Source organism: Simochromis diagramma, unplaced genomic scaffold (assembly GCF_900408965.1).
Source record: "Simochromis diagramma unplaced genomic scaffold, fSimDia1.1 OVJJ01000705.1, whole genome shotgun sequence".
Classification (NCBI taxonomy): domain Eukaryota; kingdom Metazoa; phylum Chordata; class Actinopteri; order Cichliformes; family Cichlidae; genus Simochromis; species Simochromis diagramma.
The window spans coordinates 5376733-5487007 of NW_024387448.1; the positions used below are offsets into that span (position 1 = coordinate 5376733).

A 110275-nucleotide genomic window follows, 5' to 3' on the forward strand; every position below is an offset into this window, starting at 1 on the left:
TGGGAAACAACAAACTAAAACTCACAGTGAGACACAGGGAGATCCACACAGCATGAGGGACAACGCGACACTGACTCAGAGAAACACAGGGTTTAAATACAATGGGAAGTAACGAGGGGAATGAGACACAGAAGGAGAGCACAGCTGGGAGAAATCAGAACTGCCGAGACAAGGGAGTAGTAAACTGAGCACACTCACATAAGACACAGACCTTCACAATAAAACAGGAAACTCAGACACAGGGAACCAGACAAGACGCTGAACTGAACAGACAGATTCACAAACAGACGGGGTGACACCATAGACAGACAGAGATACAGACGCAGACTCAGAGGCAGACCGAAGAGAACTCAAACAATAATAATCATCATAATAATAAACTAGAAAATGATAATAATAAACTTAAAGCGCTGGGTCACCGACCCAGGACCATGACAGTATGTAATTATACCTGACGTAATTACATTTGAATAGGTCAGAAAAGAATCACTCTGAGGCTAAGAAAGATTTGAATGGGTGAATTAAGCTGAGGATCAGGAATGTACAACAGCGACTAAACAGCAGAATATTAATAATGACTAACCTCATGCTGGGGATGGATCATCTCAAGTGATCTCTTGACTGAAGTTTGGATGGTTTTCAGATTTTTTTTTCCTGCCATCCAGTTGCATTTGTCTCTGCCCATTGGGAACTCTCATGCTGACTTTTATTGTGGGGATAAAAGTTCAGCTTCACTGTGCTAATGTGTTTATATTATCCTAACCATAGCTCTGTATCTAGCCACCACATAGCACACCATTAAATACCAGCTAGCCCAACTTCAGTTATCATACAAACATCTGCTTTTTAGTTTTCACTTCACTTGTGTCCGAAGTGATAGCAGAGTTGTACGTTTTAGTTTTTCAGAATTCCCTCACTCAGACATTGCATATCATCTTTAGATGGAAACTAGCAAGCTAACTCCCTGCTAACTTCTAACTCCATTAAACTTCAGAAATTATGTTTTTCATGGATGCTTGGAAGTTAAACTTAATTCTTACACCTGGTAGAGCTAGCCCTACTGATCATTTTATTAAAGATGAAAGAATTTAGACAGTTTTGAGAGTTTTTTAACTCTCAATATTGCTGCTGAAACTGCTAACACTGCTAGACTTAAGAGAACTAGGGTTAGTCACTGTGGCATCATTCATTGTTTGTGAAGTCCCTTGCTGAAGACTTGAGCTGAATGTTTTCACCACTTTGCTTTTTTGAAACCAGATGTGACAAGTGAGGGGTGGATCTGACTGTCACACTGCACTCTTAGTAAATAAAGCAGTAAGGACATATTGGATGACTTTTTATTTATTTTTATTATTTTTTTTATACTTAGAATAAACAAATTTTTCAAATTAATGGCAATTTCTGTTCAGGATTGGTTAAAACATATGTTATCGGTATCATCATTCCCATTCCCCATCTTCGGCATGGTCAGACATGACTAAAATTATATTTTTGTGTTCTATTTAACTGATACAATATTATTCACAGTAAGTAAATGTATATTGCAAGAGTATGTTACATCATCAAGTAACCATCGAGTAGCTTCTGTACTCTATTTGCAAGTGGTAGGGGTCTAGTAAGAGCAATATTTTTGCAATATTTCTTCCTCCCCCTACCCCAAACCTCTCATCACCACAGAGTGACAACCTGTAACCTGCAGCCATCCTGAGTGCACATGTGTGGGTACAAAATGGGTTTGAATAAATTGAAACTATTGTTTAATGTTATTTCAAAACACATGTAAAAATAACCAGCATAAGGAGGAAATCTATAAAGATCAAAGAACAGGGAAATTACAATTATGCAAAATGGAATGGGAATGAAGAACTGTGTTATAACAAGAAGAGAACATCTGCAGGGACTCCGAAACTGGTCACAGAAAATATACATGGTTAAAATAAATCGATCCATTCAATTTGTGAAATATACAATGCTGTGCAAAAGACTAGAGGCACACTTTATTTCTTTATGTTTTGCTATGATAGGAGGAAATAGGTGCAGCCATTTATTGAAATATGTGTAAGGACATGTGAAAATACAGTATATGAGGCAATTTACAATTATAATTAGCTTGAAAGTTAACATTTGCTCTGATCACCTCTTTTAGGCAAGCTGTCTTGTAATTTCTTTAAGTAGTCTGCGTGAATAGTTCTCCAGTCTTTGTGAAGAACATTTCAAAGCTCTTCAGTGGACACTGTATTTTGTTCTGTTCTCTCTCAAGACGATACCTCACAGTTTCAATAATATTGAAATCGTGCTCTATCGGGAGCCCCATCCATTTTTCATAATGTTCTATTGTGTGTTTTTCTATTATCCCAATGGAGCATTTTTCTCTTAGGGTTCAGGATTACTTGTGGTTCCCAGTTTCCAACTATAGAATGGGAGACAGAGCCTTCAACTATCAGAAGACTCTCCTGTGGAACCAATTCCCACTTTGGGTTTAGGACTCTACTTTTAATTTTAGGCTTCAAACTTTCCTTTTTAGTAAGCTTTATACTTGGGGCTCAAGTACTGCTGCCCAGCACCTGCATGTAGGGAATCCACTGATTCGTTTTCTTAATTCTTTATCCAACTTAGTGTCCCAAGAGTAGGCAAAGCACAGCCTGGACAGGCCTCAAAATATGTCTTGATATTTATATTTTATAATTATATATTTATTTTTTATATTTATTGAGTATTTATATTAAAATATAAAATATAAAAATATAAAAATATAAAAATATAAAAATATAATATAATATAATATAATATAATATAATATAATATAAATACTTTGACGTGACTTTTGTTTCAATAAATAAATACACAGAATTGAATGAAATGAATTCATGCTAGGCCACCAAAATTTCGATGCAATCAGAAAAATGAGCAATGACAAGTAAAAGGTTTCGCAAAGATAAGAAGTTGTCGATTGAAATTTGGTTGTGGTAGTAGTCATTTCTGCCTAAAGGGTTCATTTGGATCTATCAGGGTGTGCAAGCTTGGTGTTATTAGATAAAGCTCACTCTGGCTTATTTTGTTGTTGTTGTTGTTTTTTCCTTATGGAAAGGCCCAATAAAGATATTAAAACTCCACAACACTTTAACAAATTACCCATCAGTTTACTCTGACTGTGTCTGGGTTAATAATTTAACATTGGCTTTTCACAGGCTAAATGAGGAACTTTTCTCACTGAAGTTAATGAGAGTCACAAAGTGAAGCCTGTACCTTAGAATAGAAAAGGCTCACTACATCTGCAGTCACAAAGTCAGGTCATCCGCAGCTGCCTCTTTAATCCTTCATCCCTGTTTTTATCTAGGATCATCTTCATTCGATCCTAAGCCCCGATTGTACCTTTCTCTGTTTATTTTACTAATGTTATCCCTTTTATTCTTATCCTGATTCCCCTCCTCCACCTCCCGTCTCTGCTCGGGAGGTGGAGAGACAGAGGGAACTTCGTTTCTAATCTAATCCTGACTCTTGGTTAAGGATTATAGCTGGGAGCGTTCTCTCATGTGTTAATGCTGAGCCGCTGCTGTTACCCCGGGGCTGAACCGCCTACCCCTCCTCCCTCTGCTGCCTGGCCTGCCTCCAGCCCCAGAACGACCTGCTGAGCACGATAGCTGTCAAACTACTATTTGAATACCTGTTCGAGCCATCCCGCACATCATGCAAATGTTCCTCTCGCATCTGTGAACCAATCCATCCACTCTTCCCTGTGCACAGCCACCCTTTTCCATCTGACCTGGATTAGGTTTTTAATCCAAATATGGCAAAAATGCAGGAGATGTTATCAAGTATGTAAACTGAACTGGAAATACAAACTCTCAGTAGTTAAGAAACTTGATGCAACTTCCTGCGTTTGGTAGCTCTCTGCTCTGGAGTCCATCAAAGTATCAAAGGCACCAGCGGCTGTTTCAGCCAGTGAAACCAAGAGCACGATTGGTGTGCGCTTGTTCCTCTTTTCCCCACCTCAGATGCGTACAGCTTAAACTTCCTCCTGCAAGTCCAGTGCGCTGCGCTCCGCCGCCCTGTCAACGTGTCCGGAATGACCCACACGAGTTAGGAAGGGATGGAACTCACTTAAAAGAAATGAGGAATATTCGACACCCGCTCATCCGAATTTAGAAGATCATTTATAACCAAAGAGATACTAGTCGAAGCGACTGACTAAAGCGCGGTAAGTGTCCTGTTATGTGTTCGCTTGTGTTGTGAGTGAGAGGGTATAATGTACAAATTTTAACAAAAACACACAAAAAAGATAACGGTAGGAAGTAAAACGGTTACAATAAAATATTTTTTAAGACTTGGAAAGTGGGTGTTTGATCATCGACAAGTTTTTAGTTTTATAAAGGCGATGCTCACTTCCAAAAAGAGGAAGTTCACGGTGCTTGACAGCCACCGCCTGCAGAAGTCACGGTGCATAAACTGCGATGATGAGCCGGTGGGCCGTGTTACCGGGATGTACAGCAGTAAAGCACCTTTATCAGAGTGTCCCGCGTCACTTTCTAAATGTGAAAATCTTTTAAAACGAGGGTCTGAAGTCCTTTACTGTGTTTGTGACAAGTGCGTGTGAGTGGGTGCATGGGAGTTATTTTTAGAATGTCCATCTAGACTAAACCAGAAACAAGACTAGTTTCACTTCTGTTCTCTATTTATACACCAGCTTTCAATTTAAACGTTGAATGGGTTTAGAATCAGAGCCCCTAAAGGAAGACGACGGATATGATTGCAGTGTGGGGAAGACAATTATTTGTATTTTCCTGCTCTTACCCCACAGACTTGCACTAAAAGAAAGTCCGGAGGTGTTAGACAAACCGCAGAAATGCCGATATTACATCACAGTACTTAGTAGAGCTGAATACCCCGTCTTGTCTTGCATTAATAGGCCTGAAGTCACTTCAGCGTCATTTTTCGAAAATGTCCTAAACGGAAAATTAAAGGGTTATTGCAACCCAGTTGTTTTAATTACATTACAAAACATGAAACAATAATTTTTTCTTGTGTAGTTAATTTGTATTCAAATTTATGTATTACACAGTCGAAGTGGAATTGATCTGTTACGTATGTTATGTATATAGCATACTGAGTTTTACATCTTTTCCAAACACGTCATTTCACATAATCACGATTTATCCTGACATGACATTTATATGAGTTAGTTTGTTAGTTTAGTTTGGAAGGAAACACAATTCTGAGACTGACTAATGACTAAACCCTCATGATGGAAAGCTGGTGTATATGCTTTAAATGTGTTAACGTTAATATATTTTAAGTCTTCGTTGTTTGTTGGTTGATAAAGATGAAAACTGAAAATCAGTCAGTACCCTATAAAGTCGCTGGGTGCAGAATTATCGGGTACAAAATGTCCCCAGAAGCCACTGCTGTAAATGAAGAAGTGACTCCGTGAAGTGGAAAAAAATGCAAATTTTTTATTGTTTTTTTCAACTGAACTTAATGTGTTACATTTATTGAACATGGTTACAATATTCTGCTAACTGATTTTAGTTTCTCAAATAAGATGACTAACCGGTTTATATAATTATCATCATTTAAGTGAGAGTACCTCCCCTTGCTCATCTTTGTGATTCACGGTTCAGCTTTTTTAAGTATTTGAAGCAGTCTGAAGCCTGAGCGGTGGGGTCTTTTTATGAAACTTTGGACTTCTGTAAAATAAACATCGACCAGTAGAATTGTACAGCATGACAGTCAATAAGAAAAGGTCCTCTTAAAATGCTGTACACTTGACTACAGTCATTTGATCTATGAAAGATCAGTTATTAGAAGACAATCCTCTCTTACTTCAAGATTTACTGGACGACAGGTCATAAAAGCAATAAAACACAAATATTTTAGAAATCTGTTGAACTTGTTTAATACTGTACAAACAAACAGAAAACATCTCTCTAGTTATCTATTTGGCGAATGAAAAATTATTTTTTTTTTAATGTTCAAATTTGAGCAGACACATTGGACTTCTCTGAGAACTCAGAAATTAATGACGGATAACATTAAACCACCTAAACTAGATATTATTTTCAAGCGTGCAAGTTAATAAGTGCAACCTTACACTGATTATAACTTTGTTACCCAAACCTGTCATACTTGTGTGACATAATAATAAAATAAGAATCAAACCATAAATAAAATTGTTTGTTCATATAGAAAGTATCTGTTTTTATTTTGTTTTATCACATTTCAATTGCCATGTGTCTATCAGCCAAATTTATTAGGTGTTATTGAGTGCCAGCAGTATACACAGATGCACAGGAGTAACCCACCAGGCTGACACGATGTCAACTTTCTTTCTTTCTTTCTTTCTTTCTTTCTTTCTTTCTTTCTTTCTTTCTTTCTTTCTTTCTTTCTTTCTTTCTCTCTGTTGGTCCCTTGCCAGGCTGGCAGGTGATGTTGTTATGGCCTGAGGCAGTCCTAAACAGCTACAAACACAGCTTGGCAGCTTTTTCATAAAAAAGAAAGGCCGCCCAACAAGGCACGCATGAATAATTCCACTCCTCTGTCTCTTGAGAGAGTTTTTGCTCATGTTTGTTGCTGTAGCAGACTAGTTTAAATGTAGGATAATAAATGAGATACTTCCTTAAAGCCATGAGCATTAAAGCAGCCTGATACCTGCTCACCTGTTTACCTGTCACCTCACAGACAGGTAAAGGAAGCAGATATCCTCCAACTACAAGTCTGCAATAGGGTCTATAAAACGGATACGTATATTTATGAATACACAGCCTAGTGTTAGGAGTGGTACTCATTTGCATAGTATATCAGTTGCTAATTCTGAGCTGGGCCTTTACACTGCCAGCCATAGAGATTGAGTCGGTTAGAAGACACAGTGGTGTTATACTGTCAACATCCATATATGATATTACTGAATAAGTATCTTAGTTTAATTGTTCATTACAAATTCTTTAAAGTTGCAATCAGAGCTCGTAATCATAAGGTTAACCCTCACTTATATGCTTTCAGAAGTTGGTATTATCAAAGTAAATCACTTGCTAGGGAGTCTATATGTTTTCTTATCTCAGATCAAAAATGCATAATTTGAAAGGCAGCATTTCTCTTCTGAAAGACACAGTGCATGTTTTCCAAAAGTGATGTCATATTATAGACGTTGCTATTGAAAAACAAAGTGCTTATTATAGAGTTTTACCGCATCATTTATGAAAGAAGAAATTATAAGTTCCTCCTTCTAATAAAAAAAGTGAATTCATAAGCAAAAAGACAAAAAGAAATCCTACCATTGGTTAAGTCAGTACAGGGTTTTTGCCATGGCAGCCTTACTTGGTCTGGTCAAAAATGCTGACAGTCAGTGGTGTCTTTAAAGTAGATGAGCCAAGCTGATCTCAGATAATGAAGTCAGATTCATCATGCTATCATGCGTCGTCTTCAAGTCTCCTTTAGCACATGTGCAGTCTGCCTTTAAAGTTTTTTAATGACTGTTTATTAGGGCCGCCGTGGTGTTTAAATTAAATACATGATGAAGAAAAGTCTCTTCTGTCAAACCATCAGTGCCCATTAAAAAAATTTTTATGCAGCAAAAAACACACAGAAAAAACTTTTTTTTTTAAATACAGTTAATTTATTTAAAAGAAAAGATAATGAAAAAAATACTGGCTGTCATTACAGTGGGGCATTTACATGAGTTCATAAAGTCACGATAGTTTTACCACAGCGCACCAATTTGTGATGTTTTGAACTGAAATGTAACGTACAACATACGGTGATTCAGTCATCACTGGCTGTTTATCTTTATCTTAATGTAACATATATTTATGTATATTTATGTATATATACATGACGACTCAGAGTTATGCTATTTGTTTAAGCCAATTTCCAGTTGTGATGCTAAGGTTACAGGTTCCTCGCCATAGCCTCTTTTTAACTTGAGCACATAGGAGTGGTAAAACTCCCTGCTAACTCTTTACAAGAAAGTAAGTTTACTTCCCAAAAAGTATTTTGGGACATAACCTTGTGTCAAACTCCACACTTTATCTTTTGTTGCTGTGATTAAAATCATGTTTTTCATGGGTGGAGATTGATAACTAGATATAGATTTGGGATTTCTATCATTAGACGCCATGTGTTTTTTAAGATTTTACTGTTAAAGAAACAAGGTGACTTTACAGGTTTAACAAAGCCATTGTTCCAGATGGTGCTTTTTTGAAGGTTGATGTGGTCTCGGCCACAAGCTGAGGAGAAAAAACAATAAGAGAACAGCATAGGCACAGAACTGAAACTGATGGCGTAGTCAAAGCATAAGAATTTTCCCATGAATTTGTCTTTCGTATCCCCAATAAAAGGTGAAAACAAAATTGCCATAAAAGCATTTTTTTAACCAAGTTTTTTTATTTTTTACACAACAGAAACTGATACACGTTCACATTTACACAGGATCCATGTTCATTTACCACTTATTTTTGTATACTTTGATGAGATGAATCACTAATTAGGGGCTTCATTCCTTGTCTGCTGCAGAAGTAGATGAATTATTAGTGGTGACTGGTGAGCCATTCACAACTACTACAGATGTAGTTATGCTTCCATTCTGGTCTGTGCTTCACATTTAGTGTAAACATTTGTAGGTGTGAGAATCATAACAGACGAGACGGTTGTGGTTTTGTTTTGCTAGCCTACTTTATATACACAATTTTTTATTTTATTTTTTTTTACTTAGACTGTATTGCTACCTTGTTGTTATGAAGACCATTCTTACAATCTAAAATAAATAGTTTAACATTTAGTGGATTAATAGAGCAATATTGATTAAAGACTTGTGCAGACATGACTTGTGCAATGACTATCAGTTGCCTCAGCATGAAAGTGTTAAATCTGGGGAAGCCCATATATATATATATATATATATATATATATATATATATATATATATAGAGAGAGAGAGAGAGAGAGAGAGAGAGAGAGAGAGAGAGAGAGAGAGATATCTTTGGCCTCTACTATTTATAAGAACAGTATCTCAGTATACTTGCCATATTGTTTAGGGGAGTGGCACCACATGTCTGTGGTTAGAGGTCTTTCAAGATCGTCAGGACACAATGAAATTACATTGTTGTAAAGTGGTTTGATCATTTCTTTATGTATAGTTTATTTTGGACTAGTCAACATCTTTCTCTTAATTTAGTTAGAAAATATATTATTATTTCACTTAGCATAGCACTAAAGATGGTAACATAACATTAAGTTCTTATTAGGTAGAGATGGGTTAGAAGCCCAAGTCAACAGCCCCTTAGCAAAATGGATCCAGATCCAGAAATGGCAACTATTTATAAATGTATGTGGGAGGCCTAACAGCATATCTGAAGTTCATCAGTTCAGACTTTTGTGTTTTGTTTTTTTCAATGACTTCACGCACTTTGGTTGTGCTATCGTTTACCGTTATATTTGTATTTCCTAAGTACTGTCAAAGCAAGATATGTTAATTAGTAGTCTTTAGAAATACTTTCTTTTTGCTGGTTCAACTCAGTTGGCTTCATGTTAAGAAAAAATGACAATGACTGCATTGTCATTTTTTCTTTTATACTCTTCAAAGAAACAAGTGTGTTCTAATCAGTATGTTTAATATTTATGTTAATTTTCAGAATTCTCAGAAAACACATGAAAAAAAGAGAAATTCTCTGATGTGAGGAGTCGTCATCCCCTCTAATCCATAATGATGGAGTGGATGAGCACGCAATGTTTACCGCAGTTACATTCAACAACCTCGTTATTTGAGACGGGTTAGCTTTTTTGGGAAATTTATTTTTCTTTCTAACAAAATACAACATCCAGGCCCTTAAGAATCCAAGGTCTTTCTATTGCAGAACTGATAATCCTCACACTCCCAGCTTTCATAACCTGGAGGCACAGTCCATTAGGATTAACACAGTTTTTGCTGTTGTTCATTGACAGAAAGCTCCAAATAGAAGCTACAGTAAAGTCATTAGTGGATTTGTTTTCCAAGGTGTTCCAGTGAAGAGTAGCATCCATGTATCTGTAATGTACGGGCAGAATATAAGCACTGGGATTAACAGCAAGTTGAATCATCTACTAACACAAAGAGTATTTATGAGATAAATCGGGTTTAGAAAGCTGCCTTTAAGTTTGTTTAGATCTAAAAATGTTGCGCACAGCTGTAAAGTGGCCCCATTGTGAGGCCCTAGCAGGGCATTTTAACTGTCACCATCTTGCCGTTTTGAAACCAGACATGACAAGCGAAGGGCTAGATCTGAATGAGAAACCCTGGAACACTGCGGTAGCTATGTGTCACAAAATAAGGCCCGCTCTAAACAATGCACAGCTTTATCTGTCTTTCTGACTCTAATAGGACCTTACTTCATGAAAAAAAATTTAAAAGCATCAAGGGTTTGTTTTTTTAGGCAGACTTTAAATTATCCAAATAAGTCACCCCTCGTGAAAGTGTTTACAGAGATCTGCTTTCCCATATACTTCTGCACAATCTGACTTTTTGTATTCTAAAGGCCATTAGACCAAATTCATGCATTTATGCTTCACATTTAATCTTTTATTTTTTTTAGTGAAAAAAAATCCTGTAAACCATTCACTATATCTGCAATAAGCTACTCTTAGCAAATTGATCAGTTTGAATTATCTGCAAAACAGATCTTGTCTTTAACTTTAGAGCTTAATTGCAGTAGATAACTCTTGGAGAAAAATGTTTTGCTGTTCTTTTTATTGCATATTGAGTGTTACAGAGATGTAATTGAAAAAGTCGTTTCTGTGTTCATAATACTTTGAATAGGATAAGCAGCTTTTAAAGTTAAAGTCACTGTGATGCTTGTCAGCTCTCACCTACTGGTAGCAAGGGCACAGCAACAACTGGGCACCCACACAATCAGACTGATATTATACTCTTGTAAAGATTCTGCACGTACTGGCAATGAGACATATTTAGGATATTATCACTGGATACAGTGATATTAAAATTATGCTGCAATGTGAAGCGCTGTCAGGACTTCATGCACCAACATCCCAGCCTGAGGACTGAGGGTTTTTTCCACTTTTGCTGGCACTTTTGATTCAGGCTGTGTGGACGAGTTGGTTTGTCTTTGAAGTGTCTTGTAGGTGCGTCACATGTGGGCAAGACACTGACAGTTGCATTTTCACAGAGTAAAAAGCTCTCTTTTACTGTTTTGCTAATTTTAATTTTGCATTAGTAAAACTGCGGCACCATGACTGTTCATTATCTAGAGGTATTGTACTGAGAGTTTTATATAGAAGTCAAAGAGGCCTCAAGTAGACATCTGAAGAGGAACAAGGTTTGGAGCAGAGAAAAGGGGAAGTAAATATGTTAACGCCACCAATTTTGACCTCAGTAACACCACTTCCTGTGTCTAAACATTTTCCATTGCTCGCCACTGTGCATAATTGACAGTATGGTAATTATTGCTGGCCATAATAATCTGCAGCTTCCAGAACAGATCAACAGCCAGTTGGAGAAAACATGAAAAATTCTGTAACCGCTGGTGTTTTTTGCTGCTTTGTGGCTTTTCTGTTTAGGCTTCCTTTGCTCAGGGCGATAATCTGCCTCTCTGAGGTGGCGGGAGATCAGACATGAACAGCTGTCTCTCTTGTGTCCTCTCTATCTGTGCATGTGCTATCAAACACAGTGTCCATCTCCTATCACAGACTCTCTCTTTGTTCTTGTTCCTGTAAAACTTTGTTCCATTTATCTGCATGCACATTTACATATACAGACATAAATGCGCTGAAACAGTGTGATACAAGGATGCATTCCCTAGATGTTACAGATGAATAACAGAGACTTGTGTGGAAATTATTTTGTTGGCACATGACACAGAAAGACTTACTTGCCAAAACTGCAAACATCATCAAGTGAGTCACGAACATGTGTGAGAACATATGAATTATTCAGAATAAACAGCAGTAGTGTGGAGTTCGCAGAAGCCTGCAGTATATCAAAAACATTTACTCATGGTCATCTGAGTTTTAAGGCATCTTTCTCTTCTCAGTCTACCGTCTGTGGCGACACATATATCTTCACATGCTGTTTTCCCACGTTACACACCCAAAATGAGAGAATTTTCTCAGTACATTTACAGTAAGAGCAGTTGGGTTGAGATAATGTCTAATGCTGAGTTTTGGTTTGGAGTCCAGCCTCCCGTGTTCAAAGTAACATTGGCCCATCCATTCACCTCAGCCACCCCCCTGAGTTACTTCTCTTTTCTTTTATCCACATAGCAAAAACATGATACATGAAGTTTAATTGTGAGCTGTGATGAGGTATTGGTTGATTTTAGTTGTTTCCTGTGTGGACAATCCTATCAAAAACCAAAAATTAACGATTGTAATCAAATTAATATTCGGCTTATATTTACAAGGAAGGATCTGGATTTACTTTAACTAAGCGAAGAATCCTCTGTAGTTCTTTCAAAGGTCATTTGAGAAATAATTTATTAAGCTTATATGTGTAAGAGAAGCTAGCTAACTCTTTACACCAGACCTTCCCAAAGTGTGGGGCCCGCCCCCTAGGGGGGGGGGCACAGAGCCATTGCAGGGGGGGCGCAGCATGAAAAGGGAAAAAAAAATTTTTAAAAAACCAAGGCTTGGACACTGCTAGCACGGGGAGCCTACACAAACGCAAAGCAGGAGATGAAGCATTGCTGAATATGTTTCCAAACCAACTTCATTTTAAGCCAAAGACTAGAAAATATGGAGAAGCATATCTGCCCTTTGGTTTCACTTGCACAAGTGCCAAGATAGGTCTCCCCTGCAGAATTGGTCTTTCCTTCGTCGGGAGCACACCTGGGCTCTTCAAATCATGGACAAACAGTATTCCACATTCTTGATTTTTAGTTCACAAACACTTGTTGTAATGACTAACTACTCCTGACATTTTGGAGATGTTTGCTCTTTATACAGTAACGTTACAGTGGGATATAAATAACATCAGGCTGATCCTGCCACGATATGTTCCCCCTGTCTAAATCAGGACAAACAGTATCCCACAGCTGTTTATGTTTTTAAACCCATTTTGCACAGAGAGGCATTTTTTTGAAAAAATGTATTGATAGCAATGTTGAACATTATTACACAGGAAAAAAACAACTACATGTAAAATAATCAAACCGTAATGCCTCTGCCTTTCTAAATGGAGGGACAGAAACTGTGTGTTTATATGTAAGCGTGTAAAACCTGAAGATAGAGACAAAATACTGTTAATCTGACTATCTGCCATTCTGCATTTCCTCTCATGTAAACAATAACGTGGCGCACAGCGTGAGGTGAAAAAAGGCACATACCTTTAACGTTGCATGATGAACTCTGTATTCCTCATCTACACGTAAACGCAAAAAATGAGTTTTCAAAAATCTCCGTTTTCAGTGATTCGAAACGCCGTTTACGTGTGGACGAAACAGCTGCGTTTTCAAAAATACCCGTGTAGGTGTGGACGTAGCGTAAAAGAGTTAGTAGTTAATTTTCTTACTACCTGCAGTTTACTTGTATTTGCTTAATTGTTTACTAAATGTTTGAGGTGTGAAATTAACCGCAATTGAGCAAAATATGGATGTGTGTGGTTGGAGGATGTGTTAGTGCGTGCGTGTGTGCGCGCGCGCGCGAAGGGGGGGGGGGGGGGGGACGACATTTTTCTGTAAAACAAAGGGGGGCCAGCGAAAAAGTTTGGGAACCACTGCTTTACACATTTATTATGAATCTTGTGCTTTTTAAACATCCTAACTCCTGTGTACGAAAAGCTAGAATCATATTGTTTGTTGCAGTTTTTGATACTATGTTTACATTAAAATTCCACAATTCTTAAACTATATTAATTTATTTTGTACACTCCACTCTCCTCTGAATAAAACCAATACAATGCTGTGTAAAAGTAACTGTCCCTAAACTGGCCATTCATGCTCAAAAACCCTCCAATGTGGTTAAATTAAAACAATTCTGCAAAGAAGAACTGGCCAAAAGTCCTCCACAGTTATCACAAATGCTTGATTGCTGTTTTTTTCTGCCAAAGGTTGCACAACTAGTTATTAGGTTTAGGGGGCAAATACCCTGAAAAATGCTGCTGATGTCCACGCTTTCACATCTTGCTGTTTCTCCTCTTGTTGTTATCTTGCAGAAGGCACCATGGGTTGTGTGGGCTCAAAAAAGGAGCAGGAGCCTCACAGCAAAGGAACGGGTAATGATGATCTGCAGAACCGAGCACAGACCGCCCACTATGTCAAAGACCCAACCACAGGAAACTCTGGGAATAAAGCTGTAAGTAGTCAATTTATGTCACAGCATAAAGTGTTTCATATTGTTAGCCTGCAATTAGCCTCTATTGCCTCCACTGGCTATATGTTAGGTTCTACTAGATGACACACTTAAATAATGTTAAATGTACTGTAAAAGTATTTACTGGTCTAACTCGCAACAGTATTAGCAATATAATTTTACCATAATTGTTGACTGAACTTGGGCTGGAGTCTATCCCAGCTCTCATAGGACAAGGTACAGGGTACACCTCTGACAGGTGGCCAGTCCATCACAGAGACAGAGACAGACAGCCATTTATGTTCACATTCACTCATACCACCAATTTTTGATCATTATTTACCTTAGTCTTAGGTTAGACCCCAGTCACACAGGCCTTTTTCAAAGGGCCTTTTCCAACCAATATGCAAGTGGTTGAAGGCAGTCATTATGAAAGCATCAATACAGCTCAGTAACCCTATCGTAACCACCATTAAAAAAAGCTGACAAGCGATTGATTGGTGTGCTGCACCAAAAAAGAATCCTGCTTTGGTCACCAGGCAATCGCCTTAGTCACCCAAAGGTTAACAATAGCAGGTTGTCTGCATGCACGCTGTAGCACCCTCTTTGTGACCAGTGAGAGGCAGCAGCCACTCACCAACCAGTCAAGGAATACGCAACTTCCCCTAGCGAGTGACTGTTGTAGCTACTTAATGCTACTGGACACTTTAACCCAGTGGCTTTTAACTTAATGGTTGGCCACAAATGGAAAATGATAACATACCATTATTTTTCATATGTACATTCCGTTTTCCACGTTAGTTATTCTAAATTGGCCATGGATGGATGCATGGATGGAAAACCTTCTCAACAACTGTCACCTTTATGTCTTAATTTTGCTGAATCTATTTAAAACATACACAGCAACAAATGACCAAACAACAACAAAAGACAATGTGGATAGTAAATTGTATCACCTTCAGTATAAGGCTCCATACTAATCACTACGCCATACTTTCTCTTTTTTTCAAAGGTTTCTTAGAAATAGCTCTCCAGAGATCTAACAGGGATGTTTCACTAGAGTACACTTTGGTCAGAGTAGGGCGAACAGATCCTGCTGTCTAAGGGATTGCAGATCATTTATGTCTCTTTTTTCTGGTATTTTAGCTCTGTAGTTCTGAAAAGTCAATACTGAATTGACAGTTCAGTTTTCTAAAATCTAAATCAAATCTGACTCAGTGTCTGTGAAAAAAGCAGGGAAGGCTGTTTCCCTAGATGCACCATTTAAGTGAGTTAAACTATACGCACTTGGATTCAAGCACAAGTTAACCAGTTACAGAGTGTGCCGATGCGTCATCATACCTGAAAAATCAGGAATAAAGCCAAACCACAAATGTTATGCGGGTTTTGATGAGATGTGATGAAAACTGTCACAAAGAAAAAGAGACACTACTACGGCATAGAGTGGAAAACTTTATACTTTGGTCAGCTTGGTACAAAGCGATGGTCCAAGAGTTGGTCTTTATAATTGTGCAGACATACTCAGACAAATATGGTAGTAGTGGCTGAAATAAGTGTTTACTGCACTATGCAGCCTGTTTAATCAAAAAGATCAACAGACTGTGGTAGTAAGCTACCATTTTATCACTTTCCAGCAGAGAGTACAACTTCTGCTTTAGTCGTTACCTGGCATAGCCCCAACCCCAGCTCTTAAGCTTAACCCTATGTTTCAAACAAAAAATGTACTTTTTTTGTAAAAAACATAGAAAAAGTACTTTTCTGAAAAAAATGTAGATAGTTTTTAATCCATGTGTCACGGTACTAGGTCGTGTGACCCAGTGTTTGAGTTTTATGTATTTTTGTATTCATTTTCAATCTAGTTAATTTCTAGGTTGCTGTTCAGACCTTATTTCTTAGTTATTTCTGTCATCTCCCCTTGTACCCAGTCTTCCTGGTTCCTGCGTCTATGTTTCATGTCTATGTGGTTATGTTAAGTTCATGTCGTGTTTTATCTCCATGTCTATGTCTCAGTGTTTCCTGTTTTATTTTGTAAGGGTCTGGTGTTCTTTGTTCATTGTAGTAAGTGTTACTCTCCCCTGTATTGTCATTATGTTTCATTCGAGTCAGCTGTGTTCTCATGTGTCTCCACTTCCCCTGATCACCTCATGTGTGTATTTAAGTCCTCTGTTTTCTGAATGTTGTGGTCAGGTTGTCTGTTATTGCCACCATTGTCTTAGTCATAGAACTTAATAGTATTTGTTTCTTAGTGTTTTTTAGTTTGTTTAGGATTCCATGTTTAACTCCTGCTATCATCCAAATAAAGGATCGCTTTCTGTTTAAACCTGCAACTCCTCGTCCACATCTGCTTTTGGGTCCTGTTTCAAAAAACACACCGGCGCACCCCGCTGTGACACCATGTCAGTTAGAATGATTACTTTCTTTGTCTCTCGCCCTGTTGGAGTATGGCATAAATACAACCAGTTGTTTCACATTCATGTCTCAATTGCACTTGTGTCTGACAAACAGATTTTTTCCAACATATCCAGATTGTTTTTTTGATGATTTAGGATCCGACCTCTCTTTAAGTTAAAAACCATATACCTATCTCATGAACTACTACTTTCTGTTGAGTTCTAATTCTGTTATTTGTCGTTCACCACAAAAAAACCACTCTGAAATGCTTTCTTGTTTTGTTCCCCCCAGACAACCATCGGGAGAGGAATCTCAAAATCACAAATGAGATCAGAGGAAAAGCCCTAGATAAGAGGATGTCACACTGACTTGGGTAAATTTTTGTAGAACTCTTCATTAACCATTTCAGAGTAAAAAGTACCAACAAGCCAGTACAGGTATATTTACAGAGGGGAGAAACAGAGTGCAACCAGCATCAAGCCAATCGATTCTGAGTCTAGCCGGATAGTTTTTGATTTAGCTCTGGTTCTCCACATAATTTGCTAAGGGAAATATCTGACTCTTTAGCTGCTAAAACTCTCTGTTACTTTCACAGACAGCTTTCTGCGTGGTAAGGAAGTACATTTTGGGTATAGATCTTCAGTTTCCTTAGAACAGCTCTCTGCTGTGGCTAAATATTAAACTGATAAGAATGGCAAATCAAAACTGTATTTTTCAAGGCAGTTTGTGAGCCGTAAATGAATATTTTACTTGCTAATTCTAACAAAAACTCCAGATTGCTACAGTAACAGAATCTACACCATCGGGTTATTATTATCTGCAGTAAGCAACTGTTTTCATCCAAGTAGTCATGTGATCCAGTCGTCAAAGACTATTTGGTAATGAGCTTCTGCTGATTAAACTGAATTTTTCTGCCAAAATTTTTTTGTTTTGTTTTGTTTTTAATCAGCTGTAAATTAAAGTTTTGTCCACTTGGGGGCAGCAACTGCCCCTAAGGAAACATAGCATTGTGAACAGCCAGCAGACACAGTAAAACTTCTGTCAAAGGGAATTCATTCAGTAGTTTCCAGAGAGTGGGTGTAACTAAGCATGACACAAAAGCCCTGAACTTGACAGTGAGGATGCAGCATATGCCAACTTCCATAGGACACTGGCTAATGTTAAGATTGGGTCAAGCAAGCTAAAGTGGCACCTGGTACCAAACATCCTTTCTGACAGAAGGTGTGCTTTTCAAAAGAGCTACACACTGTAGCAGTCTTTTGTATTTGCAACTTTCTCACCCAAAACTCCACCATTTTCTGCTGCGTTATATTTTTAACATCCCTGTGGTCATAACTAGTTCAGGTTTTTCAGGCCATGTTTCCTTCTTAGAGCAGTGGGCTGTAAAGCTCTACAACTTCCCTTTTCACCAGCTGTTAGATATGAAGTTAATGTTTATCAGAGTATTATATAAGAGTGGCTGTTGGTTTTGGTTAGTAAACCACAAAGGTTCATTTTCATCAGGGCATTAAGTCTAAAATGATGAAAAAGATTTGTGCACAAAGAATAAATACAAATAACACAAACATGTGACATTCTTTATCAAATAAAGTCTTTTCCACATGTCACCATGGAGCTAAAATCTTCATATTTGCTGTGGTCTGAGTGGAAATTTTAATGTAAGCACAGGGTATATCGCAGCTATTAGCAACTGGTGGGAAACTGTCCAGCCTGACAGTCAGGCTTAGAAAGTCAACCATTTTCTAACATTTTCTAACACCTTACCAACCCATTTTTCACAGTGCCAAGAACACCCTCCTGTATGACCAGCTGAAGAGACTAAAATCTGCAGAATTCTCTTTTGTTCCTCATCTTCGAGCGAAACAAAACACGGTCTGCGCTGCTAATGCTTAAAGAACTTCAGTCTAAATGTTCTGGCATGGCCCGTCACTGCTTGGCTAAAAAAAAAACCACATAAATCCTCTTACGTGTCTAACTTAGAAGAATATAAGAAAGAAAGTCCGAAGAGTAAAAGAAGTTCCTCTTCCTCTTTTCTCATTTTCAGACAGCACATATTTTTGCAAGTATGAAATTTCCACTAACAGCTTTGACAACAACCTTTGCTTAGCTGGTGATAGATGGGAAGTGTTAAAAGCAGGGAGACAGCTAAAGAACTCTTGTGATAAAGCACTGTGAAGCTACTGAGTCCATTTTGTATTGAGATAAAAATGGATGGACTGGCAGAGTCAACTAATCTCAAATCTACTTATTTTTCCTTCATTTCATTTTTTAGATGTCCCTGTGTATGAACCCAGATTTGGCAGTCCTAATGCTGTCATATTGATTTCTCCTGTTTCTGTTATGCGTGTCTGATGCCAGTATAGTCCATTAAGTATGGTATTGTATCAATGGTCAGTGGTCTTTCCCTGCCATTTGCATCTCTTGGTTAAAAAAAATGTGATTGAACTATCCTAACTGTAAGTGTCCTGCTATGTTCTGACTTTTAAACTGTCAAGCTAGACGATGTGCTGTTGAGAGTATTTTTTACAATACTACAACTGTTAGAAACCTTTTAATGAATGTACTGTTACTGATGTTGAAAATAAATTTCCATTCTTAAATGTTGGTCCGGTTTGATTAATTATATTTTAGCACCATAATAAATGTAGTAATCACCTGCCACACACACAAGGACAGAAAGTCCTCTGCAAATAACAGGAAATAGAATATGTAATAGAAGTCAAAATAGAGCATTACATCTAATGTTTGGTTTTCTCTTAGGGACGTTATGCAAAAGGGCTGTGCTCCATTGATCGACCTCATTGATGAACCTTAACTTACTGTCAGATAGTAGTTATGGTATCGTGTAAACTCATCTAAACAAGAAAGAAGTGCAATACAGCTGATCATTTCAAGACTGCTCAAGAAATTTTTAGATTTGTTCTAGCTGCTCAGGCGAAACTGGTTTAATGGTCACATTTCCCCAACAGGAAGTGATGGATGGAAATTTACACTATTTCAGTGTGAGATTAATGCTTCCCTTTTCTTTTTGCAGTAACCCTCATTTTAATGTGAACTGAGACGTTGTATTTTAAGACCAGAAACAAACAGTAAATGCTGAAGTTTTAGTTTCACTGCTCAGGCTAATTCTGGTTTCAACACAGAAACATCATTTGAACAAAGAGAGCCCAGGAGCTAACTACTAATTTAAAAAAAAAAAACAAGTTCCAATAAAAATAAAGCTCCAATTAAAGAATAACTATTTAGCATAGGAAAGTCCTACATTAAAAATAGATACTTAGTGTAAAGAACCTGAGACCCACAGCAAGGGGCTGTACTACAAAACGAATTCAAGATACCCAGAATATGTTTTGATTTTCTGGCTTCACTATCTTAACCTTGACTAATGAATAATGTATAACATATTACACATTAACACAACACTTTTGGAAGCACAACCCCAACACTGTCTGACAGAGTCACAACAGATTAGTCGTTCCTTAGCCTGTGAGCTTCCTAGTTCAAAGCCCTGACTGCACTCCGTGAGCTGAGCTTGGGTCCTCTACCAGAGGCCTGGGAGCTTGAGGGTCCTGCGCAGCATCTTTGCTGTTCCTAGGACTTGCGCTCTTCTGGACAGAGATCTCCAATGTTGTTCCTGAGATCTGCTGGAGCCACTCGCCTAGCTTGGGAGTCACTGCAACCATTACCACTGGGGCCACTGTTACCTTCAACCCTCGACATCTTCTCTTCTCTGAGCCCTTGGAACTTCTGCAGCTTCTTCTGTTTCTTCTTCCTGATGTTGCGTCATTCTGCAACACTACATCTATCACAACGGCTATCTTCTTCTGCTTGTCTACAACTACCATGTCCGTTTGGTTAGCCACCGCTATTCTGTATTTCTATATCTAGAAAGTCCCACAGAATTTTAGCTCGGTCATTCTCAACCACCCTAGAAGGTGTCTCCCATTTTGACTTCAAGGACTTCCAGGCCATATTCAGGACAGATGTTCCTGTCTACTATGCCGGCCACTTGGTTATGGCGTTCCATGTATGCCCTGCCCGCCAGCATCTTGCACCCTGCTGTTATGTGCTGGAATGTCTCAGGGGCATCTTTATGCAGCCCGCACCTGGGGTCTTGTCTGGTGTGATAGAGCTCAACCTCTATGGATCTTGTGCTGCCATGATTAGTGCCTCTGAGCTGTCTTTCAGTCCAGCTTTGTCCAGCCACTGGTAGGATTTCTGGATGTCAGCCACTTCCATCTGCTGGTGGTGCATACCGTCCAGGGGGGCCTCTTTCTTGGGTTTCTGCTGCCTGAGGTATTCACTGAGCATGCGGTCGCCCATGTCCAACACCCTGAGGGGGTACGCTAAGCAGAAAGAAGGAGGCCGGGGACTAGTGAGTGTCAGTACCATGGTCCAGGATGAGACAACGAACATCCACAAGTACATCAAGAAGATGGCCACAACCGATGGCATGCCAGGAACTTCCTGGTCTTGATGTCAGTGGCTTCTATCTCCTCCTTTGGCCAGCTTATTATCCCAGCAGAGTACCTGATCACGGGCTGGGCGTAGGTGTTGATAGCTAAGATGTTGTTCTTACCATTCAGCTGACTCCTCGGGACTTTGCCTGACCCTTTGCAGGTACTTGGTGGTTGCAGCTTTCCTAGCGGCCTCTTCATGGTTCCCATTTGCCTGTGGGATCCCCAGGTACTTGTAGCTGTCCTCTGTGTCTGCAATGTTGCCTTCTGGTAGTTCGATCCCCTCAGTTCTGACTAACTACCTTCCCTCTCTTGTTATCATCCGACTACACTTCTCCTGTCAGAATAACAGCCGTTGCTGTATATCCAGGTTGTGTGGATCAGTGAAATGATATGTCATTCACTCATGGCATCTCTCTCTCCATAGATACATAGATACATGCAAACCTGATTCTCCTGAAATTCTTTGTTCACAACCATCAGGTGTCAAGTTATGACATATAAAAGCCTGCTTCCAGGTCCAAACTACACTGTGTTAAGGTCATTAAGGTTGTCTTTTTAATGTGTGTTAATGCTTTGTATCTTGTTCTATTTAATCTGAACAAGGTACTAAAATACTCAATGATCACAATTGGCCTGTCTGGGTTTTTGATCTGAATAATTACAATAATTACACCTGTATGTGTCATGAACCGCTGTGTGCCAGGCAGGAGATGTGGACCCAAAATGCAGGCGCTCAGACTCAAGGTGTTAACTCAAAGTCACAGCTTTATTGGCTGGCAGGAAAACATACAAACTAAACTAAACTGGGAAACAAACAAACTAAAACTCACAGTGAGACACAGGGAGATCCACACAGCATGAGGGACAAACGCGACACTGACTCAGAGAAACACAGGGTTTAAATACAATGGGAAGTAACGAGGGAATGAGACACAGAAGGAGAGCACAGCTGGGAGAAATCAGAACTGCCGAGACAAGGGAGTAGTAAACTGAGCACACTCACATAAGACACAGACCTTCACAATAAAACAGGAAACTCAGACACAGGGAACCAGACAAGACGCTGAACTGAACAGACAGATTCACAAACAGACGGGGTGACACCATAGACAGACAGAGATACAGACGCAGACTCAGAGGCAGACCGAAGAGAACTCAAACAATAATAATCATCATAATAATAAACTAGAAAATGATAATAATAAACTTAAAGCGCTGGGGTCACCGACCCAGGACCATGACAGTATGTAATTATACCTGACGTATTACATTTGAATAGGTCAGAAAAGAATCACTCTGAGGCTAAGAAAGATTTGAATGGGTGAATTAAGCTGAGGATCAGGAATGTACAACAGCGACTAAACAGCAGAATATTAATAATGACTAACCTCATGCTGGGGATGGATCATCTCAAGTGATCTCTTGACTGAAGTTTGGATGGTTTTCAGATTTTTTTTTCCTGCCATCCAGTTGCATTTGTCTCTGCCCATTGGGAACTCTCATGCTGACTTTTATTGTGGGGATAAAAGTTCAGCTTCACTGTGCTAATGTGTTTATATTATCCTAACCATAGCTCTGTATCTAGCCACCACATAGCACACCATTAAATACCAGCTAGCCCAACTTCAGTTATCATACAAACATCTGCTTTTTAGTTTTCACTTCACTTGTGTCCGAAGTGATAGCAGAGTTGTACGTTTTAGTTTTTCAGAATTCCCTCACTCAGACATTGCATATCATCTTTAGATGGAAACTAGCAAGCTAACTCCTGCTAACTTCTAACTCCATTAAACTTCAGAAATTATGTTTTTCATGGATGCTTGGAAGTTAAAACTTAATTCTTACACCTGGTAGAGCTAGCCCTACTGATCATTTTATTAAAGATGAAAGAATTTAGAACAGTTTTGAGAGTTTTTTAACTCTCAATATTGCTGCTGAAACTGCTAACACTGCTAGACTTAAGAGAACTAGGGTTAGTCACTGTGGCAATCATTCATTGTTTGTGAAGTCCTTGCTGAAGACTTGAGCTGAATGTTTTCACCACTTTGCTTTTTTGAAACCAGATGTGACAAGTGAGGGGTGGATCTGACTGTCACACTGCACTCTTAGTAAATAAAGCAGTAAGGACATATTGGATGACTTTTTATTTATTTTTATTATTTTTTTTATACTTAGAATAAACAAATTTTTCAAATTAATGGCAATTTCTGTTCAGGATTGGTTAAAACATATGTTATCGGTATCATCATTCCCATTCCCCATCTTCGGCATGGTCAGACATGACTAAAATTATATTTTTGTGTTCTATTTAACTGATACAATATTATTCACAGTAAGTAAATGTATATTGCAAGAGTATGTTACATCATCAAGTAACCATCGAGTAGCTTCTGTACTCTATTTGCAAGTGGTAGGGGTCTAGTAAGAGCAATATTTTTGCAATATTTCTTCCTCCCCCTACCCCAAACCTCTCATCACCACAGAGTGACAACCTGTAACCTGCAGCCATCCTGAGTGCACATGTGTGGGTACAAAATGGGTTTGAATAAATTGAAACTATTGTTTAATGTTATTTCAAAACACATGTAAAAATAACCAGCATAAGGAGGAAATCTATAAGATCAAAGAACAGGGAAATTACAATTATGCAAAATGGAATGGGAATGAAGAAACTGTGTTATAACAAGAAGAGAACATCTGCAGGGGACTCCGAAACTGGTCACAGAAAATATACATGGTTAAAATAAATCGATCCATTCAATTTGTGAAATATACAATGCTGTGCAAAAGACTAGAGGCACACTTTATTTCTTTATGTTTTGCTATGATAGGAGGAAATAGGTGCAGCCATTTATTGAAATATGTGTAAGGACATGTGAAAATACAGTATATGAGGCAATTTACAATTATAATTAGCTTGAAAGTTAACATTTGCTCTGATCACCTCTTTTAGGCAAGCTGTCTTGTAATTTCTTTAAGTAGTCTGCGTGAATAGTTCTCCAGTCTTTGTGAAGAACATTTCAAAGCTCTTCAGTGGACACTGTATTTTGTTCTGTTCTCTCTCAAGACGATACCTCACAGTTTCAATAATATTGAAATCGTGCTCTATCGGGAGCCCCATCCATTTTTCATAATGTTCTATTGTGTGTTTTTCTATTATCCCAATGGAGCATTTTTCTCTTAGGGTTCAGGATTACTTGTGGTTCCCAGTTTCCAACTATAGAATGGGAGACAGAGCCTTCAACTATCAGAAGACTCTCCTGTGGAACCAATTCCACTTTGGGTTTAGGACTCTACTTTTAATTTTAGGCTTCAAACTTTCCTTTTTAGTAAGCTTTATACTTGGGGCTCAAGTACTGCTGCCCAGCACCTGCATGTAGGGAATCCACTGATTCGTTTTCTTAATTCTTTATCCAACTTAGTGTCCCAAGAGTAGGCAAAGCACAGCCTGGACAGGCCTCAAAATATGTCTTGATATTTATATTTTATAATTATATATTATTTTTATATTTATTGAGTATTTATATTAAAATATAAAATATAAAAATATAAAAATATAAAAATATAAAAATATAATATAATATAATATAATATAATATAATATAAATACTTTGACGTGACTTTTGTTTCAATAAATAAATACACAGAATTGAATGAAATGAATTCATGCTAGGCCACCAAAATTTCGATGCAATCAGAAAAATGAGCAATGACAAGTAAAAGGTTTCGCAAAGCTAAGAAGTTGTCGATTGAAATTTGGTTGTGGTAGTAGTCATTTCTGCCTAAAGGGTTCATTTGGATCTATCAGGGTGTGCAAGCTTGGTGTTATTAGATAAAGCTCACTCTGGCTTATTTTGTTGTTGTTGTTGTTTTTTCCTTATGGAAAGGCCCAATAAAGATATTAAAACTCCACAACACTTTAACAAATTACCCATCAGTTTACTCTGACTGTGTCTGGGTTAATAATTTAACATTGGCTTTTCACAGGCTAAATGAGGAACTTTTCTCACTGAAGTTAATGAGAGTCACAAAGTGAAGCCTGTACCTTAGAATAGAAAAGGCTCACTACATCTGCAGTCACAAAGTCAGGTCATCCGCAGCTGCCTCTTTAATCCTTCATCCCTGTTTTTATCTAGGATCATCTTCATTCGATCCTAAGCCCCGATTGTACCTTTCTCTGTTTATTTTACTAATGTTATCCCTTTTATTCTTATCCTGATTCCCCTCCTCCACCTCCCGTCTCTGCTCGGGAGGTGGAGAGACAGAGGGAACTTCGTTTCTAATCTAATCCTGACTCTTGGTTAAGGATTATAGCTGGGAGCGTTCTCTCATGTGTTAATGCTGAGCCGCTGCTGTTACCCCGGGGCTGAACCGCCTACCCCTCCTCCCTCTGCTGCCTGGCCTGCCTCCAGCCCCAGAACGACCTGCTGAGCACGATAGCTGTCAAACTACTATTTGAATACCTGTTCGAGCCATCCCGCACATCATGCAAATGTTCCTCTCGCATCTGTGAACCAATCCATCCACTCTTCCCTGTGCACAGCCACCCTTTTCCATCTGACCTGGATTAGGTTTTTAATCCAAATATGGCAAAAATGCAGGAGATGTTATCAAGTATGTAAACTGAACTGGAAATACAAACTCTCAGTAGTTAAGAAAACTTGATGCAACTTCCTGCGTTTGGTAGCTCTCTGCTCTGGAGTCCATCAAAGTATCAAAGGCACCAGCGGCTGTTTCAGCCAGTGAAACCAAGAGCACGATTGGTGTGCGCTTGTTCCTCTTTTCCCCACCTCAGATGCGTACAGCTTAAACTTCCTCCTGCAAGTCCAGTGCGCTGCGCTCCGCCGCCCTGTCAACGTGTCCGGAATGACCCACACGAGTTAGGAAGGGATGGAACTCACTTAAAAGAAATGAGGGATATTCGACACCCGCTCATCCGAATTTAGAAGATCATTTATAACCAAAGAGATACTAGTCGAAGCGACTGACTAAAGCGCGGTAAGTGTCCTGTTATGTGTTCGCTTGTGTTGTGAGTGAGAGGGTATAATGTACAAATTTTAACAAAAACACACAAAAAAGATAACGGTAGGAAGTAAAACGGTTACAATAAAATATTTTTTAAGACTTGGAAAGTGGGTGTTTGATCATCGACAAGTTTTTAGTTTTATAAATGCGATGCTCACTTCCAAAAAGAGGAAGTTCACGGTGCTTGACAGCCACCGCCTGCAGAAGTCACGGTGCATAAACTGCGATGATGAGCCGGTGGGCCGTGTTACCGGGATGTACAGCAGTAAAGCACCTTTATCAGAGTGTCCCGCGTCACTTTCTAAATGTGAAAATCTTTTAAAACGAGGGTCTGAAGTCCTTTACTGTGTTTGTGACAAGTGCGTGTGAGTGGGTGCATGGGAGTTATTTTTAGAATGTCCATCTAGACTAAACCAGAAACAAGACTAGTTTCACTTCTGTTCTCTATTTATACACCAGCTTTCAATTTAAACGTTGAATGGTTTAGAATCAGAGCCCCTAAAGGAAGACGACGGATATGATTGCAGTGTGGGGAAGACAATTATTTGTATTTTCCTGCTCTTACCCCACAGACTTGCACTAAAAGAAAGTCCGGAGGTGTTAGACAAACCGCAGAAATGCCGATATTACATCACAGTACTTAGTAGAGCTGAATACCCCGTCTTGTCTTGCATTAATAGGCCTGAAGTCACTTCAGCGTCATTTTTCGAAAATGTCCTAAACGGAAAATTAAAGGGTTATTGCAACCCAGTTGTTTTAATTACATTACAAACATGAAACAATAATTTTTTCTTGTGTAGTTAATTTGTATTCAAATTTATGTATTACACAGTCGAAGTGGAATTGATCTGTTACGTATGTTATGTATATAGCATACTGAGTTTTACATCTTTTCCAAACACGTCATTTCACATAATCACGATTTATCCTGACATGACATTTATATGAGTTAGTTTGTTAGTTTAGTTTGGAAGGAAACACAATTCTGAGACTGACTAATGACTAAACCCTCATGATGGAAAGCTGGTGTATATGCTTTAAAATGTGTTAACGTTAATATATTTTAAGTCTTCGTTGTTTGTTGGTTGATAAAGATGAAAACTGAAAATCAGTCAGTACCCTATAAAGTCGCTGGGTGCAGAATTATCGGGTACAAAATGTCCCCAGAAGCCACTGCTGTAAATGAAGAAGTGACTCCGTGAAGTGGAAAAAAATGCAAATTTTTTATTGTTTTTTTCAACTGAACTTAATGTGTTACATTTATTGAACATGGTTTACAATATTCTGCTAACTGATTTTAGTTTCTCAAATAAGATGACTAACCGGTTTATATAATTATCATCATTTAAGTGAGAGTACCTCCCCTTGCTCATCTTTGTGATTCACGGTTCAGCTTTTTTAAGTATTTGAAGCAGTCTGAAGCCTGAGCGGTGGGGTCTTTTTATGAAACTTTGGACTTCTGTAAAATAAACATCGACCAGTAGAATTGTACAGCATTACAGTCAATAAGAAAAGGTCCTCTTAAAATGCTGTACACTTGACTACAGTCATTTGATCTATGAAAGATCAGTTATTAGAAGACAATCCTCTCTTACTTCAAGATTTACTGGACGACAGGTCATAAAAGCAATAAAACACAAATATTTTAGAAATCTGTTGAACTTGTTTAATACTGTACAAACAAACAGAAAACATCTCTCTAGTTATCTATTTGGCGAATGAAAAATTTTTTTTTTTTAATGTTCAAATTTGAGCAGACACATTGGACTTCTCTGAGAACTCAGAAATTAATGACGGATAACATTAAACCACCTAAACTAGATATTATTTTCAAGCGTGCAAGTTAATAAGTGCAACCTTACACTGATTATAACTTTGTTACCCAAACCTGTCATACTTGTGTGACATAATAATAAAATAAGAATCAAACCATAAATAAAATTGTTTGTTCATATAGAAAGTATCTGTTTTTATTTTGTTTTATCACATTTCAATTGCCATGTGTCTATCAGCCAAATTTATTAGGTGTTATTGAGTGCCAGCAGTATACACAGATGCACAGGAGTAACCCACCAGGCTGACACGATGTCAACTTTCTTTCTTTCTTTCTTTCTTTCTTTCTTTCTTTCTTTCTTTCTTTCTTTCTTTCTTTCTTTCTTTCTTTCTTTCTTTCTTTCTTTCTCTCTGTTGGTCCCTTGCCAGGCTGGCAGGTGATGTTGTTAAGGCCTGAGGCAGTCCTAAACAGCTACAAACACAGCTTGGCAGCTTTTTCATAAAAAAGAAAGGCCGCCCAACAAGGCACGCATGAATAATTCCACTCCTCTGTCTCTTGAGAGAGTTTTTGCTCATGTTTGTTGCTGTAGCAGACTAGTTTAAATGTAGGATAATAAATGAGATACTTCCTTAAAGCCATGAGCATTAAAGCAGCCTGATACCTGCTCACCTGTTTACCTGTCACCTCACAGACAGGTAAAGGAAGCAGATATCCTCCAACTACAAGTCTGCAATAGGGTCTATAAAACGGATACGTATATTTATGAATACACAGCCTAGTGTTAGGAGTGGTACTCATTTGCATAGTATATCAGTTGCTAATTCTGAGCTGGGCCTTTACACTGCCAGCCATAGAGATTGAGTCGGTTAGAAGACACAGTGGTGTTATACTGTCAACATCCATATATGATATTACTGAATAAGTATCTTAGTTTAATTGTTCATTACAAATTCTTTAAAGTTGCAATCAGAGCTCGTAATCATAAGGTTAACCCTCACTTATATGCTTTCAGAAGTTGGTATTATCAAAGTAAATCACTTGCTAGGGAGTCTATATGTTTTCTTATCTCAGATCAAAAATGCATAATTTGAAAGGCAGCATTTCTCTTCTGAAAGACACAGTGCATGTTTTCCAAAAGTGATGTCATATTATAGACGTTGCTATTGAAAAACAAAGTGCTTATTATAGAGTTTTACCGCATCATTTATGAAAGAAGAAATTATAAGTTCCTCCTTCTAATAAAAAAAGTGAATTCATAAGCAAAAAGACAAAAAGAAATCCTACCATTGGTTAAGTCAGTACAGGGTTTTTGCCATGGCAGCCTTACTTGGTCTGGTCAAAAATGCTGACAGTCAGTGGTGTCTTTAAAGTAGATGAGCCAAGCTGATCTCAGATAATGAAGTCAGATTCATCATGCTATCATGCGTCGTCTTCAAGTCTCCTTTAGCACATGTGCAGTCTGCCTTTAAAGTTTTTTAATGACTGTTTATTAGGGCCGCCGTGGTGTTTAAATTAAATACATGATGAAGAAAAGTCTCTTCTGTCAAACCATCAGTGCCCATTAAAAAAATTTTTATGCAGCAAAAAACACACAGAAAAAACTTTTTTTTTTAAATACAGTTAATTTATTTAAAAGAAAAGATAATGAAAAAAATACTGGCTGTCATTACAGTGGGGCATTTACATGAGTTCATAAAGTCACGATAGTTTTACCACAGCGCACCAATTTGTGATGTTTTGAACTGAAATGTAACGTACAACATACGGTGATTCAGTCATCACTGGCTGTTTATCTTTATCTTAATGTAACATATATTTATGTATATTTATGTATATATACATGACGACTCAGAGTTATGCTATTTGTTTAAGCCAATTTCCAGTTGTGATGCTAAGGTTACAGGTTCCTCGCCATAGCCTCTTTTTAACTTGAGCACATAGGAGTGGTAAAACTCCCTGCTAACTCTTTACAAGAAAGTAAGTTTACTTCCCAAAAAGTATTTTGGGACATAACCTTGTGTCAAACTCCACACTTTATCTTTTGTTGCTGTGATTAAAATCATGTTTTTCATGGGTGGAGATTGATAACTAGATATAGATTTGGGATTTCTATCATTAGACGCCATGTGTTTTTTAAGATTTTACTGTTAAAGAAACAAGGTGACTTTACAGGTTTAACAAAGCCATTGTTCCAGATGGTGCTTTTTTGAAGGTTGATGTGGTCTCGGCCACAAGCTGAGGAGAAAAAACAATAAGAGAACAGCATAGGCACAGAACTGAAACTGATGGCGTAGTCAAAGCATAAGAATTTCCCATGAATTTGTCTTTCGTATCCCCAATAAAAGGTGAAAACAAAATTGCCATAAAAGCATTTTTTTAACCAAGTTTTTTTATTTTTTACACAACAGAAACTGATACACGTTCACATTTACACAGGATCCATGTTCATTTACCACTTATTTTTGTATACTTTGATGAGATGAATCACTAATTAGGGGCTTCATTCCTTGTCTGCTGCAGAAGTAGATGAATTATTAGTGGTGACTGGTGAGCCATTCACAACTACTACAGATGTAGTTATGCTTCCATTCTGGTCTGTGCTTCACATTTAGTGTAAACATTTGTAGGTGTGAGATCATAACAGACGAGACGGTTGTGGGTTTTGTTTTGCTAGCCTACTTATATACACAATTTTTTATTTTATTTTTTTTTACTTAGACTGTATTGCTACCTTGTTGTTATGAAGACCATTCTTACAATCTAAAATAAATAGTTTAACATTTAGTGGATTAATAGAGCAATATTGATTAAAGACTTGTGCAGACATGACTTGTGCAATGACTATCAGTTGCCTCAGCATGAAAGTGTTAAATCTGGGGAAGCCCATATATATATATATATATATATATATATATATATATATATATATATATATATATATATATATATAGAGAGAGAGAGAGAGAGAGAGAGAGATATCTTTGGCCTCTACTATTTATAAGAACAGTATCTCAGTATACTTGCCATATTGTTTAGGGGAGTGGCACCACATGTCTGTGGTTAGAGGTCTTTCAAGATCGTCAGGACACAATGAAATTACATTGTTGTAAAGTGGTTTGATCATTTCTTTATGTATAGTTTATTTTGGACTAGTCAACATCTTTCTCTTAATTTAGTTAGAAAATATATTATTATTTCACTTAGCATAGCACTAAAGATGGTAACATAACATTAAGTTCTTATTAGGTAGAGATGGGTTAGAAGCCCAAGTCAACAGCCCCTTAGCAAAATGGATCCAGATCCAGAAATGGCAACTATTTATAAATGTATGTGGGAGGCCTAACAGCATATCTGAAGTTCATCAGTTCAGACTTTTGTGTTTTGTTTTTTTCAATGACTTCACGCACTTTGGTTGTGCTATCGTTTACCGTTATATTTGTATTTCCTAAGTACTGTCAAAGCAAGATATGTTAATTAGTAGTCTTTAGAAATACTTTCTTTTTGCTGGTTCAACTCAGTTGGCTTCATGTTAAGAAAAAATGACAATGCAGTCATTGTCATTTTTTCTTTTATACTCTTCAAAGAAACAAGTGTGTTCTAATCAGTATGTTTAATATTTATGTTAATTTTCAGAATTCTCAGAAAACACATGAAAAAAAGAGAAATTCTCTGATGTGAGGAGTCGTCATCCCCTCTAATCCATAATGATGGAGTGGATGAGCACGCAATGTTTACCGCAGTTACATTCAACAACCTCGTTATTTGAGACGGGTTAGCTTTTTTGGGAAATTTATTTTTCTTTCTAACAAAATACAACATCCAGGCCCTTAAGAATCCAAGGTCTTTCTATTGCAGAACTGATAATCCTCACACTCCCAGCTTTCATAACCTGGAGGCACAGTCCATTAGGATTAACACAGTTTTGCTGTTGTTCATTGACAGAAAGCTCCAAATAGAAGCTACAGTAAAGTCATTAGTGGATTTGTTTTCCAAGGTGTTCCAGTGAAGAGTAGCATCCATGTATCTGTAATGTACGGGCAGAATATAAGCACTGGGATTAACAGCAAGTTGAATCATCTACTAACACAAAGAGTATTTATGAGATAAATCGGGTTTAGAAAGCTGCCTTTAAGTTTGTTTAGATCTAAAAATGTTGCGCACAGCTGTAAAGTGGCCCCATTGTGAGGCCCTAGCAGGGCATTTTAACTGTCACCATCTTGCCGTTTTGAAACCAGACATGACAAGCGAAGGGCTAGATCTGAATGAGAAACCCTGGAACACTGCGGTAGCTATGTGTCACAAAATAAGGCCCGCTCTAAACAATGCACAGCTTTATCTGTCTTTCTGACTCTAATAGGACCTTACTTCATGAAAAAAAATTTAAAAGCATCAAGGGTTTGTTTTTTTAGGCAGACTTTAAATTATCCAAATAAGTCACCCCTCGTGAAAGTGTTTACAGAGATCTGCTTTCCCATATACTTCTGCACAATCTGACTTTTTGTATTCTAAAGGCCATTAGACCAAATTCATGCATTTATGCTTCACATTTAATCTTTTATTTTTTTTAGTGAAAAAAAATCCTGTAAACCATTCACTATATCTGCAATAAGCTACTCTTAGCAAATTGATCAGTTTGAATTATCTGCAAAACAGATCTTGTCTTTAACTTTAGAGCTTAATTGCAGTAGATAACTCTTGGAGAAAAATGTTTTGCTGTTCTTTTTATTGCATATTGAGTGTTACAGAGATGTAATTGAAAAAGTCGTTTCTGTGTTCATAATACTTTGAATAGGATAAGCAGCTTTTAAAGTTAAAGTCACTGTGATGCTTGTCAGCTCTCACCTACTGGTAGCAAGGGCACAGCAACAACTGGGCACCCACACAATCAGACTGATATTATACTCTTGTAAAGATTCTGCACGTACTGGCAATGAGACATATTTAGGATATTATCACTGGATACAGTGATATTAAAATTATGCTGCAATGTGAAGCGCTGTCAGGACTTCATGCACCAACATCCCAGCCTGAGGACTGAGGGTTTTTTCCACTTTTGCTGGCACTTTTGATTCAGGCTGTGTGGACGAGTTGGTTTGTCTTTGAAGTGTCTTGTAGGTGCGTCACATGTGGGCAAGACACTGACAGTTGCATTTTCACAGAGTAAAAAGCTCTCTTTTACTGTTTTGCTAATTTTAATTTTGCATTAGTAAAACTGCGGCACCATGACTGTTCATTATCTAGAGGTATTGTACTGAGAGTTTTATATAGAAGTCAAAGAGGCCTCAAGTAGACATCTGAAGAGGAACAAGGTTTGGAGCAGAGAAAAGGGGAAGTAAATATGTTAACGCCACCAATTTTGACCTCAGTAACACCACTTCCTGTGTCTAAACATTTTCCATTGCTCGCCACTGTGCATAATTGACAGTATGGTAATTATTGCTGGCCATAATAATCTGCAGCTTCCAGAACAGATCAACAGCCAGTTGGAGAAAACATGAAAAATTCTGTAACCGCTGGTGTTTTTTGCTGCTTTGTGGCTTTTCTGTTTAGGCTTCCTTTGCTCAGGGCGATAATCTGCCTCTCTGAGGTGGCGGGAGATCAGACATGAACAGCTGTCTCTCTTGTGTCCTCTCTATCTGTGCATGTGCTATCAAACACAGTGTCCATCTCCTATCACAGACTCTCTCTTTGTTCTTGTTCCTGTAAAACTTTGTTCCATTTATCTGCATGCACATTTACATATACAGACATAAATGCGCTGAAACAGTGTGATACAAGGATGCATTCCCTAGATGTTACAGATGAATAACAGAGACTTGTGTGGAAATTATTTTGTTGGCACATGACACAGAAAGACTTACTTGCCAAAACTGCAAACATCATCAAGTGAGTCACGAACATGTGTGAGAACATATGAATTATTCAGAATAAACAGCAGTAGTGTGGAGTTCGCAGAAGCCTGCAGTATATCAAAACATTTACTCATGGTCATCTGAGTTTTAAGGCATCTTTCTCTTCTCAGTCTACCGTCTGTGGCGACACATATATCTTCACATGCTGTTTTCCCACGTTACACACCCAAAATGAGAGAATTTTCTCAGTACATTTACAGTAAGAGCAGTTGGGTTGAGATAATGTCTAATGCTGAGTTTTGGTTTGGAGTCCAGCCTCCCGTGTTCAAAGTAACATTGGCCCATCCATTCACCTCAGCCACCCCCCTGAGTTACTTCTCTTTTCTTTTATCCACATAGCAAAAACATGATACATGAAGTTTAATTGTGAGCTGTGATGAGGTATTGGTTGATTTTAGTTGTTTCCTGTGTGGACAATCCTATCAAAAACCAAAAATTAACGATTGTAATCAAATTAATATTCGGCTTATATTTACAAGGAAGGATCTGGATTTACTTTAACTAAGCGAAGAATCCTCTGTAGTTCTTTCAAAGGTCATTTGAGAAATAATTTATTAAGCTTATATGTGTAAGAGAAGCTAGCTAACTCTTTACACCAGACCTTCCCAAAGTGTGGGGCCCGCCCCCTAGGGGGGGGGGGGGGCGCAGAGCCATTGCAGGGGGGGCGCGGCATGAAAAGGGAAAAAAAATTTTTTAAAAAACCAAGGCTTGGACACTGCTAGCACGGGGAGCCTACACAAACGCAAAGCAGGAGATGAAGCATTGCTGAATATGTTTCCAAACCAACTTCATTTTAAGCCAAAGACTAGAAAATATGGAGAAGCATATCTGCCCTTTGGTTTCACTTGCACAAGTGCCAAGATAGGTCTCCCCTGCAGAATTGGTCTTTCCTTCGTCGGGAGCACACCTGGGCTCTTCAAATCATGGACAAACAGTATTCCACATTCTTGATTTTTAGTTCACAAACACTTGTTGTAATGACTAACTACTCCTGACATTTTGGAGATGTTTGCTCTTTATACAGTAACGTTACAGTGGGATATAAATAACATCAGGCTGATCCTGCCACGATATGTTCCCCCTGTCTAAATCAGGACAAACAGTATCCCACAGCTGTTTATGTTTTTAAACCCATTTTGCACAGAGAGGCATTTTTTTGAAAAAATGTATTGATAGCAATGTTGAACATTATTACACAGGAAAAAAACAACTACATGTAAAATAATCAAACCGTAATGCCTCTGCCTTTCTAAATGGAGGGACAGAAACTGTGTGTTTATATGTAAGCGTGTAAAACCTGAAGATAGAGACAAAATACTGTTAATCTGACTATCTGCCATTCTGCATTTCCTCTCATGTAAACAATAACGTGGCGCACAGCGTGAGGTGAAAAAAGGCACATACCTTTAACGTTGCATGATGAACTCTGTATTCCTCATCTACACGTAAACGCAAAAAATGAGTTTTCAAAAATCTCCGTTTTCAGTGATTCGAAACGCCGTTTACGTGTGGACGAAACAGCTGCGTTTTCAAAAATACCCGTGTAGGTGTGGACGTAGCGTAAAAGAGTTAGTAGTTAATTTTCTTACTACCTGCAGTTTACTTGTATTTGCTTAATTGTTTACTAAATGTTTGAGGTGTGAAATTAACCGCAATTGAGCAAAATATGGATGTGTGTGGTTGGAGGATGTGTTAGTGCGTGCGTGTGTGCGCGCGCGCGCGAAGGGGGGGGGGGGGGGGGGACATTTTTCTGTAAAACAAAGGGGGGCCAGCGAAAAAAGTTTGGGAACCACTGCTTTACACATTTATTATGAATCTTGTGCTTTTTAAACATCCTAACTCCTGTGTACGAAAAGCTAGAATCATATTGTTTGTTGCAGTTTTTGATACTATGTTTACATTAAAATTCCACAATTCTTAAACTATATTAATTTATTTTGTACACTCCACTCTCCTCTGAATAAAACCAATACAATGCTGTGTAAAAGTAACTGTCCCTAAACTGGCCATTCATGCTCAAAAACCCTCCAATGTGGTTAAATTAAAACAATTCTGCAAAGAAGAACTGGCCAAAAGTCCTCCACAGTTATCACAAATGCTTGATTGCTGTTTTTTCTGCCAAAGGTTGCACAACTAGTTATTAGGTTTAGGGGGCAAATACCCTGAAAAATGCTGCTGATGTCCACGCTTTCACATCTTGCTGTTTCTCCTCTTGTTGTTATCTTGCAGAAGGCACCATGGGTTGTGTGGGCTCAAAAAAGGAGCAGGAGCCTCACAGCAAAGGAACGGGTAATGATGATCTGCAGAACCGAGCACAGACCGCCCACTATGTCAAAGACCCAACCACAGGAAACTCTGGGAATAAAGCTGTAAGTAGTCAATTTATGTCACAGCATAAAGTGTTTCATATTGTTAGCCTGCAATTAGCCTCTATTGCCTCCACTGGCTATATGTTAGGTTCTACTAGATGACACACTTAAATAATGTTAAATGTACTGTAAAAGTATTTACTGGTCTAACTCGCAACAGTATTAGCAATATAATTTTACCATAATTGTTGACTGAACTTGGGCTGGAGTCTATCCCAGCTCTCATAGGACAAGGTACAGGGTACACCTCTGACAGGTGGCCAGTCCATCACAGAGACAGAGACAGACAGCCATTTATGTTCACATTCACTCATACCACCAATTTTTGATCATTATTTACCTTAGTCTTAGGTTAGACCCCAGTCACACAGGCCTTTTTCAAAGGGCCTTTTCCAACCAATATGCAAGTGGTTGAAGGCAGTCATTATGAAAGCATCAATACAGCTCAGTAACCCTATCGTAACCACCATTAAAAAAAGCTGACAAGCGATTGATTGGTGTGCTGCACCAAAAAAGAATCCTGCTTTGGTCACCAGGCAATCGCCTTAGTCACCCAAAGGTTAACAATAGCAGGTTGTCTGCATGCACGCTGTAGCACCCTCTTTGTGACCAGTGAGAGGCAGCAGCCACTCACCAACCAGTCAAGGAATACGCAACTTCCCCTAGCGAGTGACTGTTGTAGCTACTTAATGCTACTGGACACTTTAACCCAGTGGCTTTTAACTTAATGGTTGGCCACAAATGGAAAATGATAACATACCATTATTTTTCATATGTACATTCCGTTTTCCACGTAATGTAATTTTTTTTAGAGAAGCGCTTGATAAATGTACCTCTTTTTCTTTAATGTTTGACGTCTTAAAATAAACAACAGCTGGCAAATAAGTGCAGTAGCTTGGAAGTAGAATCAAACTGAAATATATTTGTAGTAAATAAACAGAAAGTACTTTCCATTTTTTGTTTTGGTCCAAATAAAAGGGGCAGACAGATTTTTGGCTTTAAAAGACAAATAATTATTATTCATAACATATTACAAGTACTACTTTACTGTAGTGATACAGAAGAGTAAGAACACATTTCACTGATTCAGAAGTGATAGGAGTCACTTCTCTTGTGCTACTCAAAAAGGATATATGCGTGACAACACACACTCTTAACTAGCCTGTGACTTGTTGTGAGTTTGCATACCGGCCAGACTTTGATCTGTGGCACGGGTAAGCAGCAGTGCTGCGGTCGGTAAGTGCGGTTCTTCCGGCTACTGTTTCCTGTGTACTGACTATAACATCTCTTTCACCCTTAGTCAAGAAAGAGGAAGTAACAGAAGAAGAAGCAGAGCACAGCAGTCAGCTAGGAGATGTAGAATGAAAAGGGATAAGACAGCTCTCGACTTGCACATAGTATTCTTTTACAGATGTCTAAATATACAGATGTTACATCTACATGCCTGGTTTCTACATAACTCTGTTTATTTTTATCATTGTAAAAAAAATAAACACTTTGTGTCAAAAACTGTGTGACACGAAGAGCCGACTTACATGTCAGAAACCTCAAACAAAATTTACTCTATACCACATTTAGATTTCTAGATTTGATATGATAAAGTCCTTCCTTCCTTCGAAATGTGTGTTTTCAGTAACATGCCTCCAGCATGGAGTTTAAAAAAAACCATGTAGAATAAGAACCAGTTATTTTATTGAAGCACATTAATGTGCTCAAACCTAATGGCCATGAGGCATGTGACAGCACTTAAGCTATGTCATCACACACATTCAATTCATAACCCAATTTTTTGGATTTCAGATAACTTTGATTTCATTCAAATTGTACAGTAGTTTATTATTATTGAATTTGAAGAGAATAACTACCATGATGTGACACCATAATACCACCAGGAAGTGGGTGGACAACAAGTCCAATTTTTAACTAAAAATTGGACTTGTCCAATCCTGCACTAGTGTTTTGTGCAGGATTTCTAATAATTACTACAGCTTTAAACAATTTTCTTTTAGATTTGAAATGATTATTTGAAAGAACTTACTTTTTTTTCTATCTGTCTTTCCACAGGCCAAAATGCCTTCCAATGCAAACATTGCAGATGGTGAGTCTCACTCTATAAGTACAGCAACACTAACATGTCGGGACTTCATTCCACATCTTTTATTACAGTAGCACGTTTAGCCAGTTACAGGTGTTTTCCTTGCCATCACAAATACATGTCACAGATATATGAGAACAGATATGTCACATTTAAAAAACCAAGATGTAGGTCAGTGTTGGTTAGATGCAGAAAGCTATGTCTTTTATGCCAGAAAGAGGAAGAAGACTCAGCGTGTGTGTGCAGAGTGATAACCCCTCACACTGCCTCACCACGCAGGCCTTCAAAACTAACCCTATTGCTATTATTATCAAGCATACAAAGAAGTCAGTCTTGTAGCCAGAAAACGGTGAACCTAGTGCTGAAACAAACAGAACAATCAGTCGCTCTCACATATTAGCAGTACTGGCCAAAAACCTCATGCACATAGATTTAAGGTGACAATGAAAAAGTGAAATGAAAAAAAGTTTTAGTCTGCACATGACAGCAACAGTGCATGAGGCCTTCCTCTGCTTTCTTTTTTCTGCTTTAGGGGAGAGTATTGCCATGGCACTGTATGACTATGAGGCCATTCATGAGGGAGACCTTGGCTTCAAGAAGGGAGATAAGCTGAAAATCTTAGAGGAGTAAGTTCAACCACAAAAAAGATGGTTTATATTATTTGCAGTTTGAAGAGTTATCAGGTTGTTCCATGTTCCAAATTTAGTTTGGGGACTTGTGACACTTCTGACTTGCCATGTTTCTGTTAAGTCTTCACAGATGCTGTCTTTCACTCTCTCTGCAGATCAGGCGAGTGGTGGAGAGCTATGTTAATCAGTACAAGTCAGGAAGGCTACATCCCCAGTAACTATGTAGCCAAAGATACTCTGGAGGCAGAGGAGTAAGCAGACTCACTCTGAACACAAAAACACACATGCACACACACTTGTGTACCATACTAGTAAAACGAATAATATGACATAGTGTTATTACTGATAATAGGGAAATGAGCATTATGTAAGCTAAACATATTTAAACATATTTAGATGTCACGTTTTTAAACTGAAAATGAACTTGGTAACACAGAAAACAATATGAAGGTAAAATGAGGGCATATACAAAATAGCCGCTACAAGGTTTCAGTACTGACTTATCTGTTTCCTACTGTTAAGGTGGTTCTTTAAGGGCGTAAGCAGGAAAGATGCTGAGAGGCAGTTGCTGGCCCCTGGGAACAAAATTGGATCCTTCATGATCCGAGACAGTGAGACTACCAAAGGTAAGTGATGTATATTTGAGAAAGACACTCGTTGTTCTTTTGTTGGCTAAGAGAAGAAAGTTGAAACATGGACCAAATCGTACATTAAAATAATAATATTAATATTTCTTTGTAACAAAGGACAGTATATACATGGGCTAATTACTTGTTAATGTTAATAGTTAGTTTTAGTTAGTTTTAATGTTAGCATTTAGAGTCATAACTATAGAAGCAATAAAAGGATACTTTAGCAGACTTATATTTCATTTGAAAATGAATGCTATGTTTCCAAAGTGTCTCAAAACTAGACATATGACTTCCTCTTAACACTAGCGTGAATAAATTAAAATTGTGATGGAATGTCCATGTGATGCTCACAGCTTTTTCTGTTTCCTTAAATGAAGCAAAAACAAGAGAAAAGACACTCCAGTTCAAGCTAGATCTCTTGTGTGTTGCTTTAATTTTCTTTGAAAATTCCCTGTGGATAAGATGCTGTTTCTCCTTTTCCACAGGCAGCTACTCTCTGTCTGTCAGGGACAGTGATCCTCAGTCCAGTGACACAGTGAAGCATTATAAGATTCGTACACTGGATAATGGAGGATTTTACATCTCTCCCCGCATCACTTTCAGCACCCTGCAGGAACTGGTCAGCCATTACAAGAGTGAGTTCTAGCTATCAACAAATCTCACGCTCTAGTCCAGTGCTGACTCATTCAAACTTTTCACAGCTGTGCTCACGGTGTTTTAATAGCACAGTTAGGTTATCTTCTGTTTGCATTGAATTGCTGACGTTGGGACTTCTTGGGGGCGGCCAAGCAGCTCCAGCTTAGTTTGCATTCCACTGAACATTATTCTTATAGTAGTGCAGAGCACACTCTGCTGGCCAACTTTAATATGGCAGCCTTTGTGGAACATTGCATTGCTCTGTGACGAGTACTACTATCATGATTTCTCAATAGCATTATTTCTTATTTTATACTTTTCTACCACAGAGGTACAAAATCAAATTGCTAAATATTCATTCTGCTACATACAGAGCAAGGAGATGGTCTCTGCCAGTCCCTGACTAACCCATGCCTGAGTCCAAAACCTGAAAAGCCGTGGGAGAAGGATGCATGGGAAATCCCAAGATCTTCACTCAAACTGGACAAGAGGCTCGGTGCTGGCCAGTTTGGAGAAGTGTGGATGGGTGAGATAGATCTTCATCATTGTAGAATCCATTTGTTTATTGTGATGTTAGATAGAAATCCATTTCCTAAACGTAATTTTTTGTTTGTTTGTTTGTTTTAAGCCACATACAACAAACACACAAAGGTAGCAGTGAAGACCATGAAGCCTGGCAGCATGTCAGTGGAAGCGTTCATGATGGAGGCCAACCTCATGAAGACTCTACAACATGACAAACTGGTTCGACTTCATGCTGTCGTCAGCAAAGAGGAGCCAATCTATATTATCACTGAGTTCATGGAGAAAGGTGTGTGTGTGTGCCTGAGTGTGTATTTGTACATGTCCACATGGGCTATTGATGTCAGCGATTGCTGCAACATCTTTGAAAAGTGTTTTCCCATGACATTTACGTTCAAAATGTTTACACTATGTTACACTAAAAATGAAGGGAGATGCTCTTTGCTGTGAGGTAAAAGAACATTTGAAAAAGATGAACTGATCATAGCTAATACAAGCAGTGGCTATAGTTAAAATGGGTGATAATAATAATTATCAGTTTAATAACTAATGCCATCTGTTTGTTAATACTTTTGCATTTGTGTGCCTACAGGTAGTTTATTAGACTTCTTAAAGAGTGATGAGGGCAACCGAGTCCAGCTTCCAAAGCTCATTGACTTCTCTGCTCAGGTGAGAATATATTGGTCACATTCAGTACTGGTGCTTTTGCAAGCTTTTCCCACCTGTTTCCCTGGTTTTCTGGCTGTAAATGAAACTTGCGTTTGTATGCAGTGCAAAGCACACGTCCCAATATTAAAATCATTTTCAAAGTTCAGCTCTTGTGTTGATGTTCTCTGTGAGAAATTCTAACTGTAAAATTGAGCAAAGTAAAATGATTAAAACTCCCTGAAGGATAATGTAATGGTGCTGGCCTACCAGTAACACCGAACAAAATGTTCCAACCATGTTTAGTCAATGAAAAAAAGGAAATATTAACTACAAAGAGGAACAATGAAAGAAGAACTACAGGTTACATTGTGCTATTGTGCTGAATATTTTAAGAATGAATGTAAATCTTCAAAAACAGACATTTTCTGTTACACCTCAACAGGCTAAATTCAAATTTTCAAGCAGCTCTTTGAAGCTAGTGTGCCTTGAGAATATGTGCTTATTTTACCCTAACTGGCTAGTTTACTGCAATTACCATTCCACTTAAATCCTATTTAGTTTTACCTACATATCACCAGTTTGTGCTAACAGTCTTTCGCAATAAACACAAAACAAACACACTCACCAGCAGCTTCTTTAGTTACGCCTTGCTAGTACTTGCATTCAGAGCTGCCTTAATTATTTGTGGCATAGATTCAACAAGGTACTGGACACATTCCTCACAGATTTAGATCTATATTGACATGACAGCTTCATGCAGTTAAGCAGTGGATCTATGATCAAAATCTCCAGTTTCCCCACATGCCAGAGGTGCTCTATTTGATTAAGTTCTGATCACTTTGAGGCCTTTTGAGTAGCCTAGAGTGAACTGATATTGTAAAAAGCAGTTTGAGATTATCTGCAAGCAGATATGAGAAGATACACACACTATAGTCATAAAGGCATGGTCATGAGTGTATGAATTTTTGTGTGAATGGGTGGATGACTGGATGTGTAAAGCGCTTTGGGGTCCTTAGGGAGTAAGCGTTATACAAATACAGGCCATTTACCATGCTTAGCAACAACATTTTAATTAGATAAGCAGTGGTGGTTAAACAGTGCTTAGTTAGTACTAAAACACTCCTGCATGACCTGCAGCCTGTTTCCTGTTTTTAGCTGACAGCTGTGGCATATAGTATGAAGTGGTTTTTGCTACAGTAGCCCATCTAGTTCAATATCTGTGTGTTCAGAGATGTTCTTCTGCTTACCATTTTGTAAACAGTGGTTAAAGTTGTTAAACTTCATATCAGTTCAGAGCAGTCTGGCCATCCTTATCTGACTTCTAACTTGACATAGGCAAGCCATTTTTGCTCAGGGAACTGATATTTTCTCTTCTGCACTAGAGAGGGTAATGTGGGAAACCCCCAGGAGATCAGCAGTTTCTGAAATACTAGCCCATCTAACAACTATACCACCTTCAAAGAGAGTGAGACATCCAAGTTTTTGCAGTTAATCCGTGGGGGTGCATGCATATTTGTTGCTGTTACTGTTGAGGTGGTTCCTATTAAATACAAAGAACAGAGAGAGAAGGGGAAGGGAAAAAGGTCACCTACTTTGATTAAATCATACCATGACTGATTTTTTCATGTTTATTGATCAGATAGCAAGAGAGGCTGATCTTATCAAGCAGTAACACAAAGGTGCTAAAGGGAAAGAGTACCCATGTGAATCCTCATGCATATTATAGCAAAATATCTGTTGCTATTATTAGCAGCAGTAAAATGAACTGAAAGAAAAAGGGAACAGTGTTTCCTTGCCAGTGATATTAATTTTTGGCAACAACTTTTTGTCCTCTGTCATTTTTGTTTCTAGATTGCCGAGGGGATGGCCTACATTGAGCAGAGGAACTACATCCACAGAGACTTGAGAGCTGCCAACATCCTGGTCAATAAGGCTTTGGTGTGCAAGATTGCCGACTTTGGCCTGGCTCGTATCATTGAAGACAACGAGTACACAGCCAGGGAAGGTACAGCGCAATGTTTCCTATTACAAAAGATCCGGGCAAGTATCGTCCCAGAACAGATGGAATAGCAGCAGTCACAGTTTCATCAATCAAAGGGAAATGACTTTGTGTCAGTGAAATATCAGATTACGACCCAAATGACAAAACAAGCAGAGAATGACGATAAGAGCGACTTACCTCATGGTTTGTACATTGTAAACATGTCACCAGGAGATCCGTATCATTAGGTGACAAGTGATGTCTCACTGTCAACATTAGTTCCTATTCTAACTGGGTTTTCAATTATTTCCAACCAGGTGCTAAGTTCCCCATTAAATGGACAGCCCCTGAGGCCATAAACTACGGTTCTTTCACAATCAAATCTGATGTCTGGTCCTTTGGCATCTTGCTGACTGAGATTATCAGCTATGGGCGTACACCATACCCTGGTAAGTGGAAAACACAAGAGTTTGACACAAATCCCATGAAAAGCAGGACATTTGCACAAATAGTTGGTAAACAGGAGAAGCTTACTTGGTTAAAAGTGGCCTACTAAGACAATAAATCTAACAAGCTAGCATGGGATTTTTTGAATATATAAACATGGCTGTATAAAAAGTTAGAATGTTACTAGAGATATTCAACACATGACTTTATACTTAAGAAGGACACTAAAGAATCTAAAGAATGTTTAAAAAAAAACAGACATATTGTATTAAAGAAGATGAACAATAGTAGTGTTCTTGCTCTGATAAACACAAAGTTGAGGTAGACAACAGTCAGGTGGAGCAGCAATTTCAGAGGCATGCTTTGAATAACAAATCCTGTCTTACTGTATGTATAGTCTGTGAACGAGGAAGTGCTCTAATGCTCTAAAATCAGATATTGCTAGCACTTGCTTGGTAGCTTCACTGGCAGATTGCATTCTTGCTATACTGTAATAACAAGTAGGATGCTAGTTTACGTTAGCAAGTGACTTCTTTAAGTTCCTCTTAGTACAACTAAGAGTAAATAACAGTTCATTCGCTGCAGCCACGTTACCTTGAGTGGAAAATTATAACATAGCTGCCTTAGTTTGGAATGTTATTATCATGAAGGGAGAAGCTATCCATAGGCGATAGATGAACCTATCCATTAACAAAGACAGAGATTTTCCATAAGTATTTTTCTTGAGTCCATCCTGTAGTTTTTAGTCTGAATCAAAGTTGTTCATCGACCAACTAGTCAAATGAACCATCACCTTCACCAAAGCACTCTAAATTGTCTTACTCCTACATTAGTCCTCTTCTTTTTACTTTTATTTGTTCCATTATTTTCAGGTATGACCAATCCAGAAGTGATCCGCCACTTGGAGAAGGGCTATCGAATGCAACGTATGGATAGCTGTCCCAAGGAACTATATGACATCATGATGGAGTGCTGGAAGAACAAGCCTGAGGACCGCCCCACCTTTGATTACCTGCAGAGCGTCCTGGAGGATTTCTACACAGCCACAGAGAGCCAGTATCAGCAGCAGCCATGAGGCTAATGTTTCAGAGCACATCCATTCACACCTACTGTAACTTCTACAGGAAGCAATGCAGCTCAGGTCACACACACATATATACAATCTCTACAGTTCTGTCTATCTGCGTCTCAATCTTTTTCTAATTTATAAACATATAATTCTTAGTAATAAGGGACTGTACAGCAATTATAGATGCATGAAAGTTTTCTTTAAGGAAGCAGTCACAATGTAAGATTCTTAATTTTGTTAATAGTCCCACAGGTTTGTTATATCTGCAGCCCCCGATATAATAAGTGATGCACAAACACATCCATCATTTGTACCTGTAGTCATTTTTTGTAGTCATTTTATTACAGACTGGACGTATCATGGATTACTGTAAGGAGGTTGAATGTTACGCACAGGACACATTGTCTGACATTTTGGGAGGGGTGAGTTGTATTACTTCACTTTGCAGGCGAGGCATGGGTTAGAAGGACCAGAAAGAGTCTCCTGAAAAGCGTATTTCCAGGAACTCTGGAGGAATTGCACAAACCAGACAAACCTCCCCCCTCAAAGTCCAGGAACTCTAGATTCCAGGAACTTTAGAGGTGGAGCTTTCTGTTTTTCAACCTTTCTGTTTTCTAGAATAACACCAACTTGTCTGGACTGGAGAAGTTTGTGGTATAGCTCTATATGGTGGTACAGCTCTTCAAAATGTTTCCATGTGCAAGCAGACTAGTTTGCCTAACCAAAAGGAGATCTAGAGTGCACCAATGCATGACGTAACCTTTTAGTTCCTTGAAAAAAAGATTCCTGGGTAATATGTATATGCACTGCACGTGAAGAGCGCCTGCAGAGTTCAGAAGAGCAAGGACAAAAGAGTGAATTTGCAAGAGGCAGAAAACTATTTTACTAAACAAAAACAAACTATAAATAGCCCTGCGTGTTTTTGTTCTTATCAGCACTGTAATTTGTGTACAGTCCCTAACATCGAATGCCTTTGAAGGGTTTTTTTAAGCTCACATTAAACCATACTCTCTCACTCACAAAATATTATGGTAGCACAAACATGGCCCCATTCACAAACACCTGGAGATTGCTGTTATGCTCTAGCGCACATTGTCCAGCCATCAACCACAACACAGATGTTCACAGGAAAATGTGTTCAGCTCTAATAAAACTATAATGAAACAAGCAATCCTGCCACTGCCCCCCTCCTCCCATAAAACTGTGGTGTTTCACAGGAAAGCGGGTATTGTCTGGCTGATTCTGCTTAAAAGTACTATTTATACTTTTCATTATGCTGTGGATTTAGCATTACTTCTTTATAGTGCCTTTTGCAGTGGATCTTTCTTGCAGACTTAATGTGTACGATATATTCTGTATAGACATTGATATATATGAAGAGATGCAAACATTCAGGCTCTTTAGCTAATGATGCTTGTTGATTCCTAAATGTTTCTCTTTTATTACTTAAATTATTGAGAAAGCAGTGCATAGGTACATTTCACATTGGACTTTTTTGCTAATTTTATGATCTGAACGCCATTGTATCTTCAATGGAAGTGTCTTCCTAACAGCAAATGCCTTTTATTTTCGTTTTTGTGAAGGAACGATGACTGCTCTATTTTATTTACATTATGTGTCTCATCTTGAAAATAGTAGATTTCTTGCACAATACAACAAGCATTTCTTCTGTAGTTGATCAGCAATAGTAAATCATATACTAAAAGCAATGCTAAGTTTACTACTTGAGTGGTTCTAATGCATTTCAGGGGCCCCAGATGTCAGAAGAGCTTTTTTGGGGGGGAGTTAGATTTAATGATTTCATGCTGTGACAAATTTAATGCCATTCATAGAGTGGGGACTGTGAGGAAAACATATGAGAGCTTTTTTTTCTTATATAAACAGGTATGATTCATTTACAATGATGACTAAATCATTGCCAGCACTGTATATAGTTATATTCACAAAGTTGAGTATATTTTAGTGTTTTTCTTAATTCTTCAATATAAGGCCCTTGTGATATTTGTGAGATGCTTGATTCTGTCAATGCAACTGTCATGAAATGGAATAAACTACTTTAAAAACTATAAGTGTGTATTGGTGTAACAGCAAGCAACATATTTTAAATGTGACTCTAGCAATGATTCCACTACCTGTAGGATACCTCACCATAAACCCAGACATATGCCTAATTAAATGTGTCTAGAGAGAGTCTGCTGGGGCCTAAGACAAAAGTTCATAGAAGGGTCTCCAACCAGATTTGATCATCATTGTGTTATAAATAATAAATTAAATAATTGTTTATTTAAGTGAATATTTCATTGACTGGACAGAGATGGTAACAAAATGATATATGGTTTAACAAGGAATTTAGAATGAGCTACACATGCAATATAATTAGCATTATCAGCATTTTGATTGTTGTTCTCTTTTGCTGCTTGTCCCAAAAACTGAAAGGTACAGTGTGTAAAATCTCATCGTTAGATATCAGTCAACTGCAATCAACTGAATTATGTTTTATACCCCTCCTAATTCAATTGCATAATCCTAACTACTTGGCCACTGTAGGACAACCAACTCTGGCTGTAATTTATGGCAGTAAGTTTAGGCTATCAGTTCGCGGCTTACCTCAGCTGTCAATATGTTTTCACATCTACTACTATGAAGGAGGCTGCAAAACTTTGTGAAAGGAGTCCAATACAAGGAGTCAGTGAAGCTCACTTCTGTCTGATCACATTGATAATGAGATGAGTTGTTGAGGATACCCTGAACTTTTCACTTGGTAAGTGTTGCTGTTTTTGATGCTGTTAGCTGCTCTTAGCTGGCATTAGTTAAACTTTCCTTGAAGTGGATCTAACATTGTTTGGCTCTTAGAAAATAAACTCTTAAAAAATGTGAAAATGTAACCAGCCTTTAATCAGAGGAAAACATTAGCTGGTATAATGTTAGCTTTTAACAGGGGCAATTCTAGGATCAGAGCTTTGGGGGTGCTGAGCACCCAGAGAGCTGCCCAGCCAGGCAACATAAACTACTCGTCATGATGAGACTTCTTCCCTGTCTCTGTCAGTCCCTGCATCCTTAATTGTCTCCAGTTGTCCCGAGTTCTCTCTGACTGTCTCCTTGGTGCATTTAAACCCCTGTTCCTCCCCGTCCTCGTCATCTGTTGTCTTCATCTCCGAATCAGTCATTATAATTTTACCATCTCTGTGCAAGTCTGCAAATTTCTTTATTAAATCATAAGATTTTGACGGTCTAAAAGTTGGCCTACCTATTATTGGCTGAGGTTTTAGTAGAGTTGTGGCTGAACCACATAAAAATATATCATTAATTTTAATCTCCCCAATCAATGATAATGTTATGTTGGATGTTGTTAAAGAGGGTCAAAAAAAATTTCAACCCAGTTTGTTTTGCAGATTCTGTATAGCAGCTTTAATATAGGGAGAACACAACTTCCAGATTGTATGAGTAAAATTTGTGTTTTTTTCTTTGTCAGCTTAACGGTTTCTGTTGTGCCTGTCACTATTCCCTGTCTGTTTTCTTACCTGGTTCTTCCTGACCTTGTACTTTCTCCTCACGTTCCCCTCTTTCCTCTCTCCCTCTTTGGACTGACAATCATACACAAATAGATTGTATTCAATTAGATGCAAAAATTACATTAATATGAAAAAAACCTACTATTAAGATCACTAATAAAAAAGTCCGCTCTCAGTGTACTTTCAACCAAAAGGCAAATAACCAAACCACATGTACATCTAATAAAAGATAGAAATATTGAAACCCTGATCCAACATTATTCTTGATTGACGGATCATTTGATCTTAGACTTTTACCTGAATGTTGCTCCTTTTTTGAAAAAACTTCCTTATATCCATTATGAACCTGGCTGTCCCTCTGTACACAAAAACAAACAAACAGACACACACACACACACACACACAACAGGAGTTATATGCAGGGCTGCACATAAGTGGTCCACAGGTGCACATTTGCTGTCAAAATAAAAGACGCACACCAGATAAGAAGTTGGAATGCACGTTTGCGTACATAAGATGTTCTGGAGGAGGACAGACATTTGTTCAGGACTCTTAAATATGTTGAAGAAGCAAGCTCCGTAAGCAATTACTTTGGTGTTCCTCCACCCCAAAAGAAGCGTGTATTCTCGGAATTTCTTGGAATTTCCAGGAATACGCGCTTCTTTTGCGGTGGACGATATATATATATATATATATATATATATATATATATATATATATATAATATATATATATATATATAGTTTACAGTGGTTTTCTTCTGTGATATGCTGCAAAGACTGAAATTAAGCCAAGAGAAACAAGAACTTACAAAAAAGATGTATACATAAAAACATCTCTTGATGAATGAGTTACAGGCAAGGATATGCCCAAAAGTTCAGTTCCTCTGGATGTTTCCATGGAAAATAGTTTCATCACTCATCCAAGTGACTTCTCAAGTGTCACGGATGAGTGATGAAACGTCTCTCCCACTGAAAACCATTGTGTCCAGTTGAATTCAATCAGTTTTTTCAGGTGAGTTGCTAGATGCTGTGCTCATGAGGACAGTGGGTTTCAACTTGCAGCACAACACAAAGTTGCCATATTTGATGAAAGATCAAAACACTTAATTGGGCAGAATTAAGTCAAAATGTAACACCTCATATGATGACACATCACACATGACCCAGCATTGTTCTAAGAATGCAAACTTTCTTATTAGAAGTTTCCACAGCTGCCAGAAAGGGACACATTTCCGAATGATCTTAATCAGTGGTCACTGCTCTCAGTCTTGCTGCACGGATGATGTAACGTCTATGATAAGCACCAAGGTTTGTGTCCTAGTCAGAAGTAAGCCATCCTTTGCTTCCAGGTTAGGAAAAGTGGAACAGGAGATATTCAAATACAGCTGCTGGTGAGTTCTACAAAAACAAAATACAGTTTATAAAAACACTTGCAGGTGAATCACCACTGATTTATCAGTGACATCCATTTACTCAAAAATTACTGATAAGTGGATAACTGGAATTTATAGTTTATTTCCGAGAGAGATTAGTGTGTTATTACAGTCTAAATTAGGAAACGTTAGTCAAAACTTTTATACTTTTCACTTTACGTAAATAATGATAAATGATGATCAAGCAGGACAGAGTTCATAGAGCCTGAAACAAAACTCATTTTAGCAGATGTATTATTTTTGTGCTTTTTTAAAATTACTAAGATTAAATTTACATTTACAATTACATTTAAGTAACCAATTATTAGCATGTCAAAATACTTAAAAGTAGAGAAATGTATTGCACTGAAAAAAAGTAGAGATGTTATTTGGTAATCTTTCGTATAATTTGAAGTTAAAGATCTCATTGTCCATAGTACTATGAGATCTTATAGTAACAGTGGCGTAATTTCCAGGGGGGGTTAATCAGACCCAACCAATATAGCCCCCCCCCCCCCCAATAAAATTATGAATTTCCTTGCTGTTGATAGGCTGTTGATTTTCTTTACTCATTTCAGGTATTACCAGCAAAATATTTGCATGTTTAATCATCTGGGAATTTACCCAGATGTATTTATTTATTTAGACAGAGATCATGACAGAGATCAGCACAAAGTTACGCCGATGTATAGTAATATGTACATCTACAATAGACTAGAGCATGAAGCGGAACATATAATTAACACAGTTTGAGTTTTGTTCAGATCAGTGACTGTTGGCAGTACACAGCAAAATGCAAACAAATACAACCTAAAAACATGGCTCAGTACATATGCTGTACAAAGACTTCCTGTTTCAGTTGAAAATTCACGTTTTTAGTCAACATGACATTGTTCAAAATATTTTGAAAACTCTATGAGCAGCCTGATCATTTTAGATCAAGATGAAATGACCATATTAACACCAACATACAGATCTACTTTGGAAACCAGTACAAAAATGGAAACAATGGATAGGTAGGTCTGTTAGGCTATGCTTTGTCTTTAGCCATTTTCAAGTCCTGTTTGCACATTACCCACAAATGTACCATCACTAAACCCCATCCTACTATCACTAAACGTAAGTGACACTGAAAAACAGTTAAATATGTGATTATTCACACACAAGTTCTCTACACATATTTATGGATGTTAAATCATATTTGTTTCTGCAGCTTGTCCTGCTGAATGTGTAGGTCTGTTACAGACCAGATCCTGGAACTTTGTAACATTCCTGTGTGGAATGATGATGGAATGATTTTAATAGTATTTTAATAGCTATCTCACTTTATCACACTTTATCAGTATAATATCTTATTTTCACTTGACTAACTGCCTGTATTATTATTAGAATTATTTTTATTATTGGTTCACTTCTTGGCACAAATGAGCTTCCGTACAAATCAGGTGGTAAGATAGGCATGAAATCTGAATTTTAACAGCTACAAGTAAGCCCTCACCACATGTCCAGTTTGCTTAAAATATCTAAAAAGAAACAATTATTCTTTTCAGGGGCTTGAAACTGAGTTTAGTAACATTAATTTAAATCCATTTTTGAGAGTCAACTTCACTGCTGCTCACAAAGTTGTTCCTTTTGGCAGAGACAATCAGTCCTGTGACCACAATGGTAAGCTTTAAAATCTATGTTGTGGGGTCGCTCTGGACTTTACTTTTGTTTGGTTACATGGTCTAAAAATGGCAGGTCTCTTACAACAGGCTTTCAGTGGCAGGCTGTGGTTGGTTTGTGGTTGTTGTCTTCAAACACTTGGCTGTAGAGTTTGATTAAAAATCACGTGAGAGAAGGCAAAGCTGGTAACCCAAAACGAACAAAAAAGTAAAAAGGGCAGAGGTCTTTTATGTAGAAGGATATTAGTGAAAGGTATATCAAAAATACTGTTATCCTTTTGGAAAAGAGAAATACACAAGTTGATAAAGTCTACACATCAAACTAATGGCACATACATATACAGGATCAATACAAAATTAAAAACATATGAACACATAAGCTGAAAATCTTAAAGAAAAAAATACTCTTTTTTTTTTTAAAAGGTTGAAAGTGCTAGAATTCAGATTAGCTCACAGAAACCCAGGGAGGACAAACTAAAAGCATGCCAAAAGCTTTTTCAAGACTAAATGACTATTTGTTACAAAAATATATAAATGCTCAATTTGATTGCTACAAGTTTGGCGTAACCCAAAAGGGTTCTTATAAAACCACCTTTTTTTGAGATCATAATAAAGACCAGTTTTACCTTTTCTTTAATATGATAAATTCTAAGAAAGATGCTGACAGCTAATGAATTTAGGATCAGACGTCTGATCATTTTGCAAGAGCCATCATCATCATTATCAAAAAATGACTTTCCAATGGGATTCTAATTAAGTGTAAAACCTGCTCCAATTTAGTTTGAAATTTGGATTATACAAAGACAATTTTTAGGGATGAAGTTAAACAGTCAGACTGTGCGGGGACGCTTTTCTACACATTGCAGTGATTCCAAATTTTTCAGCTTCTTATACCTTCTGAAAGGAGGGGTCAGGGTTAACCTGTGTAAATGGAAACTACAGAGTAGAGGTTTCTGGCACAATTTTACCTACTTACCAAGGTGCACAGAGAAGAGCAAAAGTCTAAAGAGGTTGAAGCAATAATGTACGCAACTTTAACGCCTGACCAATGTGTTTCCACCCAAAGGCAGTAAAGTTGCTGGACCTTGAACCCCTCCACCTGTGTAAATAACAGGGTCCATCAGCTGCTCATTGTCGGGCTTTTATATCCTACAGTATTAAACGAAAAGCACTTGTAGCATTCTTCAACAAGCAATTGTGCAAAAACATAGTTTCTTCTCCCGAGGTTTTGGTAAAACAAAAAAAACAAAAACATAAAAATGAGGTGATGTGTTGTGTTGTTTTTTTTCGAGGTCCTGTTTTATACAAACAGAAAATAATATATCAAATGACAAAAAACAAAACAAATATATGAGCATAAGCGATACCTCGAGTCCTGCAGTCAAACACGTGTCCGCCCTCTTGCTTTGAATGTCAAAGCACAGAGGTTCGGTGACTGCCTTTCTCCAGATAGATCACTATATTTTCAGACCCTTTTCCTTTGACTCTACGAAGCAGCTGAAAGAGGAGGAGGAAAGGAAGGAGTACAGAGGGAGTGGTACTGGGGCCGATGAACACTTTGTCGGTTTGTTTCGTGCACATTTTCAGCTGGCTGTCCATCTTGCAGATAGAAAAAAAAATGAAATGTTCTAGTGGTCTACAGTTGTCATCCATCTGCAACCGTAGCTAAAAGCAGCAATATGTGTTTGACTTTCCATTTTTTTATGTGCTATGTTTTTTCCTTTTTTTTCCTGTGTGTTTGGGTTCCCATGTAGCACAGTGACTGCTAAAAAGGCAGAGTTACCAGGTGCTCTTTCGCTGAAATGAGATTCACCAATAAAATGAACTAGCAAAGATATGAACATGCATATTTGTCAGTGTTGGTCAGGCCACAGAAAGACCATTTAACCTTATGAGGTTGTTACCGGTGACGACACTAACCCTAACCCTAACCCTATGCTAAAGGAAATCTAACATTTAAAAGAAAATGTTCTGCCAAGTCTTGCAAATCAAGAGGAGAAAGAAATAATCATGCTAACACATCAAAGACTATTTACATTTTTTGCAAAAAAAAAAAAAAGATTCACCAAAATATAGTGTTAGGGTTCAGTATTAAGGTTGGGCATCGTCACCGATGAGAAGATTAAGAATAATCCCAATTGATCTAAACCTGTATTTCCTATTGATGTGGTCGTTATTGCTGTATGGGTCATGTTAGCAATGAACTTCTGCCTCTTGCTACAATGGAAAGTACAAAATATAACTTTGCATCATTAAATTAGACATTTTTTTAAATTGTTTTTCTGATTGTGCAATGTGGTTTTCGGTCTTTGTAAAAGTTTAGCTAGCAACAGGCCACTGACTGACTCCCAGTTTATGGTTGTTGTTCAAATGTCAATAACACTAGTGTTCCTGTGGCTGTGTGACGTATGAGGTAAGTACGGATGATAGATGTGCTTAATTACTGCACATGTGTAAGTCACCCCTCCTAGGACTAAATAATAAATACTGATGACTCAGTGCTATCAGAAAATGCAACTTTTAATTTTGTGGATTCTAACTGACATACATCAAAAGCCACTAACTTTTTAAAAAAAGTATTTTTCTTTGTCTCTGGTTAGGGTTAGTGTTAGGGGTTAGGTTTGGGGTCAACTTAGACCTCAGAGGGATTTTTTTTAGGCTACAAGTGTGCAAAAACCTTTTCCCAAATTCTCACCATTTCTAGAATCTTTACAAAAGAGGGACAGAGTGCAGAGTTAGCATGACCCATCAAGGCACAATAATTAAAGGGAATGACTACAGGTTAAATTAAATGGAAAGATAATGAGCACCTATATGACTTTAAGGTTTAGGTGACCTTTGGGTTTGGGGTTTTTAAGGACTAGTAATGAATGGTTAGAACTTCAAGACATTCAAGATAACTGATCTTGGACTGAAGATTTTATCACAGCAGAGCAGTTTTGCTAGGGGTGTAACAATTCTTTGAGACCACAGTTTAGTTCAAACGTCAGTTTTTTGGCCTCAGTTCCTTTTTTCAGGGGATGAAAAACAAAAAGAAAACATTTTTTAACACAGGCCTATTAACTTTATCATGATTGGATCATGAACAAAGATTTCATTCTATCATTCTAAACAACCTTTAAAACATTCCAGCTTTTGTTACTGTAACTATGCATTGCTTTAACTAGGCATTAACAGCTCCTCATGGGTATCACAGCATGGGAAGACTGAGCCAAGATGCAATACTGATATTTGTATTGCAATTTTGGTCTTGGTCACAGAGTTGTTACACCCCGTTATAAATGTATGTATACAGTGAGATACACACTCACCGGCTAGTTTCTCAGATACATCTGCTTGTTAACACAAATATCTAATCAGCCAATCAGAAACTTGTGCATTCAAGCACATAGGCATGGTCAAAACAGTCTATCAAACCAAGCATCAGAATGGGGAAGAAAGGTGAATTCTTCCACTTGTTACAATCAAGGTATGCAGAAGAGCATCTCTTAACAAGTCCATCTTCTAAAGGCTGCTTTCACCAGGATAATGTGTCATGTCACAAAGCACCTTTGGGATGTTTTGGAATGGGAGGTTCGTGGATGTGCAGCCAACCAATCTGCAGCAAGTTTACAACAATGTCATGCCAAAAATCTCTGAGAAATGTTTCCAGTACCTGGTGGCGTCTGTGCAACGAATTAAGGCAGTTCTGAAGACAAAGGGGGGTCCAACCCAATGCCAGCAAGGTGTATGTAATTTGAGTTGCCGGTGAGTATATATTCTACTATATACACGTAGCTTCATAGGTCTTCAATATCAGCATCCCTACATTGTTCAAATCCTAGGTTGTTACTAAATTACTAACAGCGTTCTATATATATTTCCCATCCATAGTTTTGATTCCTCTAAACTAACTCAAGTACATGTAAAGGTAAAGACTGGATATGATAGAGAAAGCTTAAGGGAAAAGGCTAATACTTCATCCATTTGTTTGATCAAAACTGTAAGATACACACACATGTAAACTTGCCAGACATCAAAAACATCATCATTTAGTTGTAATACGTCTACCAAAAATACACCTTACTGAGATAAAAGCCATTATAATATTTTTTGAGATATTTCGTACACTGCAATAACATTCTTCAACACATTTTTCCTCATCTGTCACTGTAACTCTTTTGCTCTTTTTTTTGTCATTCACATATGTCAGGGTTCATCATTACCAAGATGATGCATCTTTTTAAAAGACCGCCTAAAGATGTGGTTGCAGTATATTCAGAAAATAGAGATATTTTTCAGAGATATGCAACACAGCTAGGAAAAGCTGCAAACAACTATATCACTATAAGGGAAACTTGTAAAGGAAGATAAGTGAAAGACGGCCCTCCTCTAGTCTAGCGAGGAGCTCTCTGTCTCAGTGAAAACCTCTAGTCACAAGGAGGGAGGAGACAAAAGGTGAAGTGCCTTCTGCTAAGAAAAAAAAAAGTGCTTCTCTTGAGAAACACATAAAAAAATGAAGCCAACATGTGTCACACATTTCTTTCTCTTTCTTAGATTTTCTTTAAAAATGTGTGTTTGGCAGCCAACAGATCTCTTATCTATGATTAGAGTCTGTTTTTAACTGAGCTGACTCTAGGAGCACATCAGTTTTTTTTTTGTTTTGTTTTGTTATGGAGTTTTTGTGGGGTTTTTCTATTTAGTTTTTTTTGTTGTTTTTTTATGTTGGAAGAGCACTTTTTTTCTTTTTTTTATAGAGGCCAGGTCACTTTTATGGTTCTGTGTAAGCCATCTCTGAACAGAACATAAAGTTTATGCATTTTCCTTTCAGGGGTCTCTCTTCTCTCCATATCAGTCCTGACAGTTGAAGCTATAATATATATAAGCATGGGTGTTTCAAAAACTCAAGATGAGATGCATTCTACCATGTTCTTACATTTGGTAAAGAAAAATAAGTAAAACAAAATATCCACTTCAAACTATATTTTTTCTGGGTCACAACAAAACAGATAATCTAAAAGTTATCTTTGATTTTTTTTTATAGTATTACTTTAGAAAGTATGCAGTACCATGCCTTTTGGCCCACTGATTCTGCCTTCTATAACACTAAAAAGGGGTGATAAAAAGGGGGGATAAAAATAAATGAAAATGGAAAAAATGAAGAAAAAACCCCCCCAAAAAACAAGGGTTAATACATGGTATAACTACAGGATAAGGGAAAAAAAGCCCAAAATAAAAGCTGCTTCAACTTTTTTTCTCACCTTTTCCTTTTTGCTTAAAGGGGTTTAAATTCCTTTTAAGGCTCAATCAAAAGCTTTTGTGCGCACTTTCATTTAAGGCTTCTAAATGTTCTTTCATTTTAATTTTCCAACTTTCTGATTAGCCCGAAACATCTGTGCTGAGCTGAGGCTGGTGTGAAGGCCGTTCCTGCTGGGCAAGACGCAAGGTGCCGGCACTCTCACTGGAAGGCCTGGTGGAAGCGAGGCAATGTGGTGGTGCTAAGGCTGGAGCTGAACACTGGTGGGAGGGGGTGCAGAGATCCAAGACCCAGACTCCCGCTGGAGCTCTGCTGCTCCTGAGGTTGCGGTTGCAAAGAGGTAAGAGGTGCTGTGGCGACAGCAGCGGCTGCTGTCGCTGCAACTGCTGCAGCATGGGGCTCAGCAGTGTGCAGAGACGATGAAGAGGAAGAAGAGGAAGTTGAGGAGGTCGCAGATGAGGTGTAACCCATGACTAGCCCTCCAGTGCTCATGGGGGCACTGTAGGGAGGCAGGTTGATGGGCAAGAAACCCAGCAGGTGGGAGAAGTCCATGTTAGCAGCACACAGAGACTCAGCGATCACTGCAGGGCTCTTAGACAGAAGGGGATCCCCGCAGAGCTCATCCGCCAGGCCCGTGGCGGGCTCCAGTCCATCCTTGGGGGGTGAAGCAGCAGCGTGGGGCTCTGCAGAGGGAACTGGGCCTGGCAAGCCACTCTGCAGATCCATGAGGAAGCTCTCCATCTCCACTTTCAAGGGCTTGTCCAGCAGGTATGAGGTAGATCCCAGCTGGTACTTGGGCGCTGGCTGGGGCTGGTGCTGCTGCTGGGGAGCCGGAGGTTGATGGTGGGGGGGCAGTGGAGGGGAATGGTGGTGATGGTGATGGTGGTGGTGATGGTGATGATGATGGGAGTGTGGGTGAAGAGATGCAGGAGATTCCATATGACAACCCATGCCCATAGCGGCAGACAAGGAGCTTGGCATCAGAGATGGGTGTGGGTGACCCACCCCAGAATTTGACATGGCCTGGAGATGGTGGGGGTTGTACATGCCCATTGGAAAAGGTGCCCCACTAGGGAACGGTTTACCCATCATGGGGTCTTTGTTGGGCCCCATGCCGCACATCATGGGGCTGAGCTCCTCCTTCACTGAGCAGGGCGGAGAGCCCGTAGCTAAGAGACCTAGCATATCGGGAGGCTCTGTCTTAATCTTCAGCAGCTCCTGCGAGTGGCTCTTCTTCACATGGCGCGTCAGATGGTCCTTCCTGCCAAAACGCTGGGCACAGTACTGGCATAGGAAGTCCTTTCGGCCTGTGTGGACCACCATATGTCTTCTCACATCCTTCCGTGTGTAGAAACGCCGGTCACAGTGGTCACATGGGTGTTTTTTCTCCTTAGTACCGGCTGAGGACTTCCCAGAGTGGCTCTTAAGGTGCTCCAGGAGAACAGGTGTGCTCTCGTAACTCTGCATGCACACTTTACAGGTGAGATCCCCCGCCGTGGCGGAGTGCATGGCCACATGGCGCTTGTATCCCAGCTTGGTGTTGTAGTGCTTCCCACATTCCTCACACTTGAAGGCCTCTTTGTTGGGGTCATGGGTCTGCAGGTGGTTCTTCAGGTGGTCTTTGCGGTGGAACATTTTCTCACAGAATGAGCACTGGTGGGTCTTCTGCGGAGAGTGTGTGGCCATATGCCTGTGAAAAGTAGAGATTGTGAATGGAAGGGGAAATTACACGTCTGACTGTCATGTTTGTTAGTGAAGCATGCATTCTTTCAGTCAAATCCTTTGTAACTACAAATACATACACGAGTCACAGTGGCTTCCAGGCAGGACCAGAATGGGTTTTGGAACCAGTTGCTCTGATACACCAGACACACTGACATGTTGGTGAATTTAGTCACTTAAAAATGAATTTCTGGCCACGGGAGGCTGGAAACAAGTTCATCACCTTATAAAGCTCACATAGATATATAAAGATGCTGAGGCTGGGCTTGTGAAATGTGCAAATGTGCCAAAACTAAGCAACAGGTACAACAGGTTTGCGGTATTTTATATATATGGAGATCATGTCAATCTTTCAAGGTGACATTATGATTATTTGACTGTCCTGCTACGAAATTAGGCTAATGCAAGCTTATTTTGAGTTTGGAATGTTATATCTTCTGAAAACCACCCTAACCTTTAGTCAGAACTCTGATCACCAGATAAGTGAAAAGTGTCTGTATCTGTCTAAGAGCAAGGGGCAGGTCCAGATCTACATATCTATGTACCAAACTTGGTACATTTACTCAAATACCTAAATGAAACAGACATGTGTTGCACTGTATTCAAAAGGATGTGAACTGAACTATGTAATTCAAGGCTCTGTACCTGAAGAGTTTGTATTTGGAGCTGAAGGCCTTGGGACAGTGTGGATGTGAGCAGTGGAAGGGTTTCTCTCCTGTGTGACTCAAGGCGTGGAGCCGGAGCTTCTCTGGTGAGGTGAACAGAGCCCCACACACCAAACACTCGTTCCCACTTGCTCTCCCCACCTCTTCTCCTCCTTCCTCCCTCTTTCTCTCTTTCTCCCTGTCTCGCTCTCTCTCTCTTTCTGTCAGGGGCAGTGCGGCGGCGCTCCCAAACAGCTTGGCAGCAGTCCGTCGTCCCTCTTCCTCCGGCGTCAGTGCGGTAATACGGTGTGAGGCATCGGCGGCAGCAGCTGCCATGGCAGCCCTAGAGTGCCGCTGCCATGAAAATTCACTTGTAGCTCCCCTGCCTCCCAGGCTCAACTTGGGAAGTTGCAGGTCAGGGGTTGTTGAAAAAGAAGACAACACAGATCTGATCACAGAAAGAGCCAATGAGCCACAGGAAACATCGAGGTAAACCAAAATCTGGGGTGAGACAGAACATACAAGCTTTGAAACCAGCTGCCTCGAAGCTTGTGGAAACACTGCACACACTTCTTATAAACCCTCATTTTACCTGTTAGTGAAAATCTTTCTTGCCTCTTCTTTAGACGCTCCTCTCCTTCACTCTGGTGCTCACCCAGTCCCAACAGCTATGGTTGGTGGTGAGTGGGAAATACTGCTTTGCATCTTTACTGTGCTGTGGAAGAGAAAGCAAAAAAAAAAAAAATTTAATAAATAAGACAGTCAATGCAGTATCATAGTCACATAACAAACCAAACACCACCCAATCAAGCTGAACTTGAAACATTACTCAGCTCACTAATCAACAAGTTTGACTTGAGTCATAATGTAATTTGCAAACTCCACTTTGAAAGCAAGCTTCCTCTGAGCTCACTAGGGGGAGCTGAATGATAAGACTGATCAGCAGAAAAGCTGTTTTGTAAATGATGATTCCCGTTACAGCCACAGGACCTTTGTTTGTGCACCCATTAGTGAAGGCCAAATGCAATTACATAGCTTCATTCCTCATCACGTGTGTCTGCAGATGACAGATCAGTGCACAAAGCCAGCTTTGTGCGTGCACTTGTACATGTGTGTACTTAAAGCTCTCGTAAGCTTTTGGAAAGCACACAACACTGAAGCAGCACTGGGGTAGGGAAAGAGAGCACTGGTATGGGTGGTAAAGCGTCTGGGGGTGGCTTGTGTTTACAGCAACTGAAAACCTGCACTACCTGTCACCCTGATAATGACAATGATGATGAATGACCATGAACTATAAAGTCAATCCTAATGAAAACCAGCACCAAAATCCTGGTGTCTATAAACTTGTGTTTCCGAGAGACCGTATGAACTTTTTCTTACTCACGCTCATCTTTGCATTCCCTTGTTTACCCTCAGTGGCCTCTGTGATCAACCTGTGCAAGCTAGTATACCAGCCAAGTCCAAGGTTGAGCATTCCCAATACTGATCTCAATGCCAGGCATGCTCTGTGCTTCAGTCATGTGAACAGAGAGTGTATCTGAGTGTGGTAAACAAATGCATATTGCAAAGATGCACAGAGGTCTGTACATGCATGCAGAACTCCAAATGTACCGGTATCTGCATTGATGAGCTAATGAAGCTAATATGCTGGAATTTGCTTTGAGCATGTTAACATTTGCTTTTATGAGAATTTGGCGTGCACCGATATGTGCTAAACACATGACACAAATAGGCTTTCACAAATTTATTTTGGCACAAATACTTTTGATGTTAACTGAACTGTTAAAAAAACATGTTCTTTCCACCTTAAACTGGACAAAACTATTGCAACAAATCAAATCTTTCAAAGTTTTTCTTTGGCTCCTTTATCATTCATTTATAGTCAAGTCCTTACCTGACCGTTCATAGAACAGACAACTTATCAGCAGATCATTTTTATAAAGCGACAAAACCATGAATCACTCCAGCACAGAAATAGCACCTAACCCAACCCGTAATAAACCAGTGCTATATCACCACAGAACAGACAACTGAGCATTTAACCAATTTGAAATTGTTTAGGCACTTTTTTACTAGACAATAGACAAAAAGTAGAAAAACATACAATGGAACACTATTGGTCATGGTTTAGCCTCCCCAGAGCCCAGACCTCAGCACAACTGAAGCAGTGTGGGAAGATCTTCATAATGGAACAAATGAAAATTCCTGAAGACTACTTACAAGAAAGCTTTGTTAAAATAGCACAGACTGTGTTGAAGAATAAAGGTGATCATATTGACTTTCAAACTTGTTAGAATTGTACAAACACAGTACTGATCTGTGTGCGTGTGTCTGTAGTCATGTATGTGTGCCGTGTCTGTAATTTCTTATCTATAACACACCTTTAACACGTCTGTGTGCTCCCGTATGTTCTAGTGTGTACATGTGCATTGATGTGCCCTCATAATACATGTGTTTACAGCAGTGGTTAAGAGGAGCTGACAGCTACAGCGTTATGTGGTGCTCATCACCCAGCAGGGGGTAAAACCCATCCCATTGACCACCCCCAGGGAGCCAGGTTCTATTGTACAGCCTACACACACACACACACACACACACCGCACATTCCTGGCCTGAACCATGCCGTGTTGCCCTACCGTACCTCTCTACTCTGCACACAGCACCATGCACAAACACACAAACAAAAGCATGCACAAAGATGGTGTACGATCCACCAAGATTCCTGGCTGCACACAAAAGTCAAGAAATGTGGGGAGGGTGCAGCTTGAGGGTGGTTATGAAGATTTGGACTTTCCAATATTCCCAAGTTTTTGGGGGAAATTGAATAGTATATTGGATAGTACAGTAAGGAGGGGAGAAACCCCACACACCAGGTCTCACGTACATCAGAATTTATGAGTGATGCTAGAGGCTTTTCCATCTTTAGCCTGTGTTGATAATTGGCATGTCACCAGTACAAATACTTAACACAACAAACTTGGCAAAGCATCTTAAAGACTGACACCCCGACCTTTAGAAAATGTTTTTTGGGGCTCAGTGAAGTTCCTGTTTCAACAACATTGAATTATTAAACAGTCATCATGAATGTTAACACACATTGACATAGCAATTAACCACTAACTGGCAGTCCTGTTCTATTAAATTCTTTTTTTAGTTCATTTATTAAACACTGCAAACGTACTCCCATGCAGTCCTCTAAAATTCAAACTGCACGAAGTGGATGACATATGTGTTTGCTGAATGCTGAATGGTTGAATAGTAATAAGTGGGCCAGAATAGGGAACGGAGCGACAGCAGAGTTCACCGACACGGGGACAAAAAAAAACTTTAAAAAAAAAACAGCATGAAAAGCACACTTCAACTTTCACTTCAGCTCTTTGGATGTTATAACTTTACTCTTCTCTGAGCCTGGATGATGGACCAACAACAGCACAAGCAAGAGCGACCCACAGAGTGGTTGTACCACATACTTTGTGCAATGCCTCCATTTGACATCAGAGCTCAGTGCAGGCAGACAGGCCAGTGGACTGCAAACATGCTCTCACTGCTGAACCTTCACACACTCTCCTACATCCATTAAGTCAACACCGGTCTAATACGCTTTCATTTGCATGGTTCACATTATGTTAATTACACTGTATTATGCAAAAAGTTGGAGCTATGACTAAATTCTTTATATTTTGCTAGAAAAATAAGTGAAGCTATTAATTGAAAGAGGCAGAGAAAAACATGTTAATACAATTTATAATGTTAATGTTAGCTTGAAAGTCAAAGGAGCTTGCAAAGAAAAGCGTCTGGACTTCTTTAAGTTACTTGAAGACGTTTCACCTCTCATCCGAGAAGCTTCTTCAGTTCTAAGGTCAAATGGTGGAGAGTCCCAGATATAGCTTGAAAGTAATATTTATTATGACCACCTTCATTCTTTAACATAGCCTGAACTCTCTTAGCCAAGCCAAGTCTTCAGGAACAGTTTTCCAGACATCTTGAAGACCACTCAAAGCTCTTCTTTAGGTGTTGCCTGCCTTTTGCTCTGATGCTCCCACAGTGAATCAATAATGTTCAGGTCTGGGCTCTGTGGAGGCCAGTCCATGAGTGATGGTACTCCATTGTGTGTTTTTCCTGCTGTGTGTTTTCACACTGCCAATGCTATTATTGAACTGGGAGTGCAGTTTGTATCATTGCCATGCTGGAAAATTAAACTGTTGACAATCAGACTCTTTCCAGATAGTTTTGCATTGTGGATTAAAATCTGATGGCTCTTTTCTACATTTTGACGAAATTCCCAACACCACTGGCTGAACTGTCCCAAACCATGATAGAGCTTGCACTAGTTTGTAAATATATCGATATGTTTTTATAAGAGATATGAGATGTGACTATATTGTTTATATCGATATAGTCTATGTTACGTTATAATTCAATTCACCATAATATTACCGTATTGTGTGTGTGTGTGTGTGTGTGTGTGTGTATAGGGACCACAAGTGGGATCTGTTAAGAGACAGGTTGCAAAGTGGATTTCAAACAAGGCTGTCAGTCACACAGTAGAACCTGGGAACACACCAGCTGCAAAATCTGTCCTTGTTATTATGCTCAGCGTCTTTTAGTTTACATTTTAAATGCACAATTGTGAGCTTTTTGTTATGCACAAAAACAACATTGTTTTATTTTATTCATGGAGCATTATTATTTAATAAATGTTGCTAATTTATTTCTGAGTAATATTTTTTCATGTACATCTACGCTGTATGTTAATAAAAGTGCCTGTGTGACATCTGGGACACAGCTTTGACTAAGAGCACTTTTTTTGTTCTTACTTTATGGCTTTTAAAAAAATATCGCGATATACATTGTATATTGCCATCCAGCTAAAGAAAATCGAGATATGAATTTTGGGCCATATCGCCCAGCTCTAGCTTGCACTATGTTTTTGGCTGTAGACACTCACTGTTAGGCCTCATTTCTAACCTCTACCATACATAAAACAGCGATTTCAATCAGAAATTTAGACATTTGTATTTATCACTCCATAAGACCTGTTGTTAGGTACTTTTTAAGGAATAATAGTTTAGCATATGGATTAAACAAAAAAAAACCTTCTTCTGAAGATCTTGATGTACAAAGACTGGACTGAAAAGTATTTAAAAAGCAGCCAATGTCCAAAGAACAACTATTAAAGCCTGGAGAGCACTCAAAAACAACATTACAGCAGGTGAAAGAAAAAAAGATGGTGGCTCAAGACATTTGGCCAATATCAAGTTTTTAAAAAATTACAGGGTAAATCAAAAATGAACTTTTCAGAACTGAACAAGTGTTAACCAATCAAAAAATATATTAAAAAATTTAGTTCTACGAGTCTCTTGGATACGTTGGATTTTGGCAATTTACAGTGGAAAATGTGTGAAAGGTCTGACTAAAATTTGATGTATTTTCCATTTTCAAAACATGCTTATTCCAACATGAAATACTATCAAAACATTTGTAAACTAAAGAAGTCAAACTTTTTGTGAAGAAAGTGCCATCTCTTGGTGGCACTGGAATTGAGCGAAAGGGGTGTGTTCACAGTCGATAGCAGATACGCCCCAAGAGAAGGCATAGGTACTCAAAGTGGGGGGTGGCTGTATCTGTAGATGGGTGTCAAAAGTGTTTACTGGTAAAGGGTATAGCATGATAGAGGAAGCACATTCTTCTCAACACAGTGCTTTTTGTTACTTTTCTCAGAAAAAAAGGTTGAAAAGAAAAGAAAAGTAAGAGAATTTATAGGACAAAATGTATAAAAAAAAAAACCAAACCCCCAAAACAAAACAGAAAAACAGAAAGAAGTTACATTATTTGACAGCTTAGGGTTACAGCTGGTATTCTCTCATCCTAAGCGAACACAAGAGCTAACAACCAACTATTTATCTTCCCACTGTAAAAATGCCAGAGATAGTCATGGCAATGAATCTGAACCACTTTGCTCTCAGCAACACAACTCAGCTTGTCCACAGTTTAAATTTCTGGCTTTTAAAAAGCTCTGCAATACAAAATGATTGTTTTTAACCATAAAATATTCTATGGCATTATTTGTATATTCAGGTGTATACAATAATAGACTGCACAGCAGAGCTAAGCAACAAATTGTGTGACATGTAACTAAATGAAACAACAAACTATTTTTTCATTTATTTACTTTCATCTACACTATAAGTTAAACTTCCAGCCTACAACAAATCAATTTCCCACTGAAATATGAAACGATAAACCTTAACAGACTGATTACTGACTAGTACGCATTAATAGGGATGCACTGGAGGATACTGGAACTACCAAATTCCGACTAGTAGATGAGCTTCCCCGAGGACCTTCATTTTTAATAAATGTTTGATTTTGTTTGATGACAGCATCTTTTCTGTGCAACTCTTGCGTTTTATAATGCGTCAACACTAATATGCCAATGGAAAACAACACGATACATTCTGTGTTGTATTATCTGTGTATCTATGTTTTTGTGATTCCATTCCTTCTGGTCAATCGTTAAGTAACTTAAAACAGATTCACCTGTAAAAGAAAAACAAACTTTTCCTGAAATTTTGTAATATACCAAAACTAGGTGTTTTAGGATCTGAAGTGTGACTTTTTTGTCTCATACGGCAGTAAACAGCATATTGTTGGATTCTGGATGAAAGACAACTTTTAGAGGCACTTTGAGAAATTTGCATGGACATTTTCCACTATTTTGTGACATTTAAGAACCAAACAATTAAGTCAAGATGTGAATTCAGTTATTAATTAATAATGAGAAATAACTGGTGATTCCATCCCCAAATGTCAGTAAAGGATAAGGACCATCTTGTTTTTTGCATAACTACAAAAACTTAAATCGGTGAGATCAAACAGCAATTCATCACCAGGGCTTTCCACCAGCATGAACAGAACTGCAACCTATTCCAACCACTAATCTTACTTCAGCGTGATTGCAAAGTAACAAACGCATTGCTGTAGGATGGAAATTCACTCCCCAAAATGGCAGATGCCGTAGCAGCAAACACTACACAGCACATTCACATGGAGCCTTGCTTACTTCCCCTAATCAAAAATGTTGAAAGCAGAATTGAACCGCCTCTTTCCAACCGCCTGGGTGTCTTTGGTTTCTGTCCTGGATGAAAGAGCTTCCACATTCCTTTCCTGAGGGGTCAGAGGTCAGCCTCTGCACTGCCTGCCTGCCCGCCCGCCCGCCCTAGCTCCCGCATGCTGAGTGACTGGTATTAACCCCTTCGCTGCATGCCTCAGCCATATTGAGTAACAGGGGCTGTCAGCTTCTTTACAGTCCTGGTAGCACGATGCCAAGCCAGGCCAGGAGCCTCTGCAGAATGGAGATCTGCAAAGTAGGACACTGTGGGTGCAGAAGCGGCTTTACCATACAGGCAAACTAATTATAGAAAGTGAGTTCAGCGTCCGGAGCTAAGGTGACAACAGCCGCACTCATGGGGAGAGGAGGAGAGGGGGCAGGGGGGTGGGTGAAGTGCTCTGTTGCGCAAACATTTCAGCTAATGTACAGAAAATAGTTCTTGTTGACCCAAGAAAGGGCATCCAGTGCAGCAAAAGCAGGCACAAGCAGCAAAAACAAGGTGTTTTTATAAAGTAAAAGCTTCTAAATTCTATTTAAGAACAACAGGGTGCACCAATCAAAGCATGCTGAACATAAAACCAAAGAACAGGCGCATTTGAGTCTGACCTGCAAAGGGAGTGTGCAAAAAAAACGTTTTCCAAAGGTAATACAAAGTGATAAAAAAAATCCTAGATATGGACTAAGAAACTGTGGTTAAACGTCAGTGTGAGGAACGGTTCAGTAAACAAAGGGAAAGATAAGAGGAGGGGGCTACAGAGGAGAGAGGTAAGTAAAAGAGGGACAAAGGGATGGTGAAAAAGAGAGGGAAAACTCGAGTCATTTTCAGCGGTGTAGTCAGGGGTCTTTGCATCAGTCAAGTGACTCCTGAGAGAGAGCCAGACAGAGAACGAGAAAGGCAGAGAGAGACGAAACCTGGTGTGTAGGGGGTGGTGTCAGAGGACCAGGTCATGGTTTACTGACCACATTGACTAGGTATAGAAGCCAGGGAGGCTTAGGGTTAGTGAAGGCAGCATGCCCACCGTCAGCTGATGCACTGCACAGTCACAAACCAATTCCAGTTCAACAACAGAAATCTGGAAGGTAAGACAGATAAAGGTACCATAGAAGTATATTGGGTGGAGTTATGGGTTTAAGCCTAATACATGGTTTCTGCATCCATCTAAACTTGAGAGACTTTCACAATCTTCAGACATGTTCCACACATGAGCATCAAAAAATTTCAATATCCCTTCAACAGCAAGAAGAGCAGTTTTGGTTATTGTGTTCTGTCTTAAGTCAAAAAGTTATATTAAAAAAAACTTGTGTTCAACTGGTCAGTAAGAAATGTGAAAAGCAGAGTAAATACAGGCGTAAACAGCACGTGTTAAAAAAAACAGTTCATGAAAGGTTTCTGTGAGCCCCGGTGTCAGCGTCACATGGCAGCACAATTATAGCAAAAATCACAATCACTTTGGTCAACACTCTAACTCATTCATTAATATGACAAACCATCATGGAGTTACTGAACTTTAACATGTTTTTACTCAACATTTCCCTGCACAGTAAAGATTGTTCAAATGACAAATTACTAAGTTAAGTAAAATAAAGAGGTGATGGGAGACACATGGGAATCCAGTTGGTAGTTAGACCCACAGTAGGGGCCTTTCCTGGTAAAGCTTGTTTTGCAAGGACAACCAACGTCCACCACATGGTTTCTGGAGGTGCTGATAAAAGTAAAGAGAGCTCTGGACAGCAGCAAATCTGAGTTTGGTGGAGAAACTCTGAGCAGAGAAAGTCATCTACAGGCAACCTTCCACAGGTCCAACATATGGAAACCTTCTGAATTTTGGATGCTTTTTTTTTATACATATATATATGTGTTAAGGGATTATGAGCCTGCTGTTATTAGATAATTTTACACATAAAAAAACGACAAAGAAGTAATAATAATACGTTTCAACTACCTGCCCACTTATGTCCAGTAATTACTGATTATAGTAAGGGAGATCATTCTTTGCCGTATGTGAACAAAGTTAAATCAAACAAATTGTACAGTGCTTAACAAATGTATTAGACCACCTGTTTTTGAACTAGGAAAACATGCAGCAGCTGCAGACTTCTGAAAGCTATGAAAACAGTAATACCACACGGTAGGAATAATGGATCGTCATTATCATGTAACCTTCAGAAGGGGCATTTTAAAATGACTTGACAGGGAATTCTCTTTGAACCTGGTGAGGCAACAAATGTAAAAGCACACTAAGAGCTGCTCAAACCCTTCATCTCTCTCTCTCTCTCCATCCTTCCTCCCACCTCCTCCCCCCAGTTTCAGTTCCTCCCCTGTTTGACTTTTTTGAGGCTATAGACAGGGAGGGTTGGGGTGAGATGAGGAAGAGGAAGAGTTTCTGCCATGCCAAACCCTCACTTGTCCCGGCAGTTAGTGCAGGCCACATTGGGTCGGGATGTGGCCATAAACCTAGCACCCATGCCCCGGTGTCCTGGCTAAAGATAGCTGTGGTCTAACTTGGGGGAGGTGGAGAAGGCAGGGCTCATCTAACTGCCACCAGGCAACACCTTCACTGCTGCACTGTCTCATTCTGTTACCAACGAGAGAAAAAGAACTTAATTTCCTTTAACTGTCACCAATTTTATGGCACCACAATGTTTGTCTACTGAAATGGAAAATTTCCTGCTGATAACAGAAGTGAACCTCTAACCAGCTCAGGAACTGAATAGGAGTTGCCTGAACAGCAGCTAACTAAAACATATTTGACTGGGATATTTTGCACCCCCTGAACCGCTATTATAAACTATCTTGGCCAATCCTGATTAACAAATGTAACCCTAACCCTGAAAAGTTCGAGGAGAATTTGAAAATAATGCAAGACTTGGGAGGAACAATTCAAAGCCCTTAATGAAACATTTACATCCTCTTTCAGGATGACAAGGTTTCATCCACTGGACCTGGATGGGAACTAAATTTGGTGAAATTTTTTGATGAATTTTGAAATTATGGGCTTTCATGGGCTTACTCCAAGGACACTCGCAGACTGGCATCCAGAATTCTAAGCAAAGTGTCTGCAGCCATCTTGAAATATCTCAACTAACTTATTTGGGCAGTTATTTTTAAGCATTATCTAAATTCAACAAGTGCATGTATAGAATCGCCCATGAAAGCTGATACAAACTGTTTTACCCTGTCAGGTCAGTTTTTGTTTTCTTTTTTAGACAAAGCTATCAGAGGACAAAAATACACATTCTAACTGTTCAAGAACAGTTTACCTCCAGGCATGCTGGAGATTATCTGGACTGTTTCTCTTTTGGTAAACAAACACAGGGTTTGCATTTTCTTAGATGCATTCTGCAGTCCTGATCAAATCAGTGAAACAACTAACAAACATCACTGTCCCAAGGAACCACATATTAGAGCCCCATATTCTTGTGGTAAATTGTTTTTCTATAGCTGTGTACAATTATCTCTTTGACTACTGTGATGGTATTTTTTAATGGTTAAAGTGCATGTTTTCTAGACGCCTATATGAACATAAGGACAGTTTGGGTAGTTGACGAGAAAAAGCAGCTGAACAACAAAAAAATATAACAAACGCCATTGCCCCTAACACCAGTTGCAGTGTTAAGGGTTTTGGTTTATTTCAGCCAAAAAGTCAGAATTTCAGAAACTAAAAGATGCTACATTTGAAATGATGCCTCATAGTTTTTTTAATCAACATGAAGCTATAAATGTATTTGCAGCACAACTGAGAAACACAAAAATGATGCAGATATGACCAAAGTATTGGCCATGACATTACTAGTTAAATTTAGCCCGACACCCAAACGTTTGCAGTGTTAGACATCAAACCACAGTGTGACTGGAGCAGAACTTTTAACTTTGCAGCTTTACAGATGCACAAGTTATGCTTACAATTTGCTCCTGGTTATTAACCGTATACTGATAACATACAGATTCAATATTGGTTGTCAGCCTTACCACAGATTTAGCCTGATTCTGTGGCTGTATTATTATTATTATTATTATTATTATTATTATTATAATAATTAATAATAATAATAATAATAATAATAACAACAATAATAATAATAATAATAATAATAATAATAATTGCCAAATTCTCTGCAATTCTACTTTGACACAGGGTTGCTCAACCATCTACCCACTCAATCCTTCACTGAGTGGACCTTGTCCAGGCTTTTTGATGACTCATCTTCTTTGGACACTGAGTCATTTTTATATCTAGTCATATTACTTAGTAATCATTTTAGTTGTGATATTTCCCAACATGTCAGCCTTTTCATATTATTTTAAAACCATTTTCACTTAAACACAGAGTTTGTGTTTTGTTTGATTTATGCAGTGTTTGAACCTTTGTCTGAGAAAACTATTTGACATATTAGCTGCAATTTCTTATTAAACTTTGACTAAAATATACAATGTGTGTCTCTGTGTGTACACATGTTATGTGTGTTTTCTGTTGAGCCACTGAGGGGGATGCGGGGGTCAGCCAGGTTGCTGGGGGTGACACTGAGTCCACGCTGACTATTTGACACTGGGAATGTGTCAGTTAGTGATACTGCAGGTCACACACTCTCAGACACACAAACACACGTATAAATACACATACATAAATCTTTTCCAACACTTCAAATTTAACCATACAAGCACACAGTGGACAACTTCCAACTGTCCAACGGTAATTATAAATATATGCTCAGAAATACATAATGTATTCTTCCATTCAAACCCTAAATATTTTTAAAAATAATATTGTGTATTTGAGTGGCCACACATGCCACTGACCGGCTGAAGGCAAAGCATCTTTCTAAATGGGACATGTACCATTTTTGTGTCATCAGTCTGTTAAAGTGAAGGGACTGATTCATTTAGGCATAGGTCACTTTTACTTGAATGTTCCCTACAGCTTTATTTAATCACTACCACAACATTGAAGAAATGAGGCACAGCGTCCGTGCGGTTTTATGTACTACGTATAAGATTTGACGCATGAGGTCATTGTTTTCTAGCCAACTAAGCTACATATTAATACTTTGAGAATTAGAGAGGCCTCCCCCTATATGTTGTTATGGAGAGCATTTATAAACTCACCAGTTAGAATCAGTAAATCAGTGAGACAGTTATTAGCCCTCTGAGGTCTCGGTCAGTGACAACCCCTACCCTGGTTCGGAATCTAATGCTAACCTTATGTTTTGGAGAAAAAACAAAAGGTAATAAAAAAAAACTGCCAAGACATAGAAGAACAATTAAAAAAATAAAAATAGATACTGTGATAGCATATGGTTAGGGGTAGGGTCAGCATGAATGATTTTCAACTATGTTGTCTGGTATTAGATACTACTTATTCCTGTCCCCACAATGGGCATAACGTCTTCTAAGTAATTATTTAAGTACACAAATTACAGATATGTAATAAAATCATTTACTTGTCAAGTACACCTACAAACAGCTGACATCAAACTAATTCCACTCCTGTTGATGTTTGAGCTTCATTGGCTATCACAACAGCAGGCTAAAGGTTCTCAAGGTTACTCTACAACAATAAGATGACCGCCTATGATTCACTTGGTGATAGTCGGAAGGAAAAACTCCCTTTTAACAGGAAGAAACCTCCAGTAAAACCAGGCTCAATGAGGGGTGGCCATCTGCCAAAACTTTGTGTAAAGGGAGAGAGACAGAACAATGACATGCTGTGGAAAAGAGCCAGAGATGGATAATAACAACTAATGATTAAATGCAGAGGGCTGTATAAAAACATAGTGAGTATAAAAATGCGAGTGAAGAAGAAACACTCCATGCATTATGCGAAGCCCACAGCAGCCTAGCCCTATTGGAGCATAACTAAGGCTACGTTCACACTGCAGGCGAAAGCGCATCAAATCCGATTTTTTTTTTTTACCATATCCGATCATGGTATGACAGTGTGAACGGTACAAATCCGATATTTTCAAATCCGATCTGGGTCACTTACGTATGTGGTACTGAATCCGATACATATCCGATGTTTTAGAAAGCGACTGCTGTTTGAACGGTCATGTCACATTAAATCCGTCTTTTACGTCACTGATACAAGACAGACGCCAATTATCAGCGCCGGAGAAGCGCCCGAGAAGACATCACGAAGGCTTCCTGGCCATCCAGTGTAGATGTTAGTGAAACTGTTGGGAAGACAACGTGAACATTTTATTTGTACTGTATAATCTGCAGATTCTGACAGAAATCTGCAACTATTCTTTGAAGCACCGCTCCTCTCTAAAACAGCAATAAGGATAATTATTAGGTTATTTACATTGTTATGTAAATAACAAAATTAATTAAAGCAAAAATTGGGAAACGTAAAGTCCGAAGTCTTTATATTAAGGGCCATTAGTCAAACAATTGCTCTGGGTCTAAACAGCGTGCGTTGTGTGCTTTGAGCGTTCACACTAGAGCGCGTTTGCTGTCGCATTTTATTTGTAGTGTGAACGAGCAGACAAAAAAATCGGATTTGATCAAAAAATCGGAATTGAGCATTAAGACCTGCAGTGTGAACGTAGCCTAAGGGAGGATTCAGGGTCATCTGATCCAGTCCTAACTACATGCTTTATCAAAAAGAAAAGTTTTAAGTCTAATCCTAAAAGTGGAACAGGCACCTGTCTCCCAAATCTAAACTGGAAGCTGTCCACAGAGGAGCGGTCTGAAAGCTGTTAGTAAGTGACGGCCCAAGTTCCTTGGATAGACAAGAGCAAAGTGGAGCTGTCTGGCCATAACGCACAGCACCATGTTTGGTGAGAACCTCAGTACAAATGCCTCACCAATTGTTTGGGCTCATTTTACAGCGAAAGGATCTGAGCATCAGTCACTGAAATTGGGTCATGCAACATGACAATGATACAAAGTACAGCAGTAAATCTACCACAGAATGGCTGTCAAGTGAAGGAATTAAATGGAACAAAGTGCAGACCTCCACCTGAGTGAAATGCTGTGGTCATAACGCCGCAGTTTGACAGTGCATTGAAGTTTGCAGGTGAACCTCAATGAGCTGCAACAACATTGTAAAGAAGACTGGGCAAAAATCACAGGGTGTAATTAGTTATTCACATGACTGCATAGTCATTTGGAAACTTATGCATTATACTGACTATATACTGGATATTTAACAGTGTATTATATTAATATTTCAAATGCAAGTTAAGATCAAGTAGAATAGTAAAATCTCTGACCCTTAGCTAAGCCAAAAGATAAAGTTGAACATCATGAACATCTATATTATGATTATTTATACCAGATGAACCACAAAGAAGAAACAAGCAAACAAACAAAAAAAAACTGCAGAGTCAGCGTATTAGTATTCAGGATACAGTGTTTCCGTTGCAGAGCTTTATCAAAATGTTGGCATTAAAGACACGGGCAGCATGACTCAATGTAAGGCATGTGTGTCTGTGTTTTCAGCGTGTAAAGGAGTCTGTGTGTGTGTGGGTGTGTGTGAGTGTGTGTGTGTGCAGAGGTGATTCTGGGGAAAGCCCTTCTGGCAGGGAGTCCTGGCCATGACATGAAGCTCCACAGCAGCCAGAGAAGTGGGCACAGTTCCAGTGGGCGTCACGCCAAATGCCCTCACCCTCTCTCATGTTTAAAGAGCAGAACATCTACGTACTGCAAACTGTCACACTTATACCTCCTCAACTGCACACCTCCTCACATGTATTTTTACTATATTAAATATGCACTTTTGAGCCCAAATAAAAATATCTTTTTAGCAACAAATTTTAACACAAAAATGGACAACAAATGATAATATATCATAATTTGTAGAAACAGCATTTAGTAATATTAATAAAAAAGATCTGATATTATCTATTATGTTGGCTGTTATATAGCCAACATAATACCACCAACCTCAAAATTTGTGTTTTAGCCACTGCTCCATATGGATAAAAGATTCACCGACCAAACACTTGTGGTTGTGAATGAGACACCAGGCTGCTTTCTAATTCATTCTAATGTGGGCATTTTAACACGGGGGTCAGCCTCAAGTGGCCGTTGGAGGAACTGCAGCTTTTAGCTTTTCTGTGTCAGCTCTATTTTCCAGCCCCAGAAATGAGATGATCTTTTCTGACAAATCTTATAATAACATCCTTGGTCAGAAATACTGAAAAAGACATTGTACAGTCAGATAAAATACTGAACTTTAAACAATGCAAACATGAGAACACTAATGTCAAACCCACACACGGAGTCATTATGTAGCTGCTCTGACACACATAGCTTGTCCGTCTGAGCCAGTCCGTCCAGCCGCTGGGACTCGGTCACTTTTGTTTTCCGTGCTGCTGCTGGCTCTCTCTGATTCAGATGGGGTCAGCAACAAACAATCTCTAAGTTTGGCAACGTCAGCTCAGCTTAAAACAACAGGCATTGTTCAACAGCCTTTTGTTTACAGAAATCTACAGGTTTCAATGAACTCATAGCCTTTTTTTTATCTTTCCTTGCCACTCTTGTCCTACAGCTAATTTTCTTCTGTTTTGTCACTAGTTTGCTGAATGCACACACACTTTGTCTTTAAAGGATGTTCACGGTAATGGAACCATGGAAAGAGGAAAGTGGTGTGTAGAAGGGGGAGGGGGTTAAAGGTAGAGACTTGTAAAAAATAACATTCTTGCATAAACAGGACCTTGAAGAATTGGGCAGTGGGCAGATTGCATTCTTTGAATTTTTTTTGAAACTCGATCACGTTTAGTGGAAGTGTTGGCTGTAGGCACCTTCGGGCGGATGACAGCGACAGGCAGAAGAGAAGGAGAGAGAGAGAACATAACACAAAAAGAATGAGATGAAAAGAGTAAGCAGCCATCTGACAGGAGCAGAGCACACGGCAAAACAGAAAAAAAAAGGGCAGATAACACAGATGTTCAATGCGGGGGTATTTCAGTTCAAACCAGCAGCGTGACAGTACTGTAATCATTCAGTTATATGTTAGAATCCTTCATCCAGCTCACTTCTTATATGTGACACAAAGATGCTATATAAATTGGGATACAAAAATAATAATTAAAACTAATTGAGGTTATGGTGAGAAAAAACAACTCTGTTTTTACATACAGTTGAAAACACCAAAGTACAGTGGCTTCATATAGCAAGCCACAAACTGTCCTGTTGTTGTTATTGCATGATGGGCAGATAGAAATGGGTAGTGTTAACAAACAACTGGCAGACTATTGCGAAACCTGGCCATGAATGAGCTCCAAACCTGAGATTTTCCACAACAAAAAGCAATTCAACACTACGACAGGCCTCAAAAACAGAAAGGCCTAGAGTGCAAATCAGTACTTGTCGTAACCTCTATGATTATGGACATAGCATCAGACGATAAGATCAGATCAGCCAGTAGGTGATGGGGAGATGAAAGTGCAGAGGAAAATGTCAGCATACCATCTGTCAAACAATTTTAGCTTTTGTATTTGATTATGACACTGCAGATAGCAAAAACATGCCCAGTGTTCACGTACATACACTGCTCTGCATTGCAACCACTTTGGTCCAAGCTGAGAAATGACAACAGCTGTGGACTCTATAGAGATTATGCAGTACAGGAAGTTACACACAGCTAAAGAGAAAGCCCCGTTATTCTAGTCTCCTTATCAGACCAATTTCATAATATTTTTGCTAAAAACAAATTGTGTGCTATTATCCAAATATTGCCGCAAAAACTATGGCCTTTTGGCCATTTTAATCACTTGATGTGTGGTATAGACCAAGATGTTTGTGCTGCAGTTTGGGCAAGTGAAATCCCAGCACTTTTTTAGTCTACTTCTTACCTCTGATTAGTGAATATCACTCTCTAAAGATTATGGATACATCTTATTAATCAAAATAGTCTGGAAATTGGCCCAGAACTCCACCCTCCTGTCCAAATGTGAACCAAATCCAACAGGTGGTCATGGTGGCTACATCCATCTTCTATGATGTAATCTAGTTATGGTTTCAGACAGTGGTTGATTAAGTGAGAGGCTGCAACAAGACACTGTTTAAGATAAACAAGGAAGATTTTTAACTGTTCATCATGCAACGATACTCTAGAGCAGGGGTAGGCAACTCCAGGCCTCGAGTGCCGGTGTCCTGGAGGTTTTAGATGTGTCCATGATCCATCACAGCTGATTTAAAGGGCTAAATGACTCCTCAGCATTTCTTGAAGTTCTCCAGAGGCCTGGTAATGAACTAATCATTTGATTCAGGTGTGTTAACCCAGGGTGCGATCTAAAACCTGCAGGACACCGGCACTGGAGTTGCCTACCCCTGCTCTAGAGTCTAAGAAGAAAAGTAATTAACTGGAAAATAAACCCAGTATTGCATATTTAAAAGTAACACTGAGGTTTTGAAATAGTAGTGGTTTTAGCATTGCACTAAGTACCATTAGCTACAGTGTAAAGCTTTAATTGGAAATTACAACCATTTGTTCTACAAAGTTAGCATTGTAGAAAACTTACCATACTTACCAAACTTATCATTTTACTGAGCCATCATGCTTATATATGAGATATTTCCACAAAATTATAAGAACTTCAAATATCTCTTTGAAAGTGAACACTACAATCATACTTGAGGGACGCCATGTCTTTTTTAAAACACTTCAGACCTATAAGTCTTTGGCTATGTCTACACTAATCTGGATGAATCTGAAAATGGCGTTTTCATCTAAAAATGCTCCGTGTCCACACTATCGTTTTCAAGCGTTTCCGAACAGTTGTTCATCCACACCGAAATGATTGAAAACGCTATGTTCCTGTGTTGCGCATGGGTGAAACGTAAGATGATTCGACCTGCGCTATTTCTGTCTGCCGTTTATTTACTTTCCAGCTCTTTGAAACGTCACAGCCAAATGTAAAGGAAAAGCACCATGTTTTTAAATGGACTAACAATGAGGTGGGGTTGTTGCTGCGAGTAACACAAAAGTACAAAGTTGCAAAAGCGAGTGAGAAAGCTATCTGGAGCATGTACCAAATTATATTAATCTTTAATAGGGCTGTCAAAACTGAGAGCAAACAAAACAACTGCTGTATAATGACATATGACTAAAATGCATCATCGTTTTTAAAAGTCTCCGTTTATGCAGTCTACACTGCGCCACAAAAACAGCGTTTTCAAATGTATCCGCTTCGGAGAGCGTTTTCAAAAAGCTCCATTTTCCTTGACCAAAAACACCATCTCAGTGTGGATGGAAGGCCAAAGCGGAGAGAAAAAGATGCGTTTTTAAAACGAAAATGTATTAGTGTGGACATGGCCTTTGGCTCACTAGAAAAAGCAAAACGTAAGTAAGGGGAAATCTGGTGACAAGTGTAGAAAGTTTCACTGTGAGTGAGTGAGTGAGTGAGGAAGACTTGTTCAGAGCCTGTGCAGAAAGAGTGCTGAGTTCAGGAGTTATTCATTAACACATTTTTACACAGCTCTTTCCTTCTCCTTTCTTCCAGCCCCCAGAGATAAAAACACACCCTCATTTGCATGACTGGGATGCCAGAGGGTGGTCTTCCACCTCACTACCTCTCCAACACTTTAAATGTGTGTGTACGTAGCAAGGGTGTACATGGGTGGGGGATGTAAGGAATTCTGTTTGAAGCTCTGTCCTTCTCTGGGAAAGGTTTAAATTTCAGTCGGAGAGTAAAATAGTTAACAGACTGCCCTGCATCCATACCACAGCTCTTTATTTCATGCTTATCCCTGCATGAGACCTACGAAATCAACTCCTGCTTCTGCAGGAAGTATTCACCTGCATTCCACTTCAGTACTAAATGGTGAATTAACCTGTGATAAATCTACATAGTCATTGGCGTCTAGTAGCCGTGCTGCCATCTAGCATACATTAATATAAAAAAATAAATGTACTTCCTGAGGAAGGCATGTTTTAACCAAGGTTTTTGCCAGTGTATTACAACCCAGGCAGCTTTCTATGGCCTAAAGCACCAACTATAATTTTGTGTTTGTTGACCACAGGTGCTGTTTAAAGTTTTGCAGAACATTTTTCAATTGAATTACATTGAATCCCACCAAATCACAACAGTCACTTCAAGGTGCTTTATACTGTAAGGTAGAGAAAAGAAAAGACCTTAAAATAATAGAGAAAAAACCACAACAATCTGAAGACCTCATATGGGAAAGCATTTGGCAACAGTGGCAAGGAAAAACTCCCTTTTAATAGGAAGAAACCTCTGGCAAAACCAGGCTCAGGGAGGGGCGGCCATCTGCTATAACCAGCTCAGGGTGAGGGGAGGGAGCAGAACAAAAGATGGAAGAGACGATATGATAAGAGGTGTGTGAAGAAGAGATGCTCGGTGCATCATGGGAAGCCCCCAGCAGCTTAGGGTTATTGCAGCACAACTCAGAAAGGATTCGGAGTCACCTGTTGTAGCCATAACGGTAAGATTTATCAAAAAAGTTTTAAATCCAAAGTGGGAGCTGGTTCCCACTTTGGATGGGCCTGAAAGCTGAAGGCTCTGCCTCCCATTCTACTTTTAAATTCCCTAGGAGCCACAAGTAAGCCTGCAGAAAGTGAAATGCTCAGTTAGGGTGGTTTGTTAAGATAAGATGGAGCCTGATTATTCAAGACCTTGTATGTCAAGATAGGGATTTTAAATTAAATTCTGGAATTAACAGGGAGCCAGTGAAGTGAAGCCAATATGGGAGAAATGTGCTCTCTCTTTCTAGTCCCTGTCTGTAGTCTTGCTTCACCATTCTGGATCAACTGAAACCTTTTCAGGGAATTTTTAAGTTTAGTTCTGCTTAGGAATAACAAATACATGAGCTAATTTTTCTGAGAATTTTTTTTTTTTTCATTTTAGAGATTCTGCAAATGCGAGAGAACAGTCCTGTGTATTTCTTTAATGTGCACACTGAAGTCATAATACCAATTAAAACTGAGTCCAAGTTCATTACAGTGTAACTGGAGGCCAAAGTAATGCCATCCAGAGTAAGTAATCTGGTTAGACACCCTGTTTCTAAGATTTAATAGCTGAGTATAAAGCCTCAGTTTTATCTGAACTTAGAAGCAGGGAATTAGAGGTTATTCAGCCCTTTGGGAAAACCTGCAGGTTACCTAATTGGTGTGTGTCATCTGGCTTCATGGATAAAGCTCAGTATCATCTGCATAGCAATGAAAATGCAAGCCTTCTAATAATACTGCCTAAGGGAAGCATTTATAATGCCTGTATAATGCAAGAAAAGTAAGTAGTGGTTGTCAAATCTAAAAACAGACATACATTTTTTTTTAAAACTAACTAAAGGAATTTCTTTCATTATAGTCATAAAGCTTTTTGCCTGTTTGCATTAATTAATCCTTTAAATTACTGTCATGTATTATTATTATTTTCATAGTTTTTGTTGCTTTCTTTCCCAAAGGAATGGTTTGAAAAAATTCCTCCCTGGACTAATAATAAATATTTTTTGGTACTATATTAGATATATATGTAATCATATTTATAGTAATAGTTTGCGAAGGTGAAAACAGGAAGCACAAATGGTGTTTTTTTTTTAAAATGTGATCCAATTTATCCCGTTAAATTGTTAACTGAAGTCCTTGTTTGTGCTCCCAAAAAATTGGTAACTTTGGTTATGGAAAACTTAGGCCCTCTCGCTACCTTTGCCAAACCTTCTATCAGGAACTTTGGTGTAAATTTTGACTCAGCTCTGACTTTGGTCTCATCTCGTTTGGATTATTGCAATTCTTTGTTCACTTGTAAAGCTTCTGTGGATCATTTGCAAGCTGTTCAGAACACTGCCGCAAAGCTTCTGACCAAATCTTCTAAATTCTCCCACGTTACACCCCTGCTGATCCAGTTGCACTGGCTCCCCACAAAATTCAGAACCCACTTCAAGATTTTGACTTTGACATTCAGGGCTCTGCATGGTCAAGCACCAACCTATATCAGAGATCTTTTACATCAGTACATCCCCAGCAGATCCCTGAGGTCATGTGATCAGGGCTTGCTGGTCGTCCAACATACGAGGATGAAAACGAAAGGCGATAGAGCGTTTGTAACTGTGGCCCCCAGACTCTGGAACTCCCTTCCTTTAAGCCTGAGATCTGTGGACTCAGTGGTTTCATTTAAAACAGCTAAAAACCCATCTTTTTAAACTTGCTTTTGGTTGATTTATGTTTTTATGTTTTAGCTTTTCTGTGAAGCACTTTCTGATTTCTGTCTTGAAAGGTGCTAAACAAATAAAATTTTACTTTCTTACTTTACTTAAATAGTTGAGGCATGTTGATATTTGATGTTTTGTTAGTAAATGTGAAGTAAAAGTAAAAGTGACTTTTACAGAAAGTAAAAGTCAATGCACATTACTGATTAATTAATGCACAAATATAAATTGAACTGGTCCCAGCAAAGAACCCTGAGGAACTCCATAATCAAATTTTACATCGGTTACATACCCATAATCTTTCACTCTACTTTTGTTATTGTTTTATTGTATTGGCTATAGTTACGCTAACTGTCTCGAGACTATTGATTACAAGAAATTCCAAATAAAGAGAGAAGAAATAAAACAAATAAAACTGTTTTGTTTGTTTGTTTTTTTAAAAGACCTACAGGAAATGTGATTACTTGAAATCATTTTAGTTGCTAACTCTCCTATTATAATGATTACTACAGCCCATTCACTGCTTTGTGTGAATAGAGTTAACTGTGATTCAGTGCTCTCTGGCCTTTACCTTATCCAGATAAATAAACTGCCCAGTGTCTCATTTTCTCTCTCACACTATCTTTGCGCATGTGCAGCTACAATTCTCATGCACCTGTTTATTACATTAATTATATTAATCAAGTAAATCCTTATGCCCCTAGGTGATGACTTTGATTTGACTGAAGAGAAAATTAAACAAAAATATATTCCTTCAGCAAGAGTAGAGCTTCATATGAGGTCAAATACATGCTAAATCAAAGATATAGGGATGTGGAAAAATCATAACTAAAACAGAAAGCTTTGCCTCATTTTGTAGCCAAGATATGAAGTACCATAAAACTGTTTTTTTTTTAAAAGACGAAAACAGTGGTGCATTGCAGCTAACTTGGAAATTTATTTACACTTTCATCTCACTTTCTGTAACCAACTGTGCCATTCCTGTTCATCCTTATGACTATGTTAAACTCAAGTTAGAAGTCTGTTTTCTGAGTAGAACAGACAGTCTGCTAATAATTCCACAAACTTTCTAAACAAACTAATGACCACCAGCGTTGTCACCAGAGAGGGGCATTGGTAGGCACAGCCAATGAATGAAAATATTGTATTTTGTACTGCATACCATTTATTATAAAGGTTTATTTACTAAACTTATAATATCTCCATATTATTGCCAGTATATTTTAAATCTTATTCTACAATTAAAAGACAAAAAAATGTGTGTGTCTGTGACCAGACCAGTCTCACTGTGATTCTGTTCACAGAGTTTGCTCTGATATGAAAAAATGCTCACTGAAAACAAATACAATCACACCATAATAACATTAACTATGATCTCAGTACAGTGTCAATATAATTGTGATTGCCAGACAGCTATAGAAGAAGGCATAATACTTTTTTCCAAATACAAGGTGATCACCCATCAAGCGTATGTCAATCAATCCACTTACTGCAACACAATCTCACATCATCTGTAGACAGGAAGTCAAAGAGAAAATGATAAAGCTGGAACAGTTCATTAACCTCCTAGGACCTGTCCACATATGTGGACATCAGATTTTGGGTTATTTAGACCAAAATACTCAATTTTTCTCTACAAGGGCCTGATGTGGCTCTCATTTTTCTTAGAAACAAAAAAATAAATAAAATCTGGTAATCCTTTGTTTTTACATTCATGGGGTCCCAATCAGCCCAAATATCAAAGAGAAATTAAAAATGCATGCCGTGGAAGAGTTTGGGTCTTAGGAGGTTAACAGATTTTTTTAGTTTCCCGAAATACAAACTGCATGAGACCAAATGTGATTTTAATTTTAGCTGTAGTGAATTTAATCCCATTTTTTAAGGTCATTAGGTAAATATTTATCACTTTTAAATGAGTATTATTAATAGTTGTATAAAAGTCTTAGCAGTTTTAGAGCTGATAGACATACCATCATACTGCACGGAAATTAACTGCAATTCAGGCAAACGTGCCGAAAGAAGCTTTTTCCACAAAGTTTGCAATGAGTTGGAGTGAACGAAGCTAAAGGACTAAAACAATTATTTACATCTGCTTACAGACAAAAGAAGCCCAACTATTTTACTTTAGTTTCATAAATACACGTAAGTAATCTGGAATGAAACAAAACAACAACCATGATTATTTTAGCCATCAGCTATATCTAAATTTTTTCACTTAGTTAGCAAACATGTAATTATTGAATTTGCAAACATTGAAAATATGTATTTCAAAAGTGATTGCCTTGAAATTAAAATACATAAATTTATGGAAAAAAGAGGTGGCTGGGTCTCCTATACAAGAATCAGGCCCAGAGTAACAGGTGGTTTGTTTGCTTTTTTTTTTATATTGGCCATCTTGCATGGGTAGCTGCCAGTCACTTCTAGTCTTGAGCCTTGACTAGATGAAATCTGTGAATGGAGACAGGAGCAGTAAGCAATGGATCAAGCACCTGCAACTGGCAGGTCAATCAAGAGTCGAGTCAATCAAAACCAAAAGCGGGACTTGAAGGCAACCAAGGGTCTTTCCATAGGTCCACATACTGAAAATGTTTATGTCTTTTACTTCCTCTAGACAGATCTTGATGATCAAAGGTCACCTTTCTGCCATCTCGGCCTTTTGGCAACAGTTGAAATTTCACCACTTAAATAAACTTATTCATAACAGAACACAAAACAAGCACTTCCTGGCAAAAATGAATCCCAAAAAAGTAGCAGATGTAGTATAAGACACTGATGCATGCTGGCTAGTCAGTTAAGGATTTATGACAAACTCTTACATAGACAGAAGCATAGTCAGACCACAAGTGAAACTTTAATGTGTGTATAAAAAGCGGTTGGTTGTGGTGACTGTAAATGACCCAGATTATTTGTTTATTTGATATTTTTTCAAACACTTAAATCCCTGACCAAATTATACCTTATAATATAGATTAGACTCTTATTTTGAAATTCGGAACGGGCAACTTCCGGGAAGGAAGATGTACTGCTACTGCTTACTGTTTTCCATCCATCTTTAAATTAGCATCTAGCTGGAAGGAGAACAGGTATGTTTGTGTATTGTACTTGTTGTTTACATTTCGGACAATTTGTAAATGTATTACTTGATTGTTAACAAGTTTCTGAGTGATCTAGCAGGCTGATTCTGTGCCTTTTCTGTGAATTAATTAGCACAAGGGAAACGTGGTTATATCAAGTGAATGTTTATTTTGTTTTATGTTATGATTACAGCTCTTACGATGTGTCTATGGTAACTTGTGAATAAATGGGTTGGAATACCCCACCATGGTCCATCCGTAATGATCATTGAGTGCATCGTCTGAATAAAGTCTGGCTGGAATGCTACAGTGACTGAAGGCTATTGATATCAAGAGGCTGTGCAAGAAATTCTGTACAAAAGTTGTTCATAATGAATTTCTTACAGTCATACAAAAGTTGAAACAAAAAAAAGTAAATGCAGATAGCTAGCTAAATAGATACACAGATGTCCTTTCTATCGAAATAGAAGCTGGTGCCAGTGCCACTGCACATCATTCTCTCTCAATGAAATTGTGAGCATCCACTTATAAGCTGCCCAAGTCAACCCATATGGAGAAGAAATAGAAAAAAACTTATAAAAGACTTGCATAAGATTTGGCTTACTTCATATAGTGAATCATATAAGGCTTATATGATTTACTCATGAAAGTTGGCACTTTCTCATTACTTTCATATATTGTTTTAGTAAGTATCCAAAACATACAAGTTTCATTTATATAATTTTTCAAGGGATTTTATATGTTTTCACTCTTGTATGCTTTTCATACAAGTTCCACACAAGACAGATACAAACTTTATAAGATTTATATATATCTTTTCCATATGGGAAGTGACTTGGTGTTCTTGAATATTCAGAAGTCTTTGGGCAGCATTCTCAAATTTCTTATATGTCTTTATAAATATCCAAACTTTTTGGTAACCCTAAAACTGTCAAACACTCTGTGGTTGAAAGGTTTCAACTTAGATCAATAAGATGAGTCACTTTGAAATCTAGTGCTTGCTTTCACTTCTGTTTTGTCATATAGTTTTTCTATATCACCCTGGTAACCTGACAGCAGTGGGTGGATGCACAGGCCTGAGGACATTTTGAGTTAATAGATACGTACAGTATACACACACACACACACAAAGAGATTCACTCACTGGTAAAATGAGACCATCCAACCAAACCAGCAGGGTGAAGAAGAGGCCGATGATGTGACCGGATTGGCCAGGCCACACTGGAACAGGGAGGAGATGAGATTGGGGAGGGGGAGGGACAAAAAGGGAGGAGGGGGTGAGTAGCAGGGAGCAAGGCAGTATCACGTGACCGAGTCCAGCAGAGAGTATTATAATAGGCCCCCTCTCGGAGCAGAGAGGCAGAGGCTGGATGTGAACCAAAATCCCTCTACCACACACAGGCTGGCCATTGTTGGCTATTCAGTGGACTCCATCTCGGGGCACTTTATCATTCAATTAGGACAGCTTTCACACTGCACACCACAGAAAAGAGGCCTTCAATCAAACTGAAAACTTCACACTGGCCCTGGAGGGGAGGCAGAAAGGGGACTCGCAGTTGTCACCCCACTTTCATTTTTCCAACTTGTTGTTGTCGTCGTTCACCAAGGCCTTGAGAGGAGAGAGAGAGAGCAAGAGAGAGAGAATAGATGGAGAGATGTGAGGAAAAGAGGAGGACAGCAGAGGAAGTACCATTACATGTTTGGTACCACGTGTGTGTTTATGAAGCTGATGGAATGCATCTAAGTGGGTGAGGGGTTAAATTTGGTAAGTGGTCGTGGAGGAGGGGGAGAGACAGCGAAAGAGTGAACAGAGAGGGGGAAAATTCAAAGCTCTGCAAAGAGAATGGCACAAAAGAGTATACTTGAAGGAAATAATGGGAAGTATGTTTGGGGGGGGGGGGGGGTAGGAGCTCACCAACTGATCAAAACACAGCGTGAAGAGCGAGAGGTACGAGGGGAGAGGAAGGGAGTAAGCAGACTGATAAACAAGTTAGTGAAGGAAGCAGAAAAGCTACCAGGCGATGAAGACTGGAGGAAGGAGACATCTGCACTGTAATACACCAAATGACAATAACTGTTTGGCTTAATATCTAAAGTTTAAACTTAAACATTTTCCTTTGGCATACCCAAGTAACATATTATTATAGATGATCTTAGTTCCCTCAATTTTTATTAAGACATGACTCAAAATAATGTAACTCAACTATCACTATTTATTTTATGAGATAACAGGTTGTCTTAAGGCACACTGTAAACCTAAGCGCTAAAATAATGTGCAATTGCATTATCGCGTTTGCCTAAAGTAATTAAATTAAATATAATCTATTATTTATTATTATTGGTATTACTATTATTATTATTATCATTAATAATTTTTATAGGTATTTCAACTATAACTAAAATATTACAAATATTACATAACAGGTAATTAAATATTTGAATTCTCTAAGCTTTTGACTTTTGAATTTGTTGCTCTAATTTTTGAGTTCTTTTCCAGCTCAAATAATTTAGCCAAAAAGTGTTTCACTATTAGGTGAGCATACTGTCCACAAGGCTTACCTGCGTATTACTTTGCGTGACAACATTCTACAGCTACTGGTCCAATAACAAAGGTTTATCTCAACCTCCTCCTAATTACGTCTTTCCCTCACGCCCAACCGGTCGCGGCAGATGCCCGCCCCTCCCTGAGCCTGGTTCTGCTGGAGATTTCTTCCTGTTCAAAGGAAGTTTTTCCTTCCCACTGTCCCCAAATGCTTGCTCAAAGAAGGTCATCTGATTGTTGGGGTTTTCTTTGTATTATTGTAGGGTCTTTACCTTACAATATAAAGTGCCTTGAGGTGACTCTTGTTGTGATTTGGTGCTATATAAATAAAAGCAAAATTGAACTGAATTACTTACAGTTATCTCCTCACACTTATATACCACTCTTCTAGTCTTACTAACCACTTAAAGCATTTTAGATAATAAATCACATATAACCATAAATTCATACAGCATTTTATCCTGTAAACTGTAAGCACTTTATCTGTCACATCCACACTCACTGTAGATTCACTAGTGACCCAACATGCATGTCTCTGGACTATAAGATGCCACCAATCAATAAGTTACAAATCAATGTTATATATCAATCAAGATCCTAATATGCATTGTTTACTGTGCGCTTGCAATGTGGCAGCACAATTAGAACTGGTGTTCTCCTTTAATAGTACTTCATTAATACAGTCTACTTTAAAATTCTTAATCTACAAGTCTACAACTGTTAATTGTTCTTAATTACACATATGTCCCCTCTAAAGTGAAGCCTTGCTCATAACTTATTCATAGTAGTTTGACACTTAATAACATGCCCAGGTTCCTTAAAGCAGCCTTTTAGATCCATTGTAGTACACAGAGCCTGCAGTCACGAGACCCTATTTCTAATGAGCGACCTTAAAAAATATGGACATGTATTGAGACACAACAGGTTTTTATCCCATCTAGTAAAACACAAAGATTTTCAACCATACAGCTAGATAGTTGTTATTTTAATAAAAGGGAGTGATGTATTTTAACTATATTACAAAGGTCAGAAAAGAGCTTCATGTGTTGCTCCTTTCAAGCAGTAAAGAGTTAATTAGTGTTACAACTGATTGAGCCAAACTTTATGAAGTATAAAAATTGTTTTTATAAATAGCTAGGTTAGCTTAGCAGAGTAGCCTTTGGTCTCATGTGGTTTAAGTTCATATGGTTAAATCACACGTTTTGTTTTATTAAAAATTAATCCATGGTACTGATAGCAACACATTAGATGCAGATTCTGTATTTTTTTCCTCGCGTTCTTTTAAAAATAGAGAGCATTATCTTGCTAATCAGGTTTTCAGCTATTTTTAATATTATTCATATTAACATTAATAACAGGACTACTATTATTAAAAATCATGAAACAAGTTTAATTTTAGGGTTTTACAGAGCATATATTTACTTAAAGTTTTCAAAAACTGAAGTAATAATTTACTCTACTCAACAAACGATGAAGTAAATAAACGCAAATACAAGGGCATTTTATAGCATTATATTTGTAGTATTTTATTATCACTGTCTTACTGAAACAGAGGTGGCCCAAAATGAGTTCCTGCCCCAGAGCAAAATGTTTATCTGGCCATGCTTAAACCTGATCTATTCAGATTATTTTGAGCATTATATTGTTTATTCTTGGACTCTACAAGAATAGCTTTGCATGATTCACAGTTTAAAATAGTACCTATTTATCTTATACTGGGCCTTGGTGCTGTTCATTCAACTCAGTGAAAAGTGCTGTTTTATCTTATCTGTTGTATATAAAACTAATACTTATAATAGAGAAATAACAGTTTCCACCTCCCCCTTTACCAAACCTTTTTTTAATGGTGCAATCTAATGATGATAACATGATGTAATGATATACTTACTCAAAGATACCTTAAAGATATTTCCCCTGCAGTATCTCTATATATTGATGCTACTGCGTCCTTTTATGTACAGCTTATAAACAAATACATTTATATTTCAGTGACACCGCCACATACTTTTCAACTTTGTGCGTACTTTGCTTTATACGTCACAGCAGTTTTACACTGTGGTGATGCACATTTTTGAATAAGAAATGCAAGTATTTTGTCCACCAATGAATTCACTAAAGAGAATCTGTTGGTTAAGTAGTTACTGTAAAATGAAAGCAACCACATTGTAAAGGCACAGATAAACATTGAGTACTTGCAGGCAGAAAGTAAGTCCTACATGAGTCATGTTCCCAGTGTTTAAAATCAGAAGTGCATAGGTACGAGCTGATGATGCGCCTCTTTTTCTCCATGCTCAAAGTCATCACTCACTTCAGCTGGCACAAGCAGCAGAGAAACTTACTTCTACTGAGGGAGCTGAAGGTTTTGCCTGGCAATACTTAGCAAGCACTGGATTGTTGAGTAGGGTGGGTGGCACAGGCCACCATTATAAAAAAAAACATTATTAAAATCACTTCAGAGAAAGGAAGAAGCACTGTGTCATCAGACAGTGTGGCTACATTCCGCTTTTTCCTGAGGATGACTCAGGAGCGGCGCACTCATGTATCAGTACTACTGTAGCCGAATGTGTGTGCGAAAGAGAAAGGGGAGGGCGTGTGTGAGTCAGGAGTGTGTGTGTGACTGCATTTCATTCGACATCAGGTCCATATTCCAGATATTACTGTGCCAGTAAAATACACATACGCATAATTCTGTTCTGAGTCACGTGTTGATCCTAAACAACTCTCTGACATACTTCAGTGAGCGTGTGCGCACTGCATTCCTCGGCTACAGCGCACCACAGCAGCGCACCACAATACTTCCACTTTTGGCTCAGATTGAAAACTTTGCACGTGAACAGATGATATTAGGAATGCTGATGATCACGAACACATCACATTATTGGCACATTCACGGAAAAAAATATTGAAATTTAACAAAATCTGGATAGAATTGTAGTGAAGAGAAAAGAATAAAAACACTTCAAAGGTTCTACGTTCCCTGTTGTTGGACAACATTCTTCTTTTTAGAAAACCTGTTCCCGATTACAAAAATTAGAGAAAAGGGCTACAATTTTCATATGCAAAAATTAAAATTCCAAAAATTTAAATATTTAGAGTTGAAACTATTTATATTGTAACTTTTTATGATCTCAACGTGCCATTTTAAACATGTTTTGAGGTCTGACAAAGTCATTAATCAACTATTTGTAGCCCTAAAAATAATTAAATATGTTTGGGTGTAAAAGTTTGTTCCATCAAACTTTTAATAATAATTCAATCACCAGATAACCAGCCTGTAACAGATTGCAGAATTGTTTGTATTTTGTATTGACAGATTTGAAAAATAATAATAATAATATAATTAAAAATCACTAGTTGTAGCTTCTCTTATGTAAATATTTCTTATGTGCCAGTGCACTGAATGAATCTGGGTTCTGCACTGCTGGTACAAACAAAAACGTTTTCTTCGTTGTTTTAAACAAGAACTGAAAATAATCCCCATCTGCAGCCTAAACCTCTAGCAAGAAAACCTATATAAATGTCAATCAGACATCAGGCATTTCATTAAAAGGAAAAACACCTAACATGCTCTTTTACAATGACAAGTGTGCGTGAAGTGAGTTAAAAGAGTTAATGCTCAAACAGAAAAGTCATTAATAAAATATAAATAACTATTAAGAAAAAAAAACCCACAAAAACTTGTGTTTTAAACAGTCGTAACATGTTACGGACTGAACTATTATTCACTTGCTTGAAAGAATAAATTTCAGTGATAATGAAAATAAAAATTATGATTTCAATGAATTCATAGACACCAAAAACATAAAAAGAGTGTATTCTGTTTTGGGGGGGTTTTTCATGGCAGAAATGCACAACTGAGGTCATCTTTGAAACTAGCTGCAAGGATAATGTCAGCTAAAATCAACAGCAATTAGTTTTTTGTCTTGTTTTCTTTCTTCTTCTTCTTTTTTTAAAAAAAGTGCTGCTCTAAAGGACAGTCAGTTTATGCAGATGCTTCTAAAATATTTTATCTTCCCTAACTTGGACCTGATTTTTTTTAGCTTCCTATGGTACCTCCTAAGATAAAAAAAAAAAAAAAGAAATGCCAAAAGGTTAATAGCTACATGTATAGTCATAAAAAATAAGCAATTGTATTTTATTTTTAAAAAAAGAAGACAAAAACTCACCAAATAACAACTGTTCAAGTATATCTTAGCAAAACCTAAAAAAGCTTGACAGGCCTTTGAAGCTCTATTTGTACTAAGAGTCGTATATATATAAAATATATTCAAATATATGTATATAAAAATAAAGGCTTTTTTTTAGATTTTACAAAGCTCAAAGTGAATCTCACAGAATCATTTACATAAACTGTAAATGTAGCATACCCAGTTAACTACAATTTACAACAGCAAACCAAATTGTGTGTCCTGACCATATTTTTCAAAGGGAGATGGGTTCAATTATAATAATTTTCTAGTAATAGATTTGAATCCACCCTGGGTGTCATTTTTTCAGCAACTCTGCTCCCCTATTACAGAAACTTTCTTCAGTAATGTAAATCATGACTGGCACAAATTCCTGCTATTTTAAGAACAGTGCCTGGCTTTTAGTTTTCTGGTTTAGCGTATTTGCTTTCTTTTTTTCATGTTATTTTTAAAACTAGTTTCAAATGTATGAAACTAGTAAGGCACCCGTGGATAAATCATAAGAATGTCAAAGTCTCTTTTTGTTATACTTCAGCATAAATTTATGAGTTTGTAGCAGAGGTCTAATCCTACCCCTTCTCTGTTACATTTAGGGTAGTTTAAAAAGCCGTAATGTAATACAGGAACTTAGCAGTTCAGTGCAATACAAGAAAAATGCAATTTCCTTACTATCATGCCTTTTAATGGCTCCGTAGCTGGTAAGAATGCTGATGTTTACCTTACCAGATAAGCAATACAAATAATAAAAGATTACCAGGAAAGTTGAGTTAATTTAGAAATGTACCAATACACTGGACGACCATTAGTATAAGTAGAAACTCACCTTCCAAAGTTCAGATCACCTGACTTGAATTCAACCACAATCCCTATCACAAAAGGGAAACTTTAAAAAGTACATTAAAAAAACAATATTGCTGTCTGCATCAGCTATAAGACAACCAACAGATTGATAGTTAACAAAATAGCTACCATCAATCCATCCATTTTACTCTGTGTGTGCTAAATGAACTATTTAGCACACACTATAAGCGCTTTTGTATTTTTTTTCTATCCTTAAGTACCTTTCTATCTAACATTCACACACTTTCAGACTCTGATGGATGCATCAGAGAGCAACTTGAGATCTTCCCCATGGATATACGGCATGTAGACCCTGCTTCACCTCCTACACTACAGCCACCCCGTATCGAATTAATGCTGCATCTCGCAGCCCTTGAGCTGTCATGGGGTTAAAAGCAATGTACACCCTGAATAGGTCGCCAGCAACGACAGCTAAAATCTGTTAGGTATATCAATGGTCGTTTTTGTAAGAAATGAGAGTCCCAACTTTGTATACTACTAACTATGATCAAAAAAATGCAAAAACATTTGTTATTCCTGTCCTTTTAAAAACAAATCTCTCCATTCAGTATCTATCTTTAAATTTGTCACATCATTAATTGATAATATTACCTAACAGTCAAGACGTTTGCTAACTCATTGAAACAGTAAAAGCCAGATTATAGCGTCATGCTCACATGATTATCTGAGCAGACTGTTCTTTTACATTTCACATCCTCTCTCCTAATCTCTAATCTCTAGGTTCTCTTTACTTTTTTATGTTACTAACACAAAACTGATTTAAAAAAAAAAAAACAGCTCCTTTCTTGGTGTCAAGAGGTCAGCATCAAGTTTTCTAGGTAGGAATGTGTCCATGAACCCCCAGTGGTATATGCACAGAAGCTTGTTCAAGTCTGTTTTGAGTTTACAGAAACCATGAATTGACCTTAACTAAAGGGGGTTTGGGCATAGTGAATGATCAGTTAAGATGGAGCAACTGTTTCCAACAATATTTAACATAAGTCCATGGCAAATGGGAAATCTCCATCTGTTGTTGTCATGTGGTGGCATAAATCAATAGTAGATGAACAGGGTGAGGTGTGAGCTGTATTGCCTGTAGTAAAATCGCATGACATTTTTTACATTTCATCCTCCTTCTGCCACCTTGTCCTTTCACCTACCAAACTCCACCTGACCAGATGTAAATTTTTCAGTCTTTCACTGCAAACTATTTCATACTTCTGTTTATTTCCAACTGTTCCCCTCTTTTACTTGGTCTGCAGTGGATCATCCTTGGAACCAACAGGCCTTCTACTATTCCCGAGTTGGTCAGTGCCTAAGGTTAAGTACAAGTCTATCAGTGCCTGAGAGACGACCCCCTAAACCAATGCTGTGTTTACTGGAGAGAGACGAGCCTATTAATAAATCTGTTGCAGACAGCCTGGCGGAAGTGGCCTGGGGCTGTAAACTCAGTCTGTGAGAGAAGGATGGATGAAGGGTAAAAGAGAGGGGGAAAAGGTGGACAAACTCTTTGAAAAAAAGAAAAGCAAGAACGATAAAAAGCAAAAGAGAGAGGATGGAAAGAAATGAGGATGTATGGAATTGGAGAAAGGGGGAAGGACTAGAGGTAAATGAGGGAGAGGAAAGAGGGTGTGTATGTGTGTGTTTTGTGTGGTGTAAACCATGGGTGCTTGTTGATGGATGAATCTAGGTTCTGAAAAGCCACAGCTGCCCTGTTCTTCCTAGAAAAAGATCCATGAGGAAAAGTGGCAGTATGTGGTTCAAGCATCTCGCATCCTCATACTATTTCTGACCAGCATACTGCAGCACCCATCAGAATGTGCCTGGGTCTGAAAAACCTCTGCAAGAGTGAGTAAATGAGAGCATGTGTGCCTGTATTATTAACTTTGTGCCTATGCATAGTAAAAATGACAATGTGAGGGTTCTTTTGTTGTTGTTGGGTTTTGGGTTTGTTTGTTTTTTACTTTAATTAGCCTTGTAAATATCTGTGCATATGTGAGACTTTATGTGCCTATGTAAGCTCCTCCACTCATTTGTATACCTGTTTTCAATCAGTGTATTATACAGCAAAACATCTTTTTCTCTCTGTCATAGCTGCCAGGCTAAATGTTGTAAATGTACATAGAGTTGTATTTAGTAAAAATGGGGATAAAGATTGCTGTTTGGGACATATTTATGCACCCAGCAATCTTAGTCCCCAATGCCTAAACCTACTAGCTTACTTCTTAGCCTTTAACATCATGTGAACTTAGTAAAAACCATCTAAATTATATATGACTTCAACATGGGTTCTGTCCATATACATGGTGTTAAGAATATCTGGTCAAATTAATTAATTAATAATCTTCCACACTAAAAAGTCATAAACTCAGCATACAGACTTAATAGTAAGGTCAGTCAACTTTAGCTAATATTACCCACCAGTTACCAGCCACATTTAGCTAAAGCAGCAGTTCCACTGGTATTGTTATTATAACGATAATGTTATGATTATGATGCACAAGAACAAAAAGTCAGCAAAAAGTTTCAGTAATATTTTCCTTGTTCTATGTATTCAAACTTTGGTAATGTTACCTGACATTAGCATTGGTATACATTAGCTATGGTATTAGCTATGGTAGGCTAGCCATCACATTGCTATCTATACAGCAAAACTAAAGCAAAATAATTCCATCCAACAAACCTCTGATTTGTAATGCTATGTTTAATTGCCCACAAATTTAACATTTGAAAAAGGAAGGATATCCAAGTCTGTTTTTATCCTATTTTAATTGAGTATGTAATACTTGGACTTCAGACTACAAGTTAGACTTGATTGTCAGGCTTCATGGGACAATAAAGCTAAACCTTTTGGATTCTACAAAGCCGCTTTTATTAATTTAGCAAAAAAATTACTAATTTCATAATAATGGTAATAAAGAAGTTGCACACCCAATTTTCCTAAATAAAATAAATACAGTCTAATACTGGAAAAAATTGTGATTAAAACCAGTGAAAATCATCAAGACGTCAAATAAAGCTTTTGATAATATTCACTTATTTTAATCAAAGTATTAGCCAGTATTTTTTCCAGTCTTGACATTTATAAGTATTTCATAACATTTAGTAGTATGGCAGTTTGTAGCTCTTGGTAGGAAAAACAAATTACTGCTGATTTTTTTTTTCTTTGACCACATTACCACTCAATATCAGACCCACATTCTGAGCTACAGATTTATCCTTTTGCTTTTCTATTTCTTGCTCCCTTGTTCAGTCTTTCTCAGAATTCATAACTTCTTTCTGCTTTCACACCCAACATACAGCTCTCAGCCCTCTCTCACACAATAGCCTGAAAGCCGAGCAGCTAATGTGTGAAGCCTCACATACTGCAAATAAATTAAATGAAATATCTGTTTCCCTGCTAGTCCCATGCAGTGTTGAGTGTAATGTGTTTCTGTAATCACATTACATTTTTCAGTAACACAGTGACATGTTAGTTACAATTATGTTGTGACATTGTTTTACAAAGATTCTTTAGTTGTTTGCACACCAGGCAGACAGAAGGAAAAAAGCATCAAGTTGACATGTTTTCTTTTTTCCTGTGCACTTGCCCTACTGATTTCTGTCTATATGAAGAAAAGAGGGAAAATGTGGTGTGGAGCTTTTAGGCAGTAGAAATATGGACATTAATTTTACTTTTATTCCATAAAAGGACAAAAGCACGATGGTGAAATGCAAACTGTATCAAGACAAATACAACCGCACTGTGCTAACACAAGGTGGACTCTTTGCAAACATCTTCACAGACAGCATACTAACACAAAGCTAGCCAAGAGCCCAGAATTATTTTAAAGCTGAGGGCTTGCTGACTCCAGTCCTGCAGCCAGAGCTTGATTTTCAACAGGTAACAAAAACAGTGACGAGCAGTCAGGCTTGCACCATTGTAGCCTTCATTTCTACCTGTTCGTGTTTCTGCAGTTGCATCACTGTGAAGCCTCTTTGATCTCAATTTTAAAACTAAAAGATATGGATTATAATTATAGCCTATGGTTTATATAGATAATTATGCGATAATGTGTTTAAGGTCATTTTACAGAGTAACACAAAAGTAATGTATCAAATAGGGTAACGAATTACATTCTCCAGCAGGTCATTAAGAAACAAATTGCATTACTTTTAGGAAAAGTATCAAATAATGTGTAAAGTATTACTTGTTTTCAGTAAAAACCTGTACACTGATCCCATGACACCAAATGTACTTACGTCCACACACTCTTGTACGGACGCTGCCCAGTGCTTACACATGCACACACTTAACAGCTCTGGCAATGCCCTGTATTCTGTTGCAGTTCTCAGGTTCCCAGTGCCACTCCTGAGAAAGTAACACATAGTACAGTTTTCCTACAGCCTGTCAGCAAGCAGCATCCATTCTACCATGAACCCAGTGTCCCTTGCTCCCTCACCCACCCCCTCCAACCCCATCCCATCCGTGCCTCTAGAAGGTGAAAAAGTACAAAGCAAGGGATCAGAGCTTTTCCGATTCTTCCCTGGTTATTAACTACCATTTGTCCCCTCAGAGGGCTGTCCCTCCCATTAACCCAACTGATGCTCTTTTCTCATGGTAATCAGCCTGCTGTTGCTGCTGCTGCCACCGCCGTCGCTGCCGCCACCACCGCTGCCGCCACCACCGCTGCTGCCCGAAGAGGTGCAAGGAATTGTGAGGGGGATTTTCAGAAGAGAAGACCTCCCTTGGACTCAAAAAACAGCAATCTCTCACTCACACACACTAAAATGGAGCGCAGACACACACTTGCACACACACACATCTTCCAAACAGGCAAGTGTGTGTGCTCTCACAGGCACCCACGTTCGCTCAATCATAAAGGCAAACATGAAACGTGCTGCCTCTCGACCACAGGGCATGGAAGTAATGTAAGGCAATGCATGGAAGTTAATGAGAAGAAGCTGGCTCAGTGGACTCAAGCAAAGACTGTGCTCAACTGAGCAGAGCAGATCTGAAAGCTCAGGCAGCAGAATAACATGAATCATTAGATGGTTATGTCTGAGGAAAAAATATAAAGTAGGAGTTTCTTGGAGTTTCTTGAGGGTTTTTTGTGCTTTAGAGTGCACGTAATCATTCTGAAAACACACATACTGATGGGAATTAGCGTGAGCTTCTGTAAATTTGTGGGGGAAAATACTATTATATTCAAATACCTTTATTTTCATATATCATCTGTCACTGCATGTAAAAAAATAAAACAGTCATCTTCTTCAACGCTCCATGTGTGAGAATTGAAATCTGGCTAATGCTCCATGGGGCGGATCCATCGTCAGCCGAACGGTTGTAGTGAGAGAGCAGCAAACATCAACACATGGGTCTCAACTTGCAGAGCGACCAGCAAAGGCATTGTCTCGTGACAACCTCACTTCCATTTCCTTATTATGTAGCTGGAGGCCTTGATGGTACATGCTTGGCTCAGACATGTAGGCGTGAAGTTGGAGGGAAAAACCTACCTAAAGTTCATTACATGCTGATCTGAATTTAGCCTTTTTAGCTACCTTTTATACCTGAAACGTGAGTATGACTTTTCTGACTGGTAGTCCAGCTATATCACATTATTCATATGAACTATAACAAAATGTCTGACTTGATTTATAGCTACATGCACTGAAATTGTGTTTGTGGATTTAGTAGCAAGCAAAATATGAATTTGACTTTGAACCATTAGGCAGAAGTTATCTTCAGTTAGAAAACTTTATTGATCCCAGTAAAATAAATGAATTGACATCTTACTAAGTGACTCATCACATCATTTTCTACACAAATCAGCAGGATAACAAGGCAAGATTTATTGATATCAGTCGCTGATATTTATCTTTAATTGCACATCATTTTTGTACTCACTAGATGCACAAATATTGTGTAATAAAAAGCTGAAAGACTAACAGAGATTAGCTTTGTTTTCAAATAAGATTACTTTGTGTCGCAAAAATAACAACAGAAACAAAATAAAAATACTGAAAAAATATCATCAGCTATCAATCGAATTGCTAATTTAAACATCAGCATCAGTCTAGAGTTTCACAACCTATGCATGTCTAATCTGTAGTGTATGTATTTTCTTAATAACTCGCAAAATGGCTAATAGCTTCTAAAAACTAATGTGACACGTCATGTGGTATTTATCCTACATTAACTGAAAAATCAATCAATCATTTTTGAGCCTTTATGTTTGTGGAAGTAAGTTGATCTTTTGGTTGTTGTTTTTTTGCTTTTAGGTTACATTGATCATCAAAGTCTGGAATGATTTCTATTTTTAAAATAACAATCTAGCCAACAGCAGATGCTGACACAAATGTCCACATTTCTGTTCTTCTTAACTGTCCTAAAGTACTTTCCTTTCCTCACAGTATCTTTGAACATTTCCACGCTGCTACAAATGATGGAAAACAACAACAATACACAGATATATCAACAGCTGATACTTATGTTGGCCGATGTACTTCCATATTGTCATTTTTAGAGTGCTCAAATGACGATGGATAACTTGGTAATGGAAAACCGTGTATGCGTGTAGTGGAATCTCCCACTGTGGATGTGCACTTTCCTGTACAATCACAGGATGTCTGCTTATAGTTTATAAGTGATGTCATGAAAACAACTTAAATATCCCAAAGTTCAGCCAGAGTTCATGCTTTATGCAGAACAGGGAAAAAGTTTGCTAATTTTGAAATGTAATATTGCTGCAATAACAATATGAAATGCAAATGAAAAACACCACAATGCAACAATCTCCCAATAGGAGAAACAGCTTTCTGTTCAGTCCTCTGCAAAGCTGACTACTTTAGGGTTACTTCCACCGTTGTTTGTGCTCATTTCCTCCCTCCTGAATGACAGTAAATACGTAAAAAGCGTGCAGCCAAATCAGAAACAAGTGCACAAACTGAACCCCCACACTGTGACCCCAACCACCCCGGCTCTTTGGCAGGGTCTTGGTTGTTATTTACCCCCCTCTTTCAAGGAAAAGCGCACACTCTCCCAGCAAAACATCCGAACTGTGACATAAACCACAACCTAGTGGACGGCTCGATTCAGACAGCAACAATGGCTTCAAGGTTCAAGGAGGGCGACTGAATATCGGTCGCAAAACTTATTTAAAGAATCTGTGATGGGCATAAACATCCGTGCACGTTTCAGCAAATTTGTTTTTTCCCCTCTGGTCAACAAACACACGCAACAGGACGTTCTCTCGACCTCCCTCTCCCGTGCAGCGGCACTGCACACTTGATGAATGTTCGAAAATTGCTTAAAAATCACAAGATCGCCGAAAACTTGCAAAACTACATCAAACGTCAACAGCGAGGGGCCGCTGCACAAAGTGCGCCGTGTGGAACAACTTTACAGATTGCGTTTGCAACATAATCATCGAGCAAAAACAAGAAAACGTTTAAAAAAAACTGAAGAAGACGAGGCAGAAGAGACGATCGCGTAATTATAAATTAAATACCCAGGCTTCTTACACGGTGCCACTAAAGGAAAAATAGCGCAAAGTCCGATCGTGCGACGGTAACAACACGTTCACAACAATTCAAGTGTCACTTAGAGACAACTGAGGGCTGATACGAGGCTCGGAAAGTTGTAGCAAAGGCACACATGCAGACGGGAGGACGTGAAGCCACAATATGAGCGCTTAGAGGAAAAAAACGAGCAGTTTACCCACCAGAAAGTTTCCAGCATCGCATTAGTCAATTTCACAAGGACTCCCGGTAGCCTCCCATCCCGGACCGGACCAAAAACCCGCTGTGGGAGAGCCCACGCCACCGCTCCACGCTCTTTTCTCCTCCCGATCTGTTGCTTGGATATTTTTTCCGATTTTTCCCAATAATTTTTCTATATTCGGGGCCTGAGAGTGTGTCTGGCTCTCCTCAGGCTGCAGCGGAGTTATGGGGCGGTAAGCATTATGGGAGTGTGACGTCAGGCCACTTTCACAAACTTTTTTTTTCTAACCAGCGACAGCTTTACTGGTTTTTCAGCAGCTTGCAGCCAGTCCTCCCAGTTAGCAGTACTAGTTTCAGTTATAACACCTGCAGCTTATCTTCACTCTGCGCATTCATTTTAAACAAGAAAACCTTTAAAACAATTAGAAAGATGCTTTTGAAAACAGAAGCTTCTACAATGTCTAAAATGCAGGCTATGCCCAGACTTGAGTAGTATAGAGAGAGAGGGGAGGGCTTAGTTGTTAAGCTATGAATGCACTTGTTCGATGCTTTGCTTTTTCTTATTTTTATTTATCTTGTCTTTTTTAAGAAGCTCAACAATAATGAGGAAACCACAGCTAATTTTTAAAAGAAATGTATTTTCTGTTTATTAAATGTAGCATTTGTTTATTTCAGCCTTTTTGTTGGAATAACTACATCAATATTTAGCTACAATGGGAGTCTACTTTTTAAGAACCATCAAGAACATAAGATTTCTCATAACACCACTTCATCATCATTTCGCTATTGTTATTTATAATTGGGGGGGGGGGGGGGGTCGATTCAACTTGAAAAACATTTTTATCCTTAAATGCGTTATACAAAAATACAAAACCACTTTATTGAAATTAATGTGCTGGTATAATTAAGGTGCTTTTTAAAGGTATCAGAAAGTGAAAACATGGCGCCAGATAACGAGCAGGAGTTCCAGCCCACAAGCTGGAATGTGGATGATCACCCCGGGTCCCCACGTGCTGAAGGCTACCGGTGGTTGGTGGTGGTGGTCCCGTTGCTCTCTCTCCCATCTTGTGTGTCTTTTGGGGAAGGGGGAGGGGAGAAGGGTGAAAGAATTACTTCCAGGGCACATCAACTCGTTTCCTCATCACCCTAACTGCCTCTCCGGCACCACTTCCCAGCCCCTCCACAGGCTGCCAACGGTCCCACCGCCGAGCCCGCAGGGTGAACGTGTTTGAGCACAGCGCCGGAGTGAGTGAAATGAGAAGGGGTGTCTTCAATAATGCGGCATTTAAGTTCTTATGTTCTATTTTCATACAAAAAATAAAATACTGTTTTTAAAGACCAATACACATATTTGTGTAGTTTTTGAATTGTATAAATGATTCAACTTATTCCGAAGCCTTTGCATCATGTTGAAGTGCAAAATGCTTTTAATAAACAGAAACACATGATTCAAAATCATGCATTTAGGTGCTGACTGGCCAGTGAACAATTAAAATAAAAAATACATCACCATGCAGAATGCACTTATCCTGTTATTCGGATTTTCATGGGCAATTGGTCTAAATTGAAAAATTTCCGACAGAACCTGAAAGCATCAAAAGCCTTTCGGCTTGTTCAATAAAGAGGAGCGCGGCAGAAAGTGTTTGTTGTTCGGGGCTGCTGTGCTGCACAACTACAATAGACGTACCTACTACAGCGGTGTGCTGGAAAGAGCTTGCGGAAATGATGATGACGATGATGATGCTTTTTGTTCCCCGAACCACTTTTTTTTTAGTTTTTTATAAAAAAAGCTGCTTATAATAAGCCTATATTGAAAGTTGTTGTCTCGGACCTAAATGTTACTCCACTGGATCGGACCGGATATCTGTACCTGACGTCGCAGACTCGTTTATGTAAAACAGACAGGCTAAAAACCTCTTTAAACACGAATAGTGTTGAGATGTTTTGTTTTCTGTTTGTTTTGTTTTTTGTTTTTCAAAGTTTACTTTAAAAAGTCAGGTCGGTTTTTTTGTATTCAAGCAGACTTTTATGGGGGGGGGGGGGGGGTTAAATATTTAACTGATAGACAAATAAAAGCAGGTCTGTCAACACAAGATCTGTAGGAATTAAAATTCCTCACAAAAATTAATAGAACAAACGCATATTCAATAAAACCACATTTGTATAATTATTTTAAAGATTTTTTCATTATTAAAACAATTAAGCAACTGATACTAATAAAATATTCAGACAAACATAGAAAGCTCAGATTTAAAAATAAACAAATAAGGAAGTTATAAATAACATAAGGAAGGAAATAATTGCATTTTTATACCCATTTTTTTCTATTCATATTGGACATTTTTATTCTTAAATTAAGCCTAGACTTTCCATGAATTAATCTCTGAATACCAAGTGTAACAATTTGAAACTGTCCAAAAGCAATGACAAGTATGTACTTTGGATGAAATTATGTACTTTCTTTTGAATGCCAAAAGAAAGTACATAATTCTTTGTTAAAGTTTGTTTAATGAAGAATTCTCTTTAACCTGATGCTACAGTTGTAGAAATTATCTGTGGATATAATAATGGTTTTAATGCTTTGAATGTAAAAAACTAGGAAAATCTTCCATTTTTGGACAACTTAAACCCACAAAGGCCAAGGGCCGCTTGTCATGAAGTAGGGAAGTTGTGAGAATTTTTTATCTGCCAAAAACTACAAATACTACACTCTAGGTAATATTCTCAGAATATTCAAGGATTTTCCAACCAGGCTGTTAATTAAAATTGCCTTAATCTGATAAATATTTGTGGGAATTAGGCACTTCAGCTGGAGTTCAAGCACCTGTGACTTAAAACTAATTAGTGCCATTTTAAGAGGGCCCTGTTTTCTTTACTTTAACCACTTAAGGAGCAGGTGTCTTAAAAAATTGATCTGTTTAAAAATGTAAATAAACATTAAATCAAACTGAATCTTTAAATATATAAAATTTAGGAAAAAATGTTAATTTTGGATTTAATTCCAGCAAAAAGGATTTTAAAAAAGGTGGTGAAAACCCAGGAAAACTGATGCTTAAACATCACTTCAAGAACCTATAGGTTACTTAATAACCACTAGGATATTCAAACAGGTTATTAACATGTGATTTGGTAGAAAAAGAATGTCCTAAAGAGGTTGGGTCTTCTTTAAGTTAAAAGTAGCAAAGGTTCATTACACAAAAAAATCTCATAAGCAAATAGTTTAACAATTAAAGAACAACATCTTGATGTAAAACATGAACAGCTGGTAGACTTCACCATGTGTAGTAACATTAAAAGACCCCAGAAAAACCCTAATAAAGTAATGCACTTGTATTTTTTTAGTACATTTGCAGTCTTACTGAGCAAAACGCTTCAGATGACATTTTAACTAAACACAGATATAAGCATTTTCTCAGCTTCACATTCACGGCCAATTCAGAATCAGCAACGTCTCTAACGAGCATGTGTCAGACTAACAGGAGGAAACCTCATGTAGGCACAGGGAGCGCCTGCACTCATAAGAGCACCAACAAGGGTTTGAATCAGGAACCATCTTGTTGTCAGGTGACAGCACTGACCAATGCACACCACTGTATTGAAACAAAAAGAGGCAACACACCATGCCACTGTTGTAGCTTTTTCTGAAATGTGTTTCTGGCATCAAAATAAAAAAGGATATTTCTCATAAGCAGTTTGCGTCATCTTTGCACATTTATTTTCATTATATACAAAATTAAAAGATTAACTGCATTCTGTGTTTGTGAACTTTTTGCAGACTGGGCTGTAGGACTTTCTTTGACATCAGCTGTATATTTTGCTACCATCAGTTGTACTTTCACAAAGATTACACATTACAGATTTTACCTGTGGTACGACTAATGTATGACTAAATTCAGCTGACCACGCTGCCTTTGGTGGGATCTGATGTAACCGCTTTGGTTGTTTTTCCCCCTGCAGCTTCTTCTGTTAGGATCCTATAAAGCAAACAGAAACTGGACAAGAATAGATGATAGAGAAACAGAAGGTCTGAAGATGGATAAGGTGAAGCAATTTCCCGGCATAAACAGTGAGATTTCTTTCATTATGCCTTTGTTTGTTTATTTGGATTACAGTGTGGTTTGCTGCAACCGCAGTCAGGTTGATTGCAGTTGTTGCGTGGTGGGCTGTTATTTACATCTGTGGAGGAATTTTTACTAACCTATGAAATGCCACAACATGACATCCTCTGATTCCTCTGTCTTTTTCTCAGCCCTGTAGACCATGCAGGAAAAGCCCTCACATGCACAGCAGCAGCCACCACTCCCCTGCATGTTTCTGGCTACCACACACCTAATCAGTCCTGATTAGATGCACTGTGAGGGACGAGGAAGCCAGAAGTTTCCTTTGAGAAGTTCTGATGACAGGACAGAAGAAAGCAATGGGCTCCCTTAAATAAAGCCTTCATCGGGCTCTGCGAAGAAACATGTGGCTCTGTTTATGGCAGGGTATACCAGTGTTCTGCTCTCCAACTGATCTTGCAGTGTCATCTTGATTTACCTCCTTCCTTTAGCACGCTTTACTTCACAGCTATTACTTTAACACCGTCAGCTTCATATAGACGCACGCTCAAGCTCCTCTGTAAGTACACATGCACCTCTAAACTTAACATATTGTGGCAAGCACTCACACACCCATCTACACAAACCAAAGAGATCCAAAATCAGCATCAGCAAGCACAATAGCAATTAGTAAGGGGGACAATTTGTTCACATCTGGAGTGGATTTGCTTGCCACCAGAATACCCAGCAATCTCTTCTTTCAGGGTCTGGCACAGTGGGAAATGACTATGTGTGTTTTTATGTGTTTTGTTTAAAACAGATGGGCGGTTTACATTAGTGGGGATGGGTGATAAACAGCTTAGGAGGGGTGGTGGGGAACCACCAGGACATCATTGTCCTGTCCAGCTACACAGAAATGGCTGAGCATGATTTTCTCACCCAGTTTTGTTTGAGGTGAGCATTTTTATTAATTATAATTGCATACTTTATTTAGGTAGTATGCTTTAATGAGCTTGGGTCTCGGGGTGTAGTTAAATTGAGCTTTTTTAAATTTATATCAAAGAAGAACTTAACTGGAAAAAGTTGCCCTTTTTTTTACTGATGTTTTAGACTTAGTATGCTTCTCACAAGTATGCTTAAAAATCAATGAAATGAGAGCTCCAATGTTACAACATTGGTATTCGACTGAAAGCTAGACAGAGACGATACATCTGTATGATGTAACCACTGAGCATCTGGTGTGTGATAATTTCTGGGCAGAAGTTCTCTGCGATGAGGTGGGGTGTCAAGTCACAGAGAGCAAACATCAGAGTTCTGCAGGAGGTTGATAAGGTAGATGGGTGGAGCTGCAGAGCTGTCCAATTACACAGTCATCAGTTACATCATGAAGGCACTCTGCCCCAAAAATTATTTTAAAAAAGAGTTTTAAATTAATAGTTAATGAAAATACTCAGTCATGAAATGATTTTTTTTTTTTTTAGCTTTATATGCAAAAACAGGACAAAAACAACACTTATTGAACAGAATAAGTGTATCTGATAATGTGCTTGAGGGAGTGTTTGTAGGTGTGCACAGTTTTAGTAAGCCCAGAGGTAAAAATTTGTGAAAGAGAATGAAAAAATAAGAAAGGCAAGATGAATAACTATATAAATAAAGCCAATAATAATGAAATAAGAAGAAATGAATAGTAGAAAGATACTGTCAAGTTCTGTCAGTCTTCCAAGTCACTGCACCTATAAATAAAAGTCTGTTTCACATAGTAACATGTTGAAATAAGCACTGTGAGAAACTCTGAGGGAAAGTGTTTATATTTACTACACTGTTAAAAATGAAGTAATGTAAATAATGTTATATTTATGTAACAATTATTGTATAAATTAAATATTGTCACTTCTGGTGTACCCTGTACATTTGTCAGTATTCTTGGCAATACTGAGAATCAAGTAGTTTTGGTGCATAACTTAATCAAACAGGAAGTGAAAGGAACATACTGCATATCCAGGTTCAAAGGTTTGCAAGTCAGAGCACCTGCCTACACATTTGCTGTTTAAAAGCACAGTAATGTAAGTATCAGTTATAAGTTTACAAAACCGGTACAAAAAACATTCTGAACCATTTAAAAGGTTTTAGAATCACTTGTAGCTTTATCCAGATGTTCAGATGGCTTAGCTTAATTAGTTTAATTATCTACTTACCTTTCATTAATGTCCGTTATTGTGGGAACAACCAAAGTCTTATGTTACAGTCTTCATGTATGCCACTCAGACACACTAGGGCAAATGGGATATTTGTGTTTAAACAGAAAAATAAAGTTTAAAGTTTGTTAATCTATCTATCTATCTCTATCTCTATCTCCCTCTCTATCTCTCTCTCTCTCTCTCTCTATATATATATATATATATATATATATATATATATATATAAACACCCAGTACGCCCCTGTGGGCGGTTTATCCTTCAAGCTCGGGTCCTCTACCAGAGGCCTGGGAGCTTGAGGGTCCTGCGCAGTATCTTAGCTGTTCCCAGGACTGCGCTCTTCCGGACAGAGATCTCCGATGTTATTCCCATATTATATTATATATATCCGATGTTATATATATATATATATATATATATATATATATATATATATATATATATATATATATATATATATATATGCTACTGTGCTACTATAACTACTATAGTAGCGCAGTACTATTACCCTATTACTACTTTTTTAGTTTTTTAGTGTTTTAGTTCAGCTTCATTTGAAGAGGGGCTTTTAGCATTTACAGTTTTAAAGGTTTAAAATATATTGTTTCAAATGTTGATTTTTGTTTAGTTGTTATTAGTTTCATGATTATCAGTGTCAGCGCTTGTTATGACAGTAGTGGTATTTTTAAGCCTTTATGACGTAAAGTACAGACACGTCTCAAACATGCACTAAAGCCTTCTGTTGTGTTAACAAATTCAGTCAAACTGACAAAGATATTTCTCATGTGTTTTAATTTTACTTTAGTTTGCTTTCAAATCTAACCTTTTCACTAGTCTAAACCTTTCTAGTGCATTCAGTTTTTATCCATGTCAGTAAATTATTATTAGCATGTATTACTAACATTTTCTAGAGGTAGATATTGCATTTTTGTTTGTTTTGGCATGTCCACGTTTCAATTTAAATAAATCTTTCAAGTGAGAAATATTTCTTACCATTAATAGCTTTAATGCTGCGAACTTTAGAATAGACTTTAAAGAGATAGTTTGGCTTTTTCCAATTTCATTAATAAGATAAATCTCCTAACATCAGTTTTGATACTTTGTGTGTTGCTTTTTGTTACATTCAGTCTATGTGTAGCTACAGCAGATTACTGAGAGGAACCAACAGACCAAAATAAAATAAGATAAAACACACACAAAGCTTAACATCCCTAAATACAAGAAAACCTTGAAGGTGAAACAGGTTTCTCTTAATTTTTCTCTATATCACTAAAGCAAACTGCTTCTAATAGATGGACCTACAGCAGCTGGAAACTAAAGAAAATCAACAGTAAACAGTTATTAAATTTGACCCATTTTCTACTACTTTTAAATTTAAATAAATCTTGAAAACCAGAATGAAATCGTAGGTGAAGTCAAAAGTAAAACTAAATATGAAAATCTGGTTAAAATGCAGGTAAGTTAAGTTTAAAAAATGTTTTTTTAAATCTGAGGTTTGGAGCAATCTTTAATACTTGAAATGACACTTAAAAGTTAAATCTTTATAATCAAAATTACTTTAAAATTACTTTAAAATTACTTTAAAAATACTTGGTTTCCAGAACTTGTCAGGCTTGCAGTTTTCACAGCAGACAAGTCCTCTTACAGCATGGATTTCATTGGTTTTTCCAAGTAATTTTTCTTGTCTTGAGCAACATTGGAGTAGTCCATCACAGTAAAATTTCTCTCAGCTTGCTGATACTAAGCTCTCTTGTAGCATCACCTGCAGGATTTCCATTTCCTCTATAATAGTTCCACTGTGTAGGTTCAGTTAAACTCTTTTCCACATCCCCTGTTTAGTCGAACTCTATATCTTCTCCAAAGTTTAACTTGGCTCTCTTCTATGTCAAGGTGTGTCAAGATATATTTACTATGTCTAGCTACAATAAGGGCACCTAGCCATTCCAGGCTGAGTAGGGTAAAGTTTTTTAGGTGCATCTGTTGTTTTAAATGTTTTCCAAGTTCATTACCAGTTTTACTTAATGCCTTTATCGCAGAGGAATGGGTTGGAAAAACTCTTTCTCAGGTTTAGGCATTAACTTTTGCATCTTAAAACTCACTGAAGAAAGAAAATAGAAGGACTGTTTCTGTTCTGTTTGTTCACAGAGTATTCACCAGGACAAAAAACATACCTCAGATAGTTCATGGACAACTGGTGTGTGTAACGCGATGCCTTTGAGGAGGTGTGTTTTTTTCTTCACCTCCATAGTTACAACATGGAGTTTTATTATATTTAAAAACACATAAACAAAGATAAAAGCTTTTATTATTGACACTCTTTTCTTCTACGTGGACAAATTTGTCAGAAAAACCTGTTTAACATGTGACAGCTCTGCATGCTAGATCTGTAAAATGACAGCACACCATACAGATTTCAGCTGAACTGAAAGCTGGGTTGTCAGGAACAACACATAAAGGTCAACAGGAGGAGGGTTGTTTTGAGGTTGACTACCTTATTTCCCTCTTGTGAAAGGCCACAAACAGTGTAGAATATGAAAGAAGTTAAAAACATAGCAGACAAATGGGGAAACATAAGTGGCATGTATGCATGTGTAGATGTTCTAATACTGAATACTACTAACTGAAAGCTTCTTCCTCTGCAGCTTGAAGAGTCGAAAAAGGAAATGAAACTGATAAAACCTTGGATAGTGAGGAAGAGCTGCACAAAAACTAAAATGCAAAAAAAGTTAGGTGAACATTTTTATGTTTGTTTGATTGTTGTGATCCTGTCACCTCAAGGAAGTCTCACGCTCTCTCTCCCTGTCTCACCAACTTTTTGTCTTTTTCTCAAACTCCGGCAGTGAGTTGTGGTTCTTTGTATTGTTATCTTCGCTGTCATCTGTAACAATGAGAAACAGTGTGTGTTCGAGGGATGGGGGAGGAGCAGACATCAAGAACGACACAGGAAAAGAGGGAAAGAGCAGCCAGCTGTTGAGCATCAGAGAAAAGAAAAACGAGAGTGATTGAGTACAAAGAGAGAATCGTTAGAACGGGTTGGCTGACCTGGAGGATGCAAAGGGATTAAGAATCCCTGAAAGCCCAACTAGAAAACCTCAGAGTCCTTTTCGTGTGAAACTCACAAAAAAAAGTTCTGGACTTTGGTTATAATTTAAAAATATATAGTCTGTCTACTGTTTTAGCTGTTTTATGTAGATGTACATGTTTAGTTGTCCTTGGAGTAATAATAAAAAACAAACTATATGCAGATCACTCCAGTTGTGTCGCTCAGCCGCTTAGCTGTGCATAACAATCTCTTTATTGTGACATATTTAAGCAATTATCGGTTGATTCGGTCAAACAAGGCAGGCTGGCAGAGAATCATCTAAATAAAAGTAACAAAAGTTTGAGACCGCACCCAGGCCACATGTTGTCATGCCTACCCAGTACACTGGGTCTGGGCATGTTGAGCACACATGTGAACCTCTAATGACGAACACATAATGACAACACTCTGGGAGTGCTGCCCCTTCTCCCATCTGAGTCTTTATCACTGGATGTAGCATTGATTGGCTCCATCTGATTTACACCTGGGAATCTCAGGCAAAGCAGCAAGGTCTAATGCAATTTTTCTTTTCTTATACTGTGAACTCTGTGTGACCCCCTTCTTTGTCAGTCTGCAGGAATGATCAAAAGAGAAGTAGCAAACGCTTATTGTATGCTTTAAACCCATGATTTTCTTCCTAACTCAAAATATGTGCTGACACCCAGCGTTGTTCATTTTTAAAGGGTTAGTTCTACAGTTAGTTAATGCTATTCCTGTTTAATTACTGTACATCCACTGTTTGCTTCAACCATGCACTGTATATAAAGATAATGTTCTGTCTATATAATCAGTGTTTTCAGCCAGCACTGCACTAACAGAATTTTGACTATATACGTTTGATCCAAAATCTGTTAAAACCAGACTATGACTTATAGACATTTTACATAAAAACATTACAATATATACAATGTATAACTTTGATAGGGCACAGAACTGTAAATAAAATAGGAGGTTCTAAACAAACAGAGCCATTCTAGTTATTAAAAGCCACCACCCCCTCACCCAATGACCAACTTGTACACATTATGAATGAAAAATTCAGCTTTAGTCTCAAAGCATAATGTTTCCACCTCCATGCTCGAGAGTATGACATTCTTTGGGATTTGGCATTTCTTTTCTTCAAATACATCAGGTCAAGTTGATGCCAAAAAAAAAGGATTTTGGCTTAATGTGATTACAGCACTTTTTCCCAAGCCTGGTTTTGTTTGGCACACTCAAAAATTCATTTATTTTTTGAAGAACAAACCTGTGGAGAATAAGGCAATATTTATGAAGCCCTCTACCGCAACAATGATTTGGAGCAGAGCAATTTACAGTTGTGTAAATAAATGCTTTCAGGTGCATCAGCTGTGGCTAACGGCAGGGAGCTAGAGGTACTGTTTTTCTCATGGACAATTGCAAAACGTAAATTAGCACTTTTTGTTTAACACATGGTTAAAAAGTGATACGACTTCTCAGATATTCATTTTGTGAATATGGCTGATGTCTCAGTTTAGATAGAAATGGGCTACACTTCACCCTGATGAAAATAAATCATGCATTATTCAAGCATCATTTTGTATTTGTATTTTCTGCATATAAGAAGGTTTAGAATGTAACTGCAATGTTATTTCCTGTATTCCCTCAAAATCTCAGTTAGCTGCTAGCTTTAAGCAAAAGAGTCCTGTATGAACACAGTTGGATTTTTTAAGTTTTGAATCTTCAGTTTCCTCTTCTTAGCTGATAGGAGTGGCACCAGGTGTAATCTTTTGCCACTGTAGCCCATCTGCTTCAAGGTGTGTTCAGAGATAATCTTCTGCATACCTTGATTGAAGCAAATGGTTATTTCAGCTACTGCTGCCTTCCTACCAGCTCAAGGCACTCTGGCCATTGTGGGTCAGAGTAGAAGGCATTTTTAACCCAGAAAACTGCCACCCACTTGATATTTTCTGTTTTTCCACACCATTCTTTGAGGTGATTGTTGTAAAAATCCCAGCAGACCAACAAGTATGCCAACCAAACAGTTTTGTCATATTCACTGCAACATCTTAGTTATTCCAAATTTTAGATAAAACAGTTGAATAAATAATAAAACTATCAAATCAGATGTGCAGAGCTAACTGCTGTGGCAAACCCTTGTGCAACTGAAAGGATCTTCTATTTGGTTCAGATTTGAGTCATTTTACTTTTTTTAATCAGTTTTTAATCATTTTGAAGTTTGGACTGTTTTGTGAAGGTGCTGCTTCGGTTCGGTTGATGGTAAATGGACTGGTTCTTATACAGCGCTTTTCTACTCATCTGAGCATTCAAAGCGCTTTACGAAACTTGTGCATTCACCCATTCACACCCATTCGCACAAGCAC

At 38.2% G+C, this 110275-nt stretch overlaps 2 protein-coding genes and 1 long non-coding RNA gene across 6 annotated transcripts; 2 read left to right on the forward strand and 1 right to left on the reverse strand.

The window, feature by feature from the left end:
• The first annotated feature begins 3496 nt into the window (after positions 1-3496).
• LOC120722691 lies at positions 3497-14272 on the forward strand. Its single transcript, XR_005693566.1, has 2 exons — positions 3497-4198; positions 14132-14272. It is a non-coding gene; the product is annotated as an uncharacterized LOC120722691 (long non-coding RNA).
• Positions 14273-25979: 11707 nt separating this feature from the next.
• On the forward strand, positions 25980-46924 carry hck (HCK proto-oncogene, Src family tyrosine kinase). The gene is made up of 13 exons (XM_040013777.1): positions 25980-26117; positions 36060-36199; positions 38264-38297; positions 38827-38920; positions 39079-39174; positions 39446-39549; positions 40041-40190; positions 40565-40717; positions 40820-41002; positions 41306-41382; positions 43213-43366; positions 43660-43791; positions 44662-46924. The coding sequence occupies exons 2-13, from the start codon at positions 36068-36070 to the stop codon at positions 44862-44864; spliced, it is 1512 nt and encodes a 503-aa protein (XP_039869711.1). The 5' UTR covers positions 25980-26117; positions 36060-36067; the 3' UTR covers positions 44865-46924.
• A 7095-nt stretch (positions 46925-54019) lies between these two features.
• On the reverse strand, positions 54020-98892 carry plagl2 (pleiomorphic adenoma gene-like 2). Of its 4 annotated transcripts, XM_040013805.1 has the most exons (5): positions 98621-98892; positions 84493-84569; positions 59643-59765; positions 59052-59551; positions 54020-58374 (listed from the first exon to the last, which is right to left on the reverse strand). In XM_040013805.1, the coding sequence occupies exons 4-5, from the start codon at positions 59384-59386 to the stop codon at positions 56886-56888; spliced, it is 1824 nt and encodes a 607-aa protein (XP_039869739.1). In that variant the 5' UTR covers positions 59387-59551; positions 59643-59765; positions 84493-84569; positions 98621-98892; the 3' UTR covers positions 54020-56885. The 4 variants fall into 4 exon arrangements, with proteins under 4 accessions (XP_039869739.1, XP_039869740.1, XP_039869738.1 ...); XM_040013806.1 differs by lacking the exon at positions 84493-84569 and having other exon boundaries at positions 59052-59449; XM_040013804.1 differs by lacking the exon at positions 84493-84569 and having other exon boundaries at positions 59052-59498; positions 98621-98891.
• Between the last annotated feature and the right edge of the window lie 11383 nt (positions 98893-110275).

Coding starts and splice junctions, on each gene's coding strand:
- hck (XM_040013777.1), top strand. CDS start 36,068: ATGGGTTGTGTGGGCTCAAAAAAGGAGCAGGAGCCTCACAGCAAAGGA. Junction 38,921..39,078: donor AAGCTGAAAATCTTAGAGGA/GTAAGTTCAACC, acceptor CTCTCTCTGCAG/ATCAGGCGAGTGGTGGAGAG. Junction 39,175..39,445: donor GATACTCTGGAGGCAGAGGA/GTAAGCAGACTC, acceptor CCTACTGTTAAG/GTGGTTCTTTAAGGGCGTAA.
- plagl2 (XM_040013806.1), bottom strand. CDS start 59,386: ATGGCAGCTGCTGCCGCCGATGCCTCACACCGTATTACCGCACTGACG. Junction 58,375..59,051: donor TCCAAATACAAACTCTTCAG/GTACAGAGCCTT, acceptor TACTTTTCACAG/GCATATGGCCACACACTCTC.